The sequence below is a fragment of the Nipponia nippon genome, unplaced genomic scaffold (genome assembly GCF_047370975.1).
Source record: "Nipponia nippon isolate SJK-2023a ecotype South Korea unplaced genomic scaffold, ASM4737097v1 scaffold_34, whole genome shotgun sequence".
Lineage (NCBI taxonomy): Eukaryota > Metazoa > Chordata > Aves > Pelecaniformes > Threskiornithidae > Nipponia > Nipponia nippon.
Window position 1 is genome coordinate 2,255,298 of NW_028262352.1, and position 121,896 is coordinate 2,377,193.

At 45.5% G+C, this 121,896-nt stretch overlaps 2 protein-coding genes and 1 long non-coding RNA gene across 14 annotated transcripts; 1 reads left to right on the forward strand and 2 right to left on the reverse strand.

The window, feature by feature from the left end:
• The first annotated feature begins 11,272 nt into the window (after window positions 1-11,272).
• Window positions 11,273-100,114, forward strand: LOC104009745 (lens epithelium-derived growth factor). Of its 11 annotated transcripts, none has more exons than XM_087770912.1 (17): window positions 11,273-11,422; window positions 11,979-12,158; window positions 25,242-25,318; window positions 30,501-30,639; window positions 38,995-39,111; window positions 45,588-45,683; window positions 46,065-46,127; window positions 68,280-68,373; window positions 71,056-71,131; window positions 72,628-72,853; window positions 73,525-73,643; window positions 78,387-78,442; window positions 81,641-81,711; window positions 82,682-82,783; window positions 82,997-83,216; window positions 87,617-87,728; window positions 89,903-90,339. In XM_087770912.1, the coding sequence occupies exons 2-17, from the start codon at window positions 12,087-12,089 to the stop codon at window positions 89,994-89,996; spliced, it is 1,734 nt and encodes a 577-aa protein (XP_087627038.1). In that variant the 5' UTR covers window positions 11,273-11,422; window positions 11,979-12,086; the 3' UTR covers window positions 89,997-90,339. The 11 variants fall into 11 exon arrangements, with proteins under 11 accessions (XP_087627038.1, XP_087627042.1, XP_087627041.1 ...); XM_087770916.1 differs by lacking the exons at window positions 11,273-11,422; window positions 89,903-90,339 and adding exons at window positions 11,528-11,581; window positions 97,774-100,114 and having other exon boundaries at window positions 87,617-87,738; XM_087770915.1 differs by lacking the exons at window positions 11,273-11,422; window positions 89,903-90,339 and adding exons at window positions 11,528-11,581; window positions 97,774-100,114.
• On the reverse strand, window positions 30,567-35,290 carry LOC148054098 (uncharacterized). 2 transcript variants are annotated; one of them, XR_015707692.1, is made up of 2 exons: window positions 34,209-35,290; window positions 30,567-33,304 (listed from the first exon to the last, which is right to left on the reverse strand). It is a non-coding gene; the product is annotated as an uncharacterized LOC148054098 (long non-coding RNA). The 2 variants fall into 2 exon arrangements; XR_015707691.1 differs by having other exon boundaries at window positions 30,567-34,077.
• Window positions 90,965-120,396, reverse strand: LOC148054099 (lens epithelium-derived growth factor-like). The gene is made up of 8 exons (XM_087770922.1): window positions 120,318-120,396; window positions 119,521-119,616; window positions 119,077-119,139; window positions 96,825-96,918; window positions 94,068-94,143; window positions 92,347-92,572; window positions 91,554-91,672; window positions 90,965-91,077 (listed from the first exon to the last, which is right to left on the reverse strand). Exons 2-8 carry the CDS (start codon window positions 119,569-119,571, stop codon window positions 90,999-91,001), a joined length of 708 nt encoding a protein of 235 aa, XP_087627048.1. The 5' UTR covers window positions 119,572-119,616; window positions 120,318-120,396; the 3' UTR covers window positions 90,965-90,998.
• Between the last annotated feature and the right edge of the window lie 1,500 nt (window positions 120,397-121,896).

A 121,896-nucleotide genomic window follows, 5' to 3' on the forward strand; every position in this document is an offset into this window, starting at 1 on the left:
CCAACTCATATTCATCCAGCTGTCATCCAACACTCCCAGGTCCTTTTCCGCCGGGCAGCTTTCCAGCCACTCCTTCCCAAGCCTGTAGCGTTGCATGGGGTTGTTGTGACCCAAGTGCAGGACCCAGCACTGAGCCTTGTTGAATCTCATACAATTGGCCTCGGCCCATCGATCCAGCCTGTCCAGATCCCTCTGTAGAGCCTTCCTACCCTCCAGCAGATCAACGCTCCCGCCCAAGTTGGTGTCGTCGGCAATCTTACTGAGGGCGCGCTCGATCCCCTCGTCCAGATCATTGATAAAGATATTAAACAGAACTGGCCCCAGAAATGAGCCCTGGGGAACACCACTCGTGACCGGCCGCCAACTGGATTTAACTCCATTCACCACAGCTCTCTGGGCCCGGCCATCCAGCCAGTTTTTTACCCAGCAAAGAGTATGCCAGTCCAGGCCATGAGCAGCCAGTTTCTCCAGGAGAATGCTGTGGGAAACCGTGTCAAAGGCCTTACTAAAGTCCAGGTAGACAACATCCACAGCCTTCCCCTCATCCACTAAGCGGGTCACCTTGTCATAGAAGGAGATCAGGTGAGTCAAGCAGGACCTGCCTTTCAGAAACCCATGCTGACTGGGCCTGATCCCCTGATTGTCCCATACGTGCCGCGTGATGGCACTCAAGATGATCTGCTCCATAACCTTCCCCGGCATCGAGGTCAGGCTGACAGGCCTGCAGTTTCCTGGATCCTCCTTCCGGCCCTTCTTGTAGATGGGAGTCACATTTGCTAGCCTCCAGTCAACTGGGATCTCCCAGGTTAGCCAGGACTGCTGATAGATGACGGAAAGCGGCTCGGTGAGCACTTCCGCCAGCTCCCTCAGCGCCCTTGGGTGGATCCCATCCGGCCCCATAGACTTGTGTGTGTCTACGTGGTGTAGCAGGTCGCTAACCGTTTCCTCCTTGGATTATGGGGGCTTCATTCTGCTCCCTGTCCCTGTCTTCCAGCTCAGGGGGCTGGGTGCCCCGAGAACAACTGGTCTGACTATTAAAGACTGAGGCAAAGAAGGCATTAAGTACCTCAGCCTTTTCCTCATCCTTTGTCACTATGTTTCCCCCCGCATCCAATAAAGGATGGAGATTCAGATTACCCAGCTGATCAACACGTGGCTCCGAGGCTGGTGTCATCGGCGGAGCTTTGGGTTTTTCGATCATGGGGTGGTCTACTCATCCCCACGTCTACTGACATCCAATGGGATGCACCTTTCTCAGAAGGGGAAAAGGGTTTTTGCTCAGGAGCTAGCAGGGCTGATTGATAGAGCTTTAAACTACATTGGAAGGGGGAAAGGGACAATACCCGGCTAGTCAGCGACGAGCAACGGGATGGCACGCCAAAGTTCGAGGAGCTGCGTGCTAGTGAGATTCCTCAGGCTGCTCCACGAGGCAACGGGCACAATGAACCGCACTTGAAGTGTTTCTACACAAATGCGCGCAGCCTGAGGAACAAGCAAGAGGAGATAGATGCCTTGGCCCAGTCCCAGAGATACGACATCATAGGCATAAGTGAAACCTGGTGGGATGAGTCCTGTGACTGGTGTGCCATGATGGATGGGTTACAGGCTCTTCAGGAGGGATAGGCAGGGCAGGCGAGGCGGGGGTTGGCATTGTATGTAGTGGAGGGGCTGGAATGCATGGAGCTAGCAGTCGGCGATGGCCCAGTTGAGAGCCTCTGGGTAAGGATTAAGGGACAGACAAATAAAGCGGATGTCGTTGTGGGAGTCTACTATAGGCCACCCAGCCAGGATGACGACACGGATGAGTTATTCTTTAAGGAACTAAGGGATGCTTCCAAGTCATCTGCCCTTGTCCTTATGGGGGACTTCAACTTGCCAGATGTCAACTGGGAATACCACACAGCCGGTACAAGCAGGTCCAGAAGATTCCTAAACTATCTGGATGATAACTTCTTGGTACAGGTACTAAGGGAACTGACCAGGAAAGGTGCCTTCCTCGACTTGCTGCTTACTAACAGAGAGGGTCTCGTGGGTGACGTGGCGATTGGTGGCTGCCTTGGCCACAGCGACCACGAAGCAGTCAAGTTTAAAATCTATGGTAACAGGAGGAAAACTGCCAGCAGGACCTCAACTCTGGATATGAGGAGAGCTGACTTCAGGCTGCTCAGGGAACTACTTAGTAAGGTCCCCTGGGAAAAAGCTTTTGAAGGTGCTGGGGTCCATCAGTGCTGGTCACTTTTTAAGTACCACCTCCTAAGCGCACAGGAGCAGGCAATTCCAAAATGTCGGAAGTCAAGCAGGCGAGGTAGAAGGCCGGCTTGGCTGAGTAGGGATCTTATGCTAGAACTAAGACAAAAAAAAAAAATGTATATGACCAGCGGAAGCAAGGTCAGGTGACACGGGAGGACTACAGAGAGGCTGTTCGCCACTGTAGGGAGGAAATTCACACGGCCAAAGCTCAACTAGAGCTGAAGCTGGCCAGTACTGTGAAGGACAATAAAAAGGGCTTTTTAAAATATATAAATGGCAAAAGGCAGGCAAGAAATAACATTGGCCCGTTACTTGACGAGCATGGTCACCTCACAAACAGGGACATAGACAAAGCAGAGACGTTTAATGCTTTCTTCGCCTTGGTCTTCAACACCGATGATGGGCTCTGGGACCCCCAGAGCCCTGGGCTAGAGAACCATGACTGTGAGAATGACAAACTCCCAACCAACCCCGAACTTGTGTGGGATTTGCTGCTCCAGCTGGATCCCTACAAGTCAATGGGGCCCGATGGGATTCATGCGAGGGTACTTAAAGAGCTGGCTGATGTCATAGCGAGACCTCTCTCAATGATTTTCCAATGCTCTTGGGAATCTGGGGAGGTCCCAGCTGACTGGAAGCTGGCAAATGTTGTCCCAATCTTCAAGAAGGGCAACAGGGATGACCCCGGTAACTACAGGCCTGTCAGTCTCACCTCTGTGCCTGGCAAAATCATGGAGAAGATTATTCTGGGAGTTATTGGAAAACACCTGAAAGACAACGCAGTCATTGGCCCCAGCCAGCACAGATTCATGAGGGGAAAGTCCTGCTTGACAAACTTAATTTCTGTCTATGACAAGGTTACCCACCTAGTTGACCAAGGGAAGCCAGTCGATGTAATCTTTTTGGACTTCAGTAAAGCCTTCGATACTGTCTCTCCCAGTATCCTCCTGGACAAAATGTCCAGCATACAGCTGGATAAACACATAATGCAATGGGTGAGCAATTGGCTGACGGGTCGGGCTCAAAGGGTTATAGTAAATGGGGATACATCGGGCTGGCGACCAGTCACTAGCGGGGTTCCGCAGGGATCCATCTTAGGGCCAGTGCTCTTCCATATCTTCATAAATGACTTGGATGCAGGACTTGAAGGTTTGCTATCTAAGTTTGCCAACGACACAAAATTGGGAGGAGCTGTTGACACTCTCGAGGGCAGAGAGGCCCTGCAGAGAGATCTGGACAAATTAGAGAGCTGGGCAATCATCAACCGTATGAAGTTCAACAAGGGCAAGTGCCGGATTTTGCACCTGGGACACGGAAGCCCTGGATGTACACACAGACTGGTGAACGAGAGGCTGGAGAGCAGCCCCACGGAGAGGGATCTGGGGGTTCTGGTCGACGGCAAGTTGAACATGAGCCAACAGTGTGCCCTGGCAGCCAGGGGGGCCAACCGTGTCCTGGGGTGCATCAAGCACTGTATTGCTAGCCGGTCGAGGGAGGCGATTGTCCCGCTCTACTCTGCACTGGTGCGGCCTCATCTTGAGTACTGTGTGCAGTTTTGGGCGCCACAGTACAAAAAGGATACGAAGCTACTAGAGAGTGTCCAGAGGAGAGCCACAAAGATGGTGAAGGGTTTAGAGGGGAAGCCGTATGCGGAGCGGCTGAAGTCACTTGGTCTGTTCAGCCTGGAGAAGAGGAGACTGAGGGGAGACCTCATCGTGGTCTACAGCTTCCTCACAAGGGGAAGAGGAGGGGCAGGTGCTGATCTCTTCTCCCTGGCGACCAATGATAGAACCCGAGGGAACGGCAGGAAGATATGCCAGGGGAGGTTTAGGTTGGATATTAGGAAAAGGTTCTTCACCCAGAGGGTGGTGGAGCACTGGAACAGGCTCCCCCGGGAGGTAGTCACGGCACCAAGCCTGACAATATTCAAGAAGCATTTGGACAACGCCCTCAGACATATGGTGTGAATTTTGGGGTTGTTCTTTGCAGGGACAGGAGTTGGACTTGATGATCCTTGTGGGTCCCTTCCAACTCAGGACATTCTATGATTCTATGATTCTCATTAGCCCTCCTTTTGCTGCTAATGTATTTATAGAAACATTTTTTGTTGTCTTTTATGGCAGTAGCCAGATTAAGTTCCAGCTGGGCTTTGGTCCTTCTAATTTTCTCCCTGCATAGCCTCACGACATCCTTGTAGTCCTCCTGAGTGGCCTGCCCCTTCTTCCAAAGGTCATAAACTCTCTTTTTTTCCCTGAGTTCTAGTCAAAGTTCTCTGTTCAGCCAGGCCGGTCTTCTCTCCTGCCGGCTCATCTTTCGGCACATGGGGACGGCCTGATCCTGCGCCTTTAAGATTTCCTTCTTGAAGAGTGTCCAGCCTTCCTGGACTCCTTTGCCCTTCAGGACTGCCTCCCAAGGGACTCTGTCAACCAGGCTCCTGAACTGGCCAAAGTCTGTTCTCCAAAAGTCCAAGGTAGCAGTTCTGCTGACCCCGCTCCTTACTTCTCCAAGAATCAAAAACTCTGTCATTTCATGATCACTATGCCCAAGACGGCCTCCAACCATCACATCACCCACCAGGCCTTCTCTGTCTGAAAACAACAGGTCCAGCAGGGAGCCTTCCCTAGTTGGCTCCCTCACCAGCTCTGTCAGGAAGTTATCATCTTCCACACACTCCAGGAACCTCCTAGACTGTTTCCTCTCTGCTGTATTGTATTTCCAGCAGGCATCTGGTAAGTTGAATCCCCCACGGGAACAAGGGCTAGAGATCGTGAGACTTCTCCCAGCTGCTTATAGAATACTTTGTCTGCCTCTTCATCCTGGTTGGGTGGTCTATAACAGACTCCCACCATGATATCTGCCTTGTTGGCCTTCCCCTGATTCTTACCCATAAACACTCAACACCATCGTCACCATCGTTAAGCTCTAGACAATGAAAACAGTCCCTAACATACAGGGCTACCCCACCGCCTCTCCTTCCTTGCCTGTCCCTTCTGAAGAGTTTACAGCCATCATCTCTCCAAATCAGGAGAGAGAAAACAGGCAAAAAGAAGCCTCTTTCTATGGAGAGAAAAAAGAAATGGAAATCACGAGCAAATAGCCAAACAGACACCTGCATATGGCCAAGAAAGCTGAGTCTGAATGCCAAGAAAAATTTTCCTGTCCCTTAATTTGTTTTCCTGGAGGTCTAGTCAGTAACAGAGGGCTAGTCCCAAACAACGAGTGCTATGTGGATATTTGCCTATCTTAAGAACCAACAAGGGGGGGACGACACCAACTAGATACATCCATGTGACTGAAGGCATGACCACACCACACTCAGAGGAAGAGTGCTCCAAAGTTGTGGACAGAAGGAAATTACTTGCATACAAAACTGTCCCCACTTCTTTGGCTCATCCATCTAGGCCACAGTATAAAGGCAATGATTAGGCAAGTAGATGAAGATAAGGGAGGGATGTGAGGAGACAAAAGACTGAAGCAAACTAGGCAAAGATTACTGGAACACAAGTCCTTCCAAATTTGTCACCATCTGGATCTGTGGATACCCTCATGCCCTACTTGAAATGCTTAGAAAAACAGTACGTTCAGACTTTGTATTGCAGTGATGTGACCTGTTTCAGAATAAGCTCAGAACTGAACTTCTCCCAGTTCTGAACAGAACAGAGGGCCATTCAAGAGATGCACTCATTCAAGAAACACTGCTGTTGCTGAAAGTGACGTCTAAATCATACCTAAAGAAGGTATGCATGGAGGAAGCGCCACTGTTGCCTTATCTCAGTCAGGTAGGTCAGGGGCTGCTTCTCTTGTAGGCTGTGTCCAGTTTCAGTTAATACCCCAACCTTTTTTGGAAAGAAAAGTGCTTTAGACAATTTCAGGTGCTCCTTTTTGCAGTCAAGCTCTTCAGCAAACAGTGATGCTATATCCCTGCAGGCAAAAAGCTGTGTGATTTTGTTTTCCCTGTGCAGATGTAAATCACTAAGCAGGACAACTTAAAACAGTGGGAGAATGGCTCAGGTTACCATAAGCCTGATGTGCTCTCTTTTTTCCACCCAGAAGTTTTGTCTAGTACAGTTTGAGGATTTCTTATGGTTATCCAAGATTTCTGGATATACGAAAAAACATCACCAGACCTGTTAGTTGCAACCATATCTGGAAACACTAGCCATATCCTCCTCCTGCATACCAATCAGCTGTGCAAGAAGGGCATGTGACCGTGCAGCACAGACTTTTCTGGAAACACTGGACAGATGTATTAACAGAGCACGTGTATCAAACCCAAAGCATCCCCGGAAGAACTCATTTACTGAACACGTACAGGGAGCCTGTACAATGTACGAGGTAAATCCATTATTTCCCAGAACTGCTGGAATATATACACACACATGCATATATTTCTGTCTGCCAAATACCAGGCATGTTTTAGGGATAGTAGTTCTCACTCAGGAAAACATGATACCTAATACCATATTTAAAGTACAACTGGTTGCTTCAGATTCTGAATTGGTTTTAGGCAAAAGCATGACATCATAATTACAAAATATTGCTATATCAGGTAAGGTCCCTTGGCACTTTTTATTTCAAGATTAATTCCTGTTGCTTTTAGCTTTACCAAAATGTTAGTGTTTGGGTTGAAATTTTCTAAGCTGTGGGGTCAGAGACAGCCTGATAGCAATGTCCTTCAGGATACAGACTGAAAACGTAAATGAAGGGGCAAATAGCTCCCTCAACTTTTCACACCCTCCAAAGCAACACAGTTCTTTATCCTCAGTTTGTGATCTGATCCGCACAAATGTCTTTTATCTGTATTTTTGCTATTTCTGAATCATATAGTATTTTTAAAATTCATTCATTATATGCCAAATAAATAATCTTGTTTGACTTTGTCCAGGTGCATGCAGTTGAAAGACATTGTGATGCGGCTCTGAAAAATAAAACAGTACTTTCTTGATGATCAAAAACCCAGTACTGAACAGGGCTTCCTTTCTCTGTTGCCTGTCTGCAGTCTGAAAATTAGTTTGAAACTGAATCAGTTGGAAAATGGTATTGGCTCTAGGAAACCAGACAAATTATGGGATGGCGTGGAAGGACTCATAAAGATTTAAATACCACATTCCCAAATTCCAGTAGGGTTTAGCATTATAATAATTTACCAAGCATTTGACCCTACTAGCAGACTAATATACCTGCCTAAAATACTGTGTATATCTTTTAAAAAAACCAACAAAGCACAGTAGTACACATTCACTAATTGACAAAAGTTACTTCAGACAAAATAGTGTTGCTGCACTTGTTTAGGCTAGTACAGCTGTATTACTATAGCAAGACAGACAAACAAAACCATTTCCTTCCTCCCATATTAAAAAAAAAAAACCCCAAACATACGATGTATAAAAGGTCTTACATATTACTGTAAAGCCAAGAAATATTTCAGTCTAAATAAAGACATAATATTTTAGCAAGGTAGAAAGAAATCAAAACCATAATATTAATTGAATTTAACATTAACTTATTTTTGTGAAAAAGATTCTGTACAGAGATTTATTTATAATGTGCAGTGCTTGAAATTCAGGAGAATAGGAGCGAAAATACAATATTTCAGTATGGTTCTGACCTCAGGAAGAGTAAGGAGCAACTGTTTCATATTCAGACAGGATATCAACTCGCCTCTCTGCAAGGTAATGTAACCCACACCTGCAGGAAATCAGTTGGAACTACTGTTTTAAACACACAAGATCCAGCTAACCAACTGCTTGTGGGGAGGAAGTGGTTCTAAGTTCATATAGGCTCTGTGAAACAGGTGTGGCAACAACAATTTACTGCTTATTAGTGGACTAGTGTCAGGTAATAGCTCTCTATTGGGTTTATGTGGCAAGGTTTTGGTAGCGGGGGCTGCAGGGGTGGCCTCTGTGAGAAGAGAACAGGGGCTGCCCCCATGCCAGACGGAGCCAGTTCCAGCCAGCTCCACAACAGACCCTCTGTTGACCAAAGCTGAGCCAATCAGTGATGTTGGTAGTGCCTATGCGAAAGGATATTTAAGAAAGAGTAAAACACTGCACAGCAGTTGTGAGAGAGGAGTGAGGAAAAAAAGTGTGAGAAACAACCCTGCAAACACCAAGGTCAGTGAAGAAGGAGTGGGAAGAAGTGTTCCGGGTGCCAGAGCAGAGATTCCCCTGCAGCCCATGGAGAGGACCATGGTGGAGCAGATATCCACACTGCAGCCCATGGAGGACCCCACAACAGAGCAGGTAGATATGCCCTGAAGGAAGCTGCAGCCTGTGGAGAGGAGCCCATGCAGGAGAAGGTTTTCCGGCAGGAACTGTGACCCGTGGGGGACCCACACTGGAGCAGGGAAAAATGTCAGGAAGAAGTAGTGGCAGAGATGAGCTGTTATGAACTGACTGCAACCCCCCATCCCCCCTGCACTGCTCTGCAGTGGTGGAGGTAGAGGAGTTGGGAATGGAGGAGTTAAATTGAGCCTGGGAAGAAGTGGAGAAGGGTGGGGGAAGGTGTTTCTTAGCTTTGTCTTTTTTTCTCACCATCCTACTCTATTTTTAATTGGCAATAAATGAAAATATTTTTCCCCAAGCTGAGTCTGTTTTGCCTCTCTTAAATTGTATTTAATACACTTTCTTTTTGTTTTCTGGAAGCAAGCATACTTTAATCAGTTCTTTCCTTAAAGAAAATATTTTCATTTGAAGCTTGCACAAGGTGCAAGGCTTCTAATTCCTGAGAAACATTAATTTTCAAAAAGTCAGCTTCAAAAGACTGAAAAAATGACCATGTCCTCAAGAGATTTCAAAAGCATCACTTTAAAACTAAAATATAAACTTATTTAATAAGATGTGGAAGACAAATATAACTGTAGGGTTAAACAGAAATTGTGGCGAGTTGACTACAGCCATAACCAAGCACCCACACAACTGCTTGCTCACTACCCTCTCCCCCAGGACAGGGGGGAAAACAGAAGGAAGGTGAGAAGACTCATAGGTTGAAATAAAGACAGTTTAATAGGTGAAACAAAAGCTGCATGCGCAAGGAAAGCAAAAAGAGGAATTCATTCGCTACTTCCCATTGGCAGGCAGATGTCCAGCCACTTCCTGGAAAGCAGGGCCTCAGCACGTGTAATGGTTACTTGGGAAGACAAACACCATAACCATGAATGTCTCCCCTTCCTCCTTCTTTCCCCGAGCTTTTATTGCTGAACACGACGTCATAAGGTACGGAGTATCCCTTTGGTAAGTTCAGGTCAGCTGTCCCAGCTGTGTCCCCTCCTAACTTCTTGTGCATCTCCAGCCTATTCGCTGGGGAGGGCAGAGTGTGATACAGAGAAGGCCTTGACACTGTGCAAGCACTGTTCAGCAATAGCCAAAACACTGGTGCGTTATCAACGCTGTTTTGATCACAAATCCCAAACACAGCACCATAGGGTCCCAAATGGTCAGGCATTTGTGTGTAGGAGGTGAGGAAAATACAGGGGTTTTTTTGTCCCTGTCAAATGTGTTACTGATGTTTCATTTTTTGATAAGCTCTTGTGCTTCCTTTAGGAACTTGATATTTGTGCTAGGGATAGGAGGGGTTTTTCTGCCTCCGCAAAAATAAGCCTAAACTTGACCATGCCATTAGTTTTAGCTAAATATCATTATGAGAACATCACAGGAGCTAAGCACCAACAAGATTTGAGAAATTCCAGAGTCAGGATTGAATATCACATCTCGAGTCTATCTTCACATATTTAAAGTACACGTATTTCAGTTTTCTCTCTCACTGATTATAAAGAACAGTAAAGAACAGTATTTCAGATTATCTATAACAACGTCATGCTCTGTGATTCCTGAGCAAGTACATCTTACTTTTGAGAGATAGCGGAACAAACATAGGCATTCCACATTTCTGGACAAACTATGTGCAACCTTTTGAGTAACTTTCTAGCCACACACTTTAAGATCTAAGGTACAAAAATATCATAACATCCTGAAACACGCACAAGTAAAAAGTTGATGAAAAGGGTTGAAGACCTAAGTCATGAAAACTCTCTAATTACCAGACTGCAGCTAATGAACGTAATACTAGCAGAATTAGTCGCACACAGTTCTGAAAAAATGGTATTCTATACTGCATGTGAGCCATCGCCAAAATAAAATGTTTGGCTGGAAAGTAATTGCTTAACTACAGTTGGTCCTTAACACTCTCTTGCTTTTCATTCTTTGGAAAGCTTGCAATGCAGTTTCATGTTGGTGTTCTGATTATACCCTGCTTTGAGGAGGAGGTCTCTTACAAACGGCCCCAGAACCATCTGTTACTTTTTTTCCTCAGTGCCCCAAAAGCGTACTTGGAAAGTAGAGGTGAATTGCCAACCTGAACTATCACTAGCAATAACCATTGCCCTTCGGAGGTGGCAAACAGGGAACACAGCTTTGCGTACCTAAGGGAAGATATGACGCAGACTCCTGAAGCCAAGATGAAGCCGCCTCAGCCAGAACAAACCTTTCCCCGCCCCCGGCAGTCCAGGATCAGTGCTTCTCAGCAGACTTTTCTCTCTGTTTCTGCACAGTTGTCACCAGGAGCTGCCTGCGGGCTTCTGTCCGGGAGCAGCTCCCTCCCAGGTAACTGCCTGCACAAGCAGGTCAAACTTGCTAAGACCGGTACGTCACAACCACTGTCTGGAACGGAGAAGTTACTAGACGAACATTGCAGTACTTAGTACATGCTGACCGTCTCTTCCCTCCGCCTTGCCTGAACACAGCCGCCACTGCCTCCTCTACGGAAGTGCTTCTCTTTCCCCTATTCCCAACTGTGACAGATAGCACATCCCCTCCTCCCCCCCTCCCCAAGCAGCAGCCGCGAAAGAAGGAATGAACTATTTCATCTGCTTTATAGGGGGAGAACACAAATTAGGGTCTCTTTTCCTTTTCTAACGCAGGAAGACAATATCACTTCTTTCTTTTCCCCTTTAGCCTTTTACACGCCCACACGGGAAGGGATTAAGCTCCTTTCAGCAGGGCTTGCTTATTTTTTCTTTCTCTTTTTTTTTTTGTTTGTTTTTTGTTTTTGTTTGTTTTTTTCGTTTTGTTTTTCGCTCCGGTTAGTATCAACAAGCTTTCTAAAGGGAGAGAGGAAGCATAGTGGTATTTTCTACCGCAGGCTGAAGTGAACTGTGGGATCGGACATGAATGTGGTAAAGACTAGACTGCAACGGTTGAAGCTATGGGGGAAGGGCAAACAAAATTTTGTTCCTCCGCCCCTCTTCCCGGTCTGGCGCGTGCGCATACGTGCGGGGTGGGGGCAGACGGTCCGGCGGGAGCACTGTTGGCCTCGGGGAACCTTTAGTGGAGGGGTGTGTATATATACACATATCTCGTATTTATGTATGTATATTATACAAAGCACGTATCATATGCATGTGTGTGGTGTTGATTGCGTGGGGAAGGGGAGTGAGAGAGCACGAGCAGAGGGGGGAAGTCACATATGCGAATGTAAGCGGGTTGGGACGAGGTTGGGGGGTGCTGCGCATGGGCGGAGAGGAGTCTCTGGGGGTCAGAGATGAGGTTGGGTGGTGTCTGCGCTAGGAGGGAGTGTGCGCAGATGTAGATGTACTTGGCAGCTTGGTTTCAGTATCCCTCTTCTAGCCAGAAGGTGGGCGGGGAGGGTAATGACATGGGGTGGGGGCTACCCTTGGTGGAGCGCTCTGTTGGCATCCTCTTCCTATCCCCTGGTGTTTTTATCTCTGGCAGTGCGACCTTGAGCGTCTGGAAGCACCTCGGTGGTGGGAAAAGGAGGTGCAGATCCCTCCCCCGACCTTATTCGTCTCGTAGCAACAGGCATCACATCGCTGTGAAAACATGAGCCGAGATTTCAAACCCGGAGACTTGATCTTTGCTAAGATGAAAGGTTATCCCCATTGGCCAGCCAGGGTAAGACACTCCCTCCTCTATGTGCAGGCTGCTGCTACCTCTTTATCTGTCCTTTTTTCCTCCTCATTGCCTTTTCTGCTCTTCCAGTTTTGTGTTGAGAAGAGTGTTTTCAGGCACCTCTAGAGAAGAAAACAGATAAGTTGTGTCGTGCCTCTATTTTGCTAATGTGCGTGGGGGTGTGTGTCTGCGTGTGTGGTAGCACTGCTGTTGCTGAAAGTGACTTCTAAATCACACTGCAGGTCCCACACTGTGGTTTGTTCTTGGCTTATGATGCTTTATAAGTCTCTCTTTTTTGACATGTAGCACTGTCTAGTAGTCATTAGCTGTCATTAGGTTTTTTAAGTTGTGGAAGGGCTGCTTGAATTCTATATGTCAAGATATGTATTGGGTTTGTGTTAAAGTCAAGCAGTAATTTTTGAGAGTCTTAACATCTGGAAATGAATTAATTAATAGCGTTTTTAGGAGGAAAAAAGTCCTACTGAACTTCATATTTATTTCTTTGAAGCTTTCTATATGTCTGCAGTGGGTTGACCCTGGCCAGCAACTAAACACCCACCAGCTGCTTGCTCACTCTCCTCACAGCAGGATGGGGAATCAAAGAATCAAAGAATGGGTCTTTCCACACTCCGAGAAGGTTATTGCCTAGCGCATGATTCCGTGCATTAGTCATGGAGGCCTGGTTCCCATTCTCCAAGCTGCCTGTCATATTAGTTAGAAGCCTCTGTATTTGGAACTACATGGATAGATTATTCTGTGCAATCTGTCTTGATGTAATCAGGCTGGATCGTTGGGCCGGGGCCAACTGTATGAGGTTCAACAAGGCTAAGTGCCGAGTCCTGCACTTGGGTCACAACAACCCCATGCAAGGCTACAGGCTGGGGGAGGAGTGGCTGGAGAGCTGCCTGGCTAAAAAAGACCTAGGGGTGTTGGTTGACAGCCGCCTGAACATGAGCCAGCAGTGTGCTCAGGTGGCCAAGAGGGCCAATGGCATCCTGGCTTGTATCAGGAATAGTGTGGCCAGCAGGAGCAGGGAGGTGATAGTGCCCCTGTACTCGGCACTGGTGAGGCCGCACCTCGAGTACTGTGTTCACTTTTGGGCCCCTCACTACAAGAAGGACATCGAGATGCTGGAGCGTGTCCAGAAGAGGGCAATGAAGTTGGTGAAGGGTCTAGAGAACAAGTCTTATGAGGAGCGGCTGAGGGAGCTGGGGTTGTTTAGCCTGGATAAAAGGAGGCTGAGGGGAGACCTTATTGCTCTCTACAACTACCTGAAAGGAGGTTGTAGCGAGGTGGGGGTCGGTCTCTTCTCCCTGGTAATGAGTGATAGGACGAGAGGAAACGGCCTCAAGCTGCGCCAGGGGAGGTTTAGGTTAGACATTAGGAAAAACTTCTTCACCGAAAGGGTGGTCAAGCATTGGAACAGGCTGCCCAGGGAAGTGGTTGAGTCTCCATCCCTGGAGGTATTTAAAGAACGGATAGATGTGGTGCTCGAGGACATGGTATAGATGGACTTGGCAGTGTTAGGTTAACGGTTGGACTCGATGATCTTAAGGGTCTTTTCCAACCATGACGATTCTATGATTCTATGATTATTCTAGCTTAAAATTGAACAAAGCTTAAAATTCAATAAATTTCCTGTTGTTGGAATCATAGAATGGCTGAGGTTGGAAGGGACCTCTGCAGGTCATTTGGTCCAAACCCCCTGCTCAAGCAGGGCCACCTAGAGCACGTTGCCCAGGGCCGTGTCCATTTAGGATGAGAATAATGTTGATAACACACTGATGTTTTAGTTGTTGCTAAGTAGTGCTTACACCAGTCAAGGACTTTTCAGCTTCCCATGCTCGGCCTGGTGTACAAGAAGCTGGGAGGGGGCACAGCCAGGACAGCTGACCCAGACTGGCCAAAGGACTATTCCATACCATATGACATCATGCTCAGTATATAAACTGGGGGAGTTGGCCGGGGGGCAGGAGTCGCTGCTCAGGAACGGGCTGGGCATCGGTCAGCGGGTGGTGAGCAATTGTATCATTATCACTTGCTTTGTATATTATTATTTTGTTATATTATTATTATTACTACTACTACTATTCTGTTTCATTTTACTTCAATTATTAAACTGTTCTTATCTCAACCCACGAGTTTTCTGACTTTCACCCTTCCAGTTCTCTCCCCCATCCCACTGGGGTGGGGGGAGTGAGCGAGCGGCTGTGTGGTGCTTCGTTGCCAGCTGGGGTTAAACCACGACAGTGGCCACCAGCATATATCGGTGCATGGCATTGTTCCTCCCCAGGGGCAGGACTTGGCACTTACCCTTGTTGAACTGCATGAGGTTCCTGTCAGCCCATTTCTCCAGCCTGTCAAGGTCCCTCTGGACGGCAGCACGACCCTCTGGCATATCAGCCACTCTTCCTAGTTTTGGCGCTGTCTGCAAACTTGCTGAGGGTACACTTCCCCATCATCCAGCTCATTAATGAAGGTCTTGATTATGACTGGACCCAATATTGACCCCTGGAGTACACTGCTAGTCACTGTCCTCCAACTAGACTTTGCACCGCTGATCACCCTCTGGGCCGGGCCATTCAGCCAGTTGTCTGTTCATCCAGATATGTTGGGGATCCTGAGTACAGAGGTCGCAAGCTTGAGCTGCACATTTCTTTCCTAAAGATAGCAAGAAGTCTTGGATACCTGGATAACCCCAGGGTCACCAACCTCTGGCACCCCATGCTGGAGCAGGTGGATATTTCCTGAAGGAACTGTGGCCCATGAAGAGCCCATACAGGAGCAGGTTCTCCTGACAGGAACTGTAGCCTGTAGAGAGGACCCACACTGGAGCAGGAGAAAAGTGTGAGGAGGTAGGAGCGGCAGAGAGGAACTGTTATGTACTGACCACAACCCCTCATTCCCCATCTCCACTGCACCAATCCGGGCACGAGGGAGATAGAGGAGTTGGGAATGGAAGAGCGAAGTTGAGCCTGGGAACAAGGGGTGGGGGGAAGGTGTTTTAGGTTTTGTCTTTGTTTCTCACCATCCTGCTCTATTATTTTAATTGGCAATAAATTAAATTAATTTTCCCCAGGTGCCCACCAAGCCACTCTCTCACTCTCCCTCCTCAGCAGGACAGGGGGAGAAAATAAGATGATAAAGCTTGTGGGTCAAGATAAGGACAGGGAGTTTGCTCACCAATTACCATCACAGGCAAAACACACTCAACTTGGGGAAGATTAGTTTAATTTATTGCCAATTAAAAATAGAATAGGATAATGAGAAACAAAACTAAAAACACATTCCCCCTACCCCATCCCTTCTTCCCAGGCTCAACTTCGCTCCTTCATTCCCAACTCTTTTACCTCCTCCCTGCCCCATGAGTAGCGCAGTGGAATGGGAAATGGGGATTGCAGTCAGTTCATAACAGTTTACCTCTGCCGCTCCTTCCTCCTCACACTGTTCCCCTGCTCTATCGTGGGGTCTCTCCCATGGGATACTGTCCTTCACGAACTAATGCAACCTGAGGTGGGCCAATAACTCCACACAACACACCGCCTCTCCTGTCCTGAGCAACCGCCATAACAGATGGAGTCCAAATCATTGGACTAAATGAACTCAATGGACTTTTTATATGGGTGGCCCATAGACTAAGGGAATGATGTCTGTGGGTGGGAATGGAGTGATGGTTAACGAGGATGTATCGGATAGAGTGGGACCTGAGCATGATGTAAATGGTATGGAATAAGGGGCAGAGATTGTTCTTGTTTTGGCTGGGGTAGAGTTAATTTTCTTCATAGTAGCTTGAATGGTGCTATGTTTTGGATTTGTGATGGAAACAGTGTTGATAACACACCGATGTTTTAGTTACTGCTGAGCAGTGCTTGCAGTGTCAAGGCCTTTTCTGTTTCTCACTCTGCCCCACCAGTGAGTAAGCTGAGGGTGCACAAGAAGTTGGGAGGGGACAGCTGACCCCAAACTGACCAAAGGGATATTCCATACCATATGATATCACTCTCAGCAGTCAGGGAAAAGAAGGAGGAAGGGGAGACACAGCTAACAGAAGCAGAAAACAGGTGTAGCAGTTTGTGCAGCAAGCTCTGCATTTTTCTTTGGGAGCTTCTAGATCTTCTGGGGATAGGGTATAGGATCATCAGGGAACTCCTATGAAACCTCTAATAAACTTGAGGTTTCCTGGTGCTGTCAAATAAGGACAAGGTAAGGGGAGCTAAAAGGGTGTGGACTTGAGGAAGCTCTAGCAGCTTCTAACAAGCTTGGTCAGCTACCCTTGACCCAGGGTGCCTGGAGCCTTTGTTGCAGCTACACCCTGATTAGGGAGGGTCAAGCACCTGCTTAGCAAGTGCCAGGTAGAGGCCTCTATAAAAGCCATGCCCAGTGCAGCAGCTTATACAAAAAGTTGCAAAGAAGGGGTTCTCCTTTTAAATCAAACTAGCCTAAGTGTTTTTCACTTATGGTGATGATACACCACAGGGCAGTTTCCCTGGCAGGCTTTGGAGCAGCTGCCCCTGCTATGGTAGAGGCTTTGATGCAGGTAGACCTTCAGATAGTGGATGCAGCCCTGCGATTTCCAGGTTGCAGGGAGTGCCTGAGGCCTCTCTCTGAGGCCAGGAGAGATGGCCCTCTGTCCTGCAGGAGGTGTGCTGTCTTGGAGGAGCTGTGTTACCAAGCGGAGGAGTTATGGGAGGAAGTGAGTAGGCTGCACAGCATCAGAGAAGATGAAAGGGAGAGAGACAGGATTTTCTCTGAGACACAACAGCTTGAAGAGCCCCAGACCCCAACTGCAGTAGAGACACAGGCAGTGTCCACCCCTAGTACTAAGGTAAGTGCAACCTCTGGAGAAGGGGAAGAATGGAAGCTGGGGACTTGTGGCACCAAGAGGAAGGCTCCCGCCCCACCTAAGGGCTTACAGCTATAAAATAGGTTCACTGCCCTCAAAGGTGAAGAGAAGCCAGATGTGCTTTCAAGCAAAGGATCTGGGTCACCTCACCCTAAATCATGCAAGACCACCAGGAAGAGGTAGTGGGTGACTCTGCTGCAGGGGACAGAGGCACCCATCTGCCTACCTGACCCATCAACAAGAAAGGTTTGCTGCTGGCTGGGGGCTTGGATGTGGGATGTTGTGGAGGGACTGCCTAAGTTTGTCTGGCCCTCTGACTACTACCCTCTTGCTGTTCTTCCACGTGGGCACCAGTGATACTGCCAGGGCAACCTGGAGAGTATCAAAAGTGACTACAGAGCTCTGGAGGTGGCAGCTAAGGGCATGAGGGCCCAGGTGGTGTTCTCCTCAATCCTGCTGGTGAGGGGAAAGGGTGTGAGGAGGAGGGCACTGATAATGCATGTCAACAATTGGTTCTGGAACTGGTGTCAGCAACAGGGGTTTAGTTTCTAAGACCATGGGACCCAGTTTGCAGATCAGTGTCTGCTTGGGAGAAATGGGATCCACCTCACTAAGCGGGGGCAAAGGTATCTTTGCCAGTAGGATGGCTGACCTGGTAAGGAGGGCTTTAAACTAAGAATGATGGGGGAGGGAGAGAGTTACCAGCAGCCATGTGAGGGAGTGTCAGACAGGGTTGATAAGCAAAGGGCATGGAGTAATGTGACAGGAAGGGATCACAAAATCAAAAAACCAGGACTCAAGCAGGGTCACCTCCAGCATTTGCATGTAAGCAAGGAAGTACCTACAAGGCACCATTATAGAGGGATCCCCAAAAGCCTTTCTCGCTGTATTTCCTGTATTAAATTTAAAAAATACTACACTTGTTTAAAGATTAAAAAATGCATATCACATCCTTAAATAATTAGGAATCTGCCCATCCTCTGCTGAGAAAAATCTCAATTTCTAAATACAAAATTAATAGGAAAAAAATGCTTGGAGGAAAAAAACCCTCTCCTTCCACATACTACTGTTAAGTTTCCCTCCACAGAACAAAATAATCCCATCACATATATGGGAGGAAAAATGAGGGGTAAGGAAAGGAGAAGGATGTTGTTCATTTTTTTCAAGTTTTGTTGGGGGGTGTCACGTCCCACCTGGGGAGGAGGGGGAAGGAGTGACAAAGATTCGCAAATCTTCTCGGTGTGGATTAAGGTGGGCCAGCACTCAAGGTCCGTACACAAACACCAGCTTTAATAGAAAGCTTCTATAGAGACAAATATTGAGTACAAATATTCGATACCTGCCAACCCTCTCACAGTTATATTCACCCCAGCTATGCGGTTTTACAGAAAATCAAGGTAGGCTATGCAGTACTTGACTTCAATTTAACAACTTTAACAACTTAATCACCTTAGGAAAAGTGAAACAAAGAGAGAGAGAGAGAGAGAAAATCACCAGTCCTGGATCCAGCGTTGGTCCTGCCAACAAGGGTATTCGGTGAGGGAAGAAGAAGATTCTTATAGAGATGTTAATTCTGCGCAGGGTGCTCGGTGAGAATAATTCCACAAATCACGCACGCACGAGCATGAGCACGAACGTAAGCACGAGTACCGGTACACACACGAGAACACACCACACACAAACTACAGCACATTTATCAGGCTACATGATTAGTATAAACCCACCTAAATTTACACTTATTGGTTAGTGATTAACATTTCGTACACTACTGGTTTACTGTATTTAAATTAGCCTCGCTTGCTATGTAAATTAGCACGCATGCTCCTTTCAGGTGTGGGGGGGGCAAGTCTTTTCGGTCCTGAATTGAGTCGGTGGTCGTGATGTCCCCTCGCCACATTTACCTTTCACCTACTTTCTGCAGTTTTATCTTCTCTGGCCACTGCCCAGTCTTTGGTGCCAAGATGGTCACTTTTGTCGGCTTGTTAGCTCTTCTTCAAGGTTAGAGCCGTTAGTTTTCCACAGTTTGTTATCTTTTAGCTCCCTCCCAAATTCCTTTCCCAAGGCACAAGTGGTTAGTAGTTTTGCTAATTGGAAAATTACATCAGCGACCAGTCAAAACCAAGAGGAGTGATACCAGGACTGTCCCCCAGGCAGTAGGTGTGTGTGGGGGGAATAAGATGCTTCACAGACTGCAGGGAATGGGGCCAAGGCAAGGCCACCCTGTCTCCACAGGACTCCCTCCCTCACCCTCACTCCAGGGTACTGCCTGGTCCTGGGTCCTAGCGACCGTCGCTCTGCATTGTGGTTTTAGCACCAGGCTGTTTGAGACATCTTGTTGTTTTACATTAGCAGTTCTCTACGGGGGGGGTAAATTCTAGTGATAAATAAGGCTCCTTATATGGAGAGTACACAATGCCAACAAACAAATGAAGAGTTTCTGTGATGTAAACACAAAACACCTGTAGTGATCCTAAATGGATCAGGAATAAAGAGAAGACAGGTAAGGGTGACATTCTAGGCAATGTTTGCTACAGGCTACCTGACTAGGAAGAACAAGTGGATCAGGCCCTCTACAGACAGCTAGGGGTAGCTGCATGTTCAGAGGCCCTGGTCCTTATGGGGGTCTTCAACCACCATATCTGCTGGAGGGACAACACAGCAGGGCATGAGCAATCCAGGGAGGTTCCTGGACTGCATAGATGACAACTTCCTGGCCCAAGTGATAGAGGAGCCAATGAGGAGAGGTGCTCTGCTGGACCTCATACTCACCAACAAGGAGGGGCTCATTGGGGATCTGAAGGTTGAAGGCAGCCTTGGCTGCAGTGATCATGAGATGGTGGAGTTCAGGATCCCGGGAGGAGGACAAAAAGCAGAATCACAACCCTGAATTTCAGGAGAACAGACTTTGGCATCTTCAGAGATCTGCTTGGAAGAGTCCTGTGGGAAAAGGCCCTGGAGGGAAGAGGGACCCATGAAATCTGGTTAATATTAAAGAATCACCTCCGATCTCAAGAGTGGTCCATCTCAAGGAGTAGGAAGTCAGGCAAAAATGCCCGGAGGCCTGTGTGGATGAACAAGGAGCTCCTGGCCAAACACAAAAAGGAAGCATACAGATGGTGGAAGCAAGGATGGGTAATCTGGGAGGAATACAGAAACATTCTCTGAGCATGCAGGGATGAGGTTAGGAAAGATAAAGCCCAAATGGAATTGAATCTGGCCAGGGATGTTAATGGCAACAAGAAGGGCTTCTATAAGTACATAGGTGACAAAAGGAAGATAAGGGAAAAATGTGGGCCCATTGCTGAATGGGGCAGGGGCCCTGGTGACACAGGACATGGAAAAGGCTGAGGTACTGAATGCCTTCTTTGCCTCAGTCTTTACTGGCAAAACTGGCCTTCAGGAATCCCAGGCCCCAGAGACCAGGGGGAAAATCTGGAGCAAGGAAGATGTACCCTTAGTGGAAGAGGAGCAGGTCAGGAAATATTTAAGCAAACTGGACATACATAAATCCATAGACCCTGATGTGATGCACCCACGAGTGCTGAGGGACCTGGCTGATGTCATTGCGAGGCCACTCTTGATAATCTTTGATCGATCATTGTGATTGGTGGAGGTGCCCGAGGACTGGAGGAAAGCAGTTGTCACTCCTTTCTTCAAGAAGGGCTAGAAGGAGGACCCAGGGAACTGCAGGCTGGTGAGCCTCACCTCGATCTCTGGGAAAGTGATGGAGCAGCTAATCCTGGGAACCACTTCCAGACACATGAAGGACAAGAAAGTCATCAGGAATAGTCAGCATGGCTTCACCAAGGGGAAGTCATGCTCAACCAACTTGATAAACTTAAGTGATGAAATGACTGGCCTGGTAGACGAGGGGAGAGCAGTCACTATTGTCTACCTGGACTTCAGGAAGGCCTTTGATGCTGTCTTCCATAAGATCCTCACAGAGAAACTGTTGATGTATGGGCTGAATGAGCAGACAGGGAGGTGGATTGAAAACTGGCTGAACGGCCGGGCCCAGATCATGGTAATCAGTGGCACAGAGTCTAGTTGGAGGCCAGTAACTAGCGGCATACCCCAGGGGTCCATACTGGGTCTGATCCTGTTCAACACCTTCATTAGTGACCTGGATGATGTGACAGAGTGTGCCCTCAGCAAGTTTGCAGATAACACAAAACTGGGAGGGGTGGCTGATATGCCAGAGGGTCATGCTGCTGTCCAGAGGGACCTTGACAGGCTGGAGAAATGGGCTGACAGGAACCTCATGCAGTTCAACAAGGGTAAGTGCCAAGTCCTGCCCCTGGGGAGGAACAATGCCATGCACCAGTATATGCTGGTGGCTACCCATCTGGAAAGCAGCTTTGCGGAAAAGGACCTGGGGGTCCTGGTGGACACCAAGTTGAACATGAGCCAGCAGTGTGCCCTTGCAGCAAAGGAGGCTAATGGTATCCTGGGCTGCATCAGGCAAAGTATTGCCAGCAGGTCGAGGGAGGTGATCCTTCCGCTCTACTCAGCGCTGGTGAGGCCACACCTGGAGTACAGTGTCCTGTTCTGGGGTCCCCAGTACAAGAGAGATATAGAGCTACTGGAGAGAGTCCAGCAAAGGGCCACAAAGATGATTAAGGGACTGGAGCATCTCTCCTATGAGGAAAGGCTGAGGGAGCTGGGACTGTTTAGCCTGGAGAAGAGAAGGCTCAGGGGGATCTCATCAATGTATATAAATACCTGAAGGGAGGGTGCAAAGAGGACAGAGCCAGGCTCTTTTCAGTGGTGCCTAGTGACAGGACCAGAGGCAATGGGTACAAACGGAAACACATGAGGTTCCCTCTGAACATAAGGGAACACTTTTTCGCTGCGAGGGTGACTGAGCACTGGAACAGGTTGCCCAGGGAGGCTGTGGAGTCTCCCTCTTTGGAGTTATTCAAAAGCCGTCTGGACACAGTCCTGGGCAATGTGCTCTAGGCAGCCCTGCTTGAGCAGGGGGTTTGGACCAGATGACCTGCAGAGGTCCCTTCCAACCTCAACCATTCTGTGAGTCTGACATTCTGTGATGACAAGTTCGGTGAGTGCTTTATTTGAGTTCATGGTTGCGGGCTTGTAGACAAAATATTCAGAGGTTAGACTTATTAAAAAAACAAAACAAAACAAAACCCCAAAACAATACCACAAAAAAACCCCACCAAAACAAAACAGCCTCTATATTTTTCATAACATGACATTTGGGCTTGGGTAAGTCATCAGCTGGGTATGGGAACAGGAAGTGTTGCTATAGATTATGGTGAGGAGGAGGTGATATTTGGGAGGAACTGAATACTGCTTTTTACCTATACTCCATCCTTTTTTTAAGTAAATGGTAATTTGAAAATTGTTGATGCTGTTTTCTTTTTTTAACAGTTTTTAGTATTGTTAAAGGATGTTATGAGTGCAGCCGCCTTCTCCAGCCCAGGACTCCCTCTTGCTTGTCTGCCGGAGCCCAGTCCGGTGAACTCAGGGTTTCTGCCCAGGCTGAGGGATGAGGCTGCTGCTTTCCCATTTGCAAGTTCAACCAGTAGTGAAGCTGAGCACATATCCCAGACACACACACACATGCACACACACACAGAGACACAGACACAGCTGGCTATGCAGACTGCCACAGGCAAGGCATAAAGACAGCCAAGTCCCCTTCCTCCTCCTCTGCAGTTGGTAGAGATAGAAATTCAACTAGCAAAGGCACGCACACGACACTCTAGATTCACAAGCACATGCACGTTTGCTGATTCCCCTAGTACTGGCATTCCTGCCAGATCCTAGGCCCTCTTACCTGCTTCATGGGTTCCCTATTCACTGGCTAGTCCAGCTTGATGCTTGCTAGTAAACACAAACAGGCAAGTACTCACACACTCATCCCCCAGGCACTCCACATTTGCAAGCACCCCTGGGCATACTAGCACAGATCCTCCAGCCACATGATACCCCTGACTGGACTCAGGGCCTCCTACTCGCCAGCTAGTCCAGCTTGAAGCTTGCTAGTGACTTACTTACACACCCATGCACACCCAGTTTTGGGAAGATACAGACACTCTTCTTCCCCCCCCCCAGCAGCTGGCAGCAGGCACATGGGCTGTGACCTGCAGTTCTGCTCCAGTCACTGGTTTTGAGCCCCTTACTTGCCTCACACATGCAGATCCCTCCCAGTAGCTGGTTTTCGGTACTCACCCTGATGTTGCCCCAGTGGCTGGTGGCCAAGACCCTCACCCACTCTAGTAGCTGACACCACAGGCCAGGGTGTGGTGGGTTAACGTTAGCTGGCTGGCTGCCAGGTGCCCACCAAGCTGCTCTGTCACTCACCCTCCTCAGCAGGACAGGGGGAGAAAATAAGATGAAAAAGCTCATGGGTCAAGATAAGGACAGGGAGATCTCTCATCTGTCACAGGCAAAACAGACTCAACTTGGGGAAATTACTTTAATTTGTTGCCGCCAATTAAAAATAGAGTAGGATAGTGAGAAACAAAACAAAACTAAAACCACCTTTCCCCCCACCCCACCCCTTCTTCCCAGACTCACCTTCACTCCTAACTCTTCTAACTCCTACACCCATGAGTGGTGCAGGAGGGATGGGGAATGGGGGTTGCCGTCAGTTCATAACACTGCTCACATCTCTGCTGCTCCTTCCTCCTCACACTGTACCTCTGCTCCAGCATGGGGTCCCTCCTACAGGAAACAATCTTTCAAGAACTGTACCAACATAGGTCCTTTCCACAGGGTACAGTCCTTCAGGAACAGACTGCTTCAGCATGGATCCCCAATGGGCCACAGTTCCTGCCAGGAGCCTGCTTCTGTGTGGGGTCTCCACAGACTGTAGCTTCCTTCAGGATATTTCCACCTCCTCCAGTGTGGGGTCCTCCACAGGCTGCAGGGCAGATATCTGCTCCACCATAGACCTCATTGGGCTGAGGGGGACAACCTGCATCACCTTGGTCTTCTGCACAGGCTGCAGGGGAATCTCTGCTCTGGCACCTGGAATGCCTCCTTCCCCTCCTTCTTCACTGACCTTGGTGTCTATGTAGTTGTTTCTCTCACGTTTTCTCACTCCTCTCTCCCAGCTGCTGTTGCGCAGCCTTTTTTATCCTTTCTTAAATATGTTGTTACAGAGCCGCCGCCAGCATTGCTGATTGGCTCAGCTTTGGCCAGCAGTGGGTCTTTTTTAGAGCTGGATGGAACTGGCTCTGTCTGGTACAGGGGTGGCTCATTTTCTCACAGAGGTCACCCCTGCAGCCCCCACCCCCTGCTACCAAAACCTTGATATGTAAGCCCAATACATGTGCCTACATCCCCGGTCTGACTCCAGTAGCTGGCACTTAGTCCTTGCAGCAAACATACACATGGGATAGAGAGTGAGATTACACAGAGAGACAGTTGAGAAAAGATTTAATAAGAAGATAGGACAGACTACAGTGATCAGGCACAGGGCTCAGCTAGGCAAGCATACTGACCAGCCCTGTTTTTAACCCTTTCTTTCTACCCCCCTCTTTGTTTCTCCCTGCTCTTCATTTGCCCAACATATCCCTTCATGGATTTGCATAGTTCTATCGATTCCTTTACCCCTCCCAGTCTGGTGTCTGGGATCTCCCCTGGTTTATAATCTTAGTTGCAAAGTCCAGGTTGATCTTCCTGGAAGTGATACCTGTAGTTTCTTGATAGCCCATCAAATAGTGTGAGTGGCAAGGTTTGTTTCTTCTCACTCTCTCCGTGTTTGTTTTGTCAGGTCTGTGTCTCTGCATATTTTGTTTCTGGCTTCCCCCTTTTCCTTAGTTTCCCAACTGACAAAGTCCCTGATTAGATAACCTTGCTGGAATAAACACTCTCACACTCCACATATCCTTAACAATTAGAGTGAGTGAACAGGTTTGGTTCTGGTCACTGCATCCCTTATTATTTGTTGGTCAGGTTTGTGTCCCTGTATATTCTTGTTTATGGCTTCCTCCTTTTCTTATTATACCTTTTTTTGTGTTGAAAAGGTCCTTGACCAGATACCCTTAAAGGAGCAGATGCTCTCCTTCTACATACCCTTACAAATATCACTTGTTTCTTTGTTTTTTTTTAAATATATATATATATAATCTTTGACTCTTGTTTTGTTTAAATCTCTTTCACTTTTTCAATAGTATTTTGTTTCTTCAGGTTAATACTTAACACTTAAGCGTTTTCCCCTAGAGTGTTTTTAATTGTTACTAAACTTTAATTCTAGTCTCTTTTTCTCTTAGGTGGATGAAATCCCAGATGGAGCAGTAAAACCTCCTATGAATAAAATGCCTATATTCTTTTTTGGCACTCATGAGACGTAAGTCCTTTAGATTAAAGGGCGTATTGTTTTCATTGCAGGATGTCTTACCAGTAGCTTAACGGTTTGCATCGTGTGTTTGAAAATTATGTGATTCAGTGGCAGACTATATTTTCTTAAATTAATCTCTAGTGGCAAGATAGGCAGCTTTCTATCCACATTTGCTGTGAAATGGTGTGGTTATAGTCTACTATTCCCTGCAACATGCACTTTTTCCTGCTCAGTAAAAAAGCAAGAGCCTACCCAAAGTGGTATGATTGACATATCTTTCTTTCTTTTGTAAGGGATTTTAATTATAGTCCCGTGTATCCTCAAAACTGTGTTCTAAAGGAAAATTAAATAAAGCTGAAAGCTATGGAATAAGTAGCATTTGAGTCCTTTGACGGGGAGAGGGGGAAGGTTTGAGAAAAAGTGAAGAGGAGCATTTGAAGCCCAAGGTCTCACCCCAGTTAGTTTCATGCCTGCTATTATGTGAAGTATCCAAGAAAGACGAATATTTTTGGTAACACTAACATTTTGCAAAGGAATGTAACATTTCCTTTGAAAGGACTTGATTTTTCCCACTTCTAAATATGTTTTTATGCTATTCTCTGACTATTATAGTGAAATTTGTCATGCTACTTCATAATGTTGTTCTACTGTAGATTACAAAGATCTTTAATTCAGTGTTAATTTCCTGTTTGACTTGTGGGGGAAATGCTGTTTTTATTCCCTTTTTTTTAATAAGCTGCAAATAGTATTGTAAAGCAGGTCACATAGCTAGTTGTCTGTATAATTGTTTCATTTCTTGTACAGCTTGCAGAAAGCTTTTTTGTCCTCCTTCAGACCATTAAGAAATCTATAAAAATCTCTCTGAGGTGGCACTTCCTACCTATCTTTAAAAATAAATGTGGTAGAGAAAATACAGTATTCTGATGAATTAAAAAGAAAGCACTATCAGCTCTCACTGACGCTACTTTCTATTTGACTCTTTTTAAGAAGTGACTTCTCTGTCAACGAGCTTTGTGTATGTTTGGCTTCTATAGCCATGCATTTCATTGACTATTCACATCACTCCATATAGTTCTATATAGGCACAATTATTTTTTGTGGTTTTGTGGGGAGAGGAAGCAAACTTTGAATTCTGTTCTCCCCCCTTTTTTGTCCTTGCTTTATACTGTTCAGTAAGTTTGTACCCTTTTCAGGATGTTTTGACAGTTCAAATAAAGCACCCTTTTACTTCTCTCCTTTTTAACGTATGCCATTCTGGATTGCACTACTTGTTTTTACTGTCATTCCTGAAGATGTATTCAGGAACACGAATCAAGTGTAGGGTAGAAAGAAATGAATCTATATGTAATCTTAAAAGTTTCTGTAGAATTTTGAGAAGCACAATGACCTTTTTTCAAATGTGACTTAGGTTCTGAAATCATGTTTGATTGCATGTAGATTGTTGGCAAATTTGAAACCTTATACCCACTCTTTGATACTCATACAAACCAGTTTTACTGAAATCTGGTTTTGGTAATGTGGTAGACTCAGGGCTACTGTATTTCAAAGTTCTCAAATATTTTCTTTAGAATATAACTTTGAAAAATGTTTTTGAATCTGTGCCTCTCATATCTTACAGTGTTGCAAAGTGCTTCCTTTCTTCTGGAACAGGTGGCCCAGAGAGGTTGTGGGATCTCCATCCTCGGAGATGCTCAAAACCTGACTGGACATGGCCCTGAGCAACCTGCTCTAGTTGACTTTGCTTTGAGCACAGGGGGACGATCTCCAGAGGTGTTGCCTTCCAACCTCAATGATTCTATGATTCTAAAGTATAAGCTCGTACTTTGATTTTCATTGCTGCTTTCTTCTGAACTTCATCAAAAACTAAATTTGTGGCTTCTTGATATTCTTGAAAAAAAAACCCACAAAACCTAAGAGCCTATTTCTTCTTTTCAAGATATTTGCCAGCTGTCATCTTGTTTTAGAAATATTACCCTTTTCTAAAGGAAAACTAGATATAAACTAGGTATTTGTATTTTAACAAAGCTTTATGTGAATTTCTTATGTGAGTAAATCACATAAGCACAAATTTTAGTTAGTCACAGGCAGGCAGAAGGTCATACTCTGGACTCAAGACCCTGGACCCTATATGTCAGGGTGATATCTGTTCTTTGTTGGATGCAGAAGGTAACCTTGCCACAAAGGATGAGAAGGCGGCAGAGGTACTTAATGCCTTCTTTGCCTCAGTCTTTAATAGTCAAGCTAGTCATCCTCGGGTTTTTCAGGCCCCTGAGCTGGGAGATGGAGATAGGATGCAGAGTGAAGTCCCAGTTGTTGAAGAGGTGGCAGTCACTGACCTGCTCCTCCACCTGAATGCTCACAAGTCCATGGGGCCAGATGGGATCCACCCGAGGATACTGAGGGAGCTGGCAGAGGAGCTAGCCAAGCCACTCTCCATTATTTATCAGCAGTCGTGGTCAACCGGGGAGGTCCCAGATGACTGGAAACTAGCAAACGTGACGCCCCTCTACAAGAAGGGTCGGAAGGAGGATCCGGGGAACTACAGGCCTGTCAGCCTGACCTCAGTGCCGGGGAAGGTCATGGAGCAGATCATCTTGAGTGCCATTATGCAGCAAGTGCGGGACAACCGAAGGATCAGGCCCAGCCAGCATGGGTTTATGAAAGGGAGGTCCTGCTTCACTAACCTGGTCTCCTTCTATGACAAGGTGACCCGCTTAGTGGATGAGGGAAAGGCTGTGGATGTTGTCTATTTGGACTTTTTAGTAAGGCCTTTGACACAGTCTCCCACAGCATTCTCCTGGAGAAGCTGGCTGCACACGGCTTGGATGGGTGCACTCTACGCTGGGTTAAAAACTGGCTGAATGGCCGAGCCCAGAGAGTGGTGGTAAATGGAGTTAAATCCAGTTGGCGGCCGGTCATGAGTGGTGTTCCCCAGGGCTCAGTATTGGGCCGGTCCTGTTCAGCATCTTCATTGATGATCTGGATGAGGGGATCGAGTGCACCCTCAGGAAGTTTGCAGATGACACCAAGCTGGGTGGAAGTGTTGATCTGCTGGAGGATAGGAAGGCCCTACAGAGGGATCTGGACAGGCTGGATCGTTGGGCCGAGGCCAACTGTATGAGGTTCAACAAGGCTAAGTGCCAGGTCCTGCACTTGGGTCACAACAACCCCATGCAAGGCTACAGGCTGGGGAGGAGTGGCTGGAGAGCTGCCTGGCTGAAAAGGACCTGGGGGTGTTGGTTGACAGCCGCCTGAACATGAGCCAGCAGCGTGCTCAGGTGGCCAAGAGGGCCAATGGCATCCTGGCCTGTATCAGGAATAGTGTGGCCAGCAAGACCTGGGAGGTGATAGTGCCCCTGTACTCGGCACTGGTGAGGCCGCACCTCGAGTACTGTGTTCACTTTTGGGCCCCTCACTACAAGGACATCGAGGTGCTGGAGCGTGTCCAGAGGAGGGCAACAAAGTTGGTGAAGGGTCTAGAGAACAAGTCTTATGAGGAGCGGCTGAGGGAGCTGAGGTTGTTTAGTGTGGAGAAGAGGAGGCTGAGGGGAGACCTTATTGCTCTCTACAGCTACCTGAAAGGAGGTTGTAGCGAGGTGGGGGTTGGTCTCTTCTCCCTAGTAACGAGTGATAGGACAAGAGGAAACAGCCTCAAGCTGCGCCAGGGGAGGTTTAGGTTGGATATTAGGAAAAACTTCTTCACCGAAAGGGTAGTCGGGCATTGGAACAGGCTGCCCAGGGAAGTGGTTGAGTCTCCATCCCTGGAGGTATTTAAAGAACGGATAGATGTAGTGCTCGAGGGCATGGTATAGATGGACTTGGCAGTGTTAGGTTAACGGTTGGACTTGATGATCTTAAGGGTCTTTTCCAACCTTGACGATTCTATGATTCTATGATTCTATGAAATCCTAAGTCTAGAGGACATGGTACTACAGCAGAAACTTTATGTGCCTTGATGTTCTGCAGTACAAAGTAGAATATTGGTATTTAGTACTTTAATACCTTGTTTTCCCAGGTGTGGCTTAGAAAAAAATACAGTGTAAATACTGCAATTTGTGGGAAGAGGTGCCAGTCTAATAGCCATAGTTGTACAACTTGCACTACAGATAATAATGTATGGGTTTTAGGGGGAGGGTTTTTTGCCTGCCTTAGGGGAGGCCAGTTTCTGTAGATGAAAACAGAGATAAAAAGAAGCAGTTTTAAGCCCCAGATACTGAGAGTAGATTACATTTTTTTTCACATTTCTTTTTATGAGTAGGGATGGAAAAGAAATTTAAAATAAGGAGCAATTTAACACTTCTACTAGCCAATTATTGAGTGTGTCTCTCTTCACATTTAAACTAAAAAAACCTAATAAATTAAAAAACAGAATATACAAAAATTGTAAGTTTGTTTCCAACTCTGTGCCACCTCATTTCACAACACTATTAACTTAAGCGAAAGTTTTAGGCCTTTTTAAGTATCTTTGAGCAGCAGAATTATCATTTTCTTGATAAGCTGCTTTTCATTCAGATATAAAGACAGAAATGTTGAGCATTTAATGTAAAACATTTAATAAAGTTGTATTTTTTTTTGTTAGATTACCATGTCTTTCAGGATAAACTATATAGCATTCTTAAAAAGATCTAGGCAATCATTCTATCCCAACTTTGTTTTGTCATCCCAGATGTATTGGTTTTAATTTAATAATTTTGAAAGATTTTTCTTTGGCTTGAATCCATATCTTCTTATATTCGTACTCATTATCTTGCATCATGTTTCCAGGATTTGAGGAATCTTTATTTCTTCACATTTTAGCTTGGTTTGCTAAGGAAGCAATGGCTCTTTCTGTACATCAGTCAGCTGCTCAATTTTTAATCATTGTTTGACAGTGGTGGGTGGCTCTGTCAACTGTGATCTTAACAAGACTTAACATTCAAGACATAGCATTGACTGTTTCTTGCCTGGTCACTCAACACCTAGGAGAGAGCAGTGAGTGTGGTAGTACTAATAGCAAACTGGGTTTGTTGAAAGCAAAAGTTTAGAAGACTAAAGATGCTTCAGTAGCAGCACTTTGCTGGTTACAGAATATCACTTCAGATGCCTCGTTAATGATTTTTTTTTTAAATAATATATGGTATTAAAGTTAATTTGAAGAGTAGCAATTTAAAAATGTGATGTTTCTGGTAACTAATGTTTTCATCTCTTGAAGGGCATTCTTGGGACCAAAGGATATATTTCCTTATTATGAAAATAAAGAAAAATATGGCAGACCAAATAAAAGAAAAGGCTTTAATGAAGGATTATGGGAAATTGACAACAATCCGAAAGTGAAATTCTCTCATCAGCAGGTAAGCGATTCAGAGTCTGTGAATACTTCAATCTGTTTTGTCATATTGCTGTAAAAAAGCAATGATGGCTTAGCTGCTATAGGGGAATAATTTATTGATCTGCATTGCCGAGTTGCAAGTTGGACTAATGTTGTGTCGTGGTTTAACCCCAGCCAGCAACTAAGCACCACACAGCCGCTCGCTCACTCCCCCGCGGTGGGATGGGGGAGAGAATCGGAAGAGTAAAAGTGAGTAAACTCATGGGTTGAGATAAAGACAGTTTAATGGGTAAAGCAAAAGCCGCGCGCGCAAGCAAAGCAAAGCAAGGAATTCATTCACTACTTCCCATCGGCAGGCAGGTGTTCAGCCATCCTCAGGAAAGCAGGGCTCCATCACGCGTAACGGTTACTTGGGAAGACAAACGCCATCACGTCGAACGTCCCCCCCTTCCTTCTTCTTCCCCCAGCTTATATACTGAGCATGATGTCATATGGTATGGAATAGCCCTTTGGCCGGTCTGGGTCAGCTGTCCTAGCTATGCTCCCTCCCAGCTTCTTGTGCACCTGGCAGAGCACAAGAAGCTGAAAAGTCCTTGACTAGTGTAAACTCTGCTCAGCAAGAACCAAAACATCAGTGCGTTATCAACATTATTCTCATCCTAAATCCAAAACACAGCGCTCTACCAGCTACTAAGAAGAAAACTAACTCTATCCCAGCTGAAACCAGGACAGTATCCACCCCTTATTCCATACCATTTACATCATGCTCGGGTCCCACATTATCCAATACATCCTCATTAACCACCACCCCACTTATTTTATGGACCACCCCTGTAAAATATCTGTAAAATGTCCATAAACATCCACAAATGTCCACATAATGTCCATTGAGTTCATTTAGTCCAAGACTTTGGGCTCCATCTGTGATGGTGGTCAGTCAGGACAGGAGAGGTGGTGTGTTGCGTGGAGTTATTGGGCACCAAAGCCAGCTCAGGTTGGGTCACTGCTGCACTTGCACTGCTTCTTGTAAGGCTTCTTCTCCATTGGTTCAGGTGGTTCCTGGTATGGTAATTCCTATAACATGCAACTCAGATCATGGGTTACAACAATTTAAAGGTATTTCCATTACAATCTCCACCCCTGGCCCCTTTGGGCCAGGATTAACATTGCAAGGAACTCTTCCCCTTGCTCCTAGCCTGGCTAGCAATAAGGGGTTCTTGCTATAGTAATTCCCATAACATGCAACTCAAATCCCAGGTTACAACAATTTAAAGGTATTTCCATTACAATCTCCACCCCTGGCCCCTTTGGACCAGACCATTGGGCTTAACACTGCAATGGACTCCTCCCCTTGCCCCTGCTCCGGCTTGGACTTATCCACAGACTGCAGTCCCTTAGGGGTTTACCTGCTCCAAGTGGAGCCTTGTCTATGAGCCACAGTCTCTCCAGGGGTATACCTGCTGCGGCATGGATTTATCCGCAGCCACAGTCACTTAGAGGTGCACCTGTTCCCACATGGCCTTCTCCATGGGCCACAATGCTTTCAGAGATATACCTGCTCCACCGTGGCCTTACCCGCAGCCACAGTCTCTTCAGAAGTAAGCTTGTTCCACCATGGCCTTACCCATGGCCACACGCTTTGAGGTACTCCAGCATGACCTCATGCACAGCCACTGATGCCTCAAGGTGTACCTGCTGCAGCATAGACTTATCCACAGCCACAGATGCTTCGAGGTGTACCTTCTCCAGCATGGACTTATCCTTGGGCCACAATCCCTTCAAGACGTATATCTGCTGCGGCACAGACATAACCATGGCCACAGATGCTTCGAGACATACCTGCTCTGGCATGGGCTTATCCACGTCCACAGATGCTTCGAGGTGTCCTGCTCCCGCATGGACTCATCCACAGGTCACAGTCCCTTTGACTCAAGTTCACACTGGAGTTCCAGCCTGTCCAGTACAGCAGCACAGAAACAGCAGCGATGCCCTGGCCATCTGCCAGCCCAGGCGCATGGCTGTTGTTGTTATCAAAATGTTCTCAGGCACAGCAGAGTAAGATGATAAGCAGTTCAGCAAGCAGCAAAAGCAAAAAGCAGCCACTAACGAGCACTAGACTCTAATATACAGTAAGGCAAGCAAGCCCCATGGCAAGTACAGTAGCCTGCCGATTAATACCTAAACAGCAATACCTGCTATAACTTCGATCTAGCACATTCCAATTAAATCTGTCGTTATCTCGAACCCTTTGAGCCCCACGTTGGGCGCCAAAAAGGACTGTCGTGGTTTAACCCCAGCCAGCAACTAAGCACCACACAGCCGCTCGCTCACTCCCCCGCGGTGGGATGGGGGAGAGAATCGGAAGAGTAAAAGTGAGTAAACTCATGAGTTGAGATAAAGACAGTTTAATGGGTAAAGCAAAAGCCGCGCGCAAAAGCAAAGCAAAGCAAGGAATTCATTCACTACTTCCCATCGGCAGGCAGGTGTTCAGCCATCCTCAGGAAAGCAGGGCTCCATCACGCGTAACGGTTACTTGGGAAGACAAACGCCATCACGTCGAACGTCCCCCCCTTCCTTCTTCTTCCCCCAGCTTATATACTGAGCATGACGTCATATGGTATGGAATAGCCCTTTGGCCGGTCTGGGTCAGCTGTCCTAGCTATGCTCCCTCCCAGCTTCTTGTGCACCTGGCAGAGCACAAGAAGCTGAAAAGTCCTTGACTAGTGTAAACTCTGCTCAGCAAGAACCAAAACATCAGTGCGTTATCAACATTATTCTCATCCTAAATCCAAAACACAGCGCTCTACCAGCTACTAAGAAGAAAACTAACTCTATCCCAGCTGAAACCAGGACATGTTGCTATTGTTATTTACAATTTACCTCAATTTTTCAGCAAAATAAGATAAAATTGCTCTTCTATATAATTGGGGATGCCATGTTATTATAGTAAAGTTAAGAAGGGATCATGTTAATAGTTTCAGGATACAAGGATAAAGTTATGTGGTGGGTTAACCTTGGCTGGCCACCAGATGCCTACCAAGCTGCTCCGTCACTCCCCCTCCTCAGGAGGAGAAGGGGAAGAAAATAAGATGAAAAAAAGCTCGTGGGTCAAGATAAGGACAGGGAGTTAGCTCACCAATTACTGTCACGGGCAAAACAGACTCGACTTGAGGAAGATCAATTTAATTTATTGCCAATTAAAAATAGAGTAGGATAGTGAGAAACAAAGACAAAACTAAAACCACCTTCCCCCCACCCCTCCCTTCTTCCCAGGCTCAGCTTCACTGCTAAATGTTAAACTTCCTCCCACCACAAGTGGCGCTGGGGATATGGGGAATAGAGGTTGCAGTCAGTTCATAACGCTTTGTCTCTGCCGCTCCTTCCTCCTCACGATGTTCTGCTCCTGCATGGGGTCCCTCCCACAGGATACAGTCCTTCACAAACTGCTCCAGCATGTGTCCTTTCCACGGTATACAGACCATCAGGAACAGACTGCTCCAGTGTAGGTCCCCCATGGGCCACAGTTCCTGCCAGAAGCCTACTCCGGCATGGGCTCTCCATGGGCTGCAGCTTCCTTCCAGGCATATCTACCTGCTCTGTTGTGGGGTCCTCCATGGGCTGCTGTGTGGATATTTGCTCTCATGTGGTCTTCCATGGGCTGCAGGGTGACAATGTGCTTCACCACGGTCTTCACCATGGGCTGCAGGGGAATCTCTGCTCCGGCGCTTGGAGCACCTCCTCCCCCTCCTTCTTCACTGACCTTGGTGTCTGCATCATTGTTTCTATCACATTTTTCTCATTCCTCTCTCTCACAGCTGCTGTGCAGCATTTTTTACCCTTTCTTAAATATGTTTTTACAGAGGTGACACCAACATTGCTGATTGGCTCAGCTTTGGCCAGGGGTGGGTCCGTTTTGGAGCCAGCTGGAACTGGCTCTATCTGACATGGGGGAAGCTCCTGATCTCTTCTCACAGAAGCCACCCTACCCCCTGCTACCAAAACCGTGCCACATAAACTCAATAGAAGCTATTAAAAGTTGAACACTTTTTAAAATAAACTGGCACAGTGCATATGAAGTTCTAAACATCTTAATTTTTAAATGTGTCTGTATAGTACCTGTGACTTTATGGAGCTTTTATTCTAATTTTTTATTTTTGGTTCTCCCAATATTCCTGTATTTCCAGCAATTTTAAACATGTACGGTGCAGAATGTACTACAGTTACTGTATTGATTAGCACAAATAAAAGAAGTGAGGGCCTCCACCCCATGCGTCGGGCTTCTGGTGGTGTAAACCAGATCTGGTTCACGTTGGCGATGATTGCTTCTGCAAGAAGGATGAATATTCCTCCAATGATCAATCCGATCTCCAGGGGAGGCATTCTGGTAGCATTCCTGGTACCGTTTCTGGAAAGAGAAAATAGCACAAGTCTCGGCAGGGTGACTCTGGTCTGGTTGCCCCTTTTAATTAATAGCTAGGATATATCCACCTAGCACTAATGCTATGTTTAGCTACACTGAGCTATAGTGGGTGAAATAGTGTGGCCAGCAGGACCAGGGAGGTGACAGTGCCCCTGTACTCAGCACTGGTGAGGCCACACCTCGAATACTGTGTTCAGTTTTGGGCCTCTCACTACAAGAAAGTCATTGAGGTGCTGGAGCACTGTATTGGGTTTGCGTGGGAAGGTTTTGGTAGCGGGGGGGGGGGCGCTACACGGGTGGCTTCTGTGAGAAGCTGCTAGAAGCTTCCCCCATGTCCAATAGAGCCAGTGCCAGCTGGCTCCAAGACGGACCTGCCACTGGCCAAAGCTGAGCCAATCAGCGATGGTGGTAGCACCTCTGTGATAACATATTTAAGAAGGGGAAAAAACTGCTGCGCAACTGTGGATAGAAGAAAGGAGTGAGAATATGTGAGAGAAACAACTCTGCAGACAGCAAGGTCAGTGAAGAAGGAGGGGGAGGAGGTGCTCCAGGCGCCGGAGCAGAGATTCCCCTGCAGCCCGTGGTGAAGACCATGGTGAGGCAGGCTGTCCCCCTGCAGCCCAAGGAGGTCTATGGTGGAGCAGATATCCACCTGCAGCCCGTGGAGGACCCCACGCTGGAACAGGTAGATGTGCCTGAAGGAGGCTGTGACCCCGTGGGAAGCCCACACTGGAGCAGGCTCCTGGCAGGACCTGTGAACCCGTGGAGAGAAAGGAGCCCACGCTGGAGCAGGTTTGCTGGCAGGACCTGTGACCCCGTGGGGGACCCACGCTGGAGCAGTCTGTTCCTGAAGGAATGCACCCTGTAGAAAGGACCCACGCTGGAGCAGTTCATGGAGGACTGTCTCCCGTGAGTGGGACCCCACGCTGGAGCAGGGGAAGAGCATGAGGAGGAAGGAGCAGCAGAGACAACGTGTGATGAACTGACCGCAACCCCCATTTAGACAGTGATTTAGACAGCTGTCAAACACACTATTACTTACTACACTTCTAATACTTAAGCTATAGCTGGATATATATAAATGTCGCTAGCATACAATATCCTTTTAGGCCTAATGTAAAATGTTGCTTACTTCATTATAGATATCAGATGCTGGGTAAGGGGTCTCAACCTCAAGGAGTAACCTTGAGAGGCGTTCCTTCTCAAGGGGGAGATCGCCGCCGTGCAGCCTGCTGCCATACAGGAGAGCTCAATGGGCTCAGAGGGGCTACAGATTTTTATAGCGTAAAGTGATTGACTGGTAGTCAACACCCCCCCTTTGGTGTATGTGCAGCTGTGCAGCTGTAGCAGTTTTAGTTTTATCTAGTCCCAGCTCGGGCTGGTACTGTTAGCTGCTGATAAGACATGGCCTAGATTCCTTAGTCCCTGAGAAGATATGGCCTAGCACAGTTCTCACAGTTTGCACAGCAAGGTTGATTTCAGTCAAGCCTACTTGTCAGTTATGCCTGAACCAAAGTACTGTTCACTCACTCAGAGTGGGTGCATCTGTCACACCTTTTAAGCTGCAAATACTTGCTCTCCACAGATATCACGACAACATTTCATTATGTCATATCTTAGTGTACTGTATTTTCCTCCCTTCTTATATTTATTGGAAGCAATGTTACATCTTATTACCACCAAAATTGTCACATAGCCTGTTTGAATCAATCCTTGTCTGTCAGTGATCCTCTGTTTCATATTATCCTGATAAACCTTTTAGGCTTAAATTATAGCTATCCGTCCATCAGAAAGCCCAAAGTTACTCTAAAGACAAAGAAATTGTCCTCTTCCTGCTTTGTTTATACTTACCTGCTCAGAACGTTGTAAAGACTACAGGCCATTTATGTGGACCTTGATCACAATCTAGGGCCTCTGGATAATACTATAGTACAAATAAGAAAAATTGGTCTGTCTGAATGTTCCTCATTACTTTCACGTGAAATACTAGATATCCATTTTGCATTGGTAATCTCTCCTTCACAAGCCTTCTCTAGTTACTATGTGCCTAGTTGTCGTGGTTTAACCCCAGCTAGCAACTCAGCACCACACAGCTGCTCGCTCACTCCCCCTTGGTGGGATGGGGGAGAGAATCGGAAGGGTAAAAGGGAGAAAACTCGTGGGTTGAGATAAGAACAGTTTAATAATTGAAGTAAAATAAAATAGAACAGTGAAATAGGCAAAGCAAAAGCTGCGCATGCAAACAAAACAAAGCAAGGAATTCATTCACTACTTCCCATCAGCAGGCAGATGTTCGGCCATCCCCAGGAAAGCAGGGCTCCATCACACTTAACAGTTACTTGGGAAGACAAATGCCATTACGCCGAATGTCCCCCCCCTTCCTTCTTCTTCCCCCAGCTTATATGCTGAGCATGACGTCATATGGTATGGAATAGCCCTTTGGCCAATCTGGGTCAGCCCCCTTGGCTCTCTCATGGAGAGTGAAGAGTCAATGGAAAAGTGATGTGGACAATCTGACAAGCTAGGAAAATGGATTTTTCCAGCAGTATTCAAAGTGGAACTGTGTACAGCCAGTACATTGCAGTAATCACTACACGTGGTTATGACTAGACTAGCAAGGTTTTTAGCTATGTTGTTGGAGAGGAAAAGATGCATATTAAAGATGTTATTTGATCTACATATACATTTTTTTTTAAAAAAAATTTGTACCTACTTAGAGGAGGCACAGTTTTTGGGACAATAGCAGGGAAGACAATGTAGCTGTCCCCAGTGTCCGGAAAATGAAGGGTGAATAGAGAACTCTGGCCACATGCAGAATAAGTTAATAGTGGGATATTCAGACTGAGATGTCAGAATAATTGAATTTTTAATTTGGATGTGAGATGGGCTTAGAGTAAAGGGATAAGACATTAGTCATTACTAGGGGATGATTAATTTTTATTTCACAGCTTTTTTTATTGTTATTATTATTATTTTTAACTCCCTTCCCTAAGTGTACTTTATCTTGATAAGTCTTTAAGAGCTTCATTTTATGTTCAGCTGACGGAAGTAGCTAGAATGTTCCAAAGGCATTATTTATACTTTGCAGAGGTAATTGTAATTGTTAGGGAGGTGGAGGATAAAAGGGAGCTTGTGGCTTGGGTTTTAATCTAGAGCCACTTTCTCAATGGGAGGAAAAAATTAAGAGTTGAGGGAGTTCTGCCAGTTTTATGCAAAAGAGCCAAGATTTAATAATGAGAACATAATTCATAAAATAATCTAATTAAAAATAGTAGTTTTGCCTTCTCCTCCTCTACTTCCATGTCTTTTACTTTAATTCTTCAGCCTTTTGAAATATTAATCTACTAATATTTTCAGGAAAAGATTAATTGCTTTCTGTGCTCACTTTGACAGCTAATTAAAAAAATGGATTTCTTGTCCAGGAAGAAGGTTGACCATGCTTTTTGGTATTATTTAAAATAAAAACTGTACAAAAATTTTCAGTAGTAGATTTTGGTTTCTTGCGTTTGCTGATGATGAATTGCTGATTGGCTTTATTACATTTTTAGGTATATACAAGAATACACTTGTGGAGTTTGTCATATGTTTGGAAAAGGTACCCTATGGTGGAATTTATTTCTGGTGTAACTTCATCTCTTGGCCAAAGATCTTGACAAGTCATGTTTGACTCGGAACTCTTCCATTTATTAAATTGCACTTCAGAAAATGTTCCCCTGCAATATTTATAACCTAAATATAAGCTGCTGTTAGTGCATGAGAGCTTGAAAGGTAGATAATGAAAATACCGTCACTTCTCAATTTAAATTGAAAATTAATAAATTAGATAAGATGTTTTAACATTCTTGCAGCTTTAACCAGAGGTTACTTAGATCTTCAGATACAGTGCAACTTTTAATATCATTATTCTCTAGTTTAGGAAGGTATTTAGATTTCAAGTATGATGTTTTTGTATTTTAGTCCCATCCAGCTGTTAACAGTGTTGTCAAAGAAACTGTTTGCAAAAGTTGTCAAGAGCCTACTGAGGGCAATGAAGAAAAAGGAGAAGCCAAAAGGAGGAAGTCTGTTATTTCCAAAGTGAGTGGCTAAATTAATTAGGTTTGTTTTATCAGAAAATCTTTCAAGTTTAAAAATGTATTGCTAAAGTCATAATTACTGTAAATTAGCAGTGTGTCAGTGTTGTGACTGTTTTTTCTTGTTTTCAGGTTTGAACATTATAACGTTTTTATCCTTCTGTAGTGCTTTTCAGGTGCAGTAAATATTTGTGAAACTGAATTACTTTACAGATCTAGTTTTCTAAATCAGAATACACTTAATGAAAACTTATACAGCATTTTTAGCTAAGTGAAAGGGGAAACAACTGTCAAGATTTAGTATTGTTTCAAAATTTCTTTCTGAAGGCTGTTTAATAGCTTGAACAGGTAGGGCTCTCTCTGTGACAACTTTGGCTGAAAAATCTACAACAACATTAGATTCTGTCTAGGCTAAAAGAGTACTCTCACTAAAAAGATTTTTTTTAAGAGTCAATTTAAATTACTAAAAATCTTTATATGAATGCATGTAAGGGTTTTCATACTCTTATCAAATTTTTACGTCAGGAAGTCTCTATCAGTAACTGGTATATGCTAGTTTATGTAGACAAAGTTTTTCTTTTTGGCTTGCATAAGCATGTATTGTTTTAAAATCCTACTGAAACTAGATTGTGTCCTTTTAAAATATATTGTACTTGAACTTAAACTGCATTTATTTGAAATGTCTGCTATTTATTGCTGCTGTATGTAGTCTCTACTACAAGGGAGAGAGGGAAAACCTTTCTACTTCACTATGCATTTGATATTACACTGTAACAAACATCTTTAGATTTACATCCTTAATTTTTTTAGCTCTGTTCATGTGATGTACACATGCACTCACACACACACACATACATACACAGAGTATGGAAGAGAGGTGTGTGGTCTCTTTTCATGAAGGTGTTGGTGGTATGTGTGGTCTAAATAATCCTAAAAGCACAAAAGTAGGTGAGGATGGTAGTGATACATCTGTACTATATCTCAGTTATTTCTGACTCGTTTATGGAAACTACTGTATTACAGGATATCAGTGTCCTTTTATTTTAGGTGCTAAATTCTTAACAGTTTTAGATACTACATTGATGGATGTTGTCAAGAGTTCTTTTATTACAATGAGTTGGTAGTAGGAAGGAGACTCTAGATATGTCAGGATTTCTTATTTTCTAGATTCTCTCCCAACTTCTTGTTGCTTTGAGGTTTTTCTTTAATGTTTCCAACCCATGTTTCTAAGGACAGTATGATTTGGCTTCTCTGCTACACATTAGGGGCACGATTTGATAAGTAACATCATGGTAGTATTACTTAGCCTGTTGCTGCTGCTCTTTCCTGCTGTTGTACTGTGCTGATAAAAGCATTTGTTCATTGATGTGAGGAGCTGACCCTGCTTTTGTGAGTGGGGGAAACAATTTTATTTATATTTTTTAAGCTGGACTGCTTCGCTGGGAAGCTGTGCAAAAGCTTGTGTGGTGCTGGGGATGGCAGTGGGCTTAAAGCCACAAGTATTTTTTCAAACTGTCTCAAGTTGGTGCTGCCAAGGTAAATGGGCAGAAGTACATGGAGAGCCCTTTAAATGAGAAGATGGGATGATAAAAGCCTGAGGGACTCCTTTTCCATAGGCCTCTCTAATTAGTCTTTTAATCAGCTAATCAAAGGCAAGTTAAGGACCAGTTTTACTAGCTGTCTCTCTCTCAGTGTGTGTGTGTGTGGCTGTCTGTCTCTCGTTGTGTGTCTTGTGTGCCTGTCTCTTCGTTGCCTCTCGCTCTCTAGTTCTGTCTGTCTCTTGTGCATCTCATTCTCTCTCTCTCTCTCTCTCTCTCTAGTTGTGTGACTGTGCCTGTCTCGTGACTGTCTGTCTGTCTCTCGTGTCTGTCTCTGTCTTGTGGTGTCTATGACTGTCTCTCTCATTGTGTCTCTCTCATGTGTCCGCCTATCTCGTGTGTCTGTCTCTGTCTTGTGGTGTCTATGACTGTCTCTCTCATTGTGTCTCTCTCATGTGTCTGCCTATCTCGTGTGTCTGTCTGTCTGATGTCTCTTGTTCTGTCTCTCTCTAGTTTTTTCAGTCTCATCTGCCTGGCTCTTGATGCATCTGTCTGTCTCGTTGTCTCTCTCGCCTCCTTCTCTTGTTGTGCCTGTCCCGTTGGCTCGCCCCCCCCCCCCCCAAGTTGTGGGTCTGTCTCTTGTCTCTCCCCCCTGCTCTCTTGTCACATCTTGTGGCTGTCTTGTGTCTCTTGCTCTCTCTCTTGCTCTCTCTCTCCATGTCTCTCGCGCCTCATCTCTCATCTCTCTCTCTCGTTATGTGTCTGTCCTGCGAGTTTGTCTCATTGCATGTCTCTTGGCTCTTGCCTGGTGTCTCTCTTGTCTCTCTCTCGCTAGCTGCATGTCGCTCTCTCATTGTGCAGGTCTCCACCTCACTCTCGGGGCCCATCTCTTGCTGCATGCCTCTCTCGCAGCTCATTCTGCCTCGCTCGTTGTTTGTCCGTGTCTGTCTCACTGTGTGTGACTCGTGTCTGTCTCTGTCTCATCTCTCTTATGTCTGTTTCTCATGTCTCTTGTTCTGTCACACTCTCTAGTTGCGCCTGTGTCCATCTCTAGTGTCTCTCTCATCTCATGTTCCCTCTCTATTTGTGTGTCCCCCTGTCTCTTTGTGCCTGTCTCGTGTCGGCCTCATGTGCTTGTCGCCTCTTGTTCTCTCTCTCTTGTTGTGTATGTCTCGTGTCAGTCTCTCGGTGTGTCTGTCTCTCTCGTGTGCCTGTCTCTGTCTCTCGTGCGTCTCTTCTGCCTGCCTCATTGTGTATCTGTTTGTCTCTCATCTCACGTCGCCTCTCACGTTGTCTCATGTTCTCTCTCACATTGTGTGTGCCTCTCAAGCTTGCACGCTGTCTCTCTCCTGCTGTAGCTCTTTCACATTGTCTGCGTGCCTCCGTATCTCTCACGTTGCATGTGTGCGCGCCTCATGTTCTCTGTGTGTGTCTCCCTCCCACCTTGTCTCTCTCTTGCTCCCTCCACCTTGTCCCTCTCCCTTCCCACCTCGTCTCCCCCACCTTGTCTATAGCACCTTCTCTCTCACCTTGTCTCTCTCCCTACCTTGTATCGCCACCCCCCATTCTAAAGCTCTTTATGTCTTTTGACCACTCTCTCAGCCCCCCCCCCCCTTACTCTATTTCACAGTCTCTCAATTTATTGCACTCTCAGGCCCTCGGTCTCTCTCTCTGCCGGGCTCTCGCCCCAGCTATCTCCCTCTCCGCTCCTCTGTGTCAGTCTCTCCCTCAGTCTCTCCGGGTCTCTCTCTCTCTCTAACACGAAGTCTTACTCTCTCAGTCTCAGCCCCCCTCTTACCTTGCCCTCTGGCTCTTACTCAGTCTCTCACTCTCTTTGACTCTCCCCCTCCCCCCGTCTGTCTCTTGCCATCTCCCCCCCCCCCCCATCTCCTCTTGTCGTCTCCCCCGTCGCATGCTCCCTCTCCCCACACTTGCTCTTGCTCTCCCCACCCTGCTTGGGGTCTCCCCCTGCCTCTCGATCTCTCGCCCCATCTCTCTCGGCCCCTCTCTCAGACTCCCTCTCACCCACTTTCTTTCTTCCCATCTCTCTTTCTCAGTCTTGCTCATACTCTCCATCTCAGTCTGCGTCTCTCTCCCCCCCAGTCTCTCTCCCATACCCTCTCTTGGTCTCTCTGCCTCTTTCTATCCGTGTATCTCGGCTTCACTCTCTCGATCTCTCTGTGTCTCTGCCTTTCTATTGGTACATCTCTTTCTGTGTCTCTTGGTCTACACCACTGCTCGGTCTCTCTTGGTCTCTCTCTCAAAGCCTCCCTCAGTGCCTCTCCCTTGTTCAGCCTCTCCCTCATTCACTTTATCCCTCCCCATCTCCCTCTCTTGGGGTAGCTCTCCCCGGCTCTCTCAATTTCGCATTCTCATTCTCAGGATATCCCCCCCCCCTAATTTTCTCAGTCTCTCTCACACCCTCCCTCTGATACAAAAATTCACGGATGCTTCTCCTCACAGTCTGAATCTCCCCAAGGGAGAAACGGAGTATTCAGAGAGTCCCTGAAATGAAACTCAATAGCAACGAAGTTACTATTAAGCAGGTATTCTTTATTGCAGCGCTGGGCAGCACTGGGGATTCTCCACCATAAGTGCTCCACCGATTTGGTAGACTTTCAGAGATTATATACTATGAAATCCTACATATTCACAGGATTTCCGAGAAATCATTTACATAAACATGAGATTTCCTGGGACTTATTAACATATGCAAATGTCCGATCTGCATGCGCAGTCGTCTCCCATGGTGGTCTTCAGGTGGTCTTTGGGGGTCTTCAGATGAAGGCTCGTAGTCTTCTTCACTGTGTTCGCTGACTGACCTTTGCTTCTGCGCAAACTCAGTCCTAGGATCACGTAAACGGTGTCCTTCAAGGCTGTCGTCATTCTATTGTGACTTCCTATCTTCCATGCAGTTGTTCTCCCAAGGCCCAGTTGTCTGAGATGGGATTATCCTGGAGCCCCCCTTATCTTATAACTATTCTTCTAGCTACTCCCTAAATCACATCAAACTGTAAGGCACCCTTAAATCACACCAGGGTGTCTTCTGATCTAATTAAGTGACTAAGGTATTTACAACATCTTTCTTGCTCTTGTGGTTTTTAACCCTTTCACCTCTCAGTGCTCTAGATCACTCTCTCAGTCTCTGTGTGTATGCATGACTCTCAGCCCCCCCTCCTTTTTTCTTTTGCCCCCCACCCCCTTCCTCTCTCAGACTTGGACACCCCCCTCCCGGTCGCAATCACATGCTCTCAGTCTCCCTCTGTCTTGGTCTTAGCCCCCCCTCCATCTCTGTGCTACCCCACCTATCTCTCTCCCCACCGTCTCTGTTCCTCCCCCCTCCCACCTTGCCTGTTTTGGTCTCGATAACTCTCTTTGCCTACCTGCTTCTCTCTCCCTCTCCTCTGTCTCTCCCTTCCCCCTCCCCTCTCCCTCCCCCCTTCTCTTTCCCTTTTATATCTCTTTCCTTCCCTCTTTCTCTCTCCCCCACTCTCTTTTCCTTCTCTTTTCCCTCTCCCTTTCTCCCTCCTTTCCCCTTATCTTTTTTCACTCTCTCCCTATCTTTCTCCCCTGCTATTTATTCCTCGTTCTATCTTTTCCCTCTGCCCTTTTCTCTCTTCCTCCCTCTCTTTTGCTGCCTCTTTCTCCTTCTCTTCCTCCATCTCTCTCTCTCTCTCTCTCTCACTCTCTCTGTCTGCCTCTTCCCCCTCTCTGTTTCTCCCCCTTCTTCTCTTTTTCTCTCTCTTCCTCCCCCATCTCCTGTATCCCTCTCGCCCTCCCCATCTCCCTCCCCCTGTCTCCCCCTTCCCTCTATTCCTCTCTTCCTCTCCCTCTCCCCCCCTTAACTTATATCTTCTCACAGGTATTCTCTCTTTCTCTTTCTCTCTCTCTTTCTCTCTCTCTCTCTCTCTCTCTCTCTCTCTCTCTCTGTCTATCTCTTTCTCTTTCTCTCTCTCTCTCTCTTTCTCTCCCTCTCCCTCTCCCTCTCCGTCTCCCTCTCCATCTCCCTCTCCCTCTCCCTCTCTCTCCTGCTCTCTTTCTCTCCCCCTCTCTACCTTTCCTTCTCACGCCTTCCTTACCTACCTGTGCCCCCCCCCCCCCCCCGGCACTCTCTGATTATTTTATCTCTTTCTCTCTCGCTATCTTTCACATCCTCTTTCTCCCTATCTTGCAATCTCTTTTTCTCTCTCTTTTGCGCGTGCCCTCTTTCGCTCTCTTTTTCTTTCTCTCACAGGACTAAGGTGATTATTTCCAAGTATTACAAACTCTTGATTGTCAAACTTAGATATATCTCTAAAATAGATCTAAATATATATCTCTCAAAACCAGCTCTTCTAAAGGTTCTTTGTTTTGTTGTTTTTAAAGCATAGCATTGTCAAAATCCAGTTACTGATGATCAGTGTTACCAAATTTTAGCTCATAAACCATTAAATGCCTTGTTTGTAGTCTATTGCATTTTGTTTGTACACCTTTACATTCATATTGTTTGCTTGTTCTGATTCATGACTCTTATCCATATATATAGATAAGCGGTTGTCCAGATGAATTTTTTAGTATTGGTATGAACATTTAGAAGTACTGATATGGAGAAATGTAATGATGTTACCATGAACATAAAATGGAATAAAATAAGTGCTGGTGTAATTTAGTTAGTTAGTTAGTTAGTTAGTTAGTTCTGTCATGGTATGTTGCAATATTTTTGACCCGTTCTGACAACTGTCTGTAAATATGAAAGAAATGTAGAGAGCAAGAGGTACACATATAAAAATGAACATGTTTGTTTGATTTGGGAGTATTGATGTCTATCTAAAGAAGCAATGTGCATATATAGCCATAAACTATTTAAAACAAAAGAGCAAAGCAGTCTGATAGTTTAGTTCCTCTTCTTCACTTCTGTTTTTCTATAAATGAACTAACTCCATGTTAATTTTTCCATTTTCAGTCATCAAGTAAACAGAATAATAATTTACCTACAGAAGACAGAGAGATGGATACTGTCAAAGAAGATGATGTCCCGTTTGAAAAACTCAGTAGCAAAGTACGTGGAATGTTACTCTCTTTAACCTAAAGAAGTTAACTTTAATACTGTGCACTTTGACTTGCAACCGTATCTTCAAATACTTAGAAGCTACAGTTGCTAGCACTGTGACTGTCTCGGGAGTGGTTTAAAATGTAAAGTTTCATATGTATTCAGATATATTTATACCCCTTGTTGAAGCTAATGGGAATTAGAGATATCATCAGAGAGCAAACTTTAACGTAATGATATTTACTAACAGAAAGCATCTTGATGTGATGAAATTTTTTGCCTAAGTCGCATATCAGAAGCTTCAGTTATGTGATTTCCCTGAGAAATTCTTGATCATTTAAACTATATCTTAAGTTTGCTAAGACACTTTATTTTTTCTTATCTTCATAGGATGTGATGAAAACAAATGATATATGCATTCCTAAAGTTGTTAGAAGAGGAAGGAAGAGAAAGGTAACAATATATTTAACTAACTTGTTAGAATCTGGATTGGAAGGTATTTTCTTATGGGATAGTCCGATTTCTTTAATCATAGATTGCGTCGGTTTATAGTGCTTTTACCTTCCCCTGTGCACACCACCCCCACCTCCAATTTGAAAGGGTTGTAGTAACTTCTGTTTTCCCAGAGGCCATTTTGCCACTCTCAATTCTGCGTTTGAACTTGATGCAAAGTAGGGAACTCTCATCTTTTCCTGGTTTAGTGTAAATAAGAAATGTTAAGGAATAAATTGTTGTTAAAACACTAACAAAATAATGTCTTTTGACCCCCCCCAACATTTCTGTAACCTGTTCATAACACTGAATCAAACACTTGAAATACCGTCCCTTTTCATGAGGCTATGCTTATGTAGTCACATCAATCCGGCATAAATCTGGCTGCCTTCTGAAAGCAGTGGTCCCAGCTGCTTGTGCAAGCATTAATGCTCACAGCAAGCCAGATCGGGGAGTTGATCTAGAATAAAATGGGGTAAAGTCTAATTTTAAGTTGAAGCCATTTCCTGATTCAACTTGCTTGCATTAGTGCTGGCAGCAGAAATGAGTAGGAAGGTATAGCCATGGCCTTAGTGTGCTATGCCATGAATCATTAGCATACTGAATATCAGAAAGATAAAGAAAGATGCAGAATTTGTATGTCCTTATGAGAATTGCTTCTCTTTTTTAAAAAAACAGAATTTAAATAATACCTTATTAAAAATCCAGCCTCCAACCTGGGACACTGAGGAGCCAAAAGATTGTGTGGGTGTTTTGGTTTTTTTTTTAACTTCCCAAAGGGACGAAAACCTCTCAGATGACACTCTGAAAGAGAGATCTCATTCTTGAACTTTTTAAACACTCGACCTTTCTGGTTCCTTGGCCTCAAAATGGCTTCCAGGCCCAAGATTATTTTCTCTGTCAGGCATGTGCAGCTCTGCTCAGATGAAAAAGGTGTTTGAAAACTTCTCCCATAAGTTCTTTAAAATGAATTAAGATTTTTTTTTTTTTTAAGTCTGAGCCTGACCTTATTCGTATAAAACCGGACTAATTGCATCCATCCCCATGTCAGTGGCATGAGCTAGAACTAGTTTTGATACTTTTGGTACTAACAAGGCTACAAGTATATGTAGTGGACAAAGATGGACAAAGGGGTACATTTTCTTTAATCTTCCTTTTCTGTGCAACGTACCTGTAGTACGTGTGTCAGTCAGGTTTGTCTCTGTATGTTCCTGTTTATGTCTTCTTTGACCAGATACCCTTAAAGGAGCAGACACTCTCCTTCCACATACCCTTACAAAGACATGCAGCTAACTGCCCACACCAATGCAAGTGCTCACAGCCAAGTTCTCTTGTCAACTACACTTGCTGTTTGCAGCCCATTCTTGTGTTTCAAGACAAGAGTTTTGGCTACAAGACAAGAGCTTTGAACTGTGACAAGAATGGGCTGTAGAAGGGAAGTGTGGGCAGGTAGGAGAATTTGGCTGTGAATATTGTGTTGGCATGGGCAGTGTCTGCAGGTCCTTGCACAGTCAAGAGAACAGCTTGTTGATAAAGATGGTTTTTGGCTCGTGAGCGAGGAGAGTGCCCAGAGCTTCAGTCAGAGCGCAACAAGAATTAGCTGCAGAAGGCAGTTGTAGGCAGGAAAGAGAAAATGGCTGTGAGCACTTGTGTTGGTGTGGGCAGTGGCTGTGTGTCCTTTTTAAGTGAGCAGCTGAGATGAGCGCTTAGTGGTAGACACGCGTTTCAGCTGTCAAGCAAGGGGAAGCAAGGTGCTCGACTGCAGTCAGAGTGCAACAGAATGGGCTGTGGAAGGCAAGGCATATGCAGCAAAGAGAAGTTGGCTCTGAGGACTTATGTTGGTGTGGGCAATGGCTGCGTGCCCTTAAGAAGCGCATAGTTCAGATGAGAGCTTAGCAGTAGAAGTGAGTTTTGGCTGGTGTGTGTAGGGAAGCCCAGAGCTTGGGTCGGAGTGTGACAAGAATTTACTGCAAAAGGCATTGTAGGCGCTCAAGAGAATTTGACTGCAAGATTGTGTTGGAGTGGGCAAGGGCTGGCAGGGAAGATAAGGGTTGGGCATGAGAGGGATGGGCTGGTAGGGTAGGGTTTTGGCTTGGAGGAGTTGGTGTGCAGGGTAAGGGTTGGGTTTGGAGTGGTTATCAGGTAGGGTATGGGTTGGGCTTGGAAGAGTTAGTGGGTAGGGTAAGGATTGGTCTTAGAGGGGTTGCTGGTAGGTTATGAGTTGGGGTTGGTGAGCAGGGAAAGGATTGGGCTTGGAGGGGTGGGTGGGTAGGAGAAGGGTTGGAGCTGGAGGGATTGGGTAGAGTACGGATCGGACTTGGAGGGGGATGGTCTTGGAGAGGTTTGGCATGCTTTGAGGGGTTGGGTGTGGAATGGTTAATGGACTTGGGAGGGATGGGCTTGGAGGGGTTGGTGGGAAGAGTAAGGGTTGGGCTTGGAAGATTTGGGGTTAGGGTAAGGGTTGGGCTATTTGGGTTTGGGCTTGGAGGGTTTGGCGGGCAGGGGTTGGTGGATAGGATAAGGGCTGTACTTGGAAGGGGTGGGGTTGAAGGAGTTGGCGGGCATGGAAAAGGTTGGGCTTGGAGTATTTGGGGTTAGGGAAAGTGTTGGGCTTCGACAGGTTGACAGGCAGGGTAAGGGTTGGGCACTGAGGGGTTGGCAGACAGGGTAAGGGTTAGGCTTGGAGAGGTTGGTGAGCAGGGTAAGGGTTGAGCTTGGAGGTGTTGGCAGCGGGGCTTGGAAGCATTGGGCTTGGAAGGTTTGGCGGTTAGGGGAAGGGTCAGGGTAAGAGGGGTTGGCATTTGGGTTGGGTAAAGTGTTGGAGTTTAAGGAGTTGGGGGTCAGGCTGAGGGTTGGGCTCAGAGGGGTTGGCAGTTAGGGTAAGTGTTTTGGTTAAAGGGGTGCGGTTAGGGTAGAGCGTTGGTGTTAGCAAGTTTGGTGGTTAGACTAGGCCTTGTGTTTAGAGGGGTTGGGCATTAGGCTGGGGGTTGGGTTTGAGCTCCTTTCAGTTGGGGTTAGAGTGGTTGGATTTTAGGCTAGGTGTATGGGTTGGGCTTGGAGGAATTGGCAGGAAGTGTAAAAGTTGGAGTTGGAGGGGTTGGCTAGGCCTTGGGCTTACAAGGGTTGGTGGTTAGAGATGTTGGCAGTTAGAGGAGTTGGGGTTTAGACTAGAGGTTGGGCTGAGAGGGGGTTGGTGGATAGGGTAAGGTTTGGGCTTAGAGTGCTTGGTACTTAGGGTTAAGGGATGGGCCTGGAGGGGTTGAGCTTAGAGGGGCGAGCAGCTAGGTTTAAGGGCAGGTCTTTGAGGGCTTAACTGTCTGGATATGAGTTGAGCTTGGAGGGCTTGGTGTATAGGGTAGGGGTTGGGATTGGAGGGATGGGTAGACAGGATAAGGGTTGGCTTTGAGGGTTTGGATTTGGAGGGGTTGTCAGGCAGAGTAAGAGTTGGGCTTGAGGGATTTGCTGGCAAGGTAAGAGTTGGGCTTGGAGGGGTTGATGAGTTTAGATGGGTTGGGCTTTGAAGTCCTTCATGGGTAGGGGAAGGGTTGGCAGTTAGGGGATGTGTCAGGGCTTGGAAGAGGTTGGTGGGTAGAGGAAGAGTTGAGGTTGGCTATTAGTGGAAGTTTTGGGCTTGGATGGGTTGGCAGTTGGGGTATGTTTGGGGGTTAAAGGACTTGGAGGTTAGGCTAGGGGTTGGTGGGTAGGGTAAGGGTGGGCTTGGAGGATTTGGGGTTGGGGTGAGGGTTGGGATTGGAGGGGTTAGCGGATAGGGGAAGGGTTGGAGAGATGTATTGGGCATAATTGGCAAGGTTTTGGTAGCAGGGGCAGGCTGCAGGGATGACCTGTGTAGGAGGAGGTCATGGACTGCCCTGTGCTGGTCATAGCCAGTTCCAGACAGCTCAGCAACAGACAAAATGGACTGACTGCGCACCAATACTGAACCACTCAGATGACTTTACAGCGCCTCTGCAAAAACATATTTAAGGGTGGTAAATGCTGAGAAAACAACGCCAGAGCAGGACAACCAGCCCGTGGGGAACCCATGATGGAGCAGTCTGTTGCTGAAGGACTATACCCTGTGGAAAGGATCCACGCTGGAGCAAGGGAAAAGTGTGAGGAAGGAGCGGCAGAGACGAACTGTTACGAACTGACCGCAACCCCCCATTCCCTACCACCCTCCCTGCACTGCTCGTGGGGGCAGGAGGTAGAAGAGTCGGGAACAAAGGAGTGAAGTTGAGTCTGGGAAGAAGTGGGGGGAGGTGTTTTCAGTTTTGTCTTTGTTTCTCACCATCCTACTCTATTTTTAATTGGCAACAGATTAAATTATTTTTCCCCAAGTTGAGTCTGTTTTGCCCATGATGGTAATTGGTGAGTGATCTCCCTGTCCTTCAAAACTAGCTTGAACTAGCTTGCGCTTATAGAATCATAGAATCATAGAATCGTCAAGGTTGGAAAAGACCCTTAAGATCATCGAGTCCAGCCGTTAACCTATCACTGCCAAGTCCATCTATACCATGTCCTCGAGCACCGCATCTATCTGTTCTATAAATACCTCCAGGGATGGCGACTCGGCCACTTCCCTGGGCAGCCTGTTCCAATGCCTGACCACCCTTTCGGTGAAGAAATTTTTCCTAATATCTAATCTAAATCTCCCCGGCACAACTTGAGGCCATTTCCTCTCATCCTGTTGCTTGCTGCCTGGGAGAAGAGACCGACCCCCACCTCACTACAGCCTCCTTTCAGGTAGTTGTAGAGAGCAATAAGGTCTCCCCTCAGCCTCCTCTTCTCCACACTAAACAATCCCAGCTCCCTCAGCCGCTCCTCATAAGACTTGTGCTCTAGACCCTTCACCAACTTCATTGCCCTCCTCTGGACATGCTCCAGCACCTCAATGTCCTTCTTGGAGTGAGGGGCCCAAAAGTGAACACAGTACTCGAGGTGCGGCCTCACCAGTGCCGAGTACAGGGGCACTATCACCTCCCAGGTCCTGCTGGCCACACTATTCCTGATACAGGCCAGGATGCCATTGGCCCTCTTGGCCACCTGAGCACACTGCTGGCTCATGTTCAGCCGGCTGTCAACCAACACCCCCAGGTCCTTTTCCGCCAGACAGCTCTCCAGCCACTCCTCCCCCAGCCTGTAGCGTTGCATGGGGTTGTTGTGACCGAAGTGCAGGACCCGGCACTTAGCCTAATTAATTAGGAGTAGGTAGGGCTATCAAGGCTAAAGTAAGATAATTCTATCCAAAAAGCATATAATGGAAACAAAATATAACCAGCATGGACCATAGAGTCAGAAGGGAGTTGTTGTGGGTTAACCCCAGTAGGCAGCTAAGCACCACACAGCCGCTCACTCACTCCTCACCCCCAGTGGGACAGGGGAAGAGGAAAAGAAGAGTAAAAGCAAGAAAACTCATGGGTTGCGATAAAAATTAATAAGCAAAGGAGAAGTGGAAGAAGAGAGGAAGAAAACAAAACAAGTGATGCAAAGGCAATCACTCACCACCTCCCATGGGTAGACTGATGCCCAGACAGTTCCTGAGCAAAAGATGGCTAACCTACCTAAACCCCTCTCTTCTCCGTTTTATTACTGAGCATGACATTATATAGCATGGAATATCTCTTTGGTTAGTTCGGGTCAGCTGTCCTGGTTGCGTTCCCTCCCAACCTCTTGCGCATCCCTATCTGTTCACTGGGGGGGGGGCGGGCAGAGTGAGACACAGAGAAGGCCCTGACGCTGTGCAACCAATGTTCAGCAATAGCTAAAACATTGGTGTGTTATCAGCATTGTTTTGGTCACAAATCTAAAACACAGCACCATACAAGCTGCTATGAAGAAAATTAACTCCATCCCAGCCAGACCCAGTACAGGAGCCTTGGGATGCAAGGCCACCTTCATCTAGGTAACTGTATCAGTAATACTGTAATACCATATTAGGCCGAAATTGCCTACGTAACAATGTCGGAAACACCGAATTTGGGTACAGATGTAACAGAACTGGGACCAATGAGGAAAAAGTAATTAGGGGTGGGTTGTTTGTTTGGGACGTGTTTGGGTGGAGAAAAGGAGGTTGCAGGGGTGGTTAAAAGGTGTGTTCAGGAAAAGAAAAAATGGGGAATAAGGTATAAAATCAGGCGGAGGACAAAGAACTGAGGGATTTTGCAACGGTAGAAGTGCAGAGGCCTACAGATGGTGGTGAAGCTGACCTGCAGAGCCAAGCTCCCCAGGACACTGGAGGGAACCCCCTTGGACAACCTGCTGGACTCTCCATCAGGCTTATGTCCAGAAGACTTGGTGTGGGAGGATGGAGTAAGAAGGAATAAACTTGTATGGAGGGACAGGCTTGTGCCTTACTACTGAGTGCAGGAGGAAAGGCAATAGAATTGCAACTTAATAGCACTTATGTGTGTGTTTTATAAGTTTTCTTTATAGTAATATAACTGTGTATCAATAATGATACTACTAATAAGCAATGGAATCGCAACTCAATATTACTTGCAGTGATATAATTGTGTACTAATGTTACTAATAATAGTGGTGAGTTTGTTAGCCAGCTAAGGTATTATTAGCTTTTTAAAGGTGTGTTGCTTAATCAGTAAATATAACCATCTTGATCAGCTATGTCTCAAGCCTCCAATCTAAAAGGGGAGAGTCGGACTTAGGGAGGTAACACAGGTCTAGCCTGGCCTGGGCCTGGTTGGGATGATGCCTCTCCAGTGTTTACAAGCCAAGTGGCTTCTGCCAAATGAACATCCCAATTTCTCATATCCCCTTTTCCCCGGGCCTGTAGCATGATTTTCAGGAGTCCATTATGCCATTCTACCTTTCCCAAGGCCTGGGGATAATAGGGAATACGGTATATCCAGTCAATTCCATGTTCAGCTGTTCCTAACTTTATCATTTCATTTTTGAAATGACAGCCATTGTCAGACTCAATTCTTTCAGGTGTACCATGTCTCCACAAAATTTGTTTTTCGAGACCTACTACTGTGCTTTTAGCAGTGACATAGGTCACTGGGTAAGTCTCCAGCCAGTCTGTAGTCATTTCTACCATGGCTAGGACCTATCAATGCCCCCTAGTAGTCCTGCACAAAGGTCCAATGTAGTCTACTTGCAGTCTACTTGCCACGCATCTCCAAATCGGTGCTTTAAATGTCATCTTCCATGCCTCAATATTTTTTGTTGTTTAGTTTTTTCACTAATGCACAAATTTCAGTCCTTTGTTATTTGTATAATAGAATCTTTAGACAAGTCCACCCCTTGGTCTCTTGGCCAGCTATAGGTGACATCTCATCCTATATGTCCTGATGTTTCACGAGCTTCATAGAGCTACAAATAGTTCCCCTTTATGTTCCCAGTCCAGGTCTTTGTTGATTGTGGCAATCTGAGTAGCTTGATCCACTTGATGGTTGCTGATTTGTTCTTCAGTGGCATCTCTTTGGGACATGGGCACTGTGGGACATGGGCTCGAACTCCCTTCATATGCTGCTAGTATCTCTTTTTCAGTCAGGGTGTAGCAGGCCTCAGATCCTCTATGTCCTCATCTCCAAAACCCTAGAGGTCGACCTCGAGTCTCTCCAGGTGCTTTCCGCCAGAGGCTCCAGGTGGAGCCATGCTCCCCGGCTGCGCTGTAAAGCACGTTTCTCACAGCTTGTCCTGTCCGGACTGTCCCAAGGGCTACCGCATGAACAATTTCCTGTTTAATCTGTTCAAAGGCTTGTCCCTGCTCAGGGCCCCATCCAAAACTGTTCTTCTTTCAGGTCACTCGATAGAGAGGGCTCACAATCTGTAACCTGGAATATGCATTCTCCAGAAACCCACAACGCCTAAGAAAGCTTGTGTTTCTTTTTTGTTATCTGGTGGGGACATAGCTGTTATCTTATTGATCACATCCATTGGGATCTGACAATGCCCATCTTGCCATTTTATTCCTAAAAAATGGATCTCCTGTGCAGGTCCCTTGACCTTGCTTTGTTTTACGGCAAAACCAGCTTTCAGAAGGAAACACAAACGCTTCCTCTGCCGTGTTGTGCCACACGATGATGTCATCGATGTATTGCAGGTGTTGAGGGGCTGCACCCTGTTCCAGTGCAGTCTGGATCAGTCCATGGCAAATGGTACGGCTGTGCTTCCACCCCTGGGGCAGTCGATTCCAGGTGTACTGGACACCCCTCCACCACATGAAAGCAAACTGTGGCCTGCACTCTGCTGCCAAAGTGATCGAGGAAAACGCATTGGCAATATCAGTTGAGGCATACCACTTGGCCACCTTTGACTGCAGTTCATATTGAAGTTCTAGCATGTCCGGTATGGCAGCACTCAACGACAGCGTGACTTTGTTCAGGCCACTGTAGTCCACTGTCAGACTCCACCCTCCGTCAGACTTTCGCACTGGCCATATGGGACTATTAAAGGGTGAGCGCATCTTGCTGATCACTCCTTGGTTCTCCAGTCGATGGCAAAAAACCCCATGGATGGGAACCAGGGAGTCTTGGTTGGTGCGATATTGCTGCCGGTGCGCCGTCATGGTAGCAATCGACACCTGCTGTTCTTCGACCCACAGCAAGCCCACAACGGAGAGATCCTCCAAGAGGCCGTGAAAGGTAGACACCTGTTTAATCTTCTCTGTACCCACGGCAGCTACACCAAAGGCGCACTGGTACCCTTTTGGGTCTTTGAAGTACCCACTCCTGAGGTAGCCTATGCCAAGGATGCACGGAGACTCCAGGCCGGTCACAGTAGGATGCTTCTGCCACTTGTACCCTGTTAGGCTCACCCCAGCCTCCAATGCAGACAACTGTTGGGATCCCCCTGTCACTCCAGAAATCCAGTTGGGTTCTGCCCCCTTGTACCCTGATGGCATTAGGGCACGCTGTGCACTGGTGTCCACCAGAGCCTTATACTCCCGTGGGTCCGACGTGCCAGGCCATCAAATCCATACAGGTCAATAAACCCGATTGTCCCTTTCCTCCACCTGGCCAGAGGCAGGGCCCTTCTATTCCTGGTCAAGTATTCATTACCTGACTCCTGTAACTGCAAACCAGAAGTCCCTTCATTAGGATCAGAAGGAGGATCAGCCCTTCTACTCTGCCTGGGGAATTGCTCAACAGCAACCGGAGCAGTAATCTTCCTGGATGGACCCTTTCCCTTGCAAGCCACTCACCTGATCTTCTAGGTTCGAGGTAGGTGCACTGTCCCACTTCCTCATGTCCTCCCTGTGGTCGCGCAGATAGAACCACAGAGTGGCGTGAGGCGTGCGCCCACAGTACCCTTTTCCTTGAGAAGAGAAAGGCAGGCCAGTCTAGCCACAGTTGGTGCCTCAATGTCTGTCCAATCCATTATCACCAGGGTATTGGCATATCACCTCCACTGCTGCTTATTCCCTCAGGTACTGGATACTTCCCTCAGTGGTGGTCCACTTGCCTCGGTAGTTTACAAGATCTTCCTTGAGGGGATACCTTGCCTTCACGCTCAACAGGAGCTGCCTCCAGAGGCTGTGGATTGTTGCCCCTCTTCCGATTCCTTTGTCGATACTCTGGTCCCTAGTGAAGGATCCCAGCTGCTGGGCTTCCTTGCCCTCTAATTCCTGACTGTTGGCCCCAGTATCCCATCATCGGAGCAACCAGGTGATAATTTGCTCGCCTGGATGACGGCCGAAATCTTTCTGCATATCTCACAGCTCACTCAGGGATAGGGACCGGGTGGTTTCTGACTCGTTTATGATTTCTGTCTCTTCCCCCTCCTGTTCTTGTGACTGCTCTGCTGCAGAACAGGCTGCCTCTTCTGATTTTTCCTCTCCTGCTCCCTCTTAGGAGAAGCTTCTTTCTCCCTCGCTAACCGAGTTGACTTCCCTTTCCATTGTTCCTTCTTGACTATGGGAGCGACAGTTGAGGGTTGGGTCTCTGGTTTAGCCACAGTGTCCGTTTGTATGTCTTCAGATCCAGAGACCCTCTTTGCCCCCTTGAGGGTGCTGAACAGTGGCTCAGTAGGCATAGGCCAGGCCCCAGCACAGTGCGAGAAGTTGTGCCTCTTTGGCATAGCCAGGGCATCCTTTTTTCAAGTGTTCTGTTACTTCATCAGGATTCCGCACTTGTTCGGGAGTGAAGTCCCAGACCATCGGAGCTGAAAACCGCTCTAGCTACCTGCCCATATTCTCCCACGCACCTTGCCACCCATGATCAGACTGCACCGGGGCACATCCCTGTGTGATATTCCTAAATAGTTGGTTAACTTTGCTTTTTCCAGAAAAGCTGGAAACAGATTCTTGACTGTACTAATTTTGGCTGGCATAGAGTTAATTTTCTTCATAGTAGCTTGTATGGGGTTATGCTTTGGATTTGTGCTGAAAACAGTCTTGATAATACAGGGATGTTTTAGTTACTGCTGAGCAGTGCTTACACAGCATCAAGGCCTTTTCTGCTTCTTAATGTATTGGGTTTGCGCGGCAAGGTTTTGGTAGCGGGGGCGCTACAGGGGTGGCTTCTGTGAGAAGCTGCTAGAAGCTTCCCCTGTGTCCGATAGAGCGAACGCCAGCCGGCTCCAAGATGGACCCGCCGCTGGCCAAGGCCGAGCCAATCAGCGACGGTGGTAGCGTCTCTGCGATAACATATTTAAGAAGGGGGAAAAAACCCCAAACCTGCACAACACCAGAAGCAGTCAGAAGAGAGGAGGGAATATGTGAGAGGAACAGCCCTGCAGACACCAAGGTCAGTGAAGAAGGAGGGAGAGGAGGTGCTCCAGGCGCCGGAGCAGAGATTCCCCTGCAGCCCGTGGTGAAGACCGTGGTGAGGCAGGCTGTCCCCCTGCAGCCCAATGAGGTTAACGGTGGAGCAGATATCCACCTGCAGCCCGTGGAGGACCCCACGCCGGAGCAGGTGGATGTGCCCAAAGGAGGCTGTGACCCCGTGGAGAGTCTGTGCTGGAGCAGGCTCCTGGCAAGACCTGTGAACCCGTGGAGAGAGAGGAGCCCACGCTGGAGCAGGTTTGCTGGCAGGACTTGTGACCCCGTGGGGGACCCATGCTGGAGCAGTCCGTTCCTGAAGGAATGCACCCCGTGGAAGGGACCCACGCTGGAGCAGTTCGTGAAGAACTGCAGCCTGTGGGAAGGGCTCACGTTGGAGAAGTTCGTGGAGAGCTGCCTCCCGTGGGAGAGACCCCATGCTGGAGCAGGGGAAGAGTGTGAGGAGTCCTCCCCCTGAGGAGGAAGGAGTGGCAGAGACAACGTGTGATGAACTGACTGCAACCCCCGTTCCCCGTCCCCCTGTGCCGCTCGGGGGGGGGGGGGGGGGGGAGGTAGAGAATTCGGGAGTGAAGTTGAGCCTGGGAAGAAGGGAGGGGTGGCGAGAAGGTGTTTTAAGATTTAGTTTTTATTTCTCATTACCCTACTCTGATTTTATTTGCAATAAATTAAATGAATTTCCCCAATTCATGTCTGTTTTGCCCCTGACGGTAATTGGTGAGTGATCTCCCTGTCCTTATCTCGACCCACGAGGCTTTCGTTATATTTTCTCTCCCCTGTCCAGCTGAGGAGGGGAGTGATAGAATGGCTTTGGTGGGCACCTGGCATTCAGCCAGGGTCAACCCACCACACTTACACCACCCCACCAGTGAGTAGGCTGGGGGGTGCACAAGAAGTTGGGAGGGGACACAGCCGGGACAGCTGACCCCAACTGACCAAAGGGTTATTCCATACCATATGACATCATGCTCAGCAATAAAAGCTGTGGGGAAGAAGAAGGAAGAGGGGGATGTTTGGAGTGATGGTGTTTGTCTTCCCAAGTAACCATTACACGTGATGGAGCCCTGCTTTCCTGGAGCTGGCCCTAAACACCTGCCTGCCGATGGGAACGAGTGAATGAATGCCTTGTTTTGCTTTGCTTGCGCGCGTGGCTTTTGCTTTACCTATTAAACTGTCTTTATCTCAACTCACAAGTTTTCTTACTTTTACCCTTCCGATTCTCTCCCCATCTCACTGGAGGGGGAGCGAGCGAGCGGCTGTGTGGTGCTTAGTTGCCGGCCGGGGTTAAACCACGACATTGACACGCGCCAATATGAGCATTCTGATTACCCAAGGATGTTCAAGAAACTGAAGAGCCATTGTAACAAGGCAGAAAACATCTACCCCACAGGAGAAGAAGGGGAAGGTGCCATTTTTTGTTTCCTCCACAAATTGGCTCTCGGCAAAGAGGAAAAAGGTGTAATTGTTAATTCTCTCCACCAGATGGTTCCCAAAGTACTGGGACAGCAGCAATGCAGGGCCTAAATACCTGATTAGGCTCAAGGCCAGTGCTTTTATCATAACTCTGCCAGGCAAAACACAACAAAGTGATAAACAGCACAGAAAACTGCAGAAGCCAAAACCAGCCTTTAACAAGCCCTCAAATTTGATGTACGGCAAGAGAGGAAGTATGCCATGGAGCAGCTAAGGGAACAAATAAACCAGTGTCGAGAACAATTAAGTCAACATCATGACCAGCGACAGTAACAACTTGTCAAGCAATGGCTAAACAGGTATAACAAATGTAAATTCCATCTAGCATGCTGTGGTCAAATCTGTTGTTATCTCAAACCCCTCAAGCCCCACGTTGGGTGCCAAAAAGGACTGTGGTGGGTTGACCCCAGCTGGCAGGTAAGCCCCTACCCAGTTGCTTGCTCACTTCCCCCACCCCCCCCACCCCCCCCAAGAAAAGATGGGGGAGATAATTGGAAGGGCCAAAGTGAGAAAACTTGTGGGTCGAGAAGAAGATAGTTTAATAAGGGCCAGGGGGAGAAAGTTAAAAAAAAAAAAAAAAAGGTGATGCAAAAGCAATCACTCACCACCAGCAGACTGATGCCCAGCCAGTTCCCAAGCAATGGCTACTTTAGAAAGACTTCCTCCCCCCTTCCCCCCGCCCCCTGCCTTTTATTGCTGAGCATGTCGTTATATGGTATGGAATAACTCTTTGGTCAATTCAGGTCAGCTGTCCTGGCTGTGTCCCCTCCCAGCCTCTTGTCCACCCCCCGCCTACTCCGTGCGGGAGCCAGAGTGAGAAACAGAGAAGGCCTTGACACCGTGTAAGCACTGTTCAGCAATAACTAAAACATCAATGTGTTATCAACACTGTTCTGGTCACAAATGTAAAGCGCAGCACCATAGGGGCTGCTATGAAGAAAATTAACTCCATCCCAGCCAGACCCAGTACACGCATCAACTTGTCACACTGGCACGTGAAGTTTTTCCAAATCCTGTGCGATGTTTTCCCTCAAGTTAGCCATCCAAATAGGTTTTCCTTGTCTCTGCCACTTCCTCTGTTTCCGCTGTGTGAACTAGTCCCAGAGGGCGTTGGTCACCATCCAGGAGTCAGTATACAGGTATAACCTAGGCTATTCCTCTGTAATGCTACATCGATGGCCATTCTTATGGCTTGGACTTCAGCGAACTGACTCAATTGTCCTTCACCTTCATCCGTTTTTATCACCTGTTGGACAGGATTCCAAATGGCAGGTTTCTATCTTCTCTGATTGCCAATAATTTGTCAAGAGCTGTCAGTGAACAGGGCATATTGGCACTCTTCTTCAGATAGCTTGTCATATCCTGAGGCTTCTTGAGCATGTGGTAACACCCTGGGTGAGACCCCAAAATCACGATTTTTCAGGCCATTCCGTCAGCTCTTCTATCAGGCCTGGACGTCTCTGAGCCCACTGGGTAATCAGGGCTGTCCGTTTACTCCAGGTAGCACTTGCCACATGATGAGTTGAGGGCATTTCTCCTTTCAGCATCCAGTGAAATACTGGTAGCTGAGGTGCCAGCAGCAGTTGTGATTCTGTCCCCACCGCTTCAGATGCTGCCCACATTCCCTCATAGGCGGCTAACATTTCTTTTTCCGTCGGGATATAGTTTTTGTCAGCAGCTTGGTAGCCTTGGCTCCAGAATCCAAAGGGTCTTCCTCTGGTCTCTCCTAGTGCTTTCTGCCATAAACTTCACTGGCTTGTTTTGTCCCCTGCTGATGTGTATAGTACGTTTTGGACATTTGGACTGGTTCTGATGGGCCCCAGGGCAACCGCATGTGCTGCTTCTTGTTTTACCTGGTCAAAGGCTTGTCGTTGCTCGGTTCCCCACTCAAATGAGTTCTCTTTTCTGGTGACTTGGTACAGTGGGTTCACAAGCTGACTGTATCTGCAGATGTGCATTTGCCAAAATACTACCATTCCAAGAAACATTTGTGTTTCCTTTTTTTTGGTTGGTGGTGCCATTGCCACAATCTTGTCAATCATGTCAATAGGAATGAGATGGCACCTATCTTGCCGTTTGACACCCAGAAAATGTATTTCTTGGTGCAGGTCCTTATTCCTCTTGATCGCAAATCCTGCATTTAGTAAAATTTCAGTGATCTGTTTGTCTTTGCTATACCCCTCTTGGGTGGTGTTTCCCCATACTATGATGTCATCAATGTACTGTAAGTGATCTGGGGCGTTGCCCTCTTTCAAAACCTTTTGTATAAGTCCGTGACAGATGGTGGGGTGTATTGGGTTTACATGGCAAGGTTTTGGGGGGGGCTACAGGGGTGGTCTCTGTGAGGAGAGGCAAGGGGCTGCCCTGTGCCAGACACAGCCAGTTCCAGTCAGCTTGGCAACAGACCCACTGCAGGCCAAAGCTGAGCCAATCAGTGAAGCTGGTGGCGCCTCTGTGAAAACACGTAAGAAAGGGTAAAACACCACATGGCATTGTGAGAGGAGTGAGGGAAAAAAAAGTGTGAGAAACAACACTGCAAATACCAAGGTCAGTGAAGAAAGAGGGGGAGGAGGTGCTCCGGGCACCAGAGAAGATATTCCCCTGCAGCCTGTGGAAGAGACCACAGTGGAGCAGATATATCCCTGCAGCACATGGAGAGGACCACGCCAGAGCAGGTGGATATTTCCTGAAGGAACTGCGGCCCGTGGAGTGCCCACGCTGGAACAGGTTTTCCTCACAGGAACTGCAGCCCATGGAGGAGCCCATGCAGGTTCAGGTTCTCCTGGCAGGAACTGTGGCCCACGGAGAATCCATGTTGGAGCAGATTTTTTTCCTGAAGGTCTGCAGCCCGTGGAGAGGACCCATGCTGGAGCAGGGGAAAAGTGTGAGGAGGGAGGCGTGGCAGAGAGGAACTGCTATGAACGTTTACTGCAATGAATGTTTACGGCTGTTTACGGCCTCAAGCTGTGCCAGGGGAAGTTTAGGTTGGATATTAGGAAAAACTTCTTCACCGAAAGGGTGGTCAGGCATTGGAACAGGCTGCCCAGGGAAGTGGTTGAGTCTCCATCCCTGGAGGTATTTATAAGAAGGGTAGACGTGGTGCTCGAGGACATGGTTTAGTGGTGGACTTGGCAGTGATAGGTTAACGGTTAGACTCGATGATCTTAAGGGTCTTTTCCAACCTTAATGATTCTATGATTCTATGAACCTCCCGTTCCCCATCCTCCCTGCGCTGCTCGGGGGGGGGGGGAGGGGGGGAGGGGGAGGGGAGGGGAGGGAAGGGGAGGTAGAGGAGCTGGGAATGAAGGAGTGAAGTTGAGCCTGGGAGAAGAGGGGGGGAGCGGGAGGGAAGGTGTTGTTTTAATTTTTGTGTTTGTTTCTCACCATCCAAATCTATTTTAATTGTCAATAAATTAAATTCATTTTCCCCAAGTTGAGTCTGTTTTGCCCGTGGCAGTGATTAGTAAGTGTCTTTGTCTCAACCCACAAGCTTTTTCATCTTGTTTTCCCCCCCAGTTCTGTTGAGGAGAGGTAGCGAGAGAGTGGCTGAGTGGGCATCTGGCAGCCAGCCAAGGTCAACCTACCACATGGGGCTATGCTTCCATCCTTGCGGCAGACAGTTCCAGGTGTATTATACGCCTTTCCCAGTATAGGCAAACTGTCATTTACACTCAGGTGTCAGGGGAATTGAGAAAAAACACGTTAACTATTGTCAATGGTCTCATTCCAGGCAGCATTCTTCGCTTCGGGTTCATACTGTAGTTCTAGCATATCTGCTAGATATGCTGCACTCAATATATCTGCTAGATATGCTGCACTCAAGGGTGGCATTACTTCTTTCAAACCTCAGTAGTCTATGGTTGATCTCCCTGTTGGGTTTTCATGCCGGCCAGATGGCGCTGTTGAAGGATGAATGGGTTCAAGTAACCACCCCTTGACTTTCAAGCTCTTTGATAAGACTGTATATGGGACTGAGCAAATCCCTTTTGGTCCGATATTGCTGTCGGTGTACCATTTGGGTTGCCACTGGCACCGACTGAGGTGATGCCTGTAGCAGTCCTACTACTGACTCTTCCTCTAAGAGACCAGGTAGTTGAGGTATCGAATGTGTGTCTATAGGGGTATGTGGAAGGAGAGTGTCTGTTCCTTTAAGGGTATCTGGTCAAAGGAGCCTCACTTCCTTGTGCTTCAGGCGTTCTTCTCTCATATGCTTTTTTAAAAACTGTCTTAAGTTATTGGAAAGGAGTTTTAGTAAAGACAATTGGGAAGCTTTCAACATCGTTCTACTTTACTAATAAGAGCTAACAATTAATCTGGATGATTAAGAGTATAAAAGCCTTTTCTTCTCAAATAACAAATTCCTTTATGTTACCCTGTCCAGTTGTGATACACGTTCAGTTAAGTGGCACGCAGATGGCAAAAGCTGATACTCTGATATTCCTTCTAATGCAACAGACGGTAGTATGCATGATAAACTTAACACTGTTAGAGAAAAGGCGGAAGTACAGGCTTCCTCAAAGGATGGAAGGTAACATTTAAGAGGTTTTTGTATACTCCCCGCTTAAAATCAGCCCTTAGGTCTCTGTGGTGGATTGAACTTGGCTGGCCGCCAGGTGCCCACCAAGGTGCTCTGTCACTCCCCCTCCTCAGCAAGACAGGGAGAAAAAACGATGAAAAACTAGTGAGTCGAGATAAAGGTGGTTTAATGAAAGAAAGCAAAGGCCATGCCCAGAAACAAAGCAAAAAAAAAAAAAGATTTATTCTCTATTTCCCATCAGCAGGCCATGTCCAGCCACTTCCTGGGAAGTAGGGCCTCAGGAAGCTTCGGAAGAGAAATGCCTTAATAACAAATGCCCCAATAACAAATGCCCCCTCCCTCCTCCTTTCTCTTAGCTTCTACTGCTATGTATGACATCATATGGCATGGAATATCCCTTTGGTCAGTTTGGGTCATCTGTCCTGGCTATGTCCCCTCCCAACCCCTTTCTAGCTACAAATACAAAGCACAGCACTATGAGGGCTGCTATGGGGAAAGTTAACTCCATCCCAGCCGGACCCAGTACAGTCTCAGAAATCAGCACTATGCAAAGATAATATGTTTTCAGTTTCTTCCTCTTCTTCCAATGTACCCCCAGAGGTGGATGGGCCACCATGATCCCTGGCACTGTCATTTCCCCCCCCCCCCCCCCTCCCGCCACGTTTGCATTAATCATTCTGTTCCCTTCCTTTTCCATTGCCTAGATTGGACTAAGGGGGCAACTCCAGCTAAGTAAGCCATTACTGCGCTCTAGAGCGGCTGCTCGGCGCTCTGCTTCTCACACCCGCAGCTGGCCTTTACAACTCCATTCTAAAAGAGACCAGCATGCAAAGGCACACCCGTACATCAGTGTGGTGCATTTTTCATCATTTCCTTGTAAGCATGGGGTGGGTTGACCCCAGCCAGCAGCAAAGCACCCACCAGCTGCTCACTCAACTCCCCCTCCCCTCTGAGAGATGGGGAAGAGAATTGGAAGAGCAAAACTGAGAAAGAACTTGTCGGTCGAGATAAAGACAGTTTAATAGATGAAGGAAAGAAAGGAAAAAAAAAACACACGATGCAAAGGCAATCACTTACCACTTCTGTGGTGGGTTGACCCTGGCTGGATGCCAGGTGCCCACCAAAGCCACTCTATCACTACCCTCCTCAGCTGGACAGGGGAGAGAAAATATAACGCAAGGCTCGTGGGTCGAGATAAGGACAGGGAGATCATTCAGCAATTACCGTCACAGGCAACACAGACATGACTTGGGGAAATTAGCTTAATTTATTACCAATCAAAACAGTCAGTTCATCACACGTTGTCTCTGCCACTCCTTCCTCCTCAGGGGAGGACTCCTCACACTCTTCCCCTGCTCCAGCATGGGGTCTCTCCCACGGGAGGCAGCTCTCCACGAACTTCTCCAACGTGAGTCCTTCCCACAGGCTGCAGTTCTTCACGAACTGCTCCAGCGTGGGTCCCTTCCACGGGGTGCATTCCTTCAGGAACGGACTGCTCCAGCATGGGTCCCCCACGGGGTCACAAGTCCTGCCAGCAAACCTGCTCCAGCGTGGGCTCCTCTCTCTCCACGGGTTCACAGGTCTTGCCAGGAGCCTGCTCCAGCACAGACTCTCCACGGGGTCACAGCCTCCTTTGGGCACATCCACCTGCTCCGGCGTGGGGTCCTCCACGGGCTGCAGGTGGATATCTGCTCCACCGTTAACCTCATTGGGCTGCAGGGGGACAGCCTGCCTCACCACGGTCTTCACCATGGGCTGCAGGGGAATCTCTGCTCCGGCGCCTGGAGCACCTCCTCTCCCTCCTTCTTCACTGACCTTGGTGTCTGCAGGGCTGTTCCTCTCACATATTCTCACTCCTCTCTCCGGCTGCAGTTGCGCAGTTCTTGGGTGGTTTTTTTCCCCCCTTCTTAAGTATGTTATCACAGAGGCGCTACCACCATCGCTGATTGGCTTGACCTTGGCCAGCAGTGGGTCCATCTTGGAGCCGGCTGGCATTGGCTCTATCGGACACAGGGGAAGCTTCTAGCCACCCCTGTAGCGCCCCCCCCCCCCCCGCTACCAAAACCTTGCCACGCAAACCCAATACAACTTCCCATGGGTAGACTGATGCCCCAAGCAATGGCTACGTTGGAAAGGTGTCGTCCCCCCCCCCGTTTTTATTGCTGAGCATGACGTTATACAGCATGGAATTTCCCTTTGGTCAATTTGGGTCAGCTGTCACGGCTGTGTCTCTTCCCAACCTCTTGCCCACTCCCTGGGGGGTGGGGTGGGGGTGGGCAGTGTGAAAAACAGAGAAGGCCTCGATGCTGTGCAAGCACTGTTAAGCAATAGCTAAAATATCGGTGTGTTATCAACACTGTTTTGGTCACAAATGTAAAGCACAGCACCATAAGGGCTGCTATGAAGAAAATTAACTCCAGCCCAGCCAGACCCAGTACAAGGCATTAAAACCTTTTCCCAGTTGGGTTGCCAGTTCTTTCAGGCTCTTGGTGTGCTTGGGTTTCAGTTCCCAAGCCACTGGAGGATGCATCCAAACCAGGCACTGAGCCAAAGGCACCCATTCCTCATCCCATCCAGGTACTGGAGGTTCAGGAGTCACTTCCCAGGTTCCCTTGCTCTTACGCTAGAACAAGTTTCAAGATGTTTGTGCTATCCTACCTCAAGTAGGAGTACTAAACGCACTTCCTGCCAGACTCTTACCCCCAAGCGCCCACCCTCAAGATCTGCAAGATTACACTCGGGCAAACGAATTTGGCAGCTGTAGGTGGTCTCTGCATTGTGGACATTTGTTGGATGCACTACAGCTGTACAATCCTCTTTTCACAGTCCAAAGCTTCCTTCGAATCCCACTTCTGACAGCAGTTTTAGTAATGTCATTGTTTAGGTCTGGACAGACTAAATGCATGCATTGATTACTATGCAATAATTGGTTCCGTGTGAAGGAGTGTGGATATTTATTGTCCCTGTGAAAGAGTGATTATTAATGCAAAGAACACTACAAAGTTACAGGAAAAGTGGCTATCTCTACTTCCCCTTTCCTTGCTGACAGGAGCAGCAGTTGTCAGAGGTTGGGAGGAGTAGGGTGCTGAGGGTGTCTGTTCTGGCCACCACGAGCCATGGTCCCAGGCATCCCCAAAGGCAGAGTCACGATGCCCCCCTTCGGGCTGAGGTGGATGTGTTTTATGAGGTGGAGAGCACCTTCCAGATTATTTCATCTTTAGTTGTTGTTGGACTGCTCTGAACTGTCGCTCGTTGATTGGTGTAGCAAGTCGCCAGGCAAATATTCTTGTATAAGTTTAGTTCTGCTATTTCTGCCATTTCTGCCAGTTATGTGTTTTTTTATAACACCCGCTTTGTTGCGCTTCATCTAACAAAAGTTACAACCCTAACAACTACATAGCAACATACCGAAGGTCAAACAGTGGGCCTCCAACATCAGTCTAGTTATTCGAGTGATGTCAGCTCAGAAGGCCAAGACAACCAGAGGAAGGCAGAGAGCACAGGGGGCAGAGAGGGGGGCCATGGGGGCAGAGAGAAAGAGAGAGAGCGCAAGGAGGCGGGGGTGTTGCACGAGAGTGGGGGCAGGGCTGAGGGATTTTACAAGTGTAGCACTTCTCTGTCTCCTTCCTTTTTTGCCTTCAGAAATCTTTACAAGTTTTTGTTTTTTGGAAAACCTAAGTTCTAAACCCCTCAAGTTCATGCCAAGGAAAAGTTCTTAACAGCTTTGATTTAGACGTTCCAACAGTTATGGCCCTTATGAATGCCTTAATTTATACAATTAAACTCATACAAAGAAGTTGATTCTTTTTTTTTTTTAAAAGCATTCAAGACTGTTTTCTAACCAATGTGCATCATCAACAGGTTCAGTGAAAACACCAGATTTTTTCCTAGTATGACATCTATAATACCAAAAGCATACTATGAGAATTCACGCAGCATAAATTGGTACATAGCATCACTTGGTACAATGCTTTACAAGAACGAAATTAAACTTTAACATTAACCGCTATAAAAACAATGTTTCCAACTCGTACAAAGCACAGTAAAAAGCCATCCTGACACGTGTTGAAAAACTACACACTAACAGGTCAGTATGACTGGAAGAGAGTATGTTTTATAAAAATGAAGCAATTAATCAGTTGAAAAACTATTTACACTCTTTCCTGCTATTAACTGGACAAACATACAGGAATCAGATTAAAACATGCAACAGCTCTGCCTCCTGTTTTCCGAATGTGATTTTGAGATGTGTATTGCTTATTAATACTGGATAAAGCCATCAGCAAAGCATTTAAATACTTTCCAAATGAAGATTAAAGGGGCTGTTATTCCACAAAATTTAACATTAAAATACTATGCTTATAAAATTTTTAAAACTTTTGGTCCGTAGATTTCAAATGCAAAACTTAATAACTTTTATTAAAAAAAAAAAAAAAAATACTCCAGTGGCATCATTTCTTTTCAAAGAGATTCCTTTGGATTTTCAAGCTCTCTCTCTTCACCTGATGTTCTAGAAAAATAATAAAGCAACATTAATAGCCATATAAAGAATTTTAGACATAAGTCTTATTTTAAAATTCATTGACCTGGAATAAGACTAGAATCTCAGTGTGTTGATGCACATTCAGCAGTAGATGAAGTTTGGAAGACTGAAGCAGTTAGTGATGCCAGCTTCTCTCCTTGAGAGGACTGTGTCCCCCCCCCCCAACACCCCCACACACCAATTGAGCTCAAGTCAACATGCCAAGCTGTGAACTGCAGTTATTCAGGATCTGATTTGTATTCCATTCAGGCGTTCCTGAATAGTAAGCCAAACAGTTTTTTACTGTAGTTCTGACACTGGTACCAGTACCAAACTTAATGCCCTTGGAAGTGTAGCAGATGGAATCCAATATTCTTTTTGTGCTGGAAAAAGAAAAGGAAGTTTGTGTTGACTGCAGGACCATGCCATCAGCAGCGTGCGCATTCAAGCTTGTAGCTTCCTTTCACTCCAGTCAGCACTAGAAAACTTTTCACATCCTTCTTCTGGATTTTAGCAGTGGGGTTTCTTCCGCTGAGTTATAAAACCTGAATGACTGCAGCATATTGCTCCAAGTTGTTTGCAGTGACCATTGCAACAATCATTTAAGGTTTACTTTCCCCCTTATAAACAGAGTGCTTTGTCCCAAATATTTATGAATTTTTATCCAGAAACTATTGGGCTTTTTATGCATCCTTACTCTACTAAACTAGGTTTTGGTTTTTTTTATGTTTTAGTGGTTTAGAAATATATTTTATGCAATATTTTAGGAAGCAAATAAGAAATAGCTGCTTTACGGGGAGAGGGTCTATGGTTTTAATTTGTGAATTGCTTTCTTTAAATTAGGTTGAAAAACAAGCTGAAGCTGCGGAAACTGCAGTGGTAGCAGCTGCAGTGGCTGTGACTCCAAAAGTAAGCCCTAAAAGAGGAAGACCAGCAGGTAACTTTAAACAAAAAGGAATTTTATTTATTTTTCCCCATACAAAATAACTTAATAGAGATGGTCAGAGGATTTATTGCCCCCAGTTCTCCGGAGTATTACAGAATATTTCCTAATATGTAAACTTCCAATTTTTAATTTTTTTAAATATATATATAAATATATATATACACATCTAAACTATCCTACATGGCAACCTGAGGTATTTAGCAATTTAGCACATAAAGGGCCTTAAAATGTTTATGGTTATGCTGGGTCCTCTGAAATGAGGATCATTGTATTCCCTTGCAAGTATCACCTTTAGGAAAGCCGCCATAGGATTCTGCTAACTTACAGACTATGCAATAAGACCTCTGTTTCACTGTGGCTTCACAAAGGTTTATATTAATCAAAGATGTATACAAATGGTACTTAAGTTGTGTTAGAATATCCATAAAACAAGTTTTAAAAAAATGGGGGGAGGGAGACTGTCTATAGGAAGAGCTCAGAGGACACTAAAAACAAGTGAAGAGCTGGAGAGATTTTGCTGAAAAGACGTTTAAAGGAAACCTCTGTAGACCGATAGACAACTGAGAAGAAAATATAGCTATTAGAAGCAGCATGTAATTTAAAAGATTTTGCTAATAGTTCTGCAGTACTTGTTTGTGAAAGTAGCAATGATTTAATTGCAATTCTTATGGCAAGTTTGCAAGCATTCTTGAAGGAAATGTTTTAAATTTGTTTACTGCTAACATGGGGAAAGTTATTGGAGCACTTAAATACGCTATATGAGCATTTAGTCTGGGAAACAGATAATTTAATACTTTATACTCACCTGTATCTGGTAGTAGTATGAAAATAACTTTAGAAAGCGCAACCATAGTTAGCTCCCAAGGCAAACTATTTAAGACTAGATGTGAGGAAATGAAGTATTACCTTAGTACTTCACCCACTTTCATTATATTTATTAAATGAACATTTTTAATATTTTCATGTGTGTGGGATTATATCGATCTTTCAAATGAATTGTGTTTATACAAGCTATAAGAGCAGGAAAGGACCTTTACAAGAGATGCTTTGGCACCCTATGGGAAATGTGTTACCAGATGATGTACTGTGCAGCATTCTCTCATGTTAATATGATGCATGCATCTCTTGCTTAGCAGTGCTCCACACTAACAGCAGCAGCACTTCAAACACTGGGCTGTTAGGTTTTTTTCCTAACAGAATGTTCACTGGGGATAGCAGATAAGCATGTTCCATAAATTTCAATCCATAATGGCAGCATACTAAGTATTTTCATTTTACAGAATTTGAAGGGTATAAACATCAAGAAGGTGGATAAACTATTTAGCTCGCTTTAACACTGAAACATGGTGAAATTGAGAAAATGTAGAACTGTGCTGTATACCTCAGTGTGGTGGTAGAATTTCTTGACACTGATTTACTCTCAGGGAAAGGGATGGAAGCTCCATGAAGCTCTTTACTACTACTAAATAGGCTGAGTTTAGATTTGCACACTAAATTACAGAATCATTGAATCACAGAATCATTAAGGTTGGAAAAGACCTCTGAGATCATCGAGTCCAACCATTAACCTAACTGCCAGGTCCACCTCTAAACCATGTCCCTAAGCACCGCATCCACACATTTTTTGAACACTTCCAGGGACTGTGATTGCACCACTTCCCTGGGCAGTCTGTTCCAATGCCTAACCACTCTCTCCGTGAAGAAATTTTTCCTAATATCTAATCTAAATCTCCCCTGGCACAACTTGAGGCCATTTCCTCTCATCCTGTTGCTTGCTGCCTGGGAGAAGAGACCGACCCCCACCTCACTACAGCCTCCTTTCAGGTAGTTGTAGAGAGCGATAAGGTCTCCCCTCAGCCTCCTCTTCTCCAGGCTAAACAACCCCAGCTCCCTCAGCCGCTCCTCATAAGACTTGTTCTCTAGACCCTTCACCGGCCTCGTTGCCCTTCTTTGGACACGCTCCAGCACCTCAATGTCTTTCTTGTAGTGAGGGGCCCAAAACTGAACACAGTACTCGAGGTGCGGCCTCACCAGTGCTAAGTACAGGGGCGCTATCACCTCCCTGGTCCTGCTGGCCACACTATTCCTGATACAAGCCAGGATGCCATTGGCCCTCTTGGCCACCTGAGCACACTGCTGGCTCATGTTCAGGCAGCTGTCAACCAAGCCCCCCCAGGTCCTTTTCCGCCAAGCAGCTCTCCAGCCACTCCTCCCCCAGCCTGTAGCGTTGCATGGGGTTGTTGTGACCCAAGTGCAGGATCCGGCACTTAGCCTTGTTAAATTACTTAAGTTTCCCCCCACACACACTTATTATTGTCTTATTATTCCACTTATTATTCTCTTGTTTCAGGCTTGGGGTTTTTTTTATTAGCTGTGTAACATGAGGCATGGCCATTCTGACTGCACTGGGTGGAAAAGGCACAGGAACAGATGGTTTAAACCTCTTAGAGTGCTATCTTAAAGTACCAAAGTGTTGGTTGAGATTTTAATTTTTCAAAGGGATCTCGATTAAACTTTGATACACAGTTCCAACATTTGAAGTTTTTAAAATAGAGTATTTACCCTACTAAGTTTGACTCAAGTGTTTCTTCTCTGTGTTGACATGAGAAACAATCCTTTTAGGTAAGGAACGAGTGGTGGCTGTAGACTAACCTGTTCTTTTTATATAATTAGCTACTGAAGTAAAGGTTCCAAAACCAAGAGGGAGACCCAAATTGGTGAAACCACCTTGTCCTTCAGAGATCGACATGTGAGTTGGCTTTTTATATAAAATGCCTGTCTTCATTGTAAACCAAGTGGTTGCATTTGATGAGCCGTCATGACTTACTGAGTTCCTGCCCAGCATTTTCTTTGTAGTACTCAGTATAAGTTGGATGTTGCAGTCAGGATGGGTGGACAACCAGATGGGTAAAAAAAGTGGTTGGATGATTGGGCTCAGAGGATAGGGGTTAATAGGTTGTTTTCTACCTGGAGGCTGGTAACAAGTGGAATACTGCAGGGGTCTATCCTGGGACCTGTCCTGCTTAACATCTTTATCAATGACCTGGAGAAGGCGACAGAGTGCACTCTCTTTGAGTTTGCAGATGACAGCAAATTGGGGGGGTGCCGTCAATACACTTGAGGGCAGAGCTGCCATCCAGAGGGAACTAGACAGGTTGGAGGAATATTCCATACCATATGACGTCGTGCTCAGCAATAAAAGCTAAGAGAAAGGAGGGGGAGGAGGGGCATTTGTTATTAAGGCATTTGTCTTCCAAAGCAATCGCTACGCGTACTGAGGCCCTACTTCCCAGGAAGTGGCTGGACATGGCCTGCTGATGGGAAATAGAGAATAAATCTTTTTTTTTTTTTTTTTTTTTTTTTATTTGCTTCGTGTCTGGGCACGGCCTTTGCTTTCTTTCATTAAACCAGCTTTATCGCGACCCATGAGTTCTTCATCTTATTTTCTCCCCCTGTCCTGCTGAGGAGGGGGAGTGACAGAGCAGCTTGGTGGGAGCAGCTTGGTGGGCACCTGGCAGCCAGCCAAAGTCAACCCACCACAGCAGTAGATTGAGAGAAGTGATTATCCCCTTCTATTCAGCACTTGTTAGACCACATCTACAATCCTGGGTCCCCCAATACAAGAAAGATGCCGACTAACTGGAGCGAGTTCAGCAGAGGGCCACCAAGCTGGTCAGAGGGCTGGAACACATGTCCTATGAGGAGGGGCTGAGGGAACTGGGCTTGTTCAGCCTGGAGAAGAGAAGGCTTTGGGGGAGATCTAATAACAACCTTCCAATACCTATAAGGAGTTCATCAAGAAGAAGGAGCCAGGCTTGTCACAACGGTGCATGGTGGGAGGATGAGAGGCAACGGGCATAAACTGAAACAAGAGGGGATCAGACTGGATATAGGGAAATACTTTTTCACTCTGAGGACAGTCAAGCAGTGGGGCAGGTTGCCCAAAGAGGTTGTCCAGTCTCCATCCTTGGAGGTTTTCAAGACCAGACTGGAGAAAGCCCTGAGTAACCTGGTCTGAACCACCCCCAGCAAGGGATTGAACAAGAGACTTCCAGAGGCCCCTTCCAACCTGAATTATCCTATGATCCTATGAAATGAAAGATCTAAGAGTGAGCCAACTTTGTGCAGGTGGAGTATTTGATAATAAAAACTAAAAAGTACATCTTCCTGAATTGAGAGTTAGGTTCTCTTTTAAATTGGGTATAGATAATGAATATGAAGCTTAAATAATTTACTGTGTTTTAGTGTTCATGAAGAGGAGAAGACAAAGAAAAAAGGACTGGAAGAAAAGCCCAAAAAACAAGGGAAAAAAGATGAGGAGAGTCAGAAGGAAGAAGACAAATCGAGGAAGGAATTTGATAGAAGAGAAGCAAAGAGGGAGACTGAACCAAAAAGGAGAAATACTTCCCAAGTGGGTTCTGCATCAGCGTCTGATTCTGAAGAGGATGAAGGAGAACATGAAGGTGATAAGGTATATTGCTCTTTATTGACTTATTGTAAAGAACAGTAGTTCACTGAAAATATTTCTTAGAGCTAATACTAGGTCTTCAATTTTGTCTATGAAGTGTTGGAGCCTTGTGTCTGGCTAATATAGATGCATGTCTTGGAAATGAGAAGTTGCAGAATTCCTTTCTGTCAAATAATCTTTTCAATAACTTTTAGATATTTACAAAGAAAAAAAAATCCTAATACTTTATTTTTTTTAAAGATGGATTTAAATGTAAGTGATTTATTGTAGCAAAATTTTGTTTGGTTTGGTTTTTTTTTTTTAATATGCTTACTTGTGCGCATATATTTTTTTGCCCTGAGTGTTGAGAATCTGTGGGGTCTGTGAAATACATTTTTGAGAGATGGGAAGCTGTCTCTAGCTGATCATTTGGGAATGGCTTTGGGTTTTTTGGTGTTTGGGATATTCTTCTCCATATCTGAGAGAAAGCACTAATAAAACTCAGCTTCTTATCTGCACATAAAAGATTTGGATTTAGTTACAGAGGAATGCTAACTCTCATCAGGGTGTTTCATAGACTAGAGCAATAATGTGTAGACATCTAGAGCAGGTAGGTTTAACTATTAATGTTTTTGATGTTCAGTAATCTAAAGACTCCTCCTCTCTTCTCACCCTAAAATCCTAAATAAAAACAGAAGAAAAAAGGAGGGAGAAACTTTCAAGGAGCTCATAGAAGAAACATGTTACAAGGCCAACATGAGAGAGAACTGACAGAAAGAAAGTGTAAGCAAGAGGAGCAAATGGAATCTGAGCCGTGAGTATGTTTTAATACATAGTGTCTGTACATTGTGGTAGTACTTTGAAACTAAGAGGAGGCCCAAAACCTAACAAAATTCCCCATTGGTTTGCACGGTGTTCTGTGTCCTCCCTCTGCCTTTTTTTTTCCCAAGCATTATTTAACTTTAAGTGGAGAATAAAAAAGCTCTTGTAAATCAATATGTAGTATTGTGGAAGGATGGGAAAAATTGAATCCAGAAATTAAGTGATGTCAGTCTTTCAGTGACTTAGATTTCCTAACAGTAGGACAGAGTTGGTGGGTTCTGTTTAGAAGTATCCTGAGAATATCTGAAGCTAACTCTCTTGTTCCAGCAGGGCCATCTATTACATTTTAAGTCAGTCTTGAATACATGAGATTGAGATTTATATCAAAATTCTATAGCCATGAATTAAGTTGCTCAGGTTATGGAATACATAGGGTTCCCTGGAAAACACTTCCTTCTCTGTCTGGCAGCTGGAGGCTATACTATCAGACAGAACAAGGAAGAAGTTATGATTTATGCTACTCTGGCTCTGCAAAGCCAGTTGAGTAATATCAAGCAGTTTGCAGTCAGAAGATAAATTATCACAAATGAACCAAGCATTAGCATGGAGAGAAGATCCTGCCAGAAACTTAGGGGGTTGGGACAGCAGGAAGAAATCGATCTGACCCATTCTCAAGACCTATTCCATAAGCGGGTGAAGAAGCCACCACCATGAGATCGAGATGTTACCATCCACACAGTTCTTGGGAAGGAGGAAGAAGGGGGAGAACAAGGTAAAAATTCTGGGAACTAGGAGAAGGAAATGGTCCCCTTCATCTATAACAATAAAATTATAACCTTTCTCTATCCTTTAACAAGAATCTAGATTTACTTCCCCCCCCCCAGTGATTTCGTCTCTTCCTTGTCAGTTATTCTTTCTCTAGAAACCTAAACACACTTCTTCCTTGGGGCAAACCTAAACTTTTCCAACGTCCCAAAGACCCAAAGACACTAAATTGTTTTCATAATTTCTGCAATTCTTAAGATATTATTATGTAAATCTGACATGCTTTTTGATTTCTGCAAGAAATTGTCATGTGTTGTTTTGGCTATTGTAGTATCATAGAATGGTTTGGGTTGGAAGGGACCTTAAAGATCATCTAGTTCCGACCCCCTGCCATGGGAAGGGATACCTTCCACTAGATCAGGTTGCTCAAAGCCCCATCCAAGCTGGCCTTGAACGCTTCCAGGGAGGGGGCATCCACAACTTCTCTAGGCAACCTGTTCCAGTGTCTCACCACCCTCACAGTAAAGAATTTCTTCCTAATATCTAATCTAAATCTACCCTCTTTCAGTTTAAAACCGTTACCCCTCATCCTATCACTACACTCCCTGCTAAAAAGTCCCTCCCCATCTTTCCTGTAGGCCCCCTTTAAGTACTGGAAGGCCACTATAAGGTCTCCCCAGAGCCTTCTCTTCTCTAGGCTAAACAACCCCAACTCTCTCAGCCTGTCCTCATAGGGGAAGTGCTCCAGCCCCCTGATCATCTTCATGGCCCTCCTCCTCTGGACTCACCTGAGCAGGTCCATGTCTTTCTTATGCTGGGGGCCCCAGAGCTGAACACAGTACTCCAGGTGGGGTCTCACGAGAGCCGAGTCTTCTTTACTTTTAAATAGATTTCATATTTTATGCATCTAGGGAACTATACAGAGCTCCACTTCAGTAAAAGTAAGGAGCAGTAGCTTATCTTAGTGACTGTGCGTAGTTTAGATCATACCCGATGCCTAATTATTAAGCACAAAACCTAATATTGATAAAATGTGAAAAGATTTATTTTTCTTTTTGCTTTCTTGCAACTTCCTCTGTCAGCATAATGGACATAAATTGAATTTTTTGTTTCATTTTTTTAAATCATTATTTTCCATTTTTCTGGTCTAGGTAGCTACCTCATTAATATTTGTTAGGCAAACTCAATTCAGTGCTTTGTATGTTAGACACAGTCTTGCTTAAAGAATGTGAGTCTGTGCAGGTACAACTGTGTTGCTCCTCAGTCTACTGCCAAATTTGTGCCAACATCCTCAGCTATTCATCCTCTCCAGTTGGTAAAAAGAAACAAAGGAGCTTGTTGAACAATGTTGCAGAAAAGACCTTGACTTTTGCTGATTTAACATGCATTACCAACTACAGCTTTTCTTAGTACCAATGAATAATTCAACACGTCCCAAACTTTAAAAAGATAACTTAAGGAAACAGCATATATGCCTATCAACACAATTGAAAGTAGCACAATCACTTGGAATACATTATTTTCTAGAATGCACAGAATCATAGAATAATTCAGGTTGAAAGGGACCTCAGGAGGTCATCTAACTTCAACCTCTGGCTCAAAGCAAGATTAGCTATGGGATCAGATTGTTCAAATACATATTCAAAAAGATATGAAAGCATCTTATCTCTAGTTAACAAATGGAGTAAAGTTACAGCAATATTTAAAATACAGAACTGAAGAGACATTTACAAACCATTTGCTCAGACGCAATACTCAGTGCTTAGAGTGTTTTGTAAATTCATGTTTTGCTCATGTTTACTCTGCTTAATGGTCTCCTCTTTAAACAATTTAACACTGCATATGAAATTGTAAGCAAGTTTCACATGACAGAAATATAGTTTGCAGATTGTTCGAGTTTTAACATGTGCAGCATATGCATTTCTCAGCGTGAAAGGTGTACCAGTTTAGTCAGAGTGGTAAGCTTACAAGTGGACTTTTACTGCAAAAACTGTAAACTAACATTGGTTTAAGCAGGATAGGTTTGTATTATGCACACATTGTTTGATAATGGCTAATCCAAATAAATTGCTCTTAAGTAGCCATACAAGGGTTTATGTAAACAGGTTTGATTTCTTCGTTTAGATGAGTCAATGCTAACTGGAGCTTAGAGTTCAAGCCAATGAAATACACACACACACTCACACACACACACACACTCACTCTCTCTTAGAGAGAATAGAGGGAAATGTATATTGGCAGAACATAACACTACCACTGGCTCAATCCTTGGAAGATATACTTGCAAGTTTTAAAGGGCAAAAGCACAATATTGTGCTGGAATATTTAAAGAAATATATGAATTAATTTGCCTATAGTTGCTTGTTTGAGACAACCTGGTCAAGACATCTTGTGCAAGTATCTGAAGTGTTTGTCTTCAGTTTTTTTTGACTAGTAATGACCACTGGTGTGTCATGTCTGCACCCAAATAGCCTTATGCTTTTAACAGGAAATAAAAAGGGCAATCTGACTCAGTTTGTCTCTTGCCACTACAAAAATCCAAGTGTTGTCAGGTTCTGTAGAAACAAGGAAGTGAAACATGTCATGAAAAATGTACCTTGGAGAGACAGTTATTAAAAGTGTCCATTTGTTTTCAAGTGATTGGCCACATACGTTCCACTGTCCAACCGCTTCATTTACAATTTCAATTAACTCAGATGCCACACCACATTAATGTCATATTGATTTTTGAACAACTCATTGATTTAAGCACAGTGCTGTGTTGCATAACTTGGTACTCCTTTAGTATGCCACTCATCCAGGCAAAACAAACATTTGTAATTATCATTATTTAGCTGAAAACTCCCAAATGACATTTTTTAAAGCTGTCCAATCAGAAAGCAATAATTCCAAGACTACCTCTGGAGCAAAATCAAATCCCTGTTCATCTAAAAGAAGAGATAAAACATAACTTAAGTTTACCCTACTGCAATTAATAGTCAACATGTCCCACAGATTTCTATGCAAAGTTTTGGCTTCCAGGCAGCCAAAAGGAATGCTGGACACCACAAGTCTCTCAGACTCTTTCATGCTTCTAAAACCAAGGAGAACACTGCTGACAGTATAGCTTCCCCCAACGAATACTGCTGGACAAAAGCAATCTGTGAGCACTGACTACAGGAGTAGTTGAAGAAAACAAACTAGCACTTCAAGAAAAGAGTTCAGTTAAAGGTTGATCTTAGAATTTTTCCCCCTCTTTTACAAAATTCTGCAGAATTATATAATAATTTTAATCTTTTGGAAGTCTGATGCCGTATCTGAATAAAATGTGAAAGGGGTATGGAAACTTATATACATGCAGGATTTTTATTTAATGGATGCTTATTTTTATGGCATTTGGAAAAACTCACAGAATGGTGGAATATATCAATTAAAATAAGGCTTTTAAAGTCTATGATAAAACAAGACTGAAGACTTGATAAATAGGGTTTGTTTGGGGTTTTTTTCTGAAGAAAAATATTTTAGGAGTTTTCTTTAAAGATTGTGGTATACTTATAGCTTACTTATTTCTGTACTTCTTTTAGTAGAGTTGCTGTGGGAGTTATTTTATTTGTCATATAGTCAATCTTTTTCCCATAATTTCCCGAGGTAAACTTGAATGTCAGTTTTAAATTTGAGTCCTCTTATAGTATTCTCTCTCCATCAATCTGTTTTATACACTGCAGTTTTATCTTAATTTTTACATTTTAATAATGCTTTCATTTGCTGCTTCTAGGGGAAACAGTCTCCTAATCTGGAGGATTCTTTATCTGCAGTATCTTAATAAATAAATTAAATAAATTTATTTTGGTCTTTGAAGAAACCAGAGTTTGACTTCTGTATTTTTACACACAGTTTGAATATCTCAAAACATCTCATTTAAAAATAATAGTAAAAAAAGACTCAAGACTTTAGAAAACAGCATTGTAAAAATGCTTTCATGTTTTTATAGGCAAAATAAAGAAGAAGGTAAGAAATCAGAAGTTAAGAGGATGGAGAAGAAGAGAGGTTAGTTTAAAGAATATTAAATATTCTTAATATATGTACACATACACAGAATATATAAATACACAATATTTTTTACTATCTTAAATTTTTTAAAAGAAGTACATGTCTAGACTTACTGCTAAGGGGGTTTTGGGATCTCAGTCAAAGATGTTTGATCTGTGATTACTTCCTTCAGATCTTTGAAGCAGTGTATTCTTGTTTTAGGCCTTCTACATTCTTTCCTTCAGCAGTGTATTAGAACTGGTCTTCAGTATTTTCATCTTATTGTCATCCTAGTTTTTAAAACTTTTACATGTTCTCCATTCACCAACATATGAAATCAAAGGTTCTGTTTCTTTGAACTAAATCACTTTAGTTCTTTATCTTCACAACTAATTGTCTGTTCCATAATAGCAGAATAATCAGGGACCCCTTGCAAATAGTCAGATGGTATCCTTTTCCAGGGAAGGGGCTTATATTTGGGATAGTTACTGAGTTCTTGTCCACCAGACCAAACTTCCAAACCAACCTTTACAATAAGAAATCATTCCCTTCTTAATGTCCCCACCCTTCTTAGATATGTCTTAAGGGCAGTTCAAACCACTGTCTTCAGGTTCCACCTGTCTTTTGTTATATAGTAGAAATCCAGTGGTTTAAACTGGAACCAATTTCAGTGTTGGCAGGAGGAGAGATTTTTATATAAATGTGTTCAAGACAGATGGGACAAACAAAATAAACAGTTTGCCTGCAATATTACTTAGTGTGTATACCACTTGTATACTGAAGAAAATCCAAATAAATGTTGTGATGGGTTGACCTTGGCTGGCTGCCAGACCCCCACCCAGCTGCTCTCTCACTCTCCCTCCTCAACAGGACCAGGGAGAAAATAAGATGGAAAAGCTCATGGGTCGAGATAAAGACAGGGAGATCACTTACCAATCACCATTGGGGGAAAACCAGGCTTGAGTTGGGGAAAATTAATTTAAGTTATTGCCAATTAAAAAAATAGAGTTGGATGGTGAGAAACAAAGACAAAAACTAAAATACATTCCCCCCACTCCCCCTTCTTCCCAGGCTCAATTTCACTCCTTCATTCCCAACTCTTCTATCCCCTCCCTGCCCCTAGCAGCACAGCAGGGATGGGGAAAGAGGCGTTGTGGTCAGCTGATAGCAGGTCATCTCTGCTGCTCCTTCGTCCTCACACTTTTCCCTGCTCCAGCATGAGTTCTTCCCACAGGCTGCAGTTCCTGTCAGGAGCCTGCTCCAGCATGAGCTCTCCACAGGCTGCAGGGGAATCTCTGCTCTGGCACCTGAAGCACCTCCTCACCCTCTGTACTGGCTTTATGTGGCAAGGTTTTGGTAGTGGGGGCGGTGGACTGCAGGGGTGGATTCCGTGTGTGAGAAGAGATCAGGAGCTGCCCCCATGTCAGATAGAGCCAGTTCCAGCTGGCTCCAAAATGGACCCACCCCTGGCCAAAGCTGAGCCAATCAGCAATGATGGTGTCACCTCTGTAAAAACATATTTAAGAAAGGGTAAAAAACACTGCACAGCAGCTGTGAGAGAGAGGAAGGAGAAAAATGTGAGAGAAACAATGATGCAGACACTAAGGTCAGTGAAGAAGGAGAGGGAGGAGGTGCTCCAGGTGCCGGAGCAGAGATTCCCCTGCAGCCCATGGAGAAGACCATGGTGAAGCAGGTTGTCCCCCTGCAGCCCATGGAGGACCCCATGCCGCCGGAGCCAGTGGATGTGCCCTGAAGGAAGCTGTGACCCCATGGAGAGCCCACGCTGGAGCAGGCTCCTAGCAGGAACTGCAACCCATGGGAAGGACCCATGCTGAAGCAGGTTTTCTGGCAGGACCTTTGGCCCATGGGGGACCCATGCTGGAGCAGTCCATTCCTGAAGGACTGCACCCCATGGAAGGGACCCATGCTGGAGCAGTTCGTGAAGAACTGCAGCCTGTGGGAAGGACTCACAATGAAGTTTGTGGAGGACTGTCTCCCGTGGGAGGGACCCCACGCTGGAGCAGAGGAACAGCATGTGTAGGAAGGAGTGGCAGAGACAAAGCATTGTGAACTGACTGCAACCCCCATTCCCCGTCCCCCTGTGCTGCTCGGGGGGGAGGGAGGAGGTAGAGAATTCGGGAGTGAAGTTGAGCCTGGGAAGAAGGGAGGGGTGGGGGGAAGGTTTTTTTTTTTAGATTTGTTCTTATTTCTCATTATCCTATTCTGATTTGATTGACAATAAATTAAACTAATTCCCCCAAGTCGAGTCTGTTTTGCCCATGACGGTAATTGCTGAGTGATCTCCCTGTCCTTATCTCAACCCACAAGCTTTTCGTCATATTTTGTTCCCCTGTCCTTGTGAGGAGGGGGAGTGGCAGAGTGGCTTGGTGGGCACCTGGCAGCTACCCAAAGTCAACCTGCCACACCCTCCTTCTTCACTGACCTTGGTGTTTGCAGGATTGTTTCTCACACTGGGTTTTTTTTTTCTTTTTTTTTTCCCCCTCACTCCTCTCTCTTACTCTGCTGCGCAGTGTTTTTTACCCTTTCTTAAATACGTTTTCACAGACGCACCACCAGCTTCGCTGATTGGCACATCTTTGGCCAGCAGTGGGTCCATTGCAGAGCCAACTGGAATTGGCTCTGTCTGGCACAGGCGCAGCCCCTGGTCTCTTCTCACAGAGGTTACCCCCGCAGCCCCCCCTACTACAAAAACCTTGCCACATAAACCCAATACAGATCTGTAGCACCTATGAGTGCTACAACTCAACTTATTCGTTTGTCTTTACCACTTGTTAGGGCACATGCATTGTGAACTACTTTATTTGGATGGATTTGAACTATGACTGTATCCAAGTCTCTTAAATCCAAAGCATCAATATTCAGGTATCCTCTCATCATAAAGCTTCTACAGTTTCCCAGCTCTTACTATTTATTGAAACTTTCGTTTAACCTGGGTTAATTTCTAGAAGGCAACAGTTGGATAATACAGCAGAAAAATGTTCAGTTGTAACTCCATGTTGTTGTTGTGTGTCCAGTTAAAAAAAAAAAAAAAGCTACATTATTTGCTACCTTAATGCACCTTAGGAAAACTTAATATGAGTTGCCTACTCATAGTTTTTCGCCTTCTGTATCTCAAGTTCAGGTTTGTAGAAATGTTTCTACAAAAACATCTCATGAGATTATTAAATATTCATGCCTGCTATTTCTGATCTTTAGAAACATCAATGGATTCTAGGCTTCAAAGGATACATGCAGAAATTAAAAACTCACTCAAAATTGATAATCTAGTAAGTATATTTTGTTCATTGATGTATGTGTATAATTCAGGTAGGAAATATTTTTTGAATGCCTAGTTTGAAGTATGATTTATTAAACAATATATCTTGAGAAGTAAAGGAATTCTTTAATTTGTAAGACCTGGTTTGGGGAATTTCTTTCTTGATTACTCACCTGGTCTTCTCAGAGTGCCATCATGTGAAAAGTGTTGAAAGGGATTTGGCCTCTGACTTAGCACTTTAACTTCATGAACGCTATTTGTGTAATGAGAAACTACTAGTTTAAGTGATGAAGTCTTTCACAACAAACACTGAAGTGGCTTCTGCATTTAGCAGCATGAGAAGTAGTGAGCAGTTTCAACTCAGTCTAAGAGTTTGTGCTGTCATGCTAAAGAATAAAACATTTGTTTCTAGTACCGCCAACTCTTAAGTCTATAAAAATTTTCTGACTTCAAAGTAATTCATATTAAATTTAAAAATTTTCACCTCAGAAAAATGGTTCAGTTTAAATATTTTTCTGTCAGCTGAACTCCAGATAGTAAATCCACTTAAAATGTAAAAATACTTGAAATAAAAGCTCACAGAGATATACTTATTCTTGCCTGGATTAGAAGATTTTATAAGATTGGTTGTACAGCTAGAGCAAAGATGCTTTCATTGTTGTATTTATCACTGACTAAGGTTGGCAACTACAATATTCTACTGAGAGTAGTCCTGAATCCTTCTTTTTCTCTGCCAAGTACCCAGGTGGTTTCTACAACTTGAGTATCTTTGTATATAATTTGATGAGTGAAAATCTCACCTCTTTCAAGAGAGATCTAAGCAGTGTCTGACTTGCTTTTTTGCTAATTTCCCCCTAGAACAGGAAATAAAAACTCAACATCATTGCCTTCAATTTTATATTTTTGTCTTCTTAATGGGACTACCAAAGATTGTTAGCATTTAAACAAAGTCTTCAAATCAAACTTCTGTTTATATACAGGATGTGAACAGGTGTATTGAGGCTCTTGATGAGCTTGCTTCCCTTCAGGTCACAATGCAACAAGCTCAAAAACACACAGAGATGATTTTGACTCTAAAGAAGGTGAGTTTTGCAAATTCATTTAAGGTAACTTCAAAAGGGAAAAAAGGAAACTTTTTTTTTTAATTGGCATCAAGTTTATTTACTACTTTGGAGCATGTTTCACTTCAAGTCTAAACAATACAACGAGTTAAGAATTTCATATAGCACTTACTGAGATTAAGTAGATATGTGTATATATAAGTGGAGTTGACTGTTTTACCTTTTCATTTTCAGATACGGAAGTTCAAAGTTAGCCAAATTATCATGGAAAAATCTACAATGCTCTATAACAAGTTCAAGACCATGTTTCTAGTTGGAGAAGGAGATTCTGTTCTCTCACAGGTACTAAATAAATCACTTGCTGAGCAGAAGCAGCATGAGGAAACCAAAAAACCCAAAGAACATTGGAAGAAAGGTCCAACCAAAAAAACAGAAAAGGAAAAAGAACTAACAGGTAGGTGTTGGTGTATTTCATCTCACTCTCCCCAGGTGACTTCACTATAGTAGCACAGAGGCTGAAACGTTACCAGCTATGTTTGTGCTATATTTTTTAATGAACTTTATAGTACAGTAGGATTTATTTAGTAACTAATTACACTGCAGTTATCTTCCAAGTTGCATCATGGGAGTAGGGAAGGAAGATCAGTACTGAAGTCAATTCAGTTGGAGTACTTTTAGGAGTATAATAGCTGAATGAGCTTCCATAGTTAATATTTTATGTGGTGTTTTAAATAAAATAGTTCTTTCAGTTAGCCTCACAGTTCATTTTTAGTTTCTTGATTATATCCAATCTCCACTACTTTGTGAGCCAAGTTCAAGTCATTAAGGGATATATGAGTGGCTGCTTCCTCCTGCAGCTCTGGCCCAGGACTCCCTCCTGCTTAGACACTCTTGAAATATATGCTGATCACTTCAGATTAACTGTCATATACTTAATACTTCTCAAGTTAATTTTCCGATGTTCTTGAGTTTGTCTTGAAATGTGTTGTGAATTACCTTGAAACTGTAGCCTTCATCAATATTTTATATGCTTGCTCATTTTATTTAGATAATGCAATGTATGGAACTGAGGTATACTGAATTCTTAAAAGTCATCATAATATCTCTTCTTGCTTTTATATACAGCTGTCCTGGTTTCAGCTGGGATAGAGTTAAATTTCTTCCTAGTAGCTGCTATAGTGCACAAGAAGCTGAGAGGGGGCATAGCCAAGATAGCTGACCCAGACTGGCCAAAGGGCTATTCCATACCATATGACATCATGCTCAGTATATACACTGGGGGGAGTTGGCTGGGGGGGAGTGACCGCTGCTCAGGGACTGGCTGGGCATCAGTCAGCAGGTTGCATCACTTGTTTTTCCTGGGTTTTGTTCGTTGTTGTTGTTGTTGTTTTCCTTTTCACTATTATTATTATTATTATTATTATTATTTTTATATTTTATTTTATTTCAGTTATTAAACCGTTCTTATCTCAAACCATGAGTTTTCTCGCTTTTACCCTTCCGATTCTCTCCCCCAGCCCACCAGGGGGGGGAGGGGGAGCGAGTGGCTGTGTGGTGCTTAGTTGCCGGCTGGGATTAAACCACGACAGTCCTTTTTGGCGCCCAACGTGGGGCACAAAGGGTTGAGATAACGACAGATGTGACCAGAGCATGTTAAAATAAATTTGTTTTAAGCATTCATTATATTAGTTTAAGAGTCGCTGGTCACAATGCTGTTTTATTTGTTCGCATGGTTGTATTATGTAATTCCTCACTTGCAATATGCATTCCCTGCGGTGCTGTTTATCACCTCTGGGAGATGGATCAGGATTATCATCATTTTACTATACTGTGTAACATCGACTTATGATTACGAGTCAAAAAACTCATTTGGTATTTGTATTTGGTATTGCTGTCATCTCCGTACCTCGGGCGCCATCTCTCGGAAATTATTAATAATGACACTTTTCACCTTTTCTCCTCGGAGAACCAATCTATGGGGAAGACGGGGCGGGGGGGGGGGGGGGGGGGATGCTTTCCCCCGTTCTTTCACCTTCCCTTTCTCCTTCAGGCTAGTTACACCAGCTCTCGACAATTTTGAATATCCTTGGGATGTTCAAACCAGCATTCTCCTGTTGCTATGTCTCCTGAATGTGTTTCAGGTCTTGTTTAGGTTTAAAAAACTGTTTTAAAAAATTACCCAGAGATCTGCCCCGAGGCTGGACAGTCATGGGTGGCACGGCATGTGGGAGAATACTTAGAGAACTTCTCACCTCCAATGATCTGGAACTTCACTCCCAAACAACTACAGGATCCTGATGAAGTGATAGAATGCTTGAAAGAAAAATGCCGTGGCTATTCCAAAGAGGCACAACTCATCGCACTGTGCTGGGCCCTGGCTAGTATCTACCAAACACTGCTCGATATTATGCAGCACCCTCAGGGAGAAGAGAGGGAAAACAAACCGACAGGCAGTGCGGCTACTCCGACCCCGGCGACAGGCACTGCAGCTAAACCAGGAAACCAGCCCGTGCCGGTATCAGTCACCCCTATACACAAGAAGAAATACTGGAAGCAGAGTAAATGGCAGCGCAGAGGCAAACCCATCTGGGCTGCAGCATTGTGGCAAGATATTGCTGCCCGGATAGAGAACCTGGTCGTAAAAGTATGTCACGTAGATGCTCATGTAACCAAGAGACGGGCCACTGAAGAACATCAAAACAATCAGCAGGTGGATCAGGCTGCTAAGATTGAAGTGGCTCAGGTGGATCTGGACTGGCAACATAAGGGTGAATTATTTCTAGCTTGGTGGGCCCATGACACCTCAGGCCACCAAGGAAGAGATGCAACATGTAGCTGGGCTCGTGATCGAGGGGTGGATTTGACCATGGACACTATTGCGCAGGTTATCCATGCATGCGAAACATGTGCTGCAATCAAGCAAGCCGAGCGGTTCAAGCCTCTCTGGTATGGAGGACGATGGCTGAAATATCGATATGGGGAGGCCTGGCAGATTGATTATATCACACTGCCACAGACCCGCCAAGGCAAGCGCCGTGTGCTTAAAATGGTGGAAGCAACCACTGGATGGCTGGAAACATATCCCGTGCCCCATGCCACTGCCCGGAACACTATCCTGGGTCTTGAAAAGCAAGGCCTATGGCGACATGGCACCCCAGAAAGAATTGAGTCAGACAATGGGACTCATTTCCAAAACAACCTCATAGGCACCTGGGCCAAAGAGCACGGCATTGAGTGGGTATATCACATCCCCTATCACGCACCAGCTTCCGGGAAAATCGAACGATACAATGGACTGTTAAAGACTACACTGAGAGCAATGGGTGCTGGGACGTTCAAACATTGGGATACACATTTAGCAAAGGCCACCTGGTTAGTCAACACTAGGGGATCTGCCAGTCGAGCTGGCCCTGCCCAATCAAAACTTTTATGTACTGTAGAGGGGGATAAAGTCATAGAATCGTTAAGGTTGGAAAAGACCCTTAAGATCATCGAGTCCAACCGTTAACCTAGCACTGCCAAGTCCACCACTAAACCATGTCCCTAAGCAAAAAAAAAAAAACAACAAAAAGTCCCTGTAGCGCACATAAAAAATATGATGGGGAAGACAGTCTGGGTTCTTCCTGCCTCGGGCAAAGGCAAACCCATTTTTGGGATTGCTTTTGCTCAAGGACCTGGATGTACTTGGTGGGTGATGCGGGAGGATGGGGAAGTCCGATGTGTACCTCAAGGAGATTTGATTTTGGGTGAAAATAGCCAATGAACTGAATTGTATGATGTTTGTTGCTTTATAATACCGGATGTCATCACTTCAATGATTACTATGTGCCATATCAATGGTATTACAGAATCACCCAAATTAATGAAGAATGAACTTTCATGAAATCAAACAAAGTGCAGTGGTGATAGAACCAGGACTGGCTTCAGCATGCAACAATCCAACACCACACACCATCTCTCCTGCCCTGAACGACTGTTCTGACAGATGGAGCCCAAAGTCATGGGCTAAATGAACTCAACAAACGTTTTAGAGGGATGGCCCATAGACTAAGGGCATGATATATGTGTGCATATATCAAAGGATGGGAAAAGTGGTGGTGATTAATTGGAATGTATTGGAAGGTGTAAGACCTGGGCATGACGTAGATGGTATGGAATAAGGGGTGGATAGTGTCCTGGTTTCAGCTGGGCTAGAGTTAATTTTCTTCCTAGTAGCTGGCATAGTGCTGTGTTTTGGATTTAGGATGAGAATAATGTTGATAACACACTGATGTTTTAGTTGTTGCTAAGTAGTGTTTACACTAGTCAAGGACTTTTCAGCTTCCCATGCTCTGCCAGGTGCACAAGAAGCTGGGAGGGGGCACAGCCAAGATAGCTGATCCAAACTGGCCAAAGGGCTATTCCACACCATATGATGTCATGCTCAGTATATAAAGCTGGGGGGAGTTGGCGGGGGGGCAGTAATTGCTGCTTGGGGACTGGCTGGGCATCAGTTGGTGGGTGGTCAGTGGTTGCATCACTTGTTTTTCCTGGGTTTTGTTCTTTTTTTGTTGTTGTTGTTTTCACCATTATTATTATTTTATTTCAGTTATTAAACTGTTTTTATCTCAACCTGTGAGTTTTCTCACTTTTACCATTCCGATTCTCTCCCCCATCCCACCGGGAGGGGGAGGGTGAGTGAGCGGTTGTGTGGTGCTTAGTTGCTGGCTGGGGTTAAACCACAAGAATAACTTCAGCTGGTAGATTTCAAGATTATAGGAAAAACATTTGTAGTGTTGGAGTTGATGCTTCTTATGACAGAATTTTGCTGTTCTTGCTTCCTGCAGTGCTGATTCTTTCCCCTTCGTTTTAAAGGTGCGAAGACACTAAATGGAGGGTCTGAAACTAAGGACATCAACCAATCACAACAGAATGGAGAGAACACTGAGGAAAAGAAAGAGAAGTATGAAGTTGACACTAAGAAAAAGTGAGTTAATGTTAGTAAGTTCACTGAACTAACCATTTCTAATTTGAAGCTACTTAATTATATTTAATTAATGTTTTCTTTACAGGATTTTTTAATCAACTTTATAGAAATATAATAGTATGTTAATTCAACTCTAGTTTTGAACAAATTTTTAGAAGAAATGCTTCACTCATTTCTATAGTGTAGATAGAAGGAACTTCTATAGGATGTTGTGCTAGTAGGCTAGAAGCTTGAGGTGGGACAGAGTTCTGTATATTCTTTCTTCTGCGTTTTAGAGTGGTATTAAGCTGGAAGCAAAGTAAGCTTGGACCATATTGCACAGAAACTCATGAGACTTGTCAAATTTTTGCAAATTCTCTTATTCTATTCAGTAGGCAAGTAAATACAACGTAAGAGAATTGCCTAAATATAGTTAACTAGCATTAGAACTTCTGCCTATGAAATTTCAGAACTCTTTGGCTAAGTGTGACAGGGGTATAAAGTTGCCAAATTAAACTGTTCTGGTTTAATATCCATAAGAATGCTTGAATTTGTACATGTACATTTCTTCAAGTAGTAGTTCTTCTCCTGTAGTCTGCTCACAGATTGCTTTTGTCCAGCAGTATTCGTTGGGGGAAGCTATACTGTCAGCAGTGAAGACAAACACTTCAGATACTTGCACAAGATGTCTTGACCAGGTTGTCTCAAACAAGCAACTATAGGCAAATTAATTCATATATTTCTTTAAATATTCCAGCACAATATTGTGCTTTTGCCCTTTAAAACTTGCAAGTATATCTTCCAAGGATTGAGCCAGTGGTAGTGTTATGTTCTGCCAATATACATTTCCCTCTATTCTCTCTAAGAGAGAGTGAGTGTGTGTGTGTGTGTGAGTGTGTGTGTGTATTTCATTGGCTTGAACTCTAAGCTCCAGTTAGCATTGACTCATCTAAACGAAGAAATCAAACCTGTTTACATAAACCCTTGTATGGCTACTTAAGAGCAATTTATTTGGATTAGCCATTATCAAACAATGTGTGCATAATACAAACCTATCCTGCTTAAACCAATGTTAGTTTACAGTTTTTGCAGTAAAAGTCCACTTGTAAGCTTACCACTCTGACTAAACTGGTACACCTTTCACGCTGAGAAATGCATATGCTGCACATGTTAAAACTCGAACAATCTGCAAACTATATTTCTGTCATGTGAAACTTGCTTACAATTTCATATGCAGTGTTAAATTGTTTAAAGAGGAGACCATTAAGCAGAGTAAACATGAGCAAAACATGAATTTACAAAACACTCTAAGCACTGAGTATTGCGTCTGAGCAAATGGTTTGTAAATGTCTCTTCAGTTCTGTATTTTAAATATTGCTGTAACTTTACTCCATTTGTTAACTAGAGATAAGATGCTTTCATATCTTTTTGAATATGTATTTGAACAATCTGATCCCATAGCTAATCTTGCTTTGAGCCAGAGGTTGAAGTTAGATGACCTCCTGAGGTCCCTTTCAACCTGAATTATTCTATGATTCTGTGCATTCTAGAAAATAATGTATTCCAAGTGATTGTGCTACTTTCAATTGTGTTGATAGGCATATATGCTGTTTCCTTAAGTTATCTTTTTAAAGTTTGGGACGTGTTGAATTATTCATTGGTACTAAGAAAAGCTGTAGTTGGTAATGCATGTTAAATCAGCAAAAGTCAAGGTCTTTTCTGCAACATTGTTCAACAAGCTCCTTTGTTTCTTTTTACCAACTGGAGAGGATGAATAGCTGAGGATGTTGGCACAAATTTGGCAGTAGACTGAGGAGCAACACAGTTGTACCTGCACAGACTCACATTCTTTAAGCAAGACTGTGTCTAACATACAAAGCACTGAATTGAGTTTGCCTAACAAATATTAATGAGGTAGCTACCTAGACCAGAAAAATGGAAAATAATGATTTAAAAAAATGAAACAAAAAATTCAATTTATGTCCATTATGCTGACAGAGGAAGTTGCAAGAAAGCAAAAAGAAAAATAAATCTTTTCACATTTTATCAATATTAGGTTTTGTGCTTAATAATTAGGCATCGGGTATGATCTAAACTACGCACAGTCACTAAGATAAGCTACTGCTCCTTACTTTTACTGAAGTGGAGCTCTGTATAGTTCCCTAGATGCATAAAATATGAAATCTATTTAAAAGTAAAGAAGACTCGGCTCTCGTGAGACCCCACCTGGAGTACTGTGTTCAGCTCTGGGGCCCCCAGCATAAGAAAGACATGGACCTGCTCAGGTGAGTCCAGAGGAGGAGGGCCATGAAGATGATCAGGGGGCTGGAGCACTTCCCCTATGAGGACAGGCTGAGAGAGTTGGGGTTGTTTAGCCTAGAGAAGAGAAGGCTCTGGGGAGACCTTATAGTGGCCTTCCAGTACTTAAAGGGGGCCTACAGGAAAGATGGGGAGGGACTTTTTAGCAGGGAGTGTAGTGATAGGATGAGGGGTAACGGTTTTAAACTGAAAGAGGGTAGATTTAGATTAGATATTAGGAAGAAATTCTTTACTGTGAGGGTGGTGAGACACTGGAACAGGTTGCCTAGAGAAGTTGTGGATGCCCCCTCCCTGGAAGCGTTCAAGGCCAGCTTGGATGGGGCTTTGAGCAACCTGATCTAGTGGAAGGTATCCCTTCCCATGGCAGGGGGGTCGGAACTAGATGATCTTTAAGGTCCCTTCCAACCCAAACCATTCTATGATACTACAATAGCCAAAACAACACATGACAATTTCTTGCAGAAATCAAAAAGCATGTCAGATTTACATAATAATATCTTAAGAATTGCAGAAATTATGAAAACAATTTAGTGTCTTTGGGTCTTTGGGACGTTGGAAAAGTTTAGGTTTGCCCCAAGGAAGAAGTGTGTTTAGGTTTCTAGAGAAAGAATAACTGACAAGGAAGAGACGAAATCACTGGGGGGGGGGAAGTAAATCTAGATTCTTGTTAAAGGATAGAGAAAGGTTATAATTTTATTGTTATAGATGAAGGGGACCATTTCCTTCTCCTAGTTCCCAGAATTTTTACCTTGTTCTCCCCCTTCTTCCTCCTTCCCAAGAACTGTGTGGATGGTAACATCTCGATCTCATGGTGGTGGCTTCTTCACCCGCTTATGGAATAGGTCTTGAGAATGGGTCAGATCGATTTCTTCCTGCTGTCCCAACCCCCTAAGTTTCTGGCAGGATCTTCTCTCCATGCTAATGCTTGGTTCATTTGTGATAATTTATCTTCTGACTGCAAACTGCTTGATATTACTCAACTGGCTTTGCAGAGCCAGAGTAGCATAAATCATAACTTCTTCCTTGTTCTGTCTGATAGTATAGCCTCCAGCTGCCAGACAGAGAAGGAAGTGTTTTCCAGGGAACCCTATGTATTCCATAACCTGAGCAACTTAATTCATGGCTATAGAATTTTGATATAAATCTCAATCTCATGTATTCAAGACTGACTTAAAATGTAATAGATGGCCCTGCTGGAACAAGAGAGTTAGCTTCAGATATTCTCAGGATACTTCTAAACAGAACCCACCAACTCTGTCCTACTGTTAGGAAATCTAAGTCACTGAAAGACTGACATCACTTAATTTCTGGATTCAATTTTTCCCATCCTTCCACAATACTACATATTGATTTACAAGAGCTTTTTTATTCTCCACTTAAAGTTAAATAATGCTTGGGAAAAAAAAGGCAGAGGGAGGACACAGAACACCGTGCAAACCAATGGGGAATTTTGTTAGGTTTTGGGCCTCCTCTTAGTTTCAAAGTACTACCACAATGTACAGACACTATGTATTAAAACATACTCACGGCTCAGATTCCATTTGCTCCTCTTGCTTACACTTTCTTTCTGTCAGTTCTCTCTCATGTTGGCCTTGTAACATGTTTCTTCTATGAGCTCCTTGAAAGTTTCTCCCTCCTTTTTTCTTCTGTTTTTATTTAGGATTTTAGGGTGAGAAGAGAGGAGGAGTCTTTAGATTACTGAACATCAAAAACATTAATAGTTAAACCTACCTGCTCTAGATGTCTACACATTATTGCTCTAGTCTATGAAACACCCTGATGAGAGTTAGCATTCCTCTGTAACTAAATCCAAATCTTTTATGTGCAGATAAGAAGCTGAGTTTTATTAGTGCTTTCTCTCAGATATGGAGAAGAATATCCCAAACACCAAAAAACCCAAAGCCATTCCCAAATGATCAGCTAGAGACAGCTTCCCATCTCTCAAAAATGTATTTCACAGACCCCACAGATTCTCAACACTCAGGGCAAAAAAATATATGCGCACAAGTAAGCATATTAAAAAAAAAAAAAACCAAACCAAACAAAATTTTGCTACAATAAATCACTTACATTTAAATCCATCTTTAAAAAAAATAAAGTATTAGGATTTTTTTTTTCTTTGTAAATATCTAAAAGTTATTGAAAAGATTATTTGACAGAAAGGAATTCTGCAACTTCTCATTTCCAAGACATGCATCTATATTAGCCAGACACAAGGCTCCAACACTTCATAGACAAAATTGAAGACCTAGTATTAGCTCTAAGAAATATTTTCAGTGAACTACTGTTCTTTACAATAAGTCAATAAAGAGCAATATACCTTATCACCTTCATGTTCTCCTTCATCCTCTTCAGAATCAGACGCTGATGCAGAACCCACTTGGGAAGTATTTCTCCTTTTTGGTTCAGTCTCCCTCTTTGCTTCTCTTCTATCAAATTCCTTCCTCGATTTGTCTTCTTCCTTCTGACTCTCCTCATCTTTTTTCCCTTGTTTTTTGGGCTTTTCTTCCAGTCCTTTTTTCTTTGTCTTCTCCTCTTCATGAACACTAAAACACAGTAAATTATTTAAGCTTCATATTCATTATCTATACCCAATTTAAAAGAGAACCTAACTCTCAATTCAGGAAGATGTACTTTTTAGTTTTTATTATCAAATACTCCACCTGCACAAAGTTGGCTCACTCTTAGATCTTTCATTTCATAGGATCATAGGATAATTCAGGTTGGAAGGGGCCTCTGGAAGTCTCTTGTTCAATCCCTTGCTGGGGGTGGTTCAGACCAGGTTACTCAGGGCTTTCTCCAGTCTGGTCTTGAAAACCTCCAAGGATGGAGACTGGACAACCTCTTTGGGCAACCTGCCCCACTGCTTGACTGTCCTCAGAGTGAAAAAGTATTTCCCTATATCCAGTCTGATCCCCTCTTGTTTCAGTTTATGCCCGTTGCCTCTCATCCTCCCACCATGCACCGTTGTGACAAGCCTGGCTCCTTCTTCTTGATGAACTCCTTATAGGTATTGGAAGGTTGTTATTAGATCTCCCCCAAAGCCTTCTCTTCTCCAGGCTGAACAAGCCCAGTTCCCTCAGCCCCTCCTCATAGGACATGTGTTCCAGCCCTCTGACCAGCTTGGTGGCCCTCTGCTGAACTCGCTCCAGTTAGTCGGCATCTTTCTTGTATTGGGGGACCCAGGATTGTAGATGTGGTCTAACAAGTGCTGAATAGAAGGGGATAATCACTTCTCTCAATCTACTGCTGTGGTGGGTTGACTTTGGCTGGCTGCCAGGTGCCCACCAAGCTGCTCCCACCAAGCTGCTCTGTCACTCCCCTCCTCAGCAGGACAGGGGGAGAAAATAAGATGAAGAACTCATGGGTCGCGATAAAGCTGGTTTAATGAAAGAAAGCAAAGGCCGTGCCCAGACACGAAGCAAATAAAAAAAAAAAAAAAAAAAAAAAAAGATTTATTCTCTATTTCCCATCAGCAGGCCATGTCCAGCCACTTCCTGGGAAGTAGGGCCTCAGTACGCGTAGCGATTGCTTTGGAAGACAAATGCCTTAATAACAAATGCCCCTCCTCCCCCTCCTTTCTCTTAGCTTTTATTGCTGAGCACGACGTCATATGGTATGGAATATTCCTCCAACCTGTCTAGTTCCCTCTGGATGGCAGCTCTGCCCTCAAGTGTATTGACGGCACCCCCCCAATTTGCTGTCATCTGCAAACTCAAAGAGAGTGCACTCTGTCGCCTTCTCCAGGTCATTGATAAAGATGTTAAGCAGGACAGGTCCCAGGATAGACCCCTGCAGTATTCCACTTGTTACCAGCCTCCAGGTAGAAAACAACCTATTAACCCCTATCCTCTGAGCCCAATCATCCAACCACTTTTTTTACCCATCTGGTTGTCCACCCATCCTGACTGCAACATCCAACTTATACTGAGTACTACAAAGAAAATGCTGGGCAGGAACTCAGTAAGTCATGACGGCTCATCAAATGCAACCACTTGGTTTACAATGAAGACAGGCATTTTATATAAAAAGCCAACTCACATGTCGATCTCTGAAGGACAAGGTGGTTTCACCAATTTGGGTCTCCCTCTTGGTTTTGGAACCTTTACTTCAGTAGCTAATTATATAAAAAGAACAGGTTAGTCTACAGCCACCACTCGTTCCTTACCTAAAAGGATTGTTTCTCATGTCAACACAGAGAAGAAACACTTGAGTCAAACTTAGTAGGGTAAATACTCTATTTTAAAAACTTCAAATGTTGGAACTGTGTATCAAAGTTTAATCGAGATCCCTTTGAAAAATTAAAATCTCAACCAACACTTTGGTACTTTAAGATAGCACTCTAAGAGGTTTAAACCATCTGTTCCTGTGCCTTTTCCACCCAGTGCAGTCAGAATGGCCATGCCTCATGTTACACAGCTAATAAAAAAAACCCCAAGCCTGAAACAAGAGAATAATAAGTGGAATAATAAGACAATAATAAGTGTGTGTGGGGGGAAACTTAAGTAATTTAACAAGGCTAAGTGCCGGATCCTGCACTTGGGTCACAACAACCCCATGCAACGCTACAGGCTGGGGGAGGAGTGGCTGGAGAGCTGCTTGGCGGAAAAGGACCTGGGGGGCTTGGTTGACAGCTGCCTGAACATGAGCCAGCAGTGTGCTCAGGTGGCCAAGAGGGCCAATGGCATCCTGGCTTGTATCAGGAATAGTGTGGCCAGCAGGACCAGGGAGGTGATAGCGCCCCTGTACTTAGCACTGGTGAGGCCGCACCTCGAGTACTGTGTTCAGTTTTGGGCCCCTCACTACAAGAAAGACATTGAGGTGCTGGAGCGTGTCCAAAGAAGGGCAACGAGGCCGGTGAAGGGTCTAGAGAACAAGTCTTATGAGGAGCGGCTGAGGGAGCTGGGGTTGTTTAGCCTGGAGAAGAGGAGGCTGAGGGGAGACCTTATCGCTCTCTACAACTACCTGAAAGGAGGCTGTAGTGAGGTGGGGGTCGGTCTCTTCTCCCAGGCAGCAAGCAACAGGATGAGAGGAAATGGCCTCAAGTTGTGCCAGGGGAGATTTAGATTAGATATTAGGAAAAATTTCTTCACGGAGAGAGTGGTTAGGCATTGGAACAGACTGCCCAGGGAAGTGGTGCAATCACAGTCCCTGGAAGTGTTCAAAAAATGTGTGGATGCGGTGCTTAGGGACATGGTTTAGAGGTGGACCTGGCAGTTAGGTTAATGGTTGGACTCGATGATCTCAGAGGTCTTTTCCAACCTTAATGATTCTGTGATTCAATGATTCTGTAATTTAGTGTGCAAATCTAAACTCAGCCTATTTAGTAGTAGTAAAGAGCTTCATGGAGCTTCCATCCCTTTCCCTGAGAGTAAATCAGTGTCAAGAAATTCTACCACCACACTGAGGTATACAGCACAGTTCTACATTTTCTCAATTTCACCATGTTTCAGTGTTAAAGCGAGCTAAATAGTTTATCCACCTTCTTGATGTTTATACCCTTCAAATTCTGTAAAATGAAAATACTTAGTATGCTGCCATTATGGATTGAAATTTATGGAACATGCTTATCTGCTATCCCCAGTGAACATTCTGTTAGGAAAAAAACCTAACAGCCCAGTGTTTGAAGTGCTGCTGCTGTTAGTGTGGAGCACTGCTAAGCAAGAGATGCATGCATCATATTAACATGAGAGAATGCTGCACAGTACATCATCTGGTAACACATTTCCCATAGGGTGCCAAAGCATCTCTTGTAAAGGTCCTTTCCTGCTCTTATAGCTTGTATAAACACAATTCATTTGAAAGATCGATATAATCCCACACACATGAAAATATTAAAAATGTTCATTTAATAAATATAATGAAAGTGGGTGAAGTACTAAGGTAATACTTCATTTCCTCACATCTAGTCTTAAATAGTTTGCCTTGGGAGCTAACTATGGTTGCGCTTTCTAAAGTTATTTTCATACTACTACCAGATACAGGTGAGTATAAAGTATTAAATTATCTGTTTCCCAGACTAAATGCTCATATAGCGTATTTAAGTGCTCCAATAACTTTCCCCATGTTAGCAGTAAACAAATTTAAAACATTTCCTTCAAGAATGCTTGCAAACTTGCCATAAGAATTGCAATTAAATCATTGCTACTTTCACAAACAAGTACTGCAGAACTATTAGCAAAATCTTTTAAATTACATGCTGCTTCTAATAGCTATATTTTCTTCTCAGTTGTCTATCGGTCTACAGAGGTTTCCTTTAAACGTCTTTTCAGCAAAATCTCTCCAGCTCTTCACTTGTTTTTAGTGTCCTCTGAGCTCTTCCTATAGACAGTCTCCCTCCCCCCATTTTTTTAAAACTTGTTTTATGGATATTCTAACACAACTTAAGTACCATTTGTATACATCTTTGATTAATATAAACCTTTGTGAAGCCACAGTGAAACAGAGGTCTTATTGCATAGTCTGTAAGTTAGCAGAATCCTATGGCGGCTTTCCTAAAGGTGATACTTGCAAGGGAATACAATGATCCTCATTTCAGAGGACCCAGCATAACCATAAACATTTTAAGGCCCTTTATGTGCTAAATTGCTAAATACCTCAGGTTGCCATGTAGGATAGTTTAGATGTGTATATATATATTTATATATATATTTAAAAAAATTAAAAATTGGAAGTTTACATATTAGGAAATATTCTGTAATACTCCGGAGAACTGGGGGCAATAAATCCTCTGACCATCTCTATTAAGTTATTTTGTATGGGGAAAAATAAATAAAATTCCTTTTTGTTTAAAGTTACCTGCTGGTCTTCCTCTTTTAGGGCTTACTTTTGGAGTCACAGCCACTGCAGCTGCTACCACTGCAGTTTCCGCAGCTTCAGCTTGTTTTTCAACCTAATTTAAAGAAAGCAATTCACAAATTAAAACCATAGACCCTCTCCCCGTAAAGCAGCTATTTCTTATTTGCTTCCTAAAATATTGCATAAAATATATTTCTAAACCACTAAAACATAAAAAAAACCAAAACCTAGTTTAGTAGAGTAAGGATGCATAAAAAGCCCAATAGTTTCTGGATAAAAATTCATAAATATTTGGGACAAAGCACTCTGTTTATAAGGGGGAAAGTAAACCTTAAATGATTGTTGCAATGGTCACTGCAAACAACTTGGAGCAATATGCTGCAGTCATTCAGGTTTTATAACTCAGCGGAAGAAACCCCACTGCTAAAATCCAGAAGAAGGATGTGAAAAGTTTTCTAGTGCTGACTGGAGTGAAAGGAAGCTACAAGCTTGAATGCGCACGCTGCTGATGGCATGGTCCTGCAGTCAACACAAACTTCCTTTTCTTTTTCCAGCACAAAAAGAATATTGGATTCCATCTGCTACACTTCCAAGGGCATTAAGTTTGGTACTGGTACCAGTGTCAGAACTACAGTAAAAAACTGTTTGGCTTACTATTCAGGAACGCCTGAATGGAATACAAATCAGATCCTGAATAACTGCAGTTCACAGCTTGGCATGTTGACTTGAGCTCAATTGGTGTGTGGGGGTGTTGGGGGGGGGGGACACAGTCCTCTCAAGGAGAGAAGCTGGCATCACTAACTGCTTCAGTCTTCCAAACTTCATCTACTGCTGAATGTGCATCAACACACTGAGATTCTAGTCTTATTCCAGGTCAATGAATTTTAAAATAAGACTTATGTCTAAAATTCTTTATATGGCTATTAATGTTGCTTTATTATTTTTCTAGAACATCAGGTGAAGAGAGAGAGCTTGAAAATCCAAAGGAATCTCTTTGAAAAGAAATGATGCCACTGGAGTATTTTTTTTTTTTTTTTAATAAAAGTTATTAAGTTTTGCATTTGAAATCTACGGACCAAAAGTTTTAAAAATTTTATAAGCATAGTATTTTAATGTTAAATTTTGTGGAATAACAGCCCCTTTAATCTTCATTTGGAAAGTATTTAAATGCTTTGCTGATGGCTTTATCCAGTATTAATAAGCAATACACATCTCAAAATCACATTCGGAAAACAGGAGGCAGAGCTGTTGCATGTTTTAATCTGATTCCTGTATGTTTGTCCAGTTAATAGCAGGAAAGAGTGTAAATAGTTTTTCAACTGATTAATTGCTTCATTTTTATAAAACATACTCTCTTCCAGTCATACTGACCTGTTAGTGTGTAGTTTTTCAACACGTGTCAGGATGGCTTTTTACTGTGCTTTGTACGAGTTGGAAACATTGTTTTTATAGCGGTTAATGTTAAAGTTTAATTTCGTTCTTGTAAAGCATTGTACCAAGTGATGCTATGTACCAATTTATGCTGCGTGAATTCTCATAGTATGCTTTTGGTATTATAGATGTCATACTAGGAAAAAATCTGGTGTTTTCACTGAACCTGTTGATGATGCACATTGGTTAGAAAACAGTCTTGAATGCTTTTAAAAAAAAAAAAGAATCAACTTCTTTGTATGAGTTTAATTGTATAAATTAAGGCATTCATAAGGGCCATAACTGTTGGAACGTCTAAATCAAAGCTGTTAAGAACTTTTCCTTGGCATGAACTTGAGGGGTTTAGAACTTAGGTTTTCCAAAAAACAAAAACTTGTAAAGATTTCTGAAGGCAAAAAAGGAAGGAGACAGAGAAGTGCTACACTTGTAAAATCCCTCAGCCCTGCCCCCACTCTCGTGCAACACCCCCGCCTCCTTGCGCTCTCTCTCTTTCTCTCTGCCCCCATGGCCCCCCTCTCTGCCCCCTGTGCTCTCTGCCTTCCTCTGGTTGTCTTGGCCTTCTGAGCTGACATCACTCGAATAACTAGACTGATGTTGGAGGCCCACTGTTTGACCTTCGGTATGTTGCTATGTAGTTGTTAGGGTTGTAACTTTTGTTAGATGAAGCGCAACAAAGCGGGTGTTATAAAAAAACACATAACTGGCAGAAATGGCAGAAATAGCAGAACTAAACTTATACAAGAATATTTGCCTGGCGACTTGCTACACCAATCAACGAGCGACAGTTCAGAGCAGTCCAACAACAACTAAAGATGAAATAATCTGGAAGGTGCTCTCCACCTCATAAAACACATCCACCTCAGCCCGAAGGGGGGCATCGTGACTCTGCCTTTGGGGATGCCTGGGACCATGGCTCGTGGTGGCCAGAACAGACACCCTCAGCACCCTACTCCTCCCAACCTCTGACAACTGCTGCTCCTGTCAGCAAGGAAAGGGGAAGTAGAGATAGCCACTTTTCCTGTAACTTTGTAGTGTTCTTTGCATTAATAATCACTCTTTCACAGGGACAATAAATATCCACACTCCTTCACACGGAACCAATTATTGCATAGTAATCAATGCATGCATTTAGTCTGTCCAGACCTAAACAATGACATTACTAAAACTGCTGTCAGAAGTGGGATTCGAAGGAAGCTTTGGACTGTGAAAAGAGGATTGTACAGCTGTAGTGCATCCAACAAATGTCCACAATGCAGAGACCACCTACAGCTGCCAAATTCGTTTGCCCGAGTGTAATCTTGCAGATCTTGAGGGTGGGCGCTTGGGGGTAAGAGTCTGGCAGGAAGTGCGTTTAGTACTCCTACTTGAGGTAGGATAGCACAAACATCTTGAAACTTGTTCTAGCGTAAGAGCAAGGGAACCTGGGAAGTGACTCCTGAACCTCCAGTACCTGGATGGGATGAGGAATGGGTGCCTTTGGCTCAGTGCCTGGTTTGGATGCATCCTCCAGTGGCTTGGGAACTGAAACCCAAGCACACCAAGAGCCTGAAAGAACTGGCAACCCAACTGGGAAAAGGTTTTAATGCCTTGTACTGGGTCTGGCTGGGCTGGAGTTAATTTTCTTCATAGCAGCCCTTATGGTGCTGTGCTTTACATTTGTGACCAAAACAGTGTTGATAACACACCGATATTTTAGCTATTGCTTAACAGTGCTTGCACAGCATCGAGGCCTTCTCTGTTTTTCACACTGCCCACCCCCACCCCACCCCCCAGGGAGTGGGCAAGAGGTTGGGAAGAGACACAGCCGTGACAGCTGACCCAAATTGACCAAAGGGAAATTCCATGCTGTATAACGTCATGCTCAGCAATAAAAACGGGGGGGGGACGACACCTTTCCAACGTAGCCATTGCTTGGGGCATCAGTCTACCCATGGGAAGTTGTATTGGGTTTGCGTGGCAAGGTTTTGGTAGCGGGGGGGGGGGGGGGCGCTACAGGGGTGGCTAGAAGCTTCCCCTGTGTCCGATAGAGCCAATGCCAGCCGGCTCCAAGATGGACCCACTGCTGGCCAAGGTCAAGCCAATCAGCGATGGTGGTAGCGCCTCTGTGATAACATACTTAAGAAGGGGGGAAAAAAACCACCCAAGAACTGCGCAACTGCAGCCGGAGAGAGGAGTGAGAATATGTGAGAGGAACAGCCCTGCAGACACCAAGGTCAGTGAAGAAGGAGGGAGAGGAGGTGCTCCAGGCGCCGGAGCAGAGATTCCCCTGCAGCCCATGGTGAAGACCGTGGTGAGGCAGGCTGTCCCCCTGCAGCCCAATGAGGTTAACGGTGGAGCAGATATCCACCTGCAGCCCGTGGAGGACCCCACGCCGGAGCAGGTGGATGTGCCCAAAGGAGGCTGTGACCCCGTGGAGAGTCTGTGCTGGAGCAGGCTCCTGGCAAGACCTGTGAACCCGTGGAGAGAGAGGAGCCCACGCTGGAGCAGGTTTGCTGGCAGGACTTGTGACCCCGTGGGGGACCCATGCTGGAGCAGTCCGTTCCTGAAGGAATGCACCCCGTGGAAGGGACCCACGCTGGAGCAGTTCGTGAAGAACTGCAGCCTGTGGGAAGGACTCACGTTGGAGAAGTTCGTGGAGAGCTGCCTCCCGTGGGAGAGACCCCATGCTGGAGCAGGGGAAGAGTGTGAGGAGTCCTCCCCCTGAGGAGGAAGGAGTGGCAGAGACAACGTGTGATGAACTGACTGTTTTGATTGGTAATAAATTAAGCTAATTTCCCCAAGTCATGTCTGTGTTGCCTGTGACGGTAATTGCTGAATGATCTCCCTGTCCTTATCTCGACCCACGAGCCTTGCGTTATATTTTCTCTCCCCTGTCCAGCTGAGGAGGGTAGTGATAGAGTGGCTTTGGTGGGCACCTGGCATCCAGCCAGGGTCAACCCACCACAGAAGTGGTAAGTGATTGCCTTTGCATCGTGTGTTTTTTTTTTCCTTTCTTTCCTTCATCTATTAAACTGTCTTTATCTCGACCGACAAGTTCTTTCTCAGTTTTGCTCTTCCAATTCTCTTCCCCATCTCTCAGAGGGGAGGGGGAGTTGAGTGAGCAGCTGGTGGGTGCTTTGCTGCTGGCTGGGGTCAACCCACCCCATGCTTACAAGGAAATGATGAAAAATGCACCACACTGATGTACGGGTGTGCCTTTGCATGCTGGTCTCTTTTAGAATGGAGTTGTAAAGGCCAGCTGCGGGTGTGAGAAGCAGAGCGCCGAGCAGCCGCTCTAGAGCGCAGTAATGGCTTACTTAGCTGGAGTTGCCCCCTTAGTCCAATCTAGGCAATGGAAAAGGAAGGGAACAGAATGATTAATGCAAACGTGGCGGGAGGGGGGGGGGAAATGACAGTGCCAGGGATCATGGTGGCCCATCCACCTCTGGGGGTACATTGGAAGAAGAGGAAGAAACTGAAAACATATTATCTTTGCATAGTGCTGATTTCTGAGACTGTACTGGGTCCGGCTGGGATGGAGTTAACTTTCCCCATAGCAGCCCTCATAGTGCTGTGCTTTGTATTTGTAGCTAGAAAGGGGTTGGGAGGGGACATAGCCAGGACAGATGACCCAAACTGACCAAAGGGATATTCCATGCCATATGATGTCATACATAGCAGTAGAAGCTAAGAGAAAGGAGGAGGGAGGGGGCATTTGTTATTGGGGCATTTGTTATTAAGGCATTTCTCTTCCGAAGCTTCCTGAGGCCCTACTTCCCAGGAAGTGGCTGGACATGGCCTGCTGATGGGAAATAGAGAATAAATCTTTTTTTTTTTTTTGCTTTGTTTCTGGGCATGGCCTTTGCTTTCTTTCATTAAACCACCTTTATCTCGACTCACTAGTTTTTCATCGTTTTTTCTCCCTGTCTTGCTGAGGAGGGGGAGTGACAGAGCACCTTGGTGGGCACCTGGCGGCCAGCCAAGTTCAATCCACCACAGAGACCTAAGGGCTGATTTTAAGCGGGGAGTATACAAAAACCTCTTAAATGTTACCTTCCATCCTTTGAGGAAGCCTGTACTTCCGCCTTTTCTCTAACAGTGTTAAGTTTATCATGCATACTACCGTCTGTTGCATTAGAAGGAATATCAGAGTATCAGCTTTTGCCATCTGCGTGCCACTTAACTGAACGTGTATCACAACTGGACAGGGTAACATAAAGGAATTTGTTATTTGAGAAGAAAAGGCTTTTATACTCTTAATCATCCAGATTAATTGTTAGCTCTTATTAGTAAAGTAGAACGATGTTGAAAGCTTCCCAATTGTCTTTACTAAAACTCCTTTCCAATAACTTAAGACAGTTTTTAAAAAAGCATATGAGAGAAGAACGCCTGAAGCACAAGGAAGTGAGGCTCCTTTGACCAGATACCCTTAAAGGAACAGACACTCTCCTTCCACATACCCCTATAGACACACATTCGATACCTCAACTACCTGGTCTCTTAGAGGAAGAGTCAGTAGTAGGACTGCTACAGGCATCACCTCAGTCGGTGCCAGTGGCAACCCAAATGGTACACCGACAGCAATATCGGACCAAAAGGGATTTGCTCAGTCCCATATACAGTCTTATCAAAGAGCTTGAAAGTCAAGGGGTGGTTACTTGAACCCATTCATCCTTCAACAGCGCCATCTGGCCGGCATGAAAACCCAACAGGGAGATCAACCATAGACTACTGAGGTTTGAAAGAAGTAATGCCACCCTTGAGTGCAGCATATCTAGCAGATATATTGAGTGCAGCATATCTAGCAGATATGCTAGAACTACAGTATGAACCCGAAGCGAAGAATGCTGCCTGGAATGAGACCATTGACAATAGTTAACGTGTTTTTTCTCAATTCCCCTGACACCTGAGTGTAAATGACAGTTTGCCTATACTGGGAAAGGCGTATAATACACCTGGAACTGTCTGCCGCAAGGATGGAAGCATAGCCCCATGTGGTAGGTTGACCTTGGCTGGCTGCCAGATGCCCACTCAGCCACTCTCTCGCTACCTCTCCTCAACAGAACTGGGGGGGAAAACAAGATGAAAAAGCTTGTGGGTTGAGACAAAGACACTTACTAATCACTGCCACGGGCAAAACAGACTCAACTTGGGGAAAATGAATTTAATTTATTGACAATTAAAATAGATTTGGATGGTGAGAAACAAACACAAAAATTAAAACAACACCTTCCCTCCCGCTCCCCCTCTTCTCCCAGGCTCAACTTCACTCCTTCATTCCCAGCTCCTCTACCTCCCCTTCCCTCCCCTCCCCTCCCCCCTCCCCCCCTCCCCCCCCCCCCGAGCAGCGCAGGGAGGATGGGGAACGGGAGGTTCATAGAATCATAGAATCATTAAGGTTGGAAAAGACCCTTAAGATCATCGAGTCTAACCGTTAACCTATCACTGCCAAGTCCACCACTAAACCATGTCCTCGAGCACCACGTCTACCCTTCTTATAAATACCTCCAGGGATGGAGACTCAACCACTTCCCTGGGCAGCCTGTTCCAATGCCTGACCACCCTTTCGGTGAAGAAGTTTTTCCTAATATCCAACCTAAACTTCCCCTGGCACAGCTTGAGGCCGTAAACAGCCGTAAACATTCATTGCAGTAAACGTTCATAGCAGTTCCTCTCTGCCACGCCTCCCTCCTCACACTTTTCCCCTGCTCCAGCATGGGTCCTCTCCATGGGCTGCAGACCTTCAGGAAAAAAATCTGCTCCAACATGGATTCTCCGTGGGCCACAGTTCCTGCCAGGAGAACCTGATCCTGCATGGGCTCCTCCATGGGCTGCAGTTCCTGTGAGGAAAACCTGTTCCAGCGTGGGCACTCCACGGGCCGCAGTTCCTTCAGGAAATATCCACCTGCTCTGGCGTGGTCCTCTCCATGTGCTGCAGGGATATATCTGCTCCACTGTGGTCTCTTCCACAGGCTGCAGGGGAATATCTTCTCTGGTGCCCGGAGCACCTCCTCCCCCTCTTTCTTCACTGACCTTGGTATTTGCAGTGTTGTTTCTCACACTTTTTTTTCCCTCACTCCTCTCACAATGCCATGTGGTGTTTTACCCTTTCTTACGTGTTTTCACAGAGGCGCCACCAGCTTCACTGATTGGCTCAGCTTTGGCCTGCAGTGGGTCTGTTGCCAAGCTGACTGGAACTGGCTGTGTCTGGCACAGGGCAGCCCCTTGCCTCTCCTCACAGAGACCACCCCTGTAGCCCCCCCCCCAAAACCTTGCCATGTAAACCCAATACACCCCACCATCTGTCACGGACTTATACAAAAGGTTTTGAAAGAGGGCAACGCCCCAGATCACTTACAGTACATTGATGACATCATAGTATGGGGAAACACCACCCAAGAGGGGTATAGCAAAGACAAACAGATCACTGAAATTTTACTAAATGCAGGATTTGCGATCAAGAGGAATAAGGACCTGCACCAAGAAATACATTTTCTGGGTGTCAAACGGCAAGATAGGTGCCATCTCATTCCTATTGACATGATTGACAAGATTGTGGCAATGGCACCACCAACCAAAAAAAAAGGAAACACAAATGTTTCTTGGAATGGTAGTATTTTGGCAAATGCACATCTGCAGATACAGTCAGCTTGTGAACCCACTGTACCAAGTCACCAGAAAAGAGAACTCATTTGAGTGGGGAACCGAGCAACGACAAGCCTTTGACCAGGTAAAACAAGAAGCAGCACATGCGGTTGCCCTGGGGCCCATCAGAACCAGTCCAAATGTCCAAAACGTACTATACACATCAGCAGGGGACAAAACAAGCCAGTGAAGTTTATGGCAGAAAGCACTAGGAGAGACCAGAGGAAGACCCTTTGGATTCTGGAGCCAAGGCTACCAAGCTGCTGACAAAAACTATATCCCGACGGAAAAAGAAATGTTAGCCGCCTATGAGGGAATGTGGGCAGCATCTGAAGCGGTGGGGACAGAATCACAACTGCTGCTGGCACCTCAGCTACCAGTATTTCACTGGATGCTGAAAGGAGAAATGCCCTCAACTCATCATGTGGCAAGTGCTACCTGGAGTAAACGGACAGCCCTGATTACCCAGTGGGCTCAGAGACGTCCAGGCCTGATAGAAGAGCTGACGGAATGGCCTGAAAAATCGTGATTTTGGGGTCTCACCCAGGGTGTTACCACATGCTCAAGAAGCCTCAGGATATGACAAGCTATCTGAAGAAGAGTGCCAATATGCCCTGTTCACTGACAGCTCTTGACAAATTATTGGCAATCAGAGAAGATAGAAACCTGCCATTTGGAATCCTGTCCAACAGGTGATAAAAACGGATGAAGGTGAAGGACAATTGAGTCAGTTCGCTGAAGTCCAAGCCATAAGAATGGCCATCGATGTAGCATTACAGAGGAATAGCCTAGGTTATACCTGTATACTGACTCCTGGATGGTGACCAACGCCCTCTGGGACTAGTTCACACAGCGGAAACAGAGGAAGTGGCAGAGACAAGGAAAACCTATTTGGATGGCTAACTTGAGGGAAAACATCGCACAGGATTTGGAAAAACTTCACGTGCCAGTGTGACAAGTTGATGCGTGTACTGGGTCTGGCTGGGATGGAGTTAATTTTCTTCATAGCAGCCCCTATGGTGCTGCGCTTTACATTTGTGACCAGAACAGTGTTGATAACACATTGATGTTTTAGTTATTGCTGAACAGTGCTTACACGGTGTCAAGGCCTTCTCTGTTTCTCACTCTGGCTCCCGCACGGAGTAGGCGGGGGGTGGACAAGAGGCTGGGAGGGGACACAGCCAGGACAGCTGACCTGAATTGACCAAAGAGTTATTCCATACCATATAACGACATGCTCAGCAATAAAAGGCAGGGGGCGGGGGGAAGGGGGGAGGAAGTCTTTCTAAAGTAGCCATTGCTTGGGAACTGGCTGGGCATCAGTCTGCTGGTGGTGAGTGATTGCTTTTGCATCACCTTTTTTTTTTTTTTTTAACTTTCTCCCCCTGGCCCTTATTAAACTATCTTCTTCTCGACCCACAAGTTTTCTCACTTTGGCCCTTCCAATTATCTCCCCCATCTTTTCTTGGGGGTGGGGGTGGGGGAAGTGAGCAAGCAACTGGGTAGGGGCTTACCTGCCAGCTGGGGTCAACCCACCACAGTCCTTTTTGGCACCCAACGTGGGGCTTGAGGGGTTTGAGATAACAACAGATTTGACCACAGCATGCTAGATGGAATTTACATTTGTTATACCTGTTTAGCCATTGCTTGACAAGTTGTTACTGTCGCTGGTCATGATGTTGACTTAATTGTTCTCGACACTGGTTTATTTGTTCCCTTAGCTGCTCCATGGCATACTTCCTCTCTTGCCGTACATCAAATTTGAGGGCTTGTTAAAGGCTGGTTTTGGCTTCTGCAGTTTTCTGTGCTGTTTATCACTTTGTTGTGTTTTGCCTGGCAGAGTTATGATAAAAGCACTGGCCTTGAGCCTAATCAGGTATTTAGGCCCTGCATTGCTGCTGTCCCAGTACTTTGGGAACCATCTGGTGGAGAGAATTAACAATTACACCTTTTTCCTCTTTGCCGAGAGCCAATTTGTGGAGGAAACAAAAAATGGCACCTTCCCCTTCTTCTCCTGTGGGGTAGATGTTTTCTGCCTTGTTACAATGGCTCTTCAGTTTCTTGAACATCCTTGGGTAATCAGAATGCTCATATTGGCGTGTGTCAATGTCGTGGTTTAACCCCGGCCGGCAACTAAGCACCACACAGCCGCTCGCTCGCTCCCCCTCCAGTGAGATGGGGAGAGAATCGGAAGGGTAAAAGTAAGAAAACTTGTGAGTTGAGATAAAGACAGTTTAATAGGTAAAGCAAAAGCCACGCGCGCAAGCAAAGCAAAACAAGGCATTCATTCACTCGTTCCCATCGGCAGGCAGGTGTTTAGGGCCAGCTCCAGGAAAGCAGGGCTCCATCACGTGTAATGGTTACTTGGGAAGACAAACACCATCACTCCAAACATCCCCCTCTTCCTTCTTCTTCCCCACAGCTTTTATTGCTGAGCATGATGTCATATGGTATGGAATAACCCTTTGGTCAGTTGGGGTCAGCTGTCCCGGCTGTGTCCCCTCCCAACTTCTTGTGCACCCCCCAGCCTACTCACTGGTGGGGTGGTGTAAGTGTGGTGGGTTGACCCTGGCTGAATGCCAGGTGCCCACCAAAGCCATTCTATCACTCCCCCTCCTCAGCTGGACAGGGGAGAGAAAATATAACGAAAGCCTCGTGGGTCGAGATAAGGACAGGGAGATCACTCACCAATTACCGTCAGGGGCAAAACAGACATGAATTGGGGAAATTCATTTAATTTATTGCAAATAAAATCAGAGTAGGGTAATGAGAAATAAAAACTAAATCTTAAAACACCTTCTCGCCACCCCTCCCTTCTTCCCAGGCTCAACTTCACTCCCGAATTCTCTACCTCCCCCCCCCCCCCCCCCCCCGAGCGGCACAGGGGGACGGGGAACGGGGGTTGCAGTCAGTTCATCACACGTTGTCTCTGCCACTCCTTCCTCCTCAGGGGGAGGACTCCTCACACTCTTCCCCTGCTCCAGCATGGGGTCTCTCCCACGGGAGGCAGCTCTCCACGAACTTCTCCAACGTGAGCCCTTCCCACAGGCTGCAGTTCTTCACGAACTGCTCCAGCGTGGGTCCCTTCCACGGGGTGCATTCCTTCAGGAACGGACTGCTCCAGCATGGGTCCCCCACGGGGTCACAAGTCCTGCCAGCAAACCTGCTCCAGCGTGGGCTCCTCTCTCTCCACGGGTTCACAGGTCTTGCCAGGAGCCTGCTCCAGCACAGACTCTCCACGGGGTCACAGCCTCCTTTGGGCACATCCACCTGCTCCGGCGTGGGGTCCTCCACGGGCTGCAGGTGGATATCTGCTCCACCGTTAACCTCATTGGGCTGCAGGGGGACAGCCTGCCTCACCACGGTCTTCACCACGGGCTGCAGGGGAATCTCTGCTCCGGCGCCTGGAGCACCTCCTCTCCCTCCTTCTTCACTGACCTTGGTGTCTGCAGGGCTGTTCCTCTCACATATTCCCTCCTCTCTTCTGACTGCTTCTGGTGTTGTGCAGGTTTGGGGTTTTTTCCCCCTTCTTAAATATGTTATCGCAGAGACGCTACCACCGTCGCTGATTGGCTCGGCCTTGGCCAGCGGCGGGTCCATCTTGGAGCCGGCTGGCGTTCGCTCTATCGGACACAGGGGAAGCTTCTAGCAGCTTCTCACAGAAGCCACCCCTGTAGCGCCCCCCCCCGCTACCAAAACCTTGCCGCGCAAACCCAATACATTAAGAAGCAGAAAAGGCCTTGATGCTGTGTAAGCACTGCTCAGCAGTAACTAAAACATCCCTGTATTATCAAGACTGTTTTCAGCACAAATCCAAAGCATAACCCCATACAAGCTACTATGAAGAAAATTAACTCTATGCCAGCCAAAATTAGTACAGTCAAGAATCTGTTTCCAGCTTTTCTGGAAAAAGCAAAGTTAACCAACTATTTAGGAATATCACACAGGGATGTGCCCCGGTGCAGTCTGATCATGGGTGGCAAGGTGCGTGGGAGAATATGGGCAGGTAGCTAGAGCGGTTTTCAGCTCCGATGGTCTGGGACTTCACTCCCGAACAAGTGCGGAATCCTGATGAAGTAACAGAACACTTGAAAAAAGGATGCCCTGGCTATGCCAAAGAGGCACAACTTCTCGCACTGTGCTGGGGCCTGGCCTATGCCTACTGAGCCACTGTTCAGCACCCTCAAGGGGGCAAAGAGGGTCTCTGGATCTGAAGACATACAAACGGACACTGTGGCTAAACCAGAGACCCAACCCTCAACTGTCGCTCCCATAGTCAAGAAGGAACAATGGAAAGGGAAGTCAACTCGGTTAGCGAGGGAGAAAGAAGCTTCTCCTAAGAGGGAGCAGGAGAGGAAAAATCAGAAGAGGCAGCCTGTTCTGCAGCAGAGCAGTCACAAGAACAGGAGGGGGAAGAGACAGAAATCATAAACGAGTCAGAAACCACCCGGTCCCTATCCCTGAGTGAGCTGTGAGATATGCAGAAAGATTTCGGCCGTCATCCAGGCGAGCAAATTATCACCTGGTTGCTCCGATGATGGGATACTGGGGCCAACAGTCAGGAATTAGAGGGCAAGGAAGCCCAGCAGCTGGGATCCTTCACTAGGGACCAGAGTATCGACAAAGGAATCGGAAGAGGGGCAACAATCCACAGCCTCTGGAGGCAGCTCCTGTTGAGCGTGAAGGCAAGGTATCCCCTCAAGGAAGATCTTGTAAACTACCGAGGCAAGTGGACCACCACTGAGGGAAGTATCCAGTACCTGAGGGAATAAGCAGCAGTGGAGGTGATATGCCAATACCCTGGTGATAATGGATTGGACAGACATTGAGGCACCAACTGTGGCTAGACTGGCCTGCCTTTCTCTTCTCAAGGAAAAGGGTACTGTGGGCGCACGCCTCACGCCACTCTGTGGTTCTATCTGCGCGACCACAGGGAGGACATGAGGAAGTGGGACAGTGCACCTACCTCGAACCTAGAAGATCAGGTGAGTGGCTTGCAAGGGAAAGGGTCCATCCAGGAAGATTACTGCTCCGGTTGCTGTTGAGCAATTCCCCAGGCAGAGTAGAAGGGCTGATCCTCCTTCTGATCCTAATGAAGGGACTTCTGGTTTGCAGTTACAGGAGTCAGGTAATGAATACTTGACCAGGAATAGAAGGGCCCTGCCTCTGGCCAGGTGGAGGAAAGGGACAATCGGGTTTATTGACCTGTATGGATTTGATGGCCTGGCACGTCGGACCCACGGGAGTATAAGGCTCTGGTGGACACCAGTGCACAGCGTGCCCTAATGCCATCAGGGTACAAGGGGGCAGAACCCAACTGGATTTCTGGAGTGACAGGGGGATCCCAACAGTTGTCTGCATTGGAGGCTGGGGTGAGCCTAACAGGGTACAAGTGGCAGAAGCATCCTACTGTGACCGGCCTGGAGTCTCCGTGCATCCTTGGCATAGGCTACCTCAGGAGTGGGTACTTCAAAGACCCAAAAGGGTACCAGTGCGCCTTTGGTGTAGCTGCCGTGGGTACAGAGAAGATTAAACAGGTGTCTACCTTTCACGGCCTCTTGGAGGATCTCTCCGTTGTGGGCTTGCTGTGGGTCGAAGAACAGCAGGTGTCGATTGCTACCATGACGGCGCACCGGCAGCAATATCGCACCAACCAAGACTCCCTGGTTCCCATCCATGAGGTTTTTTTGCCATCGACTGGAGAACCAAGGAGTGATCAGCAAGATGCGCTCACCCTTTAATAGTCCCATATGGCCAGTGCGAAAGTCTGACGGAGGGTGGAGTCTGACAGTGGACTACAGTGGCCTGAACAAAGTCACGCTGTCGTTGAGTGCTGCCATACCGGACATGCTAGAACTTCAATATGAACTGCAGTCAAAGGTGGCCAAGTGGTATGCCTCAACTGATATTGCCAATGCGTTTTCCTCGATCACTTTGGCAGCAGAGTGCAGGCCACAGTTTGCTTTCATGTGGTGGAGGGGTGTCCAGTACACCTGGAATCGACTGCCCCAGGGGTGGAAGCACAGCCGTACCATTTGCCATGGACTGATCCAGACTGCACTGGAACAGGGTGCAGCCCCTCAACACCTGCAATACATCGATGACATCATCGTGTGGCACAACACGGCAGAGGAAGCGTTTGTGTTTCCTTCTGAAAGCTGGTTTTGCCGTAAAACAAAGCAAGGTCAAGGGACCTGCACAGGAGATCCATTTTTTAGGAATAAAATGGCAAGATGGGCATTGTCAGATCCCAATGGATGTGATCAATAAGATAACAGCTATGTCCCCACCAGATAACAAAAAAGAAACACAAGCTTTCTTAGGCGTTGTGGGTTTCTGGAGAATGCATATTCCAGGTTACAGATTGTGAGCCCTCTCTATCGAGTGACCTGAAAGAAGAACAGTTTTGGATGGGGCCCTGAGCAGGGACAAGCCTTTGAACAGATTAAACAGGAAATTGTTCATGCGGTAGCCCTTGGGACAGTCCGGACAGGACAAGCTGTGAGAAACGTGCTTTACAGCGCAGCCGGGGAGCATGGCTCCACCTGGAGCCTCTGGCGGAAAGCACCTGGAGAGACTCGAGGTCGACCTCTAGGGTTTTGGAGATGAGGACATAGAGGATCTGAGGCCTGCTACACCCTGACTGAAAAAGAGATACTAGCAGCATATGAAGGGAGTTCGAGCCCATGTCCCACAGTGCCCATGTCCCAAAGAGATGCCACTGAAGAACAAATCAGCAACCATCAAGTGGATCAAGCTACTCAGATTGCCACAATCAACAAAGACCTGGACTGGGAACATAAAGGGGAACTATTTGTAGCTCTATGAAGCTCGTGAAACATCAGGACATATAGGATGAGATGTCACCTATAGCTGGCCAAGAGACCAAGGGGTGGACTTGTCTAAAGATTCTATTATACAAATAACAAAGGACTGAAATTTGTGCATTAGTGAAAAAACTAAACAACAAAAAATATTGAGGCATGGAAGATGACATTTAAAGCACCGATTTGGAGATGCGTGGCAAGTAGACTGCAAGTAGACTACATTGGACCTTTGTGCAGGACTACTAGGGGGCATTGATAGGTCCTAGCCATGGTAGAAATGACTACAGACTGGCTGGAGACTTACCCAGTGACCTATGTCACTGCTAAAAGCACAGTAGTAGGTCTCGAAAAACAAATTTTGTGGAGACATGGTACACCTGAAAGAATTGAGTCTGACAATGGCTGTCATTTCAAAAATGAAATGATAAAGTTAGGAACAGCTGAACATGGAATTGACTGGATATACCGTATTCCCTATTATCCCCAGGCCTTGGGAAAGGTAGAATGGCATAATGGACTCCTGAAAATCATGCTACAGGCCCGGGGAAAAGGGGATATGAGAAATTGGGATGTTCATTTGGCAGAAGCCACTTGGCTTGTAAACACTGGAGAGGCATCATCCCAACCAGGCCCAGGCCAGGCTAGACCTGTGTTACCTCCCTAAGTCCGACTCTCCCCTTTTAGATTGGAGGCTTGAGACATAGCTGATCAAGATGGTTATATTTACTGATTAAGCAACACACCTTTAAAAAGCTAATAATACCTTAGCTGGCTAACAAACTCACCACTATTATTAGTAACATTAGTACACAATTATATCACTGCAAGTAATATTGAGTTGCGATTCCATTGCTTATTAGTAGTATCATTATTGATACACAGTTATATTACTATAAAGAAAACTTATAAAACACACACATAAGTGCTATTAAGTTGCAATTCTATTGCCTTTCCTCCTGCACTCAGTAGTAAGGCACAAGCCTGTCCCTCCATACAAGTTTATTCCTTCTTACTCCATCCTCCCACACCAAGTCTTCTGGACATAAGCCTGATGGAGAGTCCAGCAGGTTGTCCAAGGGGGTTCCCTCCAGTGTCCTGGGGAGCTTGGCTCTGCAGGTCAGCTTCACCACCATCTGTAGGCCTCTGCACTTCTACCGTTGCAAAATCCCTCAGTTCTTTGTCCTCCGCCTGATTTTATACCTTATTCCCCATTTTTCTTTTCCTGAACACACCTTTTAACCACCCCTGCAACCTCCTTTTCTCCACCCAAACACGTCCCAAACAAACAACCCACCCCTAATTACTTTTTCCTCATTGGTCCCAGTTCTGTTACATCTGTACCCAAATTCGGTGTTTCCGACATTGTTACGTAGGCAATTTCGGCCTAATATGGTATTACAGTATTACTGATACAGTTACCTAGATGAAGGTGGCCTTGCATCCCAAGGCTCCTGTACTGGGTCTGGCTGGGATGGAGTTAATTTTCTTCATAGCAGCTTGTATGGTGCTGTGTTTTAGATTTGTGACCAAAACAATGCTGATAACACACCAATGTTTTAGCTATTGCTGAACATTGGTTGCACAGCGTCAGGGCCTTCTCTGTGTCTCACTCTGCCCGCCCCCCCCCCCCCCAGTGAACAGATAGGGATGCGCAAGAGGTTGGGAGGGAACGCAACCAGGACAGCTGACCCGAACTAACCAAAGAGATATTCCATGCTATATAATGTCATGCTCAGTAATAAAACGGAGAAGAGAGGGGTTTAGGTAGGTTAGCCATCTTTTGCTCAGGAACTGTCTGGGCATCAGTCTACCCATGGGAGGTGGTGAGTGATTGCCTTTGCATCACTTGTTTTGTTTTCTTCCTCTCTTCTTCCACTTCTCCTTTGCTTATTAATTTTTATCGCAACCCATGAGTTTTCTTGCTTTTACTCTTCTTTTCCTCTTCCCCTGTCCCACTGGGGGTGAGGAGTGAGTGAGCGGCTGTGTGGTGCTTAGCTGCCTACTGGGGTTAACCCACAACAACTCCCTTCTGACTCTATGGTCCATGCTGGTTATATTTTGTTTCCATTATATGCTTTTTGGATAGAATTATCTTACTTTAGCCTTGATAGCCCTACCTACTCCTAATTAATTAGGCTAAGTGCCGGGTCCTGCACTTCGGTCACAACAACCCCATGCAACGCTACAGGCTGGGGGAGGAGTGGCTGGAGAGCTGTCTGGCGGAAAAGGACCTGGGGGTGTTGGTTGACAGCCGGCTGAACATGAGCCAGCAGTGTGCTCAGGTGGCCAAGAGGGCCAATGGCATCCTGGCCTGTATCAGGAATAGTGTGGCCAGCAGGACCTGGGAGGTGATAGTGCCCCTGTACTCGGCACTGGTGAGGCCGCACCTCGAGTACTGTGTTCACTTTTGGGCCCCTCACTCCAAGAAGGACATTGAGGTGCTGGAGCATGTCCAGAGGAGGGCAATGAAGTTGGTGAAGGGTCTAGAGCACAAGTCTTATGAGGAGCGGCTGAGGGAGCTGGGATTGTTTAGTGTGGAGAAGAGGAGGCTGAGGGGAGACCTTATTGCTCTCTACAACTACCTGAAAGGAGGCTGTAGTGAGGTGGGGGTCGGTCTCTTCTCCCAGGCAGCAAGCAACAGGATGAGAGGAAATGGCCTCAAGTTGTGCCGGGGAGATTTAGATTAGATATTAGGAAAAATTTCTTCACCGAAAGGGTGGTCAGGCATTGGAACAGGCTGCCCAGGGAAGTGGCCGAGTCGCCATCCCTGGAGGTATTTATAGAACAGATAGATGCGGTGCTCGAGGACATGGTATAGATGGACTTGGCAGTGATAGGTTAACGGCTGGACTCGATGATCTTAAGGGTCTTTTCCAACCTTGACGATTCTATGATTCTATGATTCTATAAGCGCAAGCTAGTTCAAGCTAGTTTTGAAGGACAGGGAGATCACTCACCAATTACCATCATGGGCAAAACAGACTCAACTTGGGGAAAAATAATTTAATCTGTTGCCAATTAAAAATAGAGTAGGATGGTGAGAAACAAAGACAAAACTGAAAACACCTCCCCCCACTTCTTCCCAGACTCAACTTCACTCCTTTGTTCCCGACTCTTCTACCTCCTGCCCCCACGAGCAGTGCAGGGAGGGTGGTAGGGAATGGGGGGTTGCGGTCAGTTCGTAACAGTTCGTCTCTGCCGCTCCTTCCTCACACTTTTCCCTTGCTCCAGCGTGGATCCTTTCCACAGGGTATAGTCCTTCAGCAACAGACTGCTCCATCATGGGTTCCCCACGGGCTGGTTGTCCTGCTCTGGCGTTGTTTTCTCAGCATTTACCACCCTTAAATATGTTTTTGCAGAGGCGCTGTAAAGTCATCTGAGTGGTTCAGTATTGGTGCGCAGTCAGTCCATTTTGTCTGTTGCTGAGCTGTCTGGAACTGGCTATGACCAGCACAGGGCAGTCCATGACCTCCTCCTACACAGGTCATCCCTGCAGCCTGCCCCTGCTACCAAAACCTTGCCAATTATGCCCAATACATCTCTCCAACCCTTCCCCTATCCGCTAACCCCTCCAATCCCAACCCTCACCCCAACCCCAAATCCTCCAAGCCCACCCTTACCCTACCCACCAACCCCTAGCCTAACCTCCAAGTCCTTTAACCCCCAAACATACCCCAACTGCCAACCCATCCAAGCCCAAAACTTCCACTAATAGCCAACCTCAACTCTTCCTCTACCCACCAACCTCTTCCAAGCCCTGACACATCCCCTAACTGCCAACCCTTCCCCTACCCATGAAGGACTTCAAAGCCCAACCCATCTAAACTCATCAACCCCTCCAAGCCCAACTCTTACCTTGCCAGCAAATCCCTCAAGCCCAACTCTTACTCTGCCTGACAACCCCTCCAAATCCAAACCCTCAAAGCCAACCCTTATCCTGTCTACCCATCCCTCCAATCCCAACCCCTACCCTATACACCAAGCCCTCCAAGCTCAACTCATATCCAGACAGTTAAGCCCTCAAAGACCTGCCCTTAAACCTAGCTGCTCGCCCCTCTAAGCTCAACCCCTCCAGGCCCATCCCTTAACCCTAAGTACCAAGCACTCTAAGCCCAAACCTTACCCTATCCACCAACCCCCTCTCAGCCCAACCTCTAGTCTAAACCCCAACTCCTCTAACTGCCAACATCTCTAACCACCAACCCTTGTAAGCCCAAGGCCTAGCCAACCCCTCCAACTCCAACTTTTACACTTCCTGCCAATTCCTCCAAGCCCAACCCATACACCTAGCCTAAAATCCAACCACTCTAACCCCAACTGAAAGGAGCTCAAACCCAACCCCCAGCCTAATGCCCAACCCCTCTAAACACAAGGCCTAGTCTAACCACCAAACTTGCTAACACCAACGCTCTACCCTAACCGCACCCCTTTAACCAAAACACTTACCCTAACTGCCAACCCCTCTGAGCCCAACCCTCAGCCTGACCCCCCAACTCCTTAAACTCCAACACTTTACCCAACCCAAATGCCAACCCCTCTTACCCTGACCCTTCCCCTAACCGCCAAACCTTCCAAGCCCAATGCTTCCAAGCCCCGCTGCCAACACCTCCAAGCTCAACCCTTACCCTGCTCACCAACCTCTCCAAGCCTAACCCTTACCCTGTCTGCCAACCCCTCAGTGCCCAACCCTTACCCTGCCTGTCAACCTGTCGAAGCCCAACACTTTCCCTAACCCCAAATACTCCAAGCCCAACCTTTTCCATGCCCGCCAACTCCTTCAACCCCACCCCTTCCAAGTACAGCCCTTATCCTATCCACCAACCCCTGCCCGCCAAACCCTCCAAGCCCAAACCCAAATAGCCCAACCCTTACCCTAACCCCAAATCTTCCAAGCCCAACCCTTACTCTTCCCACCACCCCCTCCAAGCCCAGCCCTCCCAAGTCCATTAAGCATTCCACACCCAACCCCTCAAAGCATGCCAAACCTCTCCAAGACCATCCCCCTCCAAGTCCGATCCGTACTCTACCCAATCCCTCCAGCTCCAACCCTTCTCCTACCCACCCACCCCTCCAAGCCCAATCCTTTCCCTGCTCACCAACCCCAACTCATAACCTACCAGCAACCCCTCTAAGACCAATCCTTACCCTACCCACTAACTCTTCCAAGCCCAACCCATACCCTACCTGATAACCACTCCAAACCCAACCCTTACCCTGCACACCAACTCCTCCAAGCCAAAACCCTACCCTACCAGCCCATCCCTCTCATGCCCAACCCTTATCTTCCCTGCCAGCCCTTGCCCACTCCAACACAATCTTGCAGTCAAATTCTCTTGAGCGCCTACAATGCCTTTTGCAGTAAATTCTTGTCACACTCCGACCCAAGCTCTGGGCTTCCCTACACACACCAGCCAAAACTCACTTCTACTGCTAAGCTCTCATCTGAACTATGCGCTTCTTAAGGGCACGCAGCCATTGCCCACACCAACATAAGTCCTCAGAGCCAACTTCTCTTTGCTGCATATGCCTTGCCTTCCACAGCCCATTCTGTTGCACTCTGACTGCAGTCGAGCACCTTGCTTCCCCTTGCTTGACAGCTGAAACGCGTGTCTACCACTAAGCGCTCATCTCAGCTGCTCACTTAAAAAGGACACACAGCCACTGCCCACACCAACACAAGTGCTCACAGCCATTTTCTCTTTCCTGCCTACAACTGCCTTCTGCAGCTAATTCTTGTTGCGCTCTGACTGAAGCTCTGGGCACTCTCCTCGCTCACGAGCCAAAAACCATCTTTATCAACAAGCTGTTCTCTTGACTGTGCAAGGACCTGCAGACACTGCCCATGCCAACACAATATTCACAGCCAAATTCTCCTACCTGCCCACACTTCCCTTCTACAGCCCATTCTTGTCACAGTTCAAAGCTCTTGTCTTGTAGCCAAAACTCTTGTCTTGAAACACAAGAATGGGCTGCAAACAGCAAGTGTAGTTGACAAGAGAACTTGGCTGTGAGCACTTGCATTGGTGTGGGCAGTTAGCTGCATGTCTTTGTAAGGGTATGTGGAAGGAGAGTGTCTGCTCCTTTAAGGGTATCTGGTCAAAGAAGACATAAACAGGAACATACAGAGACAAACCTGACTGACACACGTACTACAGGTACGTTGCACAGAAAAGGAAGATTAAAGAAAATGTACCCCTTTGTCCATCTTTGTCCACTACATATACTTGTAGCCTTGTTAGTACCAAAAGTATCAAAACTAGTTCTAGCTCATGCCACTGACATGGGGATGGATGCAATTAGTCCGGTTTTATACGAATAAGGTCAGGCTCAGACTTAAAAAAAAAAAAAAATCTTAATTCATTTTAAAGAACTTATGGGAGAAGTTTTCAAACACCTTTTTCATCTGAGCAGAGCTGCACATGCCTGACAGAGAAAATAATCTTGGGCCTGGAAGCCATTTTGAGGCCAAGGAACCAGAAAGGTCGAGTGTTTAAAAAGTTCAAGAATGAGATCTCTCTTTCAGAGTGTCATCTGAGAGGTTTTCGTCCCTTTGGGAAGTTAAAAAAAAAACCAAAACACCCACACAATCTTTTGGCTCCTCAGTGTCCCAGGTTGGAGGCTGGATTTTTAATAAGGTATTATTTAAATTCTGTTTTTTTAAAAAAGAGAAGCAATTCTCATAAGGACATACAAATTCTGCATCTTTCTTTATCTTTCTGATATTCAGTATGCTAATGATTCATGGCATAGCACACTAAGGCCATGGCTATACCTTCCTACTCATTTCTGCTGCCAGCACTAATGCAAGCAAGTTGAATCAGGAAATGGCTTCAACTTAAAATTAGACTTTACCCCATTTTATTCTAGATCAACTCCCCGATCTGGCTTGCTGTGAGCATTAATGCTTGCACAAGCAGCTGGGACCACTGCTTTCAGAAGGCAGCCAGATTTATGCCGGATTGATGTGACTACATAAGCATAGCCTCATGAAAAGGGACGGTATTTCAAGTGTTTGATTCAGTGTTATGAACAGGTTACAGAAATGTTGGGGGGGGGGGGTCAAAAGACATTATTTTGTTAGTGTTTTAACAACAATTTATTCCTTAACATTTCTTATTTACACTAAACCAGGAAAAGATGAGAGTTCCCTACTTTGCATCAAGTTCAAACGCAGAATTGAGAGTGGCAAAATGGCCTCTGGGAAAACAGAAGTTACTACAACCCTTTCAAATTGGAGGTGGGGGTGGTGTGCACAGGGGAAGGTAAAAGCACTATAAACCGACGCAATCTATGATTAAAGAAATCGGACTATCCCATAAGAAAATACCTTCCAATCCAGATTCTAACAAGTTAGTTAAATATATTGTTACCTTTCTCTTCCTTCCTCTTCTAACAACTTTAGGAATGCATATATCATTTGTTTTCATCACATCCTATGAAGATAAGAAAAAATAAAGTGTCTTAGCAAACTTAAGATATAGTTTAAATGATCAAGAATTTCTCAGGGAAATCACATAACTGAAGCTTCTGATATGCGACTTAGGCAAAAAATTTCATCACATCAAGATGCTTTCTGTTAGTAAATATCATTACGTTAAAGTTTGCTCTCTGATGATATCTCTAATTCCCATTAGCTTCAACAAGGGGTATAAATATATCTGAATACATATGAAACTTTACATTTTAAACCACTCCCGAGACAGTCACAGTGCTAGCAACTGTAGCTTCTAAGTATTTGAAGATACGGTTGCAAGTCAAAGTGCACAGTATTAAAGTTAACTTCTTTAGGTTAAAGAGAGTAACATTCCACGTACTTTGCTACTGAGTTTTTCAAACGGGACATCATCTTCTTTGACAGTATCCATCTCTCTGTCTTCTGTAGGTAAATTATTATTCTGTTTACTTGATGACTGAAAATGGAAAAATTAACATGGAGTTAGTTCATTTATAGAAAAACAGAAGTGAAGAAGAGGAACTAAACTATCAGACTGCTTTGCTCTTTTGTTTTAAATAGTTTATGGCTATATATGCACATTGCTTCTTTAGATAGACATCAATACTCCCAAATCAAACAAACATGTTCATTTTTATATGTGTACCTCTTGCTCTCTACATTTCTTTCATATTTACAGACAGTTGTCAGAACGGGTCAAAAATATTGCAACATACCATGACAGAACTAACTAACTAACTAACTAACTAACTAAATTACACCAGCACTTATTTTATTCCATTTTATGTTCATGGTAACATCATTACATTTCTCCATATCAGTACTTCTAAATGTTCATACCAATACTAAAAAATTCATCTGGACAACCGCTTATCTATATATATGGATAAGAGTCATGAATCAGAACAAGCAAACAATATGAATGTAAAGGTGTACAAACAAAATGCAATAGACTACAAACAAGGCATTTAATGGTTTATGAGCTAAAATTTGGTAACACTGATCATCAGTAACTGGATTTTGACAATGCTATGCTTTAAAAACAACAAAACAAAGAACCTTTAGAAGAGCTGGTTTTGAGAGATATATATTTAGATCTATTTTAGAGATATATCTAAGTTTGACAATCAAGAGTTTGTAATACTTGGAAATAATCACCTTAGTCCTGTGAGAGAAAGAAAAAGAGAGCGAAAGAGGGCACGCGCAAAAGAGAGAGAAAAAGAGATTGCAAGATAGGGAGAAAGAGGATGTGAAAGATAGCGAGAGAGAAAGAGATAAAATAATCAGAGAGTGCCGGGGGGGGGGGGGGGCACAGGTAGGTAAGGAAGGCGTGAGAAGGAAAGGTAGAGAGGGGGAGAGAAAGAGAGCAGGAGAGAGAGGGAGAGGGAGAGGGAGAGGGAGAGGGAGAGGGAGAGGGAGAGGGAGAGGGAGAGAGAGAGAAAGAGAGAGAGAAAGAGAAAGAAAGAGAAAGAGAAAGAGAAAGAGAAAGAGAAAGAGAAAGAGAGAATACCTGTGAGAAGATATAAGTTAAGGGGGGGAGAGGGAGAGGAAGAGAGGAATAGAGGGAAGGGGGAGACAGGGGGAGGGAGATGGGGAGGGCGAGAGGGATACAGGAGATGGGGGAGGAAGAGAGAGAAAAAGAGAAGAAGAGGGAGAAACAGAGAGGGGGAAGAGGCAGACAGAGAGAGTGAGAGAGAGAGAGAGAGAGAGAGATGGAGGAAGAGAAGGAGAAAGAGGCAGCAAAAGAGTGGGAGAAAGAGAGAAAAGGGCAGAGGGAAAAGATAGAGCGAGGAATAAATAGCAGGGGAGAAAGATAGGGAGAGAGTGAAAAAAGATAAGGGGAAAGGAGGGAGAAAGGGAGAGGGAAAAGAGAAGGAAAAGAGAGTGGGGGAGAGAGAAAGAGGGAAGGAAAGAGATATAAAAGGGAAAGAGAAGGGGGGAGGGAGAGGGGAGGGGGAAGGGAGAGACAGAGGAGAGGGAAAGAGAAGCAGGTAGGCAAAGAGAGTTATCGAGACCAAAACAGGCAAGGTGGGAGGGGGGAGGAACAGAGACGGTGGGGAGAGAGATAGGTGGGGTAGCACAGAGATGGAGGGGGGCTAAGACCAAGACAGAGGGAGACTGAGAGCATGTGATTGCGACCGGGAGGGGGGTGTCCAAGTCTGAGAGAGGAAGGGGGTGGGGGGCAAAAGAAAAAAGGAGGGGGGGCTGAGAGTCATGCATACACACAGAGACTGAGAGAGTGATCTAGAGCACTGAGAGGGAGGGTGTGAGAGAGACTGAGAAAATTAGGGGGGGGGGGGATATCCTGAGAATGAGAATGAGAGCGTGAAATTGAGAGAGCCGGGGAGAGCTACCCCAAGAGAGGGAGATGGGGAGGGATAAAGTGAATGAGGGAGAGGCTGAACAAGGGAGAGGCGCTGAGGGAGGCTTTGAGAGAGAGACCAAGAGAGACCGAGCAGTGGTGTAGACCAAGAGACACAGAAAGAGATGTACCAATAGAAAGGCAGAGACACAGAGAGATCGAGAGAGTGAAGCCGAGATACACGGATAGAAAGAGGCAGAGAGACCAAGAGAGGGTATGGGAGAGAGACTGGGGGGGAGAGAGACGCAGACTGAGATGGAGAGTATGAGCAAGACTGAGAAAGAGAGATGGGAAGAAAGAAAGTGGGTGAGAGGGAGTCTGAGAGAGGGGCCGAGAGAGATGGGGCGAGAGATCGAGAGGCAGGGGGAGACCCCA

What these genes read in the sequence shown, in the direction of transcription:
- LOC148054099 (XM_087770922.1), bottom strand. Translation starts at nt 119,571, where the DNA reads ATGGATACTGTCAAAGAAGATGATGTCCCGTTTGAAAAACTCAGTAGC. An exon ending in TTGAAAAACTCAGTAGCAAA is followed by an intron (nt 119,140 to 119,520) that starts GTACGTGGAATG and finishes TTATCTTCATAG; the next exon opens with GATGTGATGAAAACAAATGA. An exon ending in GAAGAGGAAGGAAGAGAAAG is followed by an intron (nt 96,919 to 119,076) that starts GTAACAATATAT and finishes TCTTTAAATTAG; the next exon opens with GTTGAAAAACAAGCTGAAGC.
- LOC104009745 (XM_087770912.1), top strand. Translation starts at nt 12,087, where the DNA reads ATGAGCCGAGATTTCAAACCCGGAGACTTGATCTTTGCTAAGATGAAA. An exon ending in TAAAAGAGGAAGACCAGCAG is followed by an intron (nt 68,374 to 71,055) that starts GTAACTTTAAAC and finishes TTATATAATTAG; the next exon opens with CTACTGAAGTAAAGGTTCCA. An exon ending in GAGGATGGAGAAGAAGAGAG is followed by an intron (nt 78,443 to 81,640) that starts GTTAGTTTAAAG and finishes TCTGATCTTTAG; the next exon opens with AAACATCAATGGATTCTAGG.